This window comes from Petromyzon marinus, chromosome 8 (genome assembly GCF_048934315.1).
Source record: "Petromyzon marinus isolate PM22_M1 ecotype Great Lakes invasive population chromosome 8, UKy_Petmar_22M1.pri1.0, whole genome shotgun sequence".
Classification (NCBI taxonomy): Eukaryota; Metazoa; Chordata; class Hyperoartia; order Petromyzontiformes; family Petromyzontidae; genus Petromyzon; species Petromyzon marinus.
This window is the reverse complement of record NC_133674.1, coordinates 20,008,115-20,133,784: the sequence shown is the minus strand read 5'-3', so window position 1 is coordinate 20,133,784 and position 125,670 is coordinate 20,008,115. Positions and strand designations below refer to the sequence as shown.

The 125,670-nt window shown below is 53.0% G+C and overlaps 5 protein-coding genes across 8 annotated transcripts; 2 read left to right on the top strand and 3 right to left on the bottom strand.

Moving 5' to 3' along the window:
* Positions 1-9,899: 9,899 nt before the first annotated feature.
* Positions 9,900-16,986, bottom strand: LOC116940357 (eukaryotic translation initiation factor 4E-like). Of its 4 annotated transcripts, none has more exons than XM_032950113.2 (7): positions 16,885-16,986; positions 15,298-15,440; positions 14,984-15,079; positions 13,705-13,768; positions 13,282-13,395; positions 12,262-12,401; positions 9,900-11,866 (listed from the first exon to the last, which is right to left on the bottom strand). In XM_032950113.2, the coding sequence occupies exons 1-7, from the start codon at positions 16,909-16,911 to the stop codon at positions 11,752-11,754; spliced, it is 699 nt and encodes a 232-aa protein (XP_032806004.1). In that variant the 5' UTR covers positions 16,912-16,986; the 3' UTR covers positions 9,900-11,751. The 4 variants fall into 4 exon arrangements, with proteins under 4 accessions (XP_032806004.1, XP_032806002.1, XP_032806003.1 ...); XM_032950111.2 differs by lacking the exon at positions 16,885-16,986 and adding an exon at positions 16,656-16,746; XM_032950112.2 differs by lacking the exon at positions 16,885-16,986 and adding an exon at positions 16,271-16,638.
* A 1,728-nt stretch (positions 16,987-18,714) lies between these two features.
* On the top strand, positions 18,715-25,857 carry LOC116940359 (ubiquitin-conjugating enzyme E2 D2). The gene is made up of 7 exons (XM_032950115.2): positions 18,715-18,891; positions 21,158-21,221; positions 22,047-22,078; positions 23,041-23,118; positions 24,158-24,263; positions 24,782-24,875; positions 25,452-25,857. Exons 1-7 carry the CDS (start codon positions 18,868-18,870, stop codon positions 25,495-25,497), a joined length of 444 nt encoding a protein of 147 aa, XP_032806006.1. The 5' UTR covers positions 18,715-18,867; the 3' UTR covers positions 25,498-25,857.
* Positions 25,858-26,835: 978 nt separating this feature from the next.
* DNA2 (DNA replication helicase/nuclease 2) lies at positions 26,836-54,517 on the top strand. The gene is made up of 23 exons (XM_076065755.1): positions 26,836-27,734; positions 29,212-29,262; positions 29,821-30,163; positions 30,569-31,574; positions 32,270-32,482; positions 32,719-32,947; positions 33,253-33,404; positions 34,104-34,247; positions 34,990-35,278; positions 38,023-38,140; positions 38,711-38,927; positions 39,806-40,021; positions 40,577-40,861; positions 41,496-41,615; positions 42,225-42,334; positions 43,195-43,304; positions 43,794-44,018; positions 44,521-44,714; positions 45,052-45,141; positions 47,306-47,498; positions 48,121-48,210; positions 48,711-48,923; positions 49,569-54,517. Exons 1-23 carry the CDS (start codon positions 27,708-27,710, stop codon positions 49,785-49,787), a joined length of 4,854 nt encoding a protein of 1,617 aa, XP_075921870.1. The 5' UTR covers positions 26,836-27,707; the 3' UTR covers positions 49,788-54,517.
* Positions 54,518-58,402: 3,885 nt separating this feature from the next.
* Positions 58,403-70,821, bottom strand: LOC116940355 (neurotensin receptor type 1-like). The gene is made up of 2 exons (XM_032950109.2): positions 69,224-70,821; positions 58,403-62,074 (listed from the first exon to the last, which is right to left on the bottom strand). The coding sequence occupies exons 1-2, from the start codon at positions 70,365-70,367 to the stop codon at positions 61,680-61,682; spliced, it is 1,539 nt and encodes a 512-aa protein (XP_032806000.1). The 5' UTR covers positions 70,368-70,821; the 3' UTR covers positions 58,403-61,679.
* A 36,296-nt stretch (positions 70,822-107,117) lies between these two features.
* On the bottom strand, positions 107,118-110,284 carry LOC116940354 (zinc finger protein 503-like). The gene is made up of 2 exons (XM_032950108.2): positions 109,904-110,284; positions 107,118-109,417 (listed from the first exon to the last, which is right to left on the bottom strand). The coding sequence occupies exons 1-2, from the start codon at positions 110,213-110,215 to the stop codon at positions 107,879-107,881; spliced, it is 1,851 nt and encodes a 616-aa protein (XP_032805999.2). The 5' UTR covers positions 110,216-110,284; the 3' UTR covers positions 107,118-107,878.
* Positions 110,285-125,670: the final 15,386 nt, after the last annotated feature.

The window sequence follows — 125,670 nt, the reverse complement described above, 5'->3', positions numbered from 1 at the left end:
CCCCTAATGTGGAGTCCCCTAAAACGGGGTCTCCGAAAGCACGGTCCTCTAAAGTGAGGGTCACCTGACGTGGGGTCCCTGAAACGAGGTCCCCTAAAAAGGTATTCAAAAGCGGGGTTCTCTAAAGTGGGGTCCCCTAACGCGAGCTCACACACCATTGGTTATCCTATAGTGGGGTCCCTAAATGGGGTTTCCTAAATTAGGCTTCGCTCTCGCGGGGTTCCCCTTAATGGGGTCCTCCTGTGTGCGAGCGAGGTGTGAAGATCAACGCGGTACCCTCTTCCAAAGGTGGGCATTGCTGATGTGAAAGCACGTGTGTGTACGTGTGTGTAAGTGTGTGTACGTGTGTGTACATGTGTGTGTGTGTGTACATGTGTGTGTGTGTGTACGTGTGCGTGTGTTCCGGCAAAACAAACCCCTACCTCCTCGCGGTGCCGGACGGGCAACTCTGTCGTGGACAGTGCTGTGGGGGGAGGTCCATTTCCGATTGGCTCCTCCCCTCGTGGCGTCTGTGTCCACCACAGTGGCTAAACGGGGGCTCTGGACGGGTGCGAGGGGCTGGTAACCCCTCCACCTTCAATTAAATACCACTAAACTACGAATACAAAAAGTAACTAATAAGCTTGTGCCGGAGGCCCCCGGGGGGACAGGCGTCTATGACGTCTCCTGGCCAAACCCCAATTGGCGGAGCCAGGAGATTGAATCTCTACCCTCGGGGCTCCTCCAGAAACAACGAAAAGTCAATACGGATGGCCACATGGAATGTTCAAACGCTCACTGCGGAGGAGAGGCTGCCACTCCTCTGTCGGGAGCTGGACTGGTACCGCCTGGATCTCTGTGGCATTCAGGAGGTCCGGTGGACCGGTTCTGGCTCCTGCCACCATGAGGGGTGGACAGTCCTCTACTCGGGGCAGCAGACTGCCAAACAACAGGGTGTGGCTCTTCTTTTGAACAAAAGAATGAAGGGGGCGTGGGAGCGTGGTGGTGAGGTGTGGGAAGCTGTAAGCCCCAGGCTACTTTGGGCTCGCCGTCCCATAAACCGGAGGCGAGGAGTGGTGGTCGTGGTTACTTATGCCCCCACCGAAGACGAACATCCGTGGAGGGATGCAGGCAAAGCCGATGAGTCAGATGCCTTCTATGACCTCCTGTCACAGGTGCTGGCTCAAGTGGCCCCTCGGGATAGAGTCATCTTATTGGGTGACTTCAATGCCCGAGTTGGTCATGATGCTGGCACCTGATCTGGAGTGATTGGAGGGCATGGGCCAGATCAGCTCAATAACAACGGTAGGAGGCTGCTCGATTTTTGTGCAGCCCATGGGCTTGTAATTACCAACACGCTGTTCCGGCATCGGCGCATCCACACAACATCATGGATGCATGCCGGGTCCAAGCAAGAACATCTGCTGGACTACATAGTGACGGACCAGCGGATGCGAGCCCATGTCCTTGACACCAGGACCTACCGTGGAGCTGATCTGCCCTCTGACCATCGATGAGTCGTCTGTAAGATGCGCTTGCCATTCTTCCACTCCGCTGGTGGGTGTACACCAAGGACCCCATTCCAACCTAAAGCGGCCTGGTCTCAGTTTTCTGATGAAAGTCGTAAGCGAGAATTTCATCATCGCTTGCGGCTGGGGTTGGCATCGTCCCCCACTCCTCCTGATGTCGAGGGTAAATGGGCGAGGTTTAGGACTGTGACTCATGCAGCTGCAATGGCTGCTTTGGGTACGCGGTCCAGACCTCCCCGAGACCCTGGCTGACAGAGGAGGTGTTCAGGATGGTTGAGAAAAAGCGACAGGCCCACTGTCATCTGCTACAGAATCCCACGTCAGAGAAGGAGGCTTACCGCAGCCTTTGCTCGGAGGTTCGGAGAGCCATGAGGCGCTGCAAGGATGGGTGGTGGTCGCGGGTTGCTGGGGAGATGGAGTCTGCCTCAGTGGCCCGTGATCACAAATCTCTATTTAACTCCATCAAAAAAGTAACCTGCAGCGCCACACCTATTACTATCATTAGGGGAAAAAACGGTGATCCAATCTCCGACCGCCCGAAACAGGTTTGCAGATTTGCTGAGCATTTCTGTGAGGTCCTGGGGGAGGGGAAATCCCTCAGCCAGGAAAACATCGTGGCACAAAGTGGGGATGACCCTGCTGAGGCTGCGGTGCCTCAAATATTGGAAGAAGTCACCCCCTGTGAGTGGCTGGCTGAGGTGCCATCTGTTGAGGAAGTACTGAAGGCGATCTGGAGTCTGAGACCAGGAAAGGCACCGGGTAGAGACGATCTCCCAAGCGAAATGCTGAGGGAGGGTGGCGTTTGTGCACAGACTGCCCTATATGACATCATAACAACAATCTGGACCACTGGACGGTTCTGCAGGATTGGAAGGATGCCCTGGTGCTCCCCCTTTTTAAGAAGGGGGATCGCACAGACTGTAACAACTACAGGGGCATCTCACTCCTCAGTGTGCCGGGAAAGGTACTGGCAAGGATTATTCAACATCGCCTTGCCAGGCACGCTGAGGAGAGGCTTGCAGAGCCCCAATGCGGTTTCAGGAAAGGGTGGTCCTGCACAGATGCCTTATATACTGTCCGTCTGCTACAGCAGAGGTATAGGGAATTCCAGCAAGACCTACATCTCTGCTTTATTGACCTGGTCAAAGCCTATGATACCATCAGTAGGCCTGGGTTCTGGGTTGTTCTTCGTGCTTTTGGAGTCCCTGACCCTCTGCTCACGATCATTAAGGACCTTCATGATGGTGAGCGGGCCCAGGTAAAACTACGCGGCCGGGAGTCAGAGCCATTCCCTGTTCACCTTGGGGTGCGACAGGGATTTCCTCTGGCTCCCACATTATTTCACATCTATTTTAACCACGTAGTTCGTGAAGCCTTCAATAGCTGTACCAGGGGAATCTCCATATGGTACAGATATAATGGGAGGTTGATCGATGCCCGGGTGTGGTCAAGTGATGGCTCCCTATTGCTCAACCACGTTATGTATGCTGATGATTTGGTAATAGCTGCTCATTCAGAGGAGGAGTTGGAGACGCTACTGCTGGGACTGGAGCGTGCCACTAAGAGATGGGGCCTTACCATCAGCCCCACCAAAACTAAGCACCATCGGTGATGGGGCAATTGTGGAGAGAGTGGAGAGTTTTCCATACCTGGGCAGTGTGCTTATGACCAGCTCCAATTTAACAGCAGAGGTCTCACTCCGAATCAGTCGAGCGGCAATATCTTTTCATCGGTTGCATAACGCTGTGTGGAAGCTACCTGGTCTGTCACTCCGCACTAAGCTTCAGGTCTTCTCGGCCACGGTCATTCCCTCCCTTCTCTACGCTTGCGAAACGTGGATCCCCCTAATGGAACATTTTCGCCGGTTAGAAACATTTAGGCTAGCCTGCCTACGATCCATCCTGGGTTTAACCAGGCTGGATTGTGTGAGGAGCTCACAAATTCTTGAAAAATCTGGGCAAGGTCCCATCGGTGAGCTCCTCCGGCAGGCAAGGCTGCGTTGGCTGGGTCATGTAGCCCGCATGCCCAGCCACCGCATGCCGAAACAGCTTTTGTTCGGCCGGATCGAGGGGGCTAAGCGGGCGCGGCACGGGCTAGAGAAGAGATGGAGTGACGTGGTACAGGAGGACGTGGAGCTGAGTGGACTTGCCGATGACTGGTACCAGCGGTGTCAAGATCGGCCTCTGTGGAGGAGGCTCGTGAAGGACGCTATTGGGCAGTTGGAGGCAGTCGCCCTCCAACAACAACGGAGGGCTGAGGAGCGACGCTCACAACAACGAGCGGAGCGCCGGGTGGCTAAAGCACAGCAGGTTAGCACAGTAGGGGGCAGAGGTGGTGCACCAGCCAGTCATCTCAGTCTGCCCCGTGACCTCCTGGCCACGGGCGTTCGACACTTCACGTGGCCTCAAGGTGCACATGGCCTGGCACAAGCATCGTGGTGACGTCACCGCCACTTAGTGGCGAATGCCGGTTATTGTTGTGTGTTGCGGTGAGCGCGCTGCGCTATGAACCCGCCTTCCCGAGTTCGATTCCCGCTCACGGCCACCACCATTGACGATTATATTATCTGAACCGGTCCTGGGCCTCCCCAAGGTCGATTCAGCCTAAAATGAGTATCAGGTGCGATGTGTAAAAATCGCCACTGGGGAGACAAAGGCGGCCGGGCGTGGTACTGGCCACTCACCCCCTCGTGTGCTGTTCCGGCCTTCATAGGTGGTCGCTAACAGTACTTACTCCTACAGTTTGTCACAGGCTATACAGGTGATCTATGTTTTGTTTGTATGAACGCGCGCGCGTGTTTCTGTATGTGCCACCCTATCCAGGTGCTGCGTCTGAGGCAGGTTCTGTTTGGGAGCACCTATTAAGGCCGACACCGCGCAAGAGGAGTTGGCCGGTATTGCCACATTGTGCGATCTGTTTGTTTTTGTAAATATCTGCACGTGTACGTGTCTGCGTGTGCCTATGCGAGTATGGAATGTGCGCGTTTGTGTTTGTGTGTGTGTGCGTGCGCATTTTGGGAGCGATGGCGCAGTGGTTAGCGAGCTGAGCTCTGAACCCGGCGACGCAAGTTCGATTTCCACTCACGGCTAACCAGTCCTGGGTCTCCCCTGGTTCGACCCTGCCTCAAATGGGTCGCTGGTGCTGTGTGTAAACAGCACCAGGGAGACAAATGCGGCCGTGGGTGATTCTGGCCACACCACCCCATCGTGTGCCGTACTGGTCTTCATAGGTGTTCGCTAAAAGCACTTGCCGAAACAACCTTTGTAGGTTGCACGGGTGATCTTTTTCTTTCAGTTTATTTATTTTGGTATAGCCCTGTGAGCCATTCGGCTCTTGAATCGGGTGCAACCACAACAAACAAAACACGAACAAGAAAAACATCTTTAAGTGACTATGTGACTGTGCAAACAGAAAATCCATGAAAAAAAACAGCAAAATATTCCTGAAAAAAGCACCGTACACCAACGCTGTGTGCAAAAAATCCCAGTGGGATGCAAGTCAAACAACAACAGCCACAAGAAAACTTTGATTAAGGCCATCAGTCTAACTCCGTACTACAACAAAACAAACATGTTAAAACCAAAAAACTTTTCGAAATCACCAAAAAATAAAGCCATAATTCCAACCTAACAGTGATCACAGGGACTGTGACCGAATTTTTACAATAAACTACATAAATAACATGTAACACCAAATCCTAGAGCCATAGCTGGCTGCATGAGTTACTCCACAACAACAGAAGCATCAGTCGGAGTATAAATTTTTCAATGCACCTTTGTCTTTGTGTGTGTCTGTGCACCGTATGTTTGTGTGCGCGCCTGTTCGTGTCTTTCCGCCTGCGCGTGTGTGTCCACGTGTATTAGTGTCGTGCCCGTGTGTTTGTCCGTTTGGTTTGTGTGTGCCAATGTGTCTGTGTGCATGCCGGCGTAGTTTGTGCGCGCGCGAGCGCGTGTGGAATGCGCGTGTGCACGTGTTGAGAGGCGTCAGATTTCTCCCCCTCCATCCCCCACCCCAGGGTGACCGGGCAGCTGTGCTCCACGTCCTCCAAGAATCCAGACGACCACTCCGTGGTTCGCCTTTAATTAGCGACAAGGCGCCCGTGCGCCTTTAATTGGCGAGATATTGAGACTGCCCCGAAGCGCTGCCCCCCCCCCCCCCCACGCCGACCCCCCCCCTACGCCGCCCGCCCCCCCCCTACGCCGCCCGCCCCCGTACGCCGCCCCCCCCCCCTACGCCGACCCCCCCCCCCTACGCCGCCCCCCCCCACGCCGCCCCCCCCCTACGCCACCCCCCCCCTACGCCACCCCCTCTTACGCCACCCCCCCTTCCATCGCCCCCCCCTTCCATCGCCACCCCCCCCTTCCATCGCGACAGCATACAAAGTCCACCCTGTACTCTGCACTGCGACAATAGAGAGACAAAGACGGTCGGGCGTGGCCCTATCCACATCACGTACCGACACTAATAGATGCTTTGCATGGCCACCCCTCTGGACCAACCCAGCTCCATCCCATCTACCCCCCGAGCGCTCACTCCGTTTACAATGAATCAAATCAAATAGAGTTGCGCTCCCGCCTCTGTTTTATGACACGGGTGGTCTCGTTTTGCCAGTTTCCCGACTCTTGTACACGCGGGATCGGTGGTGGTGCCGTGAGCACAACAGCAGCGACCCCCCCCATCAATATGAATGTAATTTACCCAGTAAACGCCACACCGCGAAAGTTGTCGCGGTGTGTACGCACCGTACAGCTCTCCGGTGATGTATTTTCGGGTTGTCCCGCTGTGTGTTGTTTTGCCACGATGACGAGATGTTTCAGCAACTGCAGCAGCGTGCAGCAGGTCCCCGAGTCTCCCTCGATTACAGCGCGTTGCCGGCCGCTGCTAATTGCTGGTGATACAGAGCGGCTGGCCTACATCAAACACTGCACGTGCAGCGAAACGTCGGACGTCACGCCAAACAACCCTCGGAAGAACCAGCAAACACATCAGAGAGTCTTTTCAAGAGAGCCTGAGTCTCAGCACTCTCATCACGAGAAGGGTGCTGATGATTGATATTTGCCCAATTTAGTTTTATTCTCAAGGGATCTGTTTCGATCTTGATTTGAAGCTTTCGTGACTGCAGGAATCCATACTCTTTGGTTCTTTCGGTAAAGTCACGTAAGTAGAAAAATAAAATAAAAATCACGACGTTTCGATCGCAACACAAGCGGTCGTCCTTAGGCGGAAAATATCTGTTTCGTGTCGTGTCGGAGGAAACCGGGGCACCCGGAGGAAGCGCATCGCGCGTATGATGCGGGCACAGATGGGTTCATGATCCCGCTTGCTGAAACTCCGTCTCCTGGTCACAGGGCCCTCCACAGGGGGGTGCGGGGCCCGGTCGCCCCTATTCGCCGTACCCTAGGGACGGCTCCGTCTGGGTTACCTCGCGGCACGTGGCGACCGAGAGTGAATTTAAGGACATCTGTGAAAAAGAGCTTCATAGCCCATCGGATTTGTCCAGTATAGATTGTGATATGCCCCCCCCCCCGCCCCACCAAGACGTCCCGATGCAGTGTTTAATGCCCCCCCCACCTCGCCACTGTTGAAAAAAAGCTGCCCCGCCCCCCCTTTAAAAGGATTCCTAGACAATGGGTCATCCGGCTACTGATTAAACCAGCCTCACTCGGCACGGAGTAAATACGAAACACGAGCTTCTCGCGACAGAATTCCCAGCCCCATCACTAATCAGTGGCATCCTGCCCGAACAGTGTTTGTCAACTCCAATCCAAGCGAACGCCCCACCACAGCTTTCCTAACCATCAAGTGTGTGTAGTATGTAAACGTTAAAGGCGCGGCCCTACAATTACTTGGCTAACGCCAATGCTGTCGGAAAGGTCTGCGATTCGGCGGAGCTCGACGGAGCTTCGAGGCCAGGGAGCTCCTTTCGAGAGGATTCATCGGCTACTTTTCCACGATGGCTAAGACGTCTTGTACCCACACTCTACCCCACCACGCGCGATCTACCAAAATGACGACCCGTGATGGTATCCATTCATACTGCTGAGTGCTGGTTATAACAAAACATCCCATCGTTAAAAAATAGGCCGCACCAACCGGCGCAGCGTGCAGGTTTTAACGTGGATACGAATTCAAAATAATTGGTAATTGTTAAAACGCGGGGGGCAGTAATGGGGGCTCACGAGGCCTGGAGTGTGAGAAGCAGCGCTGTAAAGACTATCGCCACGTGGTCTGCAGCACAAGCAATAATGACCCCGTGCCCTCACTGGACATGTGAAAAACAGCTTCATAGCTCATCGGATTCCTCCTAGTATAAATACAGATACTGATTAAATACAGTACTAGCCTTCAATGGGTTGGCTCCTAAATATCTCACCACCGATATATCTGCTTAAGTTTGATATGCCACTACGATTCTGGTCTCAACTCATTATTCCAAAGACCGGAGACTTTGTTCAATAGGAAATATTTTTGCAGCTTGGCTTCGCGATTGTGGAATGGCCTTCCTTCCTCGGTCCATTACTGGACATCTGTGAAAAAGAGTTGCATAGCTCATCGGATTCCTGCGATTAGATAATCTTGAGTCTTCTTGGTTCTTTCGGTAAAGTGAGAATTGTATTGTTTTATATTTTCATTTTGTTTCCCTTCTACGTGACTTTTACCAAAAGAACCAAGAATATGAATCCCTGCAGTCATGAAAGCTTTAAATCAAAATCTTGAGTCTGTTAGCACGTTTTAAATCGCGTCTTAAAACTCGCGTATTTCAGGCTTTCTCCGTGACATTATTGAAAGAACCAGAGTATTTATTGTATGTATTACTGTACTGAACTACCACCCCTCCCGAGGTATGTGGCCTCACTCCGGTCCTCGGCAACCTCGTGGCACTTAGGCGCCGCCTTGTGGCAACAGTGACTGCCACACCTGTCCCATGCCGCAATAAATTTGAACTTCTTTCGCACCGTCCATAGCCAACCGTGATAATCGGAGTTGCGGGTGGACAACAAACTACACACCCAAACATTTTTCGAAAGAAATTAGTTTTCAGCCTGGATCAATTAAAAAGTTCAGTTTTTCGTTTCTCAATGCCAGTGGTGCAGCTAAAGGACACGGGCAGATTTGTGGTCCGTTAGTCAGGGTAGCGGTGTGCTGGATCCGTCTCATGACCTCCTGTAAGCAAACCGACACTTCAGGCTTGTCCCTAGCTTGGCCTAACCTGGCACAGCCTGGCACAAGCGCCACAGTGACATCAACGCAACTTAATGGCGAATGGCGGTGGTTGTTGTTGCGTGTATTCGGCTCGAGTGCGCAATGCGGCGAGAGACGCGCCCGACCGTCTGTCTTCATACGCGTCAAGGGGCTGATTTTGGATGGCAGGCAAGTTGGGATTAGGCACATCATTCGGGGTCATAAGGTGAGGTTTCTCATTACAAGTCGCTCAATAATCCATGACCAGCGGAATTTCCAAAATGAAAATTGTCTGCTACTGCTGCATTGGCAGTTGTGCACAAGCACAATAAAAAAAGTCTAAATCGTTAATAAGTGGTCTGATAATTGAAAAAAATTACATGCAACGTTTTGGTCAATGGCTCTTTTTCACAGTCGTTCTTCACGTGCTATGAAATATGGCCAATGCCGAAACGTTACCTCTTAGTATTTCCTTCAAGGCCAGTCATTGACAAATGCGTTGGTTTTTTTACTTACAAGAAATGTGTGCCAGGTTAACAGAAGGCCATAACACTCGCAAGTCACGCCCAATTGGCTCAATCTTCGTGACAGCGATGCATTTGCTGCATCGTTAGTGAATTTTGAATTCGTCGTTGAGCAAGCGAGTAAGTGCCGAGCGCTTTAGATCGCCATGTTCTCCAGCAGAAAAAAAAAACCCCTCTGTTACGGTGCCAACCTTCCGCTGGAGAGGGATAGCACATTTTATCTAAAACGTGCAGTGTCCATCAACAATGTATCCCCATGAGCCATGGCAGGTTGCAGAGGCAGCAGGCTTTGGAGTGACTCCCATGTCACCAACCAAGGGAAAGTCCTAAAGTCAGACGGTTGTGGTAATGAGACCGAGGGAAGCCCTTCACGAATGTGTTAACCATTCACCAAGGGGAAGCGTTAACGCTGGACGGTAATGGTGCTTTACGAGACTAAGAGCAGTCCTTGAAGGACGTGTTGACCGCGTAACACAGAGGGAAGACATCACGCTTGATGTTGGTGGTTGCGGCGGCGGCGACGAGGCTGTAAGAGCGGTTCTTGGTGGGCAGAAATTGACCGTGCCAAGTTGTGGGATGTGGCCAAGGGGAGCGATGCAAGGTGTCTTGCAAAACGCAGGACACTAAAAAAGGGGGAAAACGCAAGCTTAAGAGACAAAAGCCGCACCCACAGAAACAACAATACTTCAATATAGTTTTGTGTTTAATTCGTCTCCGGTAAAATATAAGCGCGTTTCTAGTTTTGCTATTCACTCGCTCGCATGATGCAGTCAATGCGACTGTGAGACGTCAACCGGGCCCAGCGCTGCCGCTGTCCCAACCGCGATGGCACCACTCTCGCACCGATACCCAACCCTTGGTCAGGGGTCACAACAATGAGAGGCTGCGGACCCCCCCAACACTAGCCCCGGCAGAGGCGTCTCCCTGCTAGGGATACGCGACTCCTGCCCAGTTAAAGGCCACCACTGCTCACCCTAAAGGGGAAGACAGGCTGAGAAGGGACAGGTGATGCTCTTTTTTTTCTGGAATATAAATATGACCCTTCGCAAGCCCGGTCCCCCCCCCCCCACCCCGTCCTAACACTCCGCACCGTTGCTGCAGTTAAGAGAGTCTCGGTAAGGTGCATTTGATCGGGCTACGGCGAGATCCGTAACGCGGAGATTTTGAACACTCCTGACCGTGCGTCGACGCTGGCGAGGCATCCCTCACCCCCCCACCGTAAATTTGTGCACGGCACATACACGTGGCAGCGGCGGTGGCACTGCCCCAGACGTGGCTGCACCCTGGCGGGGCACGCGGTGGCCGGCCTGGGCCAGGCTGGCGGTGGCTTAGTGTGGGCCGCCAAGAGGGTGGGTGGTGGGTCGCGGCCACAACAGTCACATGACGGATCGCCGGCACCACCACCACCACCGCCGCCGCTGCCACCACCAGCCTGGCCAACTGGGAAATATGACCACAGCAAACACAACAGGCAGCAGCCACTCCCAACCAGCCACATAAAACCAATGCACTAGAATCAACAGGACACGCTAACCACACCATTCCGTTTTTGGCCACAGCAATCGCACCGACCACACCGGCCTACACTCAACCACACTGATTACATCACACACCAGCCCTCATTCCCGACCGCTGGGTGGACAGGCCCCATGTGTGTGTGGACAAACCTCTCGGTATATCACGCGCACTCCAGAGGTCTCGCACCCTCATTTAGTTTTTTTTATCTATTTTAGTTTTTTCATGCGAATAATGCAAGGTGGGTGGGTGACGTTTCCACGCATGGCACCCATCGGCACGCGTGGCACCGGTCCTGGTGCGCCACCTCAGCTTGGTCTAAACTAGCGACGGTGCCTCCCGGTGACACTAAAAACCAAACCCGGAGAGATCCGCGGCCCCTTGGGGCCCACGCAGCAGCAGCAGCCATTCCGACAAAATCACGTCGGACTCGCTTCACACCTGCTGCCAATTCAAAACCACTATCTGCGATTGTTAAAGAAATCTATTAAATAAAAATTACCGTAAAATTAACAGAAGTCGTGGGGGTGTGGGATGGTGGGGGTTGGGGGGGCAGAGCCACACGTCTCACGACCCCCGCAAGGTCATGCGACTAACCTGTCCCCCTCTTCCCCTGCCCCCTCCGATGCTGCTTGCACCGTCTTGCCTCACGGCAATCTCCTCCACGCAGGGAAAAACAAAAACCCTCGTCCAAATAATGCTAAAACGCTTCGGGGGACATCCAGCCGTCTCCCCCTAATATCCCGTCGCCAGGCAGAGTGACTTCTTCCCTCTACCCACCCATGGCCACCCACCCATACCCGTCCCCAACTCCGCCCGTTCCCCGTCTCCCAAAGCGCAGGGTACTCGTGAGCCCAAGCCGTGACATCCCACAGATCCTCTCCACCCCCCCCCGCGTCCCCCCCACCGCAGCCACCTCGCCCCCCTAACGTGACTGGATCCGTGGCCGAGTCCATTCCGGCGCTCCGCCCCAAGGCCCCCACCGTGGGGTGTGTGGCAGGCTCCATGTGGCTCCATGGGGCTCACACGGTGAACATGCTTTTAGTGGTGGAGCCGCTCTTGGTGGCCGTGTCTGAGTGGGACTCGTAACCCAGGTGCATCTTGCCAGACAGCCCCAGCCGCTCCTTGTAGACCTTCCTGTAGGGGAGAGGGGCGAGGGGAGGGGGAAGAGGAACATGGGCAGGGAGGGAGAGACCGGGAGGTGAGATACTCAAGATACTCCAGTGTTTCACCGCTGCGTAGAGTACGTGTGTGATGGTTGGTTGGTGAGGGTGCAGTTGTAAGCGCGTGGTGGTGTTGGTGTAATGCTAGGTGTGTGGTGGCGAGTGCATGGAAGTGAGTATGGCTGTGAGTAATTGGTGGATGAATGGTGTGGAATAGTGAGGGAATGCTGGCAAGTACGGGATGGATTGCGTCGTGTTCAATGGTTGTTACTGTGGTGGCGAGTGAGCTGTAGCGCGTTGGTGATGGTTATGGTGAGTGTGTGGTCGTGAGTGTGCGAGTAGCAACCGTGTTGTGTTGACAGAACTCACCCGATGGTCATGATGCCCTCGCGGTTCTCACAGTCGCGCGTCCACACCGCGACCTTGTCTCCTTTGCCGCGGATGTTCACCACGGCGCCGCATATGTTATCGCTGTGGTCGTCAAACGCCTCGCCGATCAGACAGAGGAGCTGCGGCCACAAACGCGACACATTCACATTTCGCCTTAACAGGGGCTGCCCACATGGTAAGGTGGCTCAGTGGAGTGGCTCAGCAGAGTGGCTCAGCGGGGTGGCTCTGTGCCCGAGACAAGGAGCCAGCACTGCTGACGACACTGCGGCGGAATCCCCATTTCGGCCGCCTGTGATTTCAAGTGTGGCTGATGTAGATGCAGAGCAACAACTACAATTTAAGTCAGGTGGTCAAGCCAGACAACCACATCAGGACCAGCGGAGTGTATTGCTGTAATGTCTCCTTCATATTTGTGGATTGGGCATTGTGTCATCATATGCTTTATGGTCTGTTCTGGATGACCACAGTTGCACATTGATGCACAAATGGAATGTAATAAAACTCTCCAGATATCTGCACCTGCCATGGTTTGTGTGGATACGGTTTAGAGTGGACTTTGGCTTAATTATGCCCCTTTACTATTCCCATTCTGATGTAATGTGCACTGATGCCTAATTTATTCAGGCCAATATTGGCACGTAAAATAAATACTGATTGATTGAAGCTCTGTGGAATTAATACAAATAGGATTGCCATCGGGCAAACACGCCCCCAGAGCAGGGCAGGTGAGAAAAATGTGCAGCATTCTCTGGTGTAGATTTGAGGATGCTGGAAGGGAATGTCGGACATCACGCGAAATGACACCCGGCACACAAACACGCTGGAGAGCTATATATGAGCAATCATTATTATTGTTATAGGCAGATTTTGCCTGGTGACGAGTACGACAGGTGAGGTCGTCAGAACGTTGTAACGTCTGTGTAAAAATCTTTATAGCTCATCGAATTGCTCCAGCTTAAATATTCAGATTCTGAGTGTGTGGGAGGGGGGGGGCTGCACCGTCTCTAGCCAGAAGCGGTCGAGGTCCGAGTGGCGCTGGCCCTTGCTAAGCGTGACGAGCCACCGGCCCCCGCGCTTGTTCTGCTCGTCCTCCCACATGGGCTCTATCCCATCCTGGAGGACACAAGCAAGACACAGCAAGTCTCTCTACAATGCATTATAACAAATACAATTCTGTGTACAACACCTGGCGTCTAATTAATACATCATATTCTGACCCAAGGGGGAGGTAATTTCGTCCGTGGGAGGGTAAAGTCTTTTTGCTGCAATATAAATTGTATAACCAGGGTTCAAATAATTAAAATGACGGACACTCTGGGGTCCAAATATTTTTTTTGGGGTCAAAATGCTATTTCAAACCGGCAGCCGGGAGACCGCTGTGCACACGTGACGCTTGGCGTAGGCTAACGTGGCACCACTCACCTTGAAGAGGGAGTAATCGCAGCCTGACATCAGGTGGCTCGCCACCTGAATGTGGTTGTACAGCCTGGGGGCGGGGGGGGCACATGGCAGCACAGGGTACAACTAATTGATTGAATTTCCAACCCTTTGCCAGGCGTGACACCAAGATCCCTTGCACTCAGAGACGCGTGTAGTTACTGGCACAACGTCGTTGCCAAGCCACACCAGACACTAAACAAAACTCAGTAAAGTTAAACATTTATTGTGCAGTGTTGTAGAACACTGTGGTTAATGAAATTGACAGAGCATGTGAGAAGGTTTGCTACCGAATGTGGACGAGAAGCAACTAAAAATACCTCTCAGCTAATTTTGCGATACCAGTTGACTTACACAGAGGTATGCATTGCTCTGTGAGATTTCCAAAGGGATTCTACATCTTATTTGCATGATACTGATGGCACGATTGGAATGATTTTTTTAAACCTCTAAAACACAATTAAATAATCAGTTCCAGTCTCTTGACCATCTCTATGACTAAAGTGGAATAAAGTGTTGAGCATTTAGTTTTGCTATCGGAAGATTGAAAAGTTCATATCCCATCAAAAGGTTTTTTCCTATGGCCCCACCACGGAAATATGGAATGTATGCTCCTGGCTTATGACCACTAAAAGTGGCAAATACTGCCCCAATGCTGGTTTAAGGTTTTCTGGGCCCAATTCCCGTGTTATCAACCACCCCTTTTCATTCATCAGATTTTGTAAAAAAATATGGTAATGACTCTGAGGTCTCAAATCACTATCAATGGGGCAAACTGCCCAGGTGACGCATTGCATTTCAGATGTTCGGTGAAGACATGCATCTGGCCGTCAAGACAATTAACTTGATCCATCAAATCAAGGTGACAGTGCAAGTCACGAACACCCCAACCACCCCCCCCCATCATGCGCCGAGACCAAGTAGCCCCGCACTGTGCATATGTGTGGAACAATTAGCACAGTAGGGAATGCCGGTGGTCTCTCTGCTAGTCATCTCAGTCCTATGACTCCCGGCCAGCAAGCCTTCCATGTGGCCTCCTAGTGGACCCAGTCTGGCACAAGGAACGTGTTTACATCAACAACACTTCGTAGTAAATGGTGTCTGTTGTTGTGTGTATGGCAGACCTGGGATCAATTACAATTGTAATTTATATTTTTTCCAATGAATTGCAATCGCAACATAACTGGAATTATAAATGAACCCAAAGTCTGGTGTGAGGCTCCTGGAAGAGAGATAGGTCAGGGAAGATGGGTGGAGCACTCACGCCCAGAAGTCCTCCACCGTGTCCACCTTGGAGATGAGGCGCAAGTTCGCCTGCCAACTTTTCGTTTTGTCGTTTTTGAAAAACCATAACGCCCACCTGTGGCAGTGCACACGTGACACACAACCTAAAATCAGTAACTGGTGCAGTTTGTGGTGCTGGTCACATCACTCTCTCGTGCTGGCCTTACTAAGCACTTGCTTACAGCAGTTGCCCCAACAGTCTATGCAGACTACATAACACTATGCAGGCTATACACCAACACTCAATCTCCTTCACGTCGTGGCGTTTCTCTCTCTCCCCGTGAGAGGCCTCACCGGTTCTCAAGCGGGTGTTTCATCTCCGTTTCTGGCAAGACCAACTCCTGGCCAGTGCTGTCCTCCTGGCTCTCCTCCCCATCCGATGCCGAAGCCACTGCTATTTCAGTGACTTCCGGCTCAGCCGGGACATCCAGCCCCGACTACAGAGACAAGGAGGGAGGGAGAGATAGTCTTCCCGAGACACACAGCACTGGTGAGAGACACCTCACACATGTGAAAGCGTCAACAACCAAGGTGTGACAACCATGACACCTATGCGATAGCTTCGAAGTCACACGACACAACTTTGACACCACGGTGGGTGTGATACGCGACAGATCCATGTCGCAATGGTGAGACACAGCCATCTGTCAGCCACGGCATGACATTGGCACACGACAGCCCCACAACCCCGAGGTGACAATCACATGACACCATCGCACCATCCATCTCCTGTGCCGCCAACAGATTAACACAAACACCAACTCGTCCACGACACCTCCATCATCACCACCACCGCCCTCACGCAACAATGCTAGACTAATGGTCCAAGTGGCCATGGATCCCGCGGAACAGAGAACCACAGGCTTGGGTACCATACTGTCCAGTATCTCTGAGCATAAGTCGTAATAATTCCTAGTCACTGTGTCCATTACTATTTATTAAAGTTATTTTTTTAGAAGAGACCTGGCCACAAATGATAGCTCAACGAAGTGGCTCATGTGGAAATGTATAGCTGCCAAGTACTATAAATGAATGTTTTTGTTCATGTGGAGAGAAAACCGAAGGACCCGAAGAAAAAAATCCACGTGACCACGGGAACACGCAAACTTAAAATATACAGCAGCAGGCGTCAGGGTCGGGATCGAACTCATGACCTCCTGTATATTAGGCGAGGTAGTAAACAACTCGCAAAACGCGGCGCCCCTATTGAATGTGCGAGTCTCGCAGCTTCAAGAGATAAAGGGAATCAAGAGTTGTCTTTACTCACGGATTTATACGTGCAGGTACTCGCCGAGTCCCTGTGAACGAGTGTCTGAGCATACGGCTCCTTGAGTAATGAATGCATCTCCGTATCCTTAAATCTCCGAGTTGTTACCAAGTTGCTTTATCCATGAATCTCTGAGTATCTATGTCGGAGTATTTTTGCTCCGCTGAGTTCCTCGATCTCAGAGTCCCTGAATCCCTGTTTCACAACATCTGTATATCTGCCAGTCGCTGTATATACGAGTATCCGTGCCTGTGGGTTCGTGAGGACTGTATCTCAGAGGATCTATCAGACTTCGGATCCCCGAGACTCTGTATTTGTGCTCCTCTATCTCCGTATCTCTCGAGTCCCTGCAACTCCGGAGTCCACGTGTCTCCCGAGACCTCACATCCAAGTCCGCGAGTCCGCCGAATCCCCGCGTCTCTCCCTCTCGGTGCCCCTGCATCTCACAAGCCCCGGAGCTCATGCATCATCGAGTCCCTGCACCTCTGAGGCTCTATTGTTCGCCACGCCCTGGTATCACCGCGAGTCCCCCCGCGTGTCTGGGTGCGATCCCCGCGTCTCCGAGTTCACGAATCCACCAACACCACCCCACGAGGCCGTAGCCTGGAACTCGCCTCGCGTGGCGCCTCGGAAGACGCCATCTTGATTCTCTCGCGGTCACGTGGCACGGTGACGTCACGGCATGACGTCACCACGGCTACGTCACGTGCCCGGAAGCGCGCTCATTCATTCAGCACGAGGGCATCGCGTGTGGCGTGACCCCCGTCCATCCCCCCCATGCGTTGTGACCCCCACGTGTGGCGTGACCCCCCCCCCCCACGTGTGGCGTGACCCCCTGTGTGGCGTGACCCCCACGTGTGGCGTTACCCCCACGTGTGGCGTGACCCCCACGTGTGGCGTGACCCCACGTGTGGCGTAACCCCACGTGTGGCGTGACCCCCTGTGTGGCGTGACCCCCACGTGTGGCGTTTCCCCCACGTGTGGCGTGATTCCACTTGTGGCGTGACCCCCACGTGTGGTGTGACCCCACGTGTGGCGTGACCCCCTGTGTGGCGTGACCCCACGTGTGGCGTGACCCCCACGTGTGGCGTGACCCCCCGTGTGGCGTGAACCCCCCACGTGTGGCGTGACCCCCCTTCCCCCATGCGTTGTGACCCCCCCACGTGTCAAGTGACCCCCCTCCCCCACGTGACGCAGGGGACCCCGTGGTCGGGGGTACAAGGTCCGGGCGACAGGTGTTCAGCTCTCAAATTAATAGCGCAGGCGAATTCTTTTCTCAAGTCACTACATCACCATTAGTGGTAGAAACCGCTCGACTTTATGCGGCTGCGACTGCTGTATCCATCTCTAACGCGTTCGATTCATTCTCTTGAATCTCATCATCGGCTCTGATCAATTCTTTGCTGGATGTCTGACCAAATCCGTCGCCATTTATTACGAACCTGCGATGTAATAATAATCCACCGAGCACCTGCCCGTACACTTGAGTGTATCACTGGTAGGTGATGTTTTGCAGTAAATATATTCACAGCGCTTGTAGCTCCACGCACTCGTTCGAGCAGTGACCGCACAACGTGGGGCCAGCCCCGGAACGGACGCTGACGTCAGCCGCTATAACTGCGCCCTCGTGGAAAGCACCGAGCGCTCCTGACCCAGAGTGGGAAGTCCCGGCCGGAATGGCCGGACAGTTGTGGGGGGTCCATGAGCTCGCCAGTCGGGTTGGACCGGCGTCTATCTTTGGAAACCCATGTGGTCCTCTGATCGACTGCCTCCATTCACCCCCCCCGCCTCCCCACACACTCCTCACTCCCCCCACATACTACCCCCCCCCCCACTTACCCCTTCGCCAAGCTCACTCTTAAAAACTTAGGACAATACTTTACTGCCATAATGCTGTACTGACCGGATGAATTAACACCTGGACAATAAAATAAACTTAATCCACCCCCCCCCCCCCACAAACCTGCCCCCGCCTCGTCTGTCCCCCACCCCTCCCCTGTCCCCCACCCCTCCCCTGTCCCCCACCTCCCACCCCTCCCTCGTCTGCTCCCCCCCTACCCCTCCCCCGGTCTCCAATGTCCCCTGTTTCAAGTTTCAAGTCCGGGGTGCGGTGGCAGAATGGTTACGTCAGAGCGCCTCGAGCCGTGTGACGTCATACCAACGTTACGTGCTTCCGGTCCGAGAAAGCAGTCCTCCTCGCGCCCCTCCGTGTATCCTTGCGCCTTCTGGATCTTTCTGCAGGAAACGGCAAAGTAGCGATGGACTGCAGCTTGACGTCGCGCCGCAGACAAAGCGATAAGGTGCCTATGGTGCGGCGAGCGCGATCAGTTGCCGATAAAATTCACCAAACCGGTCCGGTTAATTTTTAACGAAGGATTTTTGCGGCGCACTATTTGCGAGGGGCGCAGTGATCGCGTTGCTGCGTTAGTTGCCCGCATATAAAATGGGACACCGGGACTGCGGCGACACAGTGAACCAAGAGGCAACGGGTACGACGTGGTTACTGCAGTGAATAGGACAACGTGGCAACAACCGCAACAGTTTAACCACCACAACAAGCATCATCTACAAACAACCGCCTTACAGCACTGTTTGTCATGGCGCTCAAGAGAATCCACAAGGTACTGGAGCCGTTTCCTTGCGCGTGGATAAGCCGGGGGATCAAGCGAGCGGAGCGCCTGGATGTGAGGGGCGTGCTATAGGCCTCGTGTTTGAGACAAGCCGAGACAGAAGAGACAGACGGGGCCTAGAGGGACACCGAGAAAGAGACACTGCAGAGATAGACACGAGCGAGACCGGTTGGACGCCATCGAGATAAAAAAACAGAACGGGCAAGACCCGATATGGAAGCTATAAAGGACACACGAGAGTGAGGAAGAGAAAGAAACGACGTAGACATCGAGACGGGAGTAACAAGAGACACGGCAGGGGCAAGAGAGGGGGGCAGACGAGACTAACGACGAAGACACGAGACGTTGACAGCGGACGAGGGCGGGGAGTGGGTGGGGGGTGAAATGTAGAAATAAACCTGACGAGACGGGCAGACAAACGACAGGAAAGGGGCAGAAGAAAGGACGGAGGGATAGACGGACAGACAATAGACGGGGGGGGGATGTACTTTTGAGTGAGGTTGAATAGAGAAAGATTATCAGGACGATGGGGATGGTAGACACGGAAGCGAGCCAGAGAGCGTTGACGACGGACAATGATTAATCAGAATTATACAAACACGACACAGACTACATACACCGTATGGACAAGAGCAGAGACAAAAGGCACAAGGACAGGCGTGTAGAAGAAGAAGAAGCAGCGAGCGGGAGGAACCGAGGCAGGAACAAGAATATGGTGGTGTTGGTGTTGGGGCGTGATGAAAGATGGGGGCGGCGGCGGCGGCATTGAGTCAGAGACGCGGGACATGGCGGCCTGGTGCGGGCCCTGGGCTCGGGACCGTGACGGGACACGATTGACGGGACGGGCACACAGTTGGGGGGCCACCCGTTTAGTCCGTACGCATGGAGGGGCGAGCGGGGGTTAACCCAAATGCGTACCCTTGCGTATGGGGGGTCTGCTGACAATGTACGCATAGGAAACGGGGGGGGGGGGTGAAGCCTCGATAATAATTATGTCTACATTGGCCTTCAAATGAGTTGGATAGTCCGGCGGTGGACTGTCTGTTTGCTTAAACACGTTAATATTATTAATCCTTGATCGTTTATGCGTGGATTAAATATCGGCCGTTCTATATGATTCGGGGGGGGGGGGGGGGTGCGTCAGGCGTACGTACGCAGGGACGGAGGGGGGGTGTAAAGTACGCGTGCGTACAGGGAGGGGTGACGTGGGGATGGTGCTGGAGACCGACGCATTACTCGAGTTAGACACTGGGGACCTGCCGTGTCTCGTCGGTCGGAACGGTGGGGCCGGGGGGCCCCTTCGTCTTAATCGGAGTGATTCCCAGCGAATGTCGGTCCACTGCTGGATAAAGGTCCCAAGGTTTTCCCGTACGCCGTGTCGGTCGCGCGTTGCGTGGCTCGCGGGACACTTCGCCACGCGAGGCGGTGCCGGTTTGGGGAATGTGGTGGTGGTGGTGGTGACGGTAGGTGGAGGAGGAGGGGGGTGGTGGGTGCGGTTGTGCAGGTCTGGACCGGTTCTGACGCATCCCCTCGTCACCGACGCGAGCCGGGAATCGATTTCGGGTGGCTGAGTTCACGACGCAGTGTGTGTAACCAATGTGTGTGTGTGTGTAACCAATGTGTGTGTGTCATCAATGTGTGTGTGTAATCAGTGCCGTGCCTTGACACTGGAAAGCCTTAAAACCGAGCAATGCTGTTTTTGTTCAAGAGGGCATTGCTCTTCGAATATTTGCTCAATCCCGTGTTTTTATACAACGATTACATCTTGTGTAGTCGTGAAGGAAAAGCTCTCAAGTCTCACGATTATTTCAGCGAGGGTCCTGTTTAATTGGGATGCGAGCCCATTTTATTATTAAATGAACCCGTTTTGCTTTTGTGGGGGGTTGAATGAGCTGCAGTACCCGGAACCAAACAAAACGCGCAGTGCATGACGAGGCATTAAGCACTCCCTCGCTCTATGGGGTTCAACAACCCCGCACCGGACTTAGGGCTGTCCCTTTCTGTAACGTGATCAAGAGCTAAGTTTCGTTTTTTTTATATCTAGGAGATGATGAAATAAACCCGTTGAAGTTGCTTATTTTTGAAAAGGCGATTTGGAGCGCATAACCTCATTTTAATTTCGCACGATATTAAACATATACACTGGAACATTTACACCTAAAACAATACAATGTAATTGTAAACAATGCATTTAAATTAACCTGGTGTCCCCCCCTCCCAACCCACTGTTATGCCCCCCACCCGGCCTCTCCACCAGGAATTAAATGACCTCGGAAGGGACCCCCCCGCGCAGTGCTCGGCAGGGCCCGTGGGAGATGACTGTGAGTAGTAGGGACCCCCCACCATGACGGAGTAGTAGTAGGGACCCCCCACCATGACGGAGTAGTAGTAGGGACCCCCCACCATGGGAGATGCCCGCCCCCCATTGTCGCGTTAATCTGTCCACATCGGAGTGCTGGTACAATCACTTGCGGCCTGAGGCCCCCCGTTTAAATCCACACTGCTTGCAGCAGCTCCCTTATCCTGGCAGTGACTTAATGATTTACTTGTACATAAACACGAGGATTATTCTGAGACATTGCGTTCGTGCTTGCGGTCAGGACGACAATTTGTGGTGTTGAAATTTAAAAGTCCCCATCTCCCCATAAACAAGGATATCCACGACTAATGTTTGTGCTGGGCAAGAAAAGGGAGCCCTAGGTACTACCATCGCTTAAGTCAACCCATAAACCATGTCCCGGAAATCTTAACCCCAAAATAATTGCACATATCCCCCCCTCACGGGAATCTGAGCATCGCCTTAATATTTAATCGAAAGGAAGCTTAAGAAGTGGGGATTGGAAGGGACCGCGAATGGGTCAGCAGAGCCCAAACACTGTGGATGAAAATGTTGTCTATGTAGACATTTGGAGATAGGAGTGCCTGAGCCTGTTTCCCTGCATTTACCAAGGACTAGTCACTGTCTAAAAATATGTTTTTGTTTAGTCCAAAGCCAATGGGGCTTCCAGAGAAACTTGGTTTCACAACACAGCCACTGCTACCTGACAGAAATTGTTCATGTAGAGAAAAAACTGTATTTATTTTCTATCCACAACTGCTCTAAAACAGCACAATTATTGTTTTTATTGTGTCTGTCTTTGCTGCAGTGTTCCACTGGCAAGCGACCATCATGGGGCCAGTGAGTACAAACACCATCGTCATCGCTTTAATTAACATTCATTGGGGACGGGTTCACACAGGATTCTATACTTGGATTGAGGAAAGGGGAGTGCCTGCCTTCGGGTAGCGTAACACGTGACCCCACACCACTGCAGTGGACGTTCTTAGATTAACACGTAGGCTTTCGTGACCAATATCCATAAGAGATTTTTTTGGGTTAGGTCGCTTGAATATATAAATGTGTCCGTTAAAACCCACCACCATCCGACAGCCAACTAGTAAGGGTTGTCGCGTAAACAGAACATGCCAATTCGTCACTAGTACAGCACACTGGTGTGTTGGAGAGCCAAACTGCAACATTTACAATCTGAGTACGACGTTTTGCCAGTAATTACTACTAGCTTCATCAGGTAACAGCCAGTTTGACTGTTGCCTGATGAAGCTTATAATCTATTGTACAAGTACAATGGACTACAAATGGTTTAAATCTGATTGAGATCAAATTGGTTAAAAATATTATTTCAATAGCTCACAATTGTCTTTAAGGTTTTCAGTCTTAAACTATAAACAAATTAAGGAGAACCAGGCCTCTGACACGTGTGACTCCATCACAAAAACCTCCAATGAACGCTTAATGGTGGTTGCTTGAACATTTTCGAGAGCCCTTGCCCCCCCCCCCCAGTCCTTGTTTTCACAACTCCAGTCCAGATTTACTGCTAGTTCACTTGTCAATCCATCCTGTTTACTCGTGCACCCTTTGCGACATGTTGGCGTTAATTGCACATGAAGGCGCCAACCATGCGAGTTTGTGCATTTGAGTGAGCCTTTGTGAACCCAGACGTGCTTTAAATGAATTTCTCTTGAGCATTAAATCACAGAATGCTGATTTTTCTCTGGCTTTTGACGGTCAGTGTGTAATGATGGCTTTTAACTGTTTTCCGGCTTCAGGATGTGTGTATAATATGGCTTTCTGCTGCGTAGAACGACAGTCCGTACCAAGGAGGGGTGTTCTTCCTCACTATCCACTTCCCTACAGACTATCCCTTCAAACCGCCAAAGGTGAGTCTCCCATCAGAAAACGCTGGCCCCTTGGCCAGCGTTGTTGTGATTGGTAGGAAATGGCCTCAACTTGCAAGGCTACTCTCTCATGTCTGTTTTATATATTTTAAGATATCTTCCCAAATTTGTCCCAATTGATATTGGTGTCGTGTCAACTACAATTTTTTTTAAGTAGGCGAGAACTCGAGAGTTACCAGAGTCTCATTTGCAACCGTGAGCCGGCTCACTAAAATGACAAAATTAAAACAAATAAAGTTCATCAATGAAGCAAATAAAACTAAACAATAGCAAATGTCACATGCGAAATCTAAAATATTGCGCAACCATAAATCAATGTTAAACTATAGTTAAATATTAAAATCCATGCACCGCAAGTCATGCACGCAACACTTCATACAGCACGGTCCATGAAAGCAGTGCCACCCAGTAACCTCTGTTCCGTCAGTAGGGGGCAGCACTTTCCCATCCAATTTCCATTGGGTAATCAAACATAGATTTTAAGTCCAAAATAAGTTCTCAACCACAAATATCGTGTCAGGGGATTGGTTGATCAGACATACACAAGGCTGTGGTGTTCCTGACCAATGGAGGGGTGGCATTGTGTTTCTATTTTGTTGGAGTTTGCAGATTCGGAGTTCGCATTAGCTTTTGTACGCGCATGATGCAAGCTTGTATTGTGTATGTGAGAAAATATATGCGTTGCTTGCAAGTGGAGTGGTGACATAGTGGTTGGCGAACTTTGCTCTGAATTCAGTGAAATTAGTTTGGTTCCAGGGTGCATCGAGTGATATATAAGCCAATCTTGGGCACCACATTGCCACCCCCCCCGCCTCCCAATTGTGCATCCCTGCAGCCTATATCTCGTGTTGTGCGTGGTAGTCCAACATTGTATGATGTGCTGTACGTAATACTTTAACATTACCCCTGCAAGCAGTAGCCTTACAGTGCACCACAATGTTAAATAATAAATGGCGACCCGTGATTTATGACGGATTGCATCGATTGAGTGAACTCGAGCGCGGTCGTGTTCCCTCTGCAGGTAGCGTTCACGACACGCATATACCATCCAAATATCAACAGTAACGGGAGCATCTGCCTCGACATCCTGAGGTCTCAGTGGTCACCGGCGCTCACCATCTCAAAAGGTCCGTATCGCTGGGAAGAACGTTTTGCATGGCGATGGCTCCTGGCCGCGTGGTGCTGATGGTGTTGTGTTTAATAATATTGTCTTCGTCGTATTTTTAGCCAATTTTATTCCCACTTCTCAGAGGCGCGGTGTCATTAAGAATTGAAGCAGTCGGATCTCTCACGCGGAGCTGTGCGCAACCCTTCGTGTTTTATTCAGCACAAAGGGTTGATGTTGGTTTATTGATCTTTTGTTGACTTCCTTAAAGCTGCTTTGGAGTGGTTTCACAGAGTGGAAACATCTGTTCCTCAGTCTTAACATCCAGTTATTTGGCAGATCATTAGAGATTGCCATAAATGTTTCATTTAGCTGTAATTGCCCAGTACACTTTAATCTGCTTTGCCTTTTAAACTCTGTATAGGGCATACGCGCTTTTTAGTTGAGGGTAACGGCTGGGTAGTGGCGTCCTGTGTTTAGAGTTGTGTTTGAAGCTGTGCTTGCCATGCGCTCTCTCGTGTGTTGTGTCTGTGTGTGCAGTGCTGTTGTCGATCTGCTCGCTGCTCTGTGACCCCAACCCAGATGACCCCCTGGTTCCAGAGATTGCACGAATATACAAAACAGACCGAGATAAGTGAGTATACGATGCCGGCATACCGCCAGATACTAATGACTATCAGCCATGATCAATCCACTGCTGGATGGAAGCCTCATGTCTTTGCTGTTCCCCCATGGTCCCACATTGGACAACAGTACACACGTGTATATATAACTAGGTTGGTTCTTATTTTGCAAAATACGTTTTATGATTAGGATCGTTTTTGTTGTTGAATTATGCATAGCTGTGACATTTTACTCTAATCGAAGGATGTTTAGTGGTCACTCCTGTGGTCCTTTTAAACCTTTTTAAGAGGTAGCCGGTCTGAGGCGGAGGGAAATGAGGGAGGTCTTGAGCCTGGACTTAAACAGGCCTGTTAAGTCGACAGCTCGGATGACTGCATCTTGAAGATGTGTTTAATTGCTCTGACTGAATCGATAACATGCCTATTAGTAATGTAATATTCAATAAATACTTGTATATGCTAGTGTGTTCACAACATGCTGTGTACCATGGCTTTGGTTACATTGTGTTATCGTGAGCGTTGACTGATGTTGATTGCGACCAAGCGGTGACTACCCCCTGACGTGGATATCCTGTTTCTCTTCGCAGATATAACAAACTAGCCAGAGAGTGGACGCAGAAGTACGCCATGTGACCCAATGCACGGCCCTCCCCCCACCAAGTCCGCTTCAGACCTCCACGTTGTGCACATTTTTATAACTCATCGGTTATTTCCACCTCCACCGCCCCCCAATTTGAGCCATCCGTCTCTGACATCACCCCCACCCCCCCCCCCCCCCTTGACGACGTCTTTCCTCCGCTCAGCCACCCTCCCCAGCGTGTCTTATGTTCTCGTTTGTCTGTTCCGTTGCTCGATTTTGTGTGTATAATATCCCTTCTGTACATTTCTGTAATAAAATGAACAAAGTTTGTCACAATTTTGTTGTAAAATACTTGACGTCTGTCTGTAGAAAAAAATAATACAAAAACCCAATAAAGTACAACAGAAAACACATGTGGATGTGCTGCGCGATATGCTGGTGTCGTGTGTTCGGTGGGTCTGAATAACCATGAGTAATTTTTCGATTAAAATCGATTCTAAACGGAAAATTATTTTCAGCCCTTTGTTAATCTACTGCTGGATGAATGTGTCACGGAGACTGCCCTTTTTTCACACTGGGCAGCATGGGCAGGTAGAGTGCCGCTGGAACCTTTATAGATGTCCGTGGCTGAATTGCACCGAGGTCGCCAGGTTCATTGCGGAGCGAGCTAACCACCGACCCCACGTTCACATGAAATTGTGTATAATGATTGTTTTGAATTTATGCAAATAATAACGCTGTTACAATAAGGCTAAGAGAGCAAACATTACCATACAAAGTGAGACGACAGAAATAGTCAAATGGTGGTTGAGTGCTCGTGAATAATTGCATGGCTACTCTGAAAGGGTTACTGAAGGAGCCGAAGCCATATCTTTGGGACACTGCTAACCGAATTTACTCCATAAACGACCTCCCGTCATAGGGGCAACATACGACATTGTTTCCAACCGAGATGGGGAAAACTGAGATTGACTTGATACGGGCTGGCAAAGCGAACGGGGTTAATTGGGTCACTAAATATGTCCTGTTTCGCTGATGGAATGGATGGCACGTCACGAGTTGCCACAACAACGGTGAGAGAGATACAGGAAGCACACGTTTTATTAGCGCATTGGCACAGCTGGAATAAAGTCCTGCTGATTACCGAACATTCATAACATTGTTATTACTCCTGGTGATTACATTGAGACGGGAAGAGGAATGCATGGATGAGAGGACACAACATTTGCATGCTTGGACATGCCATGGCTCGTGTGGGCGACACGAACAATGGACCAGCAGGAGGGGACTTAAGGGGGCGGTTGCGATAACTGCACGCAACTGGTTGCAGAGACGTCCGCACATGAGCGAGTCGGTTGCATGCAACTGTTTGTAGATACGTCAACATATACGCAGTTTGGTCGAATGCAACCAAGGTGCGCGTCTGGTTGCACATATAAGCGATTCATCGGTTGCATGCAACCGAGTTGCGACGAAGTTTCAAGCAACCGATCGCTCAAGGAGTGGCTCCGCCTCTACGCCCAGCCCCCCTCCTCCCCACGTGACCTCCCGTTGCTGAAACCTAAGGATCTGGATCACAGTGGACGCGGGAACGCGCGTGGCCTGGGGCTTGCCCGGGCAGTGCAGCGCAGCAGTGGAGAGCAGAGGGCAAGGCAGGGTCAGAGAGGGAATAGGGCAATTTTCGGGGCTAGGACCCAACTGCGAGAAGGGCAAGGACTGGGAGAAGGGCACAGCCGGGAAAGACAGCGATATAGGACAAGGAGGGCTGATCTAATATAAAGGGAAGGCTGCCAAGAGAGGGGCAAGGCTGAGCAGGGAGATGGACGAGGAGAAGGGAAGGGCGGAAGCGAGAAAGGCAGGGGTTGTGTAGGAAGAGGGGCATGGCTGGGCAGTGATTAGGGGCAGGACTGTGAAGAGAGAAGGGCAGGGTTGTGCGTAGCGAAGGGCATGTCTCGCGAGAAGGGCATAGCTTGGCAAGCGAGGGCAGGGCGGTGTTGCGGTGAATTCTAATCCCGCTCTCACTTTTCCCGCCGTTTCTTCTCGGCGCGCCAACCGCTTCAACACGCGGAACGACACCGCGCTCTTTCGTGTCGACACTACTCCTGTCGTACTTGGCGCGAGTGTGTTCCGTTTGTTGTTGTAGTCGGTATGAGCCGAACCTTTGTGTTGTGGTAGTGGTTGGTGTTGGTGCGGTTAGTGGTGGTGGTGGTGGTTGTAGTTGTGTTTTGTAATCGGGATTTGTGAGGCGCGGGCGTGCCCGGCGATGTCGCGACTCAAGCGCGGGGCGCGGGTAAGACTCACTCCTGTGTCACGCATGTATCACGCATGTATCACTCCTGTGTCACGCATGTCTCACGCATGTTTCACTCCTGTGTCACGCATGTATCACTCCTGTGTCACGCATGTTTCACTCCTGTGTCACGCATGTATCACGCATGTCTCACTCCTGTGTTACGCATGTCTCACGCATGTCTCACTCCTGTGTCACGCATGTCTCACGCATGTCTCACTCCTGTGTCACGCATGTATCACGCATGTTTCACTCCTGTGTCACGCATGTATCACTCCTGTGTCACGCATGTATCACGCATGTTTCACTCCTGTGTCACGCATGTATCACTCCTGTGTCACGCATGTCTCACGCATGTCTCACTCCTGTGTTACGCATGTCTCACTCCTGTGTCACGCATGTATCACGCATGTTTCACTCCTGTGTCACGCATGTATCACTCCTGTGTCACGCATGTCTCATGCATGTCTCACTCCTGTGTTACGCATGTCTCACTCCTGTGTCACGCATGTATCACGCATGTTTCACTCCTGTGTCACGCATGTATCACTCCTGTGTCACGCATGTCTCACGCATGTCTCACTCCTGTGTTACGCATGTCTCACGCATGTCTCACTCCTGTGTCACGCATGTATCACGCATGTTTCACTCCTGTGTCACGCATGTATCACTCCTGTGTCACGCATGTCTCACGCATGTCTCACTCCTGTGTCACGCATGTCTCACGCATGTCTCACTCCTGTGTCACGCACGTCTCACGCATGTTTCACTCCTGTGTCACGCATGTCTCACGCATGTTTCACTCCTGTGTCACGCATGTCTCACGCATGTTTCACTCCTGTGTCACGCACGTCTCACGCATGTTTCACTCCTGTGTCACGCATGTCTCACGCATGTTTCACTCCTGTGTCACGCATGTATCACGCATGTTTCACTCCTGTGTCGCGCATGTCTCACGCATGTTTCACTCCTGTGTCACGCACGTCTCACGCATGTTTCACTCCTGTGTCACGCATGTATCACGCATGTTTCACTCCTGTGTCGCGCATGTTTCACTCCTGTGTCACGCATGTATCACGCATGTTTCACTCCTGTGTCACGCATGATGTATGTCTCAGGCACGTCGCAAGGCAATACTGTATATGTCACGTTTCGTTCGTCTGCCCGTGTTGTGTGTGTGTATGTCTTACGTGCCTGCCCGTGTCACATGTCTGTGTCATGTCACTGTCTCTGATGTCTTTCACACGCGTCTGCTTGCCTCACGCCATGTCCCATGCATCCGTCTGTGTCTCATGTTCGTCTCACGTGTCTGACTGCGTCTCATGCCTGTCCCATGCCATGTCTCTGTCTCATGTGCCTGCCTGTGTCGCATGCCTGACTCGGACTACATGTCACGTGTCGCCGTGTCATGTCTCGTGTGTCTAACGTGTGGGTGACGTCATGTCTCACCTGTGCGCTTGTCGCCCGCTGTCAACAGCCCACCGACAAGGCGGATGGCGTTCAGAAGATATCGGCCTTCTTCGGCAAGGTACGTCGCAGCAAGCATGTGCTCATGGACCCGGGGGTTGCAGGTGAACACAGGTGAACACACCCAGCCTGCAAGCCTTAACTCTCATAGCCTGAGCTCCTCTGCTTGTAATTAATTCACTCATTCGTCAACTCTGTTTCGTTGCATTCAACAAGATGATACTTGTCAGAGAATAGCAGTGTGACTGGTCACCCAGAACAGACCATTGAACATATAACGACTCAATGGCGGATTCACAAATACGGAAAAATACAATACGTTAGCGTTGTAACTGCTTTTATCCATATCATCGTCATCATCTGCACCCCATTTTCATCCGATGAAGCAGAGTTGAGCCTGGTGATTACTTCGATGGGAGACTGCCTGGGAATACTAGGTGTTGTAGGCTTGGGCTGCGAGGTGGCCTACTTGCAATGGATTATTGAACATGTTTGTGCAGAAAGCTCTGATCGTGCAAATGTGTGGCCCGCTGAAGGTGTTTGTAAAATTCGGCCCCTGGCCAAGGAGAAGGTTTTCATTACTGCTGCTTTACTGGCTCTCTCTTTCTGACGTCGACAGAAGCCGAGCGATGCAGCGGAGCTGAGTGCAAACGCCACCACGACGCACGGCCTCTGTGTGCAGAGCAAGCCCGGAGTCGCGAACGGCGCCAGCCTGGGGGACGGCGTGGGGAAGGCATCCTCGTCGGCACCAGCGGACGATTCGGATGATGACGTGATGTTCATTCCGGACGACGAGGTTCTCATTCCGGACACCCCCGAGCGAGACTGTGTGCCGGGGACGCCCGTACGGGTCGTCGGCAGGAGGGCAGCTGCGGTGGGCAGGGGGGCAGCGGGCGGTTGCGATCGCTCGGTGGCCCGCGCTGAGCGGCAAGACGTAAAAGCAACGCGGCTGACCAAAACCAGTGAGCCCTGCTGATTCTGCAGAGATACCTTTCTTTATTTCGTATCCGGGAACATTCTGCTGCTGGACAAAGCCGTCTTCCAGTGTTTTCCACTCTTCACAATCTCTTTCCACCTCCATTCTTGTGCACTCCAGATATTCAAATATTGTCTCACCATCTCATTTCCTGTCTATTTTCTCTTTTCCATTGGCCTCTAGTCTGTAAGAATACATTTTAATCGATGCGTCATTACGTCCCACATTTGCCTTGAGATGTGGCGACGTGCCAACGCGACACTAATGTAAATTTCTGTCTGATTTGCACAGTTCTCCTTTCAGACAATACATGCTATTTTTATCTCGTGCAGTTCTGAGTTTGTGTGTGTGGGTGCGTGTATGTATGTGTGTGCACGCTCACGCGGTGCAGAGCTGAAAAGAGTGGACAGCCGAGCGGCGGTGCCACTGCCAGGGACGTCCAAGCGGCTGGCACTAAGTCCCGACGCGGAGTTGAACACGAAGCGGATCCGGCCTACAGTTCAGTCGACCCTCTCCGAATTTGTGCCAATTGACTCTAACTCAGAACCTCCAGCGCCGGCTGAAAAAGCGCAGAATCCAAGGTCAGGTAGAGAGGATTCGGCTTCATCAGCCGTATTGATCACAGGCAAGTCGGATTTCTCCCTACAAGATGGGACCGAGAAAGAGAACTCACAGGACGCAGTGAACCTACAGCCTCTGTGCCCGGCCTGGAGTAGCTCGGTGAACCTGAAGCCCCTGTGCTCGGCTGTGGCTGAAGCGGAGCACAGCCCTGAGGAGGGCAAGCACCACCCAGGAGAGGAAGCGAGAAGGAAGATGAAGAGTGGCACTGTCTTAAGTCAACTAGGGCCCAGGGAGGACACGAACTCTGCAGTAGTTGGTGCTGCTGCTGATCCACTTGTGCGAAACAGGAGGAGGGCATGTGTTGGCGACAGCCATGTTGGGGGTGGTGTTGCGAGTGGTGGTGATGGTGGGAAAGGTGGTGATGGTAGACGCGTTGATGATGGTGACAATGGTGGTGGTGAGAATAGTGGTGATGGTAACGGTGATAGCAGTGCATTGAGTAGTGATGGTAATGGCAAGCTTGGAGGTGAGAGTGGTGGCAATGTTAGTGGTGACTGTGTTGTTGACAGTAAAGGTGATGGTAGTGCTAATGGTGATGGTCATGATGGTAATGGTGGTGGTGGTGTTGGCAGTGGCAACGTAGGTAGTAATGGTAGTGGTGAGAGATGCGGTGATTCTGGTGGCGGTGCTGGTTGTGGTAACAGGGATATCCCAAAGCCTCCCAGCCATGAGACAATCACGCCGAGGGAATTGTCACAGGATTTTCCAGAAGATGAACTCAGCCCAGACATCCTGGATGCGTTCCTGCAGGAGAGCTTCACTGTGGAGGAAAATCCGTGAGTTCCATTTCAATCACACCCTTAAATAAAGGCACAATCCAAAAAAAATCCGGCTCTTACAGATCGGTTACCTCGATTATTTTTACTGGTATATAGAACACACGTTTTAATCTTTGTTAATCATAGTATAGAATTTAACATGATGGTCAAGGATGTCATTGTGCCAGTCGCAATGTTATTTGGGCGTTATAGTGGCATCAAATTGTATCCAATGAGGTATCCAGCGACCGCAGATGTCGGAGTGCTGCAGTGGGACCAAACGAGCCTGGGTTCGAACCCGCGGAGCAACTTTTGATTAAACCGGGGTTTTATGTTGCACCCATCTATATTGGTGGGTGGACAACATCGGGAGGGATTTTCGAAACTTGACCTATTGATTCAACTCCTGTACCTGGAGATCGAAGCGACGACCTCTGGATTGTAAGTCCAGTTTGCCAACAATTAGACTCTGGCAGCACTCTGTGTATAAGTAATCATTAGTTATTCACGATTAACCTATTAACCTATGGGGTGCCACGGTGGCGAGATTTTAACAACCTTGCCTGCTATAAATTTACGCGAAATAAACCACTTCGTTGAGCTATCATTTGTGGCCAAGTCGCTTCTGAAAAAGAGCTATATAGCGCAGCGGGCCTTAACCTGATAAAATAAAAAAATTGTTTAAGATAATTAATTTCTTATCACGTCCGCAGTTGTGAGGAGAAGGCGAAGGCCCTGCAAGCATCGCCACGGCCAGAGCGCCGGCGCCGCGGAGGGGAGATGCTGTGTGAGGGAGCGTACAACCGCTACCGCGTGGTGGCGCTGCGCGACCTTCCACTCGGGGCCTGGCGCAGCGAGAGGCACCTGAGCCTCACCGCCAATCCCTCCGGGGGCGCCAGCCTCACCTGCGTCCTCAAAGACGACTGGCGAGTATCTCTCCTGTTGGTCTCGTATTTTGACAGCCATACAATTTGGACCCCGGGGTCAAAATACATTGACGTGCATTGCGTGTATCGAGAGGGGTGGATATATTTGTGTCTCGCAGGCTCCACCCCCTGGTGTCGTGGAGTGTGAACCTGTGATCGTGTCTCCACGGGTTCTATATTTAATCTCCTGGTTAAATAACGGACACCGCCTGACTGTGCCCCGCGCGACTCTGCAGGGCGCTGGCTCCAGTAAGCGTGGGGGACGTGCTGCACCTGGACGGCGCTGTGGAGGTGCCACTAAGGGGTGGGGAGGAGGCAACCTGCGCCAGCGCGACGGCGGCGGTGCTGGAGGTGACGAACGACGCCGGCTTTGTGGTCGTGAACCCTGACCTCCTCCTGTCGGGCACCACCGTCACCAACGGCATCCGCTGCCCTCGCCGCGCCGTGCTGTCGGAGCGCTTCAAGGTTGAACTTTAACTTCTTCCGCACCGTACGTAGCCGACCGTGCAAATCGGAGGTGCGGGATGCGCATCGCATACCTGTCAACCCATACGGTTTACCCGTTTTCTTGTACAGGGAAACTTAGCCCCGAGTCAGATATGGATGTTTTATGAGGCCAGCGTATCATGGTTCTGGCTCAGCTCGGCAGACAGCCCATGGAGAACTATTACTGTGAGGGCCCCTTGCTGGCTTGGCTCAGATGTACCACTGGAAAATGTTTGTTAGATGCTACAGGGGGGATCCTTGTCTTTGTCCATTGAGCGGTACAGGGCGGCGGAGAGTGGGGCACGCGGCAGATGCTGCTGGGCACACTGTTGCACGAGGTGTTCCAGAGAGCCGCGCTGCAGCGAGACTTCTCGGATGCTGCGCTGAGGAGTGCCGCCTCCGCCACCCTCGCGCAGCTCCAGCACCTCGCTGAGATGTAAGCACGCACGCACGCACGTACGCTCGCTCACGTGTTTTTGCATTCGTGGGACTGCGCCCTCACACGGCCGTGCCTTTGTCGCCGTGCTCGCACTCGCGCAGACTGGCATGCACTGATCATACGGGCATACTCGCGCACACACACTTGTGTACCAATCTGCACAGGTCTACATGAACATGTTCATGTAAGTGTATATTAATGCACACAGGTATATATATATATATACATTCGCACACACGGGTGTTATCGCGCATAGATATGTCCAGGTTTTTTTTTGCACTTGTACACGCGTGCTTATGAACTCACGTGCCAATAGATCATATGTAAAGCCATTATCAGACTGTTAGTGCAAGTGCTGTTAGCGAGCACCTATGAAGGCTGGCACTGCAGACGAGGGGGGTGGGTGGCAAGTACCAAAGCCTGGCCATCTTTGCCTCCCCACTGCCGATGTTTACACACCACACCAGGTACTAATTTTTAAGGCTGATTCGACCGAGGGGAAGCTTAGGACCGATTCAGATATTCATCGCCGATGTTGTCCGTGAGTGGGAATCGAACGCTGGTCGTCGGGTTTATAGCACAGTGCGCTTATCACTTTGTCACTCGCACGCAAATGGATGGACGCACATAAACAAACTTAGACAGATACACACACGTGTGTGTGCGCGCGCGAATGGTGCTGATGCTCTGGCGCAGGTACAAGTTGGGCGTGTCGCAGGCAGAGCTGCTGGGGGAGATGGAGGAGTACTTCTCGGCCATTGGCCGCTGGGCGAGTCGGTACCTGGAAGGGGGCCCGGAGCCCAACTCGGCCTCGCATGGCCTTCGCATGCCGATCAAGATGTACGTGGAACCCGGGATTGACGCCGGCTCGTTCGAACTCTGCCCACGAATCGCACTCACCGATCGTTACTGGCACTCATCGATCATTGCTCACACTCACTCATCATTTACTCACACTGTTCATTACTCACTCATCATTTACTCACACTGTTCATTACTCACTCATCATTTACTCACACTGTTCATCACTCACTCATCATTTACTCACACTGTTCATTACTCACTCATCATTTACTCACACTGTTCATTACTCACTCATCATTTACTCACACTGTTCATTACTCACTCATCATTTACTCACACTGTTCATTACTCACTCATCATTTACTCACACTGTTCATTACTCACTCATCATTTACTCACACTGTTCATTACTCACTCATCATTTACTCACACTGTTCATTACTCACTCATCATTTACTCACACTGTTCATTACTCACTCATCATTTACTCACACTGTTTATTACTCACTCGTCATTTACTCACACTGTTCATTACTCACTCGTCATTTACTCACACTGTTCATTACTCACTCTCGCACTGATCATTATGCACACTCACTGATCAGTATTCGCACTCACCCTGTCTTTATGTCTGTGCATTTTGATACATTTGTGCATCTCTTTGAGTGTGTTTGCCCATGCCTATGCTTGCACGTTGTCCACATGTGTGCATGTCAGTGTGTGCACGTACTGGTGCTTACGTATATGCGTGCGTGCGTGTGCGGGCGTGTACCCGCAGGGCCGGAGAGGGCGATGCCAGCGCGTGCACGGTGTCCGTGTGCCACCTCGGGGACGTGGAGGAGAGCGTCTGGTCCCCGCGTTTCGGCCTCAAGGGCAAGGTGGACGCCATGGCGACTGTGCGCATCCACCGCCGGGCGCGTTGCGACGGCAAAAACAGGGCCGCCGCCGCCGCCGCCGGCACCCTCCCCGGAAAGGTCCACGGGTGGGGAAACGAGGAAATTGTCCGCACGGTGCCGCTGGAGCTGAAGACGGGAAAGGAAAGCCAATCCATCGAGCACAAGGCGCAGGTAAACCCTCGCTTTGGTGAAGCAGGCTGCCAATGAGACCATGACTGAACTAAACAAGAAACTATTTTTTATTTGCCAGGTAAGGTCTACTTAGCTATAAATAGCTTCTTTTTTAAAGCGACCTGGCCACAAATGATGGCTCAACGAAGTGGCTTATCACGTGGAAATTTCAAGCAGCCAAATACTCTTAAGGCGCACACGTTGACCTGGGTCACCAAAATTACAAAAGCAATAAAACAAAGAGCTAACAACGAAGCGGAGAGATATTGTGGGCGACTCTCCTGGCAGTCAGCCGCCAGGGCTGCTCTCTGCTGGGAGGTGCGGAGACAGCGACGACGTCGTTGTTACCAGCGTGCATATGGTGGTTGGTTTTCCCCGTGCAAGGCATGTCGACAATGAGCGTGTAGTCCCGAGACAGCAGCACTCGCTTCATCGGCTGCCTCTGGGGTCGGTTGAGGCCTGAGAGCACAGATGCACGGGGACAACGCAGATCCCCAATTCTCATCCCAATTACAATTTGCACCTGTTGACTATTTCTTCTTGGCATGTGTCCCCCGCTGGTGTGAGCTCTGTATACGTGTACCGCCCTTTATCCACGCATGTCTCTCCTGGGCCATCGTCTTCACGTCTACTTGACAGGCCCTCACATCCTAGTTCACGACTTGGAACCGCCTCTCGTTGTAGCACTACCTGTTGGTCTCCGCCCTGGTGCTTCCACGTTCACCTACTCCTTCCGATGTGGCTTTCCTCTCTTGTTGCGGCACGTCCGAGCCGCCTATAAGCGGGACACCTGTATGTGTGTGCTGTAGAGTCGACATGGGACGATCATTCGACTAAGCCGATTCATAGTTAAAAATCGTAATCGACTACTTATCTGTGGTCCATTGCTCGGGCCCATTTAAAGTCTCACCCATGATGATGATTCCTTGGACTTGTTTTTTTCAAACTATTTTAGTGTTACTTGACGAATCGGAGAAATGAGCTCTGCTGTAGAAAGAACAGCTCTCCCGGTGGTGCTGTACACGCTGTTACTGTTGTCGTGTAGGTGGTGCTGTACACACTGTTACTGTTGTCGTGTAGGTGGTGCTGTACACGCTGTTACTGTTGTCGTGTAGGTGGTGCTGTACACGCTGTTACTGTTGTCGTGTAGGTGGTGCTGTACACGCTGTTGTCGTGTAGGTGGTGCTGTACACGCTGTTACTGTTGTCGTGTAGGTGGTGCTGTACACACTGTTACTGTTGTCGTGTAGGTGGTGCTGTACACGCTGTTACTGTTGTGTAGGTGGTGCTGTGCACACTGTTGCTGTTGTCGTGTAAGTGGTGCTGTACACACTGTTACTGTTGTCGTGTAGGTGGTGCTGTACACACTGTTACTGTTGTCGTGTAGGTGGTGCTGTACACGCTGTTACTGTAGTCGTGTAGGTGGTGCTGTACACACTGTTACTGTTGTTGTGTAGGTGGTGCTGTACACACTTACTGTTGTCGTGTAGGTGGTGCTGTCCACACTGTTACTGTTGTCGTGTAGGTGGTGCTGTACACACTGTTACTGTTGTGTAGGTGGTGCTGTACACGCTGTTACTGTTGTCGTGTAGGTGGTGCTGTACACGCTGTTGCTGTTGTCGTGTAGGTGGTGCTGTACACACTGTTACTGTTGTCGTGTAGGTGGTGCTGTACACACTGTTACTGTTGTCGTGTAGGTGGTGCTGTACACACTGTTGTCGTGTAGGTGGTGCTGTACACACTTACTGTTGTCGTGTAGGTGGTGCTGTACACGCTGTTACTGTTGTCGTGTAGGTGGTGCTGTACACGCTGTTGTCGTGTAGGTGGTGCTGTACACACTGTTACTGTTGTCGTGTAGGTGGTGCTGTACACGCTGTTACTGTTGTCGTGTAGGTGGTGCTGTACACGCTGTTACTGTTGTCGTGTAGGTGGTGCTGTACACGCTGTTACTGTTGTCGTGTAGGTGGTGCTGTACACGCTGTTACTGTTGTCGTGTAGGTGGTGCTGTACACACTGTTACTGTTGTTGTGTAGGTGGTGCTGTACACGCTGTTGTCGTGTAGGTGGTGCTGTACACGCTGTTACTGTTGTCGTGTAGGTGGTGCTGTACACGCTGTTACTGTTGTGTAAGTGGTGCTGTACACACTGTTACTGTTGTCGTGTAGGTGGTGCTGTACACACTGTTACTGTTGTCGTGTAGGTGGTGCTGTACACGCTGTTACTGTAGTCGTGTAGGTGGTGCTGTACACACTGTTACTGTTGTTGTGTAGGTGGTGCTGTACACACTGTTACTGTTGTCGTGTAGGTGGTGCTGTACACACTGTTACTGTTGTCGTATAGGTGGTGCTGTACACACTTACTGTTGTCGTGTAGGTGGTGCTGGCCACACTGTTACTGTTGTCGTGTAGGTGGTGCTGTACACACTGTTACTGTTGTGTAGGTGGTGCTGTACACGCTGTTACTGTTGTCGTGTAGGTGGTGCTGTACACGCTGTTGCTGTTGTCGTGTAGGTGGTGCTGTACACACTGTTACTGTTGTCGTGTAGGTGGTGGTGTACACACTGTTACTGTTGTCGTGTAGGTGGTGCTGTACACACTGTTGTCGTGTAGGTGGTGCTGTACACACTGTTACTGTTGTGTAGGTGGTGCTGTACACACTGTTACTGTTGTCGTGTAGGTGGTGCTGTACACGCTGTTGCTGTTGTCGTGTAGGTGGTGCTGTACACACTGTTGCTGTTGTCGTGTAGGTGGTGCTGTACACGCTCTTGACGCAGGAGCGCTGGGGCGACCCCGGCCTCGGGTTCCTCCTCTACCTCAAGTCGGGCGGCATGCACCCCGTGCCGGCCTCCCGTTTGGACATGCGTGGTAAACAAAGACAAAGATCACCCTCCGATATGGCCTTAACAGACTTAGGGCAAGTGCTGTGTGTGCGAGCATCTACGAAGGCTGGCACGGCACACGAGGGGGTGGGTGACCAGCACCGTGCCCGGCCGCCTTTGTCTCCCCAGTGGCGATATTAACACACCGCGGCCGGATTATTTGAGGTTGAGTCGACCTAGAGGAAGCCCAGAACTGGTTCAGATGATCATCACTAGTGTTGGCCAAGAGCGGGAACTGAACTTGGGTCGCCGGGTTCGTAGCGCAGCCCGCTCACTGCTACACACACGCACAAATGTGTACAGCTCTGTGTCATTCCACTGCTGGATGAAGGCATCTCCACACCATGTTGGTGTTTGGAGTTGCTTGACTATACTTCACCACGCTGGTCAGAGTTGGTAGGTGAACACATTTGATTAATATAGGTTTATAATAACGTAACATTCTCCAGGTCGTTGCTGTCATTTTTAGTTCACGTTGCTCGACTCTTCCATCCCACCCCCCCCCTGCCCTCTTGACGTTTGTTCACGGCGGTCGTCGCGCCGCGCGTTTCTACAGAGCTGATCAAGTTGCGCAACCAGCTGGCGCACAGCCTGGCCAACGGCGTGTGGTGGCCGCCCAGGACTGCTGCCTCCGGCGCAGGCGCCGGAGGGAGAAGGAAGGAGGAAGAAGAAGATCGCCAAGAGCCACGGCCGGCGCCGCTGCCGGAGCCAATCGCCGAGATTTTCACCTGCCGCAACTGCTCCCAGCTGGGCAACTGTGCCGTCTACCACAGGTGACGGTGCAGACCGCCGGCCACACTGCCTCTCTCGTGGGCGCCACGGTGGCTAGGAGATGTTAACTACCTCGCTTGGTATGCAGGAGGTCGCGGGTTCGATCCCGACCCTGACGCCTGCATATTTGGAGTTTGCGTGTTCTCCCCGTGGTCGCGTGGATTTTTATTTAGGTCCTCCGGTTTTTCCCTCCACATTTAGAGTATTTGGCTGCTGTTAATTTCCGCGTGATAAGCCACTTCGTTGAGCTATAAATTGTGGCCATTTCTGAAAGAAAGCAACATGTCCCAGTGGGCCTTAACTGGTAAAATACAAAAACCCTGCCCGTGGGGCGGCAGCCCCGCCGGTGGCCGTGCAACGATGCTTCGTTGATTCATCGCTCGAAATCAATTCTTACGCTTGCGGTGCGTGCGTTACGAAATCGTGGGTGTGATAGTCGAGATTCGTAAGTTGTTACCCTGTAGCTTCGGGTGGAGAAACAGTGGAGCACAGTGGTTAACGCTTGCCACACTATCAAACCCATCAACCTGAGTTCGATTTCTGGCCTCGGCTAACACCGGTGGTGAGCGATATCTACACCGGTCGCCTGGCCCAATGCCAATTCCCGCCATTCGCCACTATGTAACGGTGACGTCACTACGGTGCCTGTGCCAGGCCAGGTGCACTTTGAGGCCACGTGAAGTGTCGAAGGCTCGCTGACGGAAGGTCACAGGACAGACTCCGGTGCCATGGGTTGACTGACTGAGATGACTGGCAGATGCACCAGTCTTCTGGCTCCCCCCTCCCCCAACCAGCACTGAACAGAGTAGTGAAGCACAGTCTGGCCGTAGGTCCCCTACGCCCGCTGGCCATGTAAGGAACGTGGCTGTGCCACTGGCAGGGCGGTGGAAGAGGAGGCGCGTGGATCGAGCGACGTCCCGGCCTCCTCCTCGTGGCCCGTCGAGTTCGTGTCGCTGCTGGCCGAGCGGACGCAGCACCTGTCCCCCGCTCACCTGCGCTACTTCTCGCGCTGGTACTTGCTGTGCCTGCTGGAGGCGCAGACCGAGCAGTGCAAGGGCGGCCGTCACAACCTGTGGGTTCTGCCACCGCACGAGAGGTGCGTATGTGAGTCCTTCACATGTGGTGTTGTGACTGACTGCAGATGTAACCGCATGTGGGCGAGTGCGTACGCGCGCGCGCGTGTGTGTGTGTGGGTTCTGACGGGTTGTGTTGTCTTTGTGTGGTTGTTGTTGGTGTGTGTGTGTTTGGCCAGCTATGTGGTTATCGTTGTGCCTGATTGTTGATGTATGAGACCAGCCGTCTCTGGCTGTTGATATGTATGACGGCTCGTGTGGTGTGTGCGATACAGGTAGGAATATAACTACTGCATTGGATGTGATTGGTCGTGTAGTTGTGCGTGATTGAGTATGGTAGTGCGTGGTTGTTGGTATGTGTGCCCGAATGTGTGGCAGTACAGGTGGCCCCAAGGCCGCTGCGTGTGTGATTGTTGCGGAGTGTGACTGTTATTGTACTTGGTGGTGTTTCGTCGTTGGGTGTGTACGCCCATGGTATTATTGTGCGTGGTGTCTGGGTGTTGTGAGTTGTGTGCACTCGTGTGTGGTGGTTGATCGTGGTTGTTGACGAGTGTGACGGAACGCTTGGCGTCGTACAGGCAGGCGAAGGGTCTCTGCGTCTGTGATTTGACGCTGCTGGGCCCGGCCGTGGCCACACCAGACGGGCGCTTCTTCATCCAGCGTTTCCGGCGCCGGGGACCGCAGGGAGGATGGGGGGCAGCAGGGCTCACGCCGGACCTGGAGGGTCAGGGGTCGGCCCCCCAAGGCTGCGTCGCCGTAGGCGATCGAGTGATCGTGAGCGGCAAAGACCCCGCCACCATAGCCATCGCCACGGCCACAGTGTTGTCCGTCACCAACGAAGAGGTTCAGTGCCAGGTTGACCGGTGAGGCTCTTTCGAGTTTAACTCGGGAGTTTGTTTTAAAGCTTTCGTGACTGCAGGGATTCCTATTCTTGGTTCTTTCGGTAAAGTCACGTAGAAGGGAAACAATAAAATAATACAAATATAAAACAATAAAATTCTCACGACGTTTCGACTGCAACACAAGCAATCATCATCAGGTGTGAAAACCACAGCGATCTGGCTACCATGAGAGATCCATTCATGAGGCTATCCACATACACAAACACAGAGACTTAATTGATTGTTCACGCTTACAGTGGCTTTCAGACCGCATCCATTATTTTTGTCTCCCCACTCCTCTTTTCTGAACATAGATGGACTCGTCCATCTGAATAACTGCCAAATCGCTCTCCGTGGTGCTAACGTAAAAAAAACTGCCACTTTTTTAATTTTCTTGCTGTAGTTTTCACACCTGATGATGATTGCTTGTGTTGCAGTCGAAACGTCGTGATAATTTTATTGTTTTATATTTGTATGATTTTATTGTTTCCCTTCTATGTGACATTACCGAAAGAACCAAGAATATAGGGAGTTTGTGTAAAGCTGAGAGTTGTTTGAGTGCTTGGTTTCTCGTTGTTTCCTTGTTGTCGTCTCATTGCTGCTTGTGCTGGCCCAGGGACCTGGGGAGGTTCGGAGCGGCCTTCTTATTCAGTCTGGACGTGGACGAGAGCTTCTCGGGTTCTGTGGACACTCACCTGGGGAACCTTTCTCGCCTGCTGAGTAACACCCCCGCCAGGTATGCACTCTCATAACTGTACACAGCCACTCCTTAGGCAACCCCATCAGCAAACACACATACACACAGCTGTACATAACCACCGATGCAAATACCGGTCCATATGCACTGAAACGCACAGACATGCGTGGACACAGGCATAGGTCTGGATACCTCGTACAGGTACACACATCTGGACAGACACATGGCTACACACACCTGTACACTCCCACTGACACACGCACACATATACTTGTAGTCACCCACACTTGTATATGTATATGCCCACTGGCATCTGCATGTATGTTAATGCATGTGCACATGAGTGAACATGTTTGTGCTTGTGTGCGTGCGTGCGTGCGCGTGTGGGTGAATGTATGTTTGAATCCTACTTACGACCAATAACAGTGATGAATATCTGAGCCGGTCCTGGGCCTCCCCTAGGTCGACTCAAATTTGAATGAGTACTTATTGCGGTGTGCAAATACAGCACTGGGTAGACAAAGGCTGCCGAGTGTGGTGTTAGCCAGCCACTCTCTCGCGTGTCACGCCTGCCTTCATCAGTGCTCGCTAACAGCACTTGCCCTGAAACTATGTTAAGGCTATAAGGAGGATCTTTGTCTTGAGCAGTGCCAAGCTGCGGGAGCTCGTCATCGATCTGAAAAGGCCCGAGTTTTTGGAGCGACTGAGCGACGTTCTACCGGTTGACGCCAAGGATACGGTGGCGCAGATCCTGAAGGGTACGCACAACAATTAGGGGAGTGGGCAGAGATGGGTGGGGTGGATGAGTGGCATGTCTGGGGAGGGGTGCGTGGCGGTGGGTGGTACGTGTGGAGAGGGGGGGCACGGGGGTGGGTGGTACGTGTGGGGAGGGGGGGGCGCGGCGGTGGGTGGAACGTGTGGGGAGGGGTGGCACGGCTCCGAGAAGCTGGTGCTGTCAGGGGGGTGATTAGGGCTGCCTGGGTTGTAGTGTCCTGTGACAGGTGGTGCAACTTTAAACAAGCACACAGCCTGTGTGTCAGTGTCACTGCTCATTTAGCCATACAGGGGGTGCTTGTGTGGAGAGGGGACGTGGGCATTACGAGGTGTGTGTGGAGTGCGGGTGTGATCTGTGTGGGTGTGCCTCAAATGAGTACCTGGTGCGGTGAATAAAAACATTGCCACTGGGGAGACTAAGGCGGTCGGGCGTGGTGCTGACCACCCACCCCCTCGTGTACCGTTCCGGCCTTCATAAATGCTCGCTAACAGCACTTGCCCCTACAGTCTGTTAAGGCTATACGGGGGATCTTTGTGTGCTGCGCTACGAACCCGGCGAACCGGGTTCGATTCCCACTCAGGTCAACACGAGTGACAATTATCTGAAGCTGTGTGTTTTGTACGTCCATAGGTTGGATGTTGCTGTACAGGTATGCGTGGAGTGTGAGCCACATGGAATGTGTGTATGTAGGATGGATGTTTGATCTAAGTGTGTGTGTTAGGTGGTTATACATTGTAAGTGTACGTGTGTGTTTAGGGTGTTGTGTGGTCTCTCCCCTCTGCATACACGTGGGTGGGATGAGAATTGCGAATCTGCGCTGTCCCCGTGCATCTGTGCCCTCAGGCCTCAACCGGCCCCAGAGGCAGGCGATGAAGCGAGTGCTGCTGTCTCGGGACTACACGCTCATTGTCGGCATGCCTGGCACGGGGAAAACCACCACCATATGCACGCTGGTAACAACGACGTCGTCGCTGTCTCCGCACCCCCCAGCACACGGCAGCCCTGGTTGCTGACTGCCAGCAGAGTCGCTCACAATAGCTCTCTGCTTCGTTGTTAGCTCTTTGTTTTATTGCTTTTGTAATTTTGGTGACCCAGGTTAACGTGTGCATCTACAGTATTTGGCTACTGCTAGACATTTCCATGTGATCAGCCACTTCGTTGAGCTATCATTTGTGGCCATGTCGCTTCTGAAAAAGAGATATATAGCTCAGTGGGCGTTACCTGATCAAAAGAAAAATTATAGTTTAGTTTATCATAGCATCTGTAGGCTGTTTTCAAAGGGGCCGGGTGAAATCGATTCGCGGGCTCGTTTCGTGGCCCACAACTTCACTTCCCCCCCCACCCTTGGCGTAGCGGCCTGGGCTGGCGACGATCACATCGAGGTCGCGCCGTGTGTGCCCCCCCACCGCCCCTCCCCCCCAAAACCGCGGGCACGCGTGCAGGTGCGCATCCTGCACGCGTGCGGCCACAGCGTGCTGCTCACGAGCTACACGCACTCGGCCGTCGACAACATCCTGCTCAAGCTCGTGCCGCACCGCGTGCCCTTCCTGCGGCTGGGCCGGCCGGCCAAGGTTCACGCCGGCGTGCACGCTTTCACCGAGGAGGAGCTGTGCCGGCAGCACGACGTGCGCACCCCCGAGCAGCTCCAGCAGCTCTACGAGGGACAGGTGAGGCGGCCCCGAGCTCGGCGTTCAACTTTGGCCGATGCGTAGCCTTCCTCGGCAGATCGCCCGGCGTGGCCGACCGATCTCGTCGCCGCTTCTCGGATGTCAAGCGAAGTTGAGCACGGTTCAGTACTTGGGCGGGAGGAACTGCCCTGGAGTACTCCGTGCTGAGGGATGTAGCTGGGGCGCTTGGTCGATGAGGTCCAGCCCCGTGCGTGTTTCTTCGTGTCCGTGAGAAACTGGACCGTACCGCAGAGCGACCGACGAGCCCTGCCGCTGGTGCTCTGCAATGGCCGCGGCTGACCAATCACATCAGGACGAAACGCGCAGTGCTGTTTAGTCGTTCGCGCGTGTGCCGTTCGGTTCAGTCGTCACAATAAAAAGGATATTTGATTAATGACTCGAGTGGAAGGATGGAGTGAATGTCAAGTCCCTGGGGGGTGACGGACGGCGGTGTGTGTGATGTTGCGTGCGGCGTGCTGCGTGCCCGTGGTGTGCGCTGCAGCGTGTGGTGGCCACCACGTGCATGGGCCTGCGCCACCCGATCTTCTCGCGCCGCGTCTTCGACTTCTGCATTGTGGACGAGGCGTCGCAGATCGGGCAGCCCGTGTGCCTGGGCCTGCTGCTGCACGCGTCGCGCTTCGTGCTCGTCGGAGACCACCACCAGCTGCCACCGCTCGTGCTCAACTCCCGCGCCAGGTGCCTGCCTGCGTGGGTTGCTGCGTGGGTGTGTGTAGACGAAGGCGTGCTGGTTTTTGCGTGTGCATTCAGGGTGCGCGTGTGCTTGCACCGGACTGCACGAGCTGGTGTGGCACGCGAGAGCGTAGCGCTGTGCTCTCCCGCCGTACGTGCGTGCGTGGGTAGGTTTGTACGCGCGTGTGTGTGTGTGTGTGCGGGAGGGCACGTGCACCTTGTGGCTTGACGACCCTACACGAGCGGGCGCGGAGTGATATACCTCCATGTGTGCCGTGCGTGGCAACGCGTCGCTACACACGTGGCAAGGTATCTCTGCGCGCGCTGCGGTGCCGTCTCGCAGGGCCATGGGCATGGACGAGTCTCTCTTCAAGCGTCTGGAGTGCCACGCGGAGGCTGTGGTCTATCTCAACCTGCAATACCGCATGAACAGGTGCGGGGGTGCTGCACACTCACACCCACATCCGCTCACCATCGGCTCTGCTCCATTGCTCTTAGGTTTCACAACCCGGTTAGGGAGTCAATTTGCGGTGATTTTTACAAATGCGAATTGTTTAAAGCGTAAGCAATCGATAAATTTTCGCGTCATTTTCATTCATGAACAGACTAACCAGCTCATCACACAATCCATCATACCTGAGTGACAGGTTAAAGATTCATATCCCTCGTCTTGCTCTGCATGTGTGCCACGCCAGCGCTGGAAGTGATGCAAACTAACACCGTCACAGCCGAGCGGGGTTGCAGTGCGTGTGGAAGTGATGCAAACTAACAACGTCACAGCCGAGCTGGGTTGCAGTGCGTCTGTGCCAGGCATGACAGTGCGCCGCAGCTCTGACTAGCTTCAAGAAAGACTCTTTATTTTTATGTTTGGTTTTTACTTATTACTTGCGTACGTCCGCAACGAAGATGGTGCAAGCAAATCAGCTCCAGTGCAAGTGCAAGATGGATTTTCATATCGCAGGGCCTTGAGAGATGGTGACAGCTTGGGGTGGTGGCCTTCAACCACCAGTGAATTGAACACGATTGACGATGATGCACATTATTTATTTAATATTTACAATTTGTGTTGCAGTTTGTTTTGCCGTATCGATTTTAACTCGGGTCTCCCTTGAGACAGAGACTTCTACTCACAATGAGCCATTACCTCATTATAAAGGTCATCTGTCTATAATGTGTGTGCGTGTTTAAGTGTGGGGGAGCGATCGTGTTGTGGTGAGGGCGCTGCGTGTGTGGAGAGTGGACGTGGGCAATATGAGGCGTGTGTGGAGGGAGGGTGTGATCTGTGTGGGTGTGTGTGAGTTTGTGCGTGTGTGCTGCGCCATGAACCCGGCGTCCCGGGTTCGATTCCCGCTCACGTCCACCAACACCAGTGACGATTATCTGAACCGGTCCTGGGCCTCTCCCCTATGTCGACTCAGCCTCAAATGAGTACCTTCTACGATGTGTAAACATTGCCACTGGGGAGACAAAGGCGGTCGGGCATGGTACTGATCACCCACCCCCTCGTGTACTGTTCCGGCCTTCATAGGTGCTCGCTAACAGCACTTGCCCCTACAGTCTGTTAAAGCTATATGGAGGATCTTTGTCTTTTTTTGTGTGTGCTGCGCTACGAACTCGGCAGCCCAAGTTCGATTCTCACTCACGTCCACCAACACCAGTGACGATTATCTGAACTGGTCCTGAGCCTCCCCTAGGTCGACTCAACCTCAAACGAGTACCTTGTTCGGTGTGTAAACATCGCCACTAGGGAGACAAAGGCATGTGCCGAGCCAGCCTTCATAGGTGCTCCTGAACAGTACTTTCCCCAACAGTTTGTTAAAAGCTGTAATGGGGGTCTTTGTATTTGAGGGGTTTAACGGATGCATCAATTTATTGACTAATATTGATTCTTAAGCTCACGATACACCCATCGAATTGTGTGTGTCTGCTTAAGAATCAATGATTCTCCATTCATATATGCTGTTTTACACTGCGCTATGAACCCGGTGGACCTGAGTTCAATCCCTGGTCATTACTAACATCAGTGGCGAGTGATATTTCGAACCGGCTTGAGGCACCTCCCTCGCCAACCCCCACTTAACTGGGTGGTGAAATTGGGTCAGACGATCCCCAACAACGAATATGGAGTGATGACAAAGACACGTAAATTAGAAATGTATTCATCCTCACCCAGGCCTTACTCTCACCCGATGAACACGCAGTGGCGGTACTGGGCTGCAGGAAGTGGGTAGTGCACGGGAGGCACGCGGGCGATGTTGAGCGTGTGGAGTGTTCGGACCAGTCCTGTGCTCTCGCGGTGCATGTTTGGAATTGCGCTGCGAGCAACGACAATCTTGACTTCAAGGAGAGTAAGTGGGACTGTTTAAGACACGGCCGATAAAAAGAATGTTTCGGTGGTCGAAATTGACGACGGAAAGGCAGCGAAAGGGAGGAGCACGCCCGAGAGGACGTCTGCCGCGGAGATGAAGCGACGATATTGGCTGCATCGCGAGACCTTGCGAGTTGGAGAAAACTTGCGGGAGGCGTTCATCTGTCTGTGTCTTGAACCACGGCCAGTGATGACGACCACGGCGACGATCGTTCCCCGTGTCTCGCAGTGAGATCATGTCCCTGAGCAACGTGCTGACGTACGGAGGGCTGCTGGCGTGTGGCTCGGAACGCGTGTCCACGTGCCGCCTCTCCCTGCCGGGGCTCCCCGCCTTCCTGGACGGAATGGGTGGTGGCAACCACCCGTGGCTGACACAAGCCTTGGACCCCGACCGCCCGGTTCTCTTCCTGAACACAGAGAAGGTTGCCGGGGTTCTTGGGGACATGAGAGTTTGTCTGGGAGAGAGGAGATCAGCTGGGGTCAGACTGGGTTTTTTGCTTTTAAGGAGACGTGGTGCCTGGATAGCCCTGTTGTAGTTTGTCTATATGGTTATCAGGACTTTCTCCTGTCTGTTTGCCTGTCTCTCTCACTCGGCGAGATGTTAAATACTTCGCCTGGTATGCAGGAGGTTGTGGGTTCGATCCCGACCCTGACGCCTGTATATATGGGGTTTGCATGTTCTCCCCGTGGTCACGTGGATTTTTGTACGGGTCCTCCGGTTTTTCCCTCCGCATTTCGAAACATGCGTCTCGAGTATTTGGCTGCAATACATTTGCACGTGATAAGCCACTACGTTGAGCTGTCATTTGTGATAGCCAGGTTGTTTCTGAAAAAGATCTACATAGCTCAGTGGGCCTTACCTGGTAAAGAAATGAAAGTAAATAAAAAGATACTCTATTTAGAACGGGAGGGAGGAAGACGGAGCCAGTATTAAAGCCCCTGTGTTTGCTGGTTTAAACTAATGTGTTTGACAATGATCATTCTGGCGGTACATCACCCAACGTAAACGCGGTGTGGTGATGCGTGAATCTCACGCCACCGCAGGTCCCGGCTGAGGAGATGGTGGACCAGGGTGGTGTGAAGAACCCAACGGAGGCTCAGCTAATCGCCATCATCGCTGCGTCTCTCATCAAGGTGAGCAAACCACAGCATTGCCTACCTAACCCTCCCTCCTCACCCCCCTCACCCGCTGTCCGGTTGCGTTTATTACTCGGTGGTGGAGACACTTGCATTTAAACGGAACAGGGCCATCCTCTCTCTCGTGTGTGATTTCAGTTCTAGAATAATGAATTAGCTCCAATTCTTATTCTGTGCCATGTGCAACTGTAACGCTCTAAATTAAGTCTTAATTTGTTTACTTTTTTAGCAACGTTTCTAGAATTTGTCAGCTGTAGTTTTAGCTCCCTAGATTCTCACACGCAATTTTCTTGGTTTCGCAGACAGAAGGGGATTTAGGCCCACCTACATTTATTGCCGGACACTCAGAGGTTCCTTGTGCGTTCATAGGTTTGCATAGGGTGAATATTCTGTTCTATTCCGTTCCAGTTCTATTCTAGTTCCACACGGCGTTTTGTTCCCGGTTGTCGTTCACAACAACAATAATAATTATGCCGCCGTACCGTGCCGTGTTTCAGGCCGGCTGCCGCACGAAGGACGTGGGGATCATCTCTCCGTACCGGCAGCAGCTGGGGGCGGTGTCGGCGGCGCTGGCGGCCCTGCCGTGTCCGGCGGCGGCACTCGCTGGGTTGGAGATCAACACGGTGGACAAGTACCAGGGCCGTGACAAACCCGTCATCATCGTGGGCTTCGTGCGGACCTGCGCAACGGCCGGCATCGTGCGTCGACAGGTAGCCCTCCGCACACGGCGACTCCACTCTCGTTATCATTATTCACAGCTGCTGCTCCCGATTGACCCTGAGCCGAGAGAGGATTCACGCTCGCAGCAAGCTCGCTCGTAGTGCACGTGTGTGCGCACACGCGCCTGTAATGTAGTGGCATTTGGGGAGCGGCGGTGCAAAGGTTAGCACCGCTGCGCTACGAACCCGGCGACCCCGAGTTAGATTCCCGCTGCATGGCCAACATCGGGAACGATTATCTGAAACGATTCTCTGCGCCTGGCCTGCCTGTATTGTGTGTATCGCCTCTTTATACGTGCGTACCGTTGTGTGTACCGTTGTGTGTAAACATCAGCGCTGAGGGGATGACAAATACGGTCGAGCGTGGTTCTGGCCACACCCACACGTGCCTTGCCGGCCTTCATAGGTGCTTGCTAACGGCACTTCTCCTAACAGCCTGTGTCGGCTATCAGAACGATTTGTATCTCGTTACCGCATGTCCCATGTGTTTTCTCGTGCCCATCTGTGCGTGTTCTCTCTCCCCTGCGTCGTGCTGGCCACCCACCCCCTCGTGTCCCGTGCCGGCCTTCATCGGTGCTCGCTATCAGCACTTGCCCAAAAAGTCTTTGCCTTTGTCTCTGTGCCCTGCCCGCGCAGCTGGGGGAGCTGCTGAAGGACCGACGTCGGCTGAACGTCGCCGTCACGAGGGCCAAGCACAAGCTCCTGCTCCTCGGCTGCCTCCCCACGCTGAAGCTGTACACGCCGCTCGCCGCGCTCATCGACCACATGGCCACGCAGGGAATGATATCCTCCATCTGGCCGCTCCCGCTTTGCCTCGAGCGCTCGGGTTACAGGAGGATCGAGGGGTGGTCCTAGGAAAGGTTGATAACACGTTTATGTGTGTGTGTGTGGTTTGTATATATTTCTTATATTACCCATTCTAGCTTCCCACCTTCCTCACCCCCACCGTGGATGACCTCGCAATGGACGTAGGAATTCGCTCCTCACTTCAGACGCTTAATCCGCCACACTGTCAACAAAAGCCGAGCCTCTGGGCTGTGAGATTGTGTGGGTCATCAAGTAAAAAAAAATTCCCAGGACACTCGTTAAAAATTTTGACCTGGAGGAAAATGGAAGCTTCCCCAAGCAGGGGCTCGTGTATAATGCATGCGGTAGGGAGCTTGTCTTTTATGTGGATTGGTGCATTGAAAAACAATGATGAAGATGCCCATGTTTAACATCGCCTCACTGACTCCTAACACGTGCAGGAGAATCCTGCAGTCGGGAGATATTGATAATTCGTTGAGTGATTGGTTTCATGTGGGGAAGGAAACCGGACTACCCACAGAACACACGCACACGATGACATAACACTCATAGCTCGACAAAGATGGATTCAAGAATCTGCTGTGCAGGCTTGTGTACTCCCGATAAATATGCAGGCCAAAAACCTAATCATTCTAATCTTGTAGGTATGTGTGGGTCCCAGTCTATTTGACTCGAGTTTGAAGCTTTGATAATAATAGGAATAAAAATACTTTAAAGTTACAGTCACATGCTCTCATGACATAGTAACATCACTCCTGTACTTTCTAATACATGACACTGCGATGACATTTTACGACAGCACTCCGGCCATCACGTTAAATGCCTGTTCACATTAGTAACGCTTCAAACTAATGTCGGTGCGTAGCTGCAAAAATAAGAGCTGTTTCTTTTCCGTGGCCGTGTCCTGCTTTGAGCACACGGGAGTGTGGGGGAGCTGCAGCGTGATGCATGGTGGTGACTCACGCTTCCCTTCACTTTGCAGCACAATGCAAACACGGGTGGGGGTGTGTGATGATTTGTGTGATTGTGTGTGGTTGTCTGCACAGTGGAGCGGTTAGAGCGCAGTGCTACGAACCCGTTGGCCTGAGTTCGATTCCCGCTCACGTCCACCAACACCGGTGACGATTATCTGAACTGTTCCTCGGCCTCCTCTAAATTGACTCAGCCTCAAATGAGTACCTGGTGCGGTGTGTAAACATCACCACTAGAGAGACAAAGGCGGTCGGGCGTGGTGCTGGCCACCCACCCTTTGTCCAGCAATCTGTTACAGGCTATACGGGGGATCTTTGTATTCACAGTCGAAATAATGAGAGGTTGGTGGGTGACCAGGAGGACTAAGTTTTGAGATCTCACCGCTGAGATTCTCTGTTCGAAATCCAGACAGCTGCCTGTGATTAAATCAAGTTCTCAAGTCTTGCGAGTCAAAGGTCCTAGCGCAGTGATGGGAAAAACATCAAGTTAAGTTGGTTTCTGCATTTAAATTGGTGGGATTCCCTTATTGACAATTATATATATGTAAAAATATTGACTTCTCACGTGACGAACATTAATCATGTAGAGGGGCCGGTGTGAAATTGCTGTCCCCTCCACTGTGGACCAGATGTCGGTTCAAGGGATCTCGGATATGGCTCTGTGACATCCGGTTACGTGGGTCTTTTGCAAATTCTCGCAGAGAGATTCAAATAGATACTGCATCCCGTGACTTAACACCGATGGCGCAATCAGAATAACATTGAGGTACAAATAAATTAAAATCGAAAAACAATTGAGAACGATTACACAGCAATTAAGCAGGGTCAGTGCTTTGCTCGTATTGATCAGAGATTCAAGCAATCCTGCCGGCCGAGCCATGTGTGTGTGTGACCCTTGACCATTCCCGCCCATCGTCCACATTCTGGATCTGCCACCGGGAGCTCACGAAATGAAGATCCCGGACCTCGGCTGACGGCGATCGCCGTCCCCGCCGCTGGACCACAACTCATCACGGCTCCTCCACGCCGGTCGGCATCGCTACCACCAGCAGACGACTCCTGGCTTTACAATGACCTGCACTGCGAGCTAAACCTACATCCCTTGACCTTAGTCTCAGAATCGGAATCTCTATTTAGATTGGAGGAATCCAATTAAGCTCTTTTTCACAGACGTCCAGTAGGGTCAGAGGGTCAGCAAGTCACAATCTAAAACTGCAACCCCTAAACCAACGCTTAACTCCCGCCTTGCCCCTGGACTCACACCGTCCCTAATCCTAATTCCATAACAAATAAATCCAAACTCAACCTGATGCCAGACTCACCTTGAACCCCAAATTAACATCCACTTAACCACCTGAGCCTAAACTCCAGTCTCAGCACCCAACCGCATTCCTAACTTAAAACCTTGCCTACCCCCCCCCCCCCGACTTATGAACCCCATTCCAACTCCTTCCTAATTTCCCTTGCCGAGCTTTCATCTTAATCCCCCAGCACCGCCCGGTGGCTGTGGCTTCCACGGCAGCAGTGGTAGACCCAGTGGCTGGTTGTATCCAAAAACATCAAGTCTAAAACGTCCTCTTTTGAGATTCACAGCACGAGACGTCGAGGTGGGGAGAAAAAAAATCATCACTCGTGGTGTTTTGAGTTCCAATGGCCGCCGGTGTACGAAGGCCAGGTGGGGCACACGCTCCATTCGAGTGATGTGCAGGAGGGATCCTGTGGATGTGCACTTGCGTGCTGCAGTTACGGTGCGTGCGTGCGTATCTGTGAGTGGGGGGTGGTGGCGCACCGGTTAGCGCGTTGTGCTTCGACCCGCCGACCCGGGTTCCGTTCCCACTCTCGGCCGACACCGGTGATGGTCATCTAAACCGATGCTGGGCCTCAGTTAGGTAGACTCAGCCTTAAAATTAGAACAATGGGGACACTCAGGCGGCCGGGCGTTGTGCTGGCCACTCATTCCCCCCTCTCCCCCGCACGTGCTTTGTCTGCCTTAAAATGGGTGCTCGCTAACAACACTTGCACCAGCAGACTGTTAACGGCTGTACGCGGGGTATCAAAGTCTTTGTTGTGAATGTGTGTACACGTGCACCTAGCATGGCACAAGCACCGTGGCGACGTCACCGCCACTTAGCGGTGAATGGCAGCTGTTGATGTTTGTTGTTGCTGCACGTAGCGAGGTCACCTCCGATCGCGTCGGTGACGCGAAGGTGGCGGCAACTTTAGAGCGGTGGCTCTCGTGTGCCAGGCACGTCCGGTGGGGGGGGGGGGGGGTGCCGAGGGGGTTTAGGGGATGAGAGGAAGAAATCTACGTGAGAGGGGGCGGGGGGAGTTGAGTGACCAAGAGTGCCGTTTAAGAGCGCGAGCGTCGGTCGTGTTCATCGTTGGGATAAAAATATCGCGCAACGCGGATGTTCGGTGGCTCAAGGTCGCGTTCCTCAATCCCGTGTCAAGTGTGCTGAGCTGCCTTTGTGGAGACAATTCCCCCTCGTGTGTGGGGCATTCGATTGTGGGTGGGGGGGGGGGGGTATTAATGTGATTAATGTGCGTGTGTAAGTGTGCATGGAGCGGTTGTGCAGCAGTTAGCACGCTGCACTACCACATGATAAGCCACTTTGTTGAGCTATTGATTGTGGCCAGGTCGCTTCTGAAAAAAGAGTTGGGTAGCTACGTGGGCCTATTTTGGTAAAATAAAAAAAATATTGTTGAATAGTTTAGTTCGATTCCTGCCACCAGCACGGGTAACGATTATCTCTACCAATCCTAGGCCTCCCCTAGGTCGACCCAGCCTAAAATAAGTACCTGGTGTGGTGTGTAAACATCGCCACCAGTCTGTCAAGGTTTTACGGGAGCATCTTTGTACATGTGTAGGTGCAGGGGAGCGGTGGCACAGCGGTTAGCGCGCTGCGCTACGACCAGAATTGGATTCCCGCTCACGGCCAACACCAGTGACGATTGTCTGACCTGGTCCTGGATCGACTCGGCCTCAAAATGAGATACTGGTGCGATGTGAAAAAACATCGGGGACTGAGGAGGCAAATGCGGCCGGACGTGTTTCTGGCCACCCATCCCGTGGTGCGCCGTGCCGGCCTTCTTCGGTGCTCGCGAGCAACTCTCGCCATAACACTTTGTAAAGGGGTGCACGGGGGATCTTTGTTTTGTTGTCTTTGTACTCGAGAGAGAGTGGTGGCGTTAGTGGTTAGCACACTGCAGTGCGAACCCTGCCACGAATAATATCGGTAGCGAAGTGGTATCAGAACCGGTCCAGAGACTTCCCTAGGTTTACTCGGCCTTAAATGAGTACCCAATTTCGTGTGTATGCATTAGCACTGGAGAGACGAAGGAGGCTGGGCATGCTGGTGACTCTACCACCTACGTGAGCACCGTGCCTGGTTTAATAGGTGCTCGTTAACAGCACTTGCTCCAATCATCTGTAAACGGCTACACGGGGGATCTTTGTCTTGTGTCCGTGGTGTGGTGGGGCGGTTGCTCCAGTACTACGCTACGAACCCCGCAACCATAGTTCTCATCTTGGCCATGGATAACTTCGATGGCGTGTGGAATTCTGAACCAATCCATGGACCCTGGACATCCTCTCGGTGCATCAACCTTAAATGAGTATTTGAATATCAAGCAGACTTCATTGGTGCTCACCCCAACAGTCTATTGGACTGTACGGAGTTATTTGTCTATGTGTGTGTTTACATGTTAATGTTTGTGTTTATTGTACAACCAATGCAGTGCATAGTTGCGTAGTCTTTTAATGCCTTGTTTCATAAGTGTGAATAAACATTTAATATTTTGCCATTATTTTTGTCCATGACCGAATCTTCTGGATTCTGCGGAACGTTACGAGATCTCTAAGCAAGGTTGAGCTTAGTGCTTGAGTGGGTGACTGCCATTCATGACAGGTGTCATCTATGTTGTGGACAGCAAAGGGCAGTGCCAAATAACCCGTTTGTTGTACTCTAACGTCTGTGCTGCCGTGTTTGTTTCCTGCCTTCGCCAACCTGAGGTGGCCAGCGTGGTGAGGAATGAGTGAAGTGTAACCCACACGGTATGGAAGACACTCATCCAGCAGTGGATTGACAAAAAGGGGCATGTACAAAGCAGTCGTGATGTCTGCTCTGGTGAAGCCTTATATTGACTTTATGGTGTTGATACGAGTTATGCCAGTTCGTTTCTGAGATATCATTTGTGGCCAGTTTCTGAAAAAGAGATGCATAGGTCAGTGGGGCCTTACCTGGTAAAATAATTGTATCCGTTGATGAAAACTTGGCACATAACGTTACTCCGAAGAAGAGTAGTGAGTGGGCTTGGGCAGGACACGTCACACTGGTAGAGGTGATAGTGGTCGAGACAAATGACGGAGTGGTAGCCAAAGGAGGGAATCACGTCCGAGGGAATTTCTACTGCTGCGGATGGAGAGATCCGTGTGCAGGCGCCGTATAGATATTTTGCATCGCAACACAGAGATGTTTATGCAGTTTACAAAAAGAGGTATTTGCAAAATTCATCACAAGTCTCCGACTCGCAAACAGCGCACACGTATTCATATAAATGAATATACTGTATATTTTTATTTTTTTAATGAATGCCTTTGTCTCGCAGTAATGGGTAATAAGAATAAATATGTTCAATTTTCACGTGCGGAATAATTTCTTCCCCACCCCCCCCCCCCCCACACTTCTAATGGAAAAAAGCTATCGACATAAATATGTTCCATTAGCGAGAGTCAATAGCCTCGATACCAAGGAGGGGTGATGACGACGACGACGACGAGGAGGAGGATGCAGAACAACAGGCCGGCCGTGCAGCGCTCGGGTGGTGACATTGAGCGCTTGGGTGACCTCGCGGCTGTTGAACGAGAACCGCGTGAATGAATGAACCAGGCCCATCAGGCTTTGTGCACACCCCCCCCCCCCCTCCGGGACCTCGCGTGTTCAGCATGTTCCCTAATCCCTCCATTCACATGTAAATCAGGCCACGCGCGATGTTCAGAATCCTGTACGGCTGCCACCACGCGTCCTGGTTTTGCCGTGACGGTCCTCCTGCCTGCTTTGGGGCAGTCCCGCTGGTTTCAAAACAAGGGCTCTCCTTGGTTTTGCCCTGATTTCACTTTGATTCGTCGCTGTAATTTATATTGGTTTAATAAAGAATTAAAGCTTTCGTGACTGCATAAATTACTCATTGTTTTTTTCGGTAAAGTCACGTATGTAGAAATAGCATAAAATTAGTTATATTGGTTTATTTTGTTTTCCTTTATAATGTTGTTGAGCCAGACCATTCTTGAAAATGAGGCGAGGCCCTGGTCTCTCCAGGTCTCGCCTAGTTAAAACAAAATGAACGTTTGGAACGTATTTGTGAAAATCGGGATTTTTTTTTTGACCCAGCTGGAAAAAATGTTCAGCTCCGTGCTCAACGCAAGCTACTGACAAAGGGCGGGGCTACGTGAGTCGTGGGCGGGGCTATCTATGTAGGGGCGGGGCTACCTGTGTAGGGTGCGGGGCTGGCAGCTCACTCCCAAGTGTCCCAGTCGAGCCTCAGGAACTGCAAGCCTTTATAAAGGTGGCACGTGGACAGCACCCACCGTCTCTCTGATCCACGTCAAAGCCAAAGCAGAGATTCTACAATCCCCTGTCGAGGGCGAAGGCCATGCTATCCATGATGTGGACGCTGTTGATATCACCACAGAGGTGCTGTGAATTGTACACAGTGATATGCGTTGGTGACTTGGGTTGGACACTGAGAAAGAGCTTCATGGCTCATCGGTTTCTTCCAGCTTCAATCAAATGCCTTTGACTACAGCAAGAATCATTGGTCATGCCATGTATACACGAATACCATGCTCACCATACGTGTGTCAAATAGTGCACGTTCAAATAGATTATCGTCGATTGGTATGTGTTTTATGTGGGAGCCGTTGGTGCAATGGGGGATGTCATTGTCCAGCAGCATCGTTAGCACGGTTGGCTACGTACGGCGCGAAAGAAGTTCAATATATATATACGTGGTGGCTAGTGTTGGTGATGGCGGCTCTCGTGGTCCAGACTGCTTGAGTCGCCGTGTGTCTCACGTGCTCGTGGGAGAGTGAATCCGTGGCCCCCCGGCTGGGAGGTTGTTGCCACTGGATTCGTGTTTGTGGCTGTGGGCAGACCTGGGTCGTTTGGTTATCTCTGTCCCCGGGACAATAGACAGAGTTAAGACCCCCCCCCCTTCCTCTACCATTTTGACAAAGATCCCCATAAAGGCTTCAACAGACTGTTGGGGCAAGTGCTGTTAGCAAACACCGATGAAGGCCGGCAATGAACACGAGGGGGTTTGTGATCGTATTTCTAAGAACCTGAAATTGGGCTGATGACTAAAGAAGATGAACACACAGCCTCACTTGTCTTAATAATAACAAATGTAACGTGCTTTCATCCGTGACCCCTCTAGAGTTTTGGCCCGTGAATAAATTCCCAGTCTGCCTCCCCTCCCCCCTGCTGCCCCCCAGCTAAATCCCTGCCCTGGCAGTGAGCAGAGAGAGGGAACGGCAAACTGAACCCGGAGTGTTTGCTGATTTAGACTAATGCGCAATTAGGGGGGCGATGTTGGAAAACGACAGCGGCTGCTGCGCCTTATGATGAATACGGACGTGGGAAGTGATGGCGCTCGCACTCTCTCGCTCTCTCTCTCCTTCTCCCTGTGTCCGTGCACTGCATGGCTAAGAGCGTTCATTCGTCTCATTTTGCTCCTCTCGCTCGCGAGGATCCTTCACCGTTCGCGCCGATCACTCGGCACCCGATGAGGATTGATAGCTCCGCGTGGCGTGGCGTGATATGGTGGAGGAGGGGAAGGCGAAGGGTGCGGTGGTGGCTGGAGAAGTGAAGCCTGAGATGGTGCGCTCCCAGCAGTAGCCCACCACTGCTAGTTCTCATCTTAGCCCTCTTCTCGGCCGCCACATACCTACCCAACTGTTTCCTATTCCTCTCTGACTCTCCTACTCATTGACCCCCTGTCCACACACCCCCCTCTCCACCCACAGATGCCCACTAACACATCCATATCCCCTAATATCGCCATCATCTCTCTCTCTCTCTCGTTTTTGCCCATCTCAGGGAATGGCTCTGCCACCCGGGCGGACAGTTTTAATCAGGCCTAACCACTGCCGCTATGCTCCAGCAGTGTGGAGGCGAGGAATGGTGGATCACCGCACGAATGGAGTGAAACTCCCTTCCCTTGCCAGGGAAAGGCGGGACTGCAAACAATGTGGACTCCACCTGTTCCGTCTGTACGGGATGGAGTGTTCCCCTCCCCAGTGCGCGTGGGTTTCCACTGGGTGCTCCGGTTAACGCCCACGTGTAAACCCCGATTCATTGGCCGATTGCACCTTCATATATAGAGGATCGCAGAGATTAGGTAATTGTTGGTCGCGCCGGCTTAATAAACTTTAGTTGTTACAATTAATACACTTCAGTTGTTACAATTAATGATGAATCTCGTAATGGTCGTGGGAGGCCACCCGCACGCTGTCCAGTTCGTGGAGTGGAGCGGCAGAGCGCGAGACGAGGCCGCGTTTACTGAGTTTGAGTCGACGAGACCCAGCCCCGCGTGACGCGGACTCGAGCCGAGGCCATGCGAACACGGGGAGGAGGGGGATGGTAACCCACTGAGGTAACCCAGCGGGTAACCTACACGCAGGCGATACACAGATCAGTAGGGTCACGCGCAGGTAACCCATTTTAATTGACGCAGGTAACCTTCACACAGGTAACCCAGTGGGTAACCTACATGCAGGCGATACACAGATCAGTAGGGTCACGCGCAGGTAACCCATTTTAATTGACGCAGGTAACCTTCACACAGGTAACCCAGTGGGTAACCTACATGCAGGCGATACACAGATCAGTAGGTTACATGCATGTAACCCATATATACCTCAAGGGGTTATCAAGGTAAACTAAAACTATTTAAAAACAGAAAAAAACATTTTACGAATTTAACCAGGTCACCCAAAACACAACCCACAGGTAACCACACGTAACTCACACAGGCGACCCATCGTTTACACAGGTGACCCATAAGGTGACCCAGGCACAGGTAATAATCGATACATAACTCATACATAAAGCCAAAGCGATCTCCTGCTGCTCAAGTGAGCATGAAGGCGGTGTTCATCTTCCGTTCACAGCCTTGAACCAGTGGTACAAATTCCACATTCATATGGTGGGGGCGAGTATATCCATAGGACAACCACTGTTGCCTTTCCCACAAAGTGGTACCAACTTTATCGACCCCGGTAAGATTATGGGCTGAGTCAATCCCCAACCAGGACAAGTAATCTACAGGGTGTTTTAAAAAGAGGGACCCAATTTCAAAGCAGTATATTTCACGACGGCAACATGTTACAATTACACAAAAAGTTACAAACGGTTTAATGAGTTATTACGTTTTACTAACCATTTATAAATGCTCTATGTGCCCTCCACCTGCTGTACGGACAACATCGAGACGATAGTTGAATTCGTCCCAAACGCCTTTCTTCTCACGTTTCCCTTTGAGGTGCGTGGTCGCCCTGTGCTCTTCCCCTTACATAAACAGCAGCCCGTGTCCTCAAATTGTCGGTACCAACGACGAATGCTCTGACATTGGCGGATCAATGCCAAAACGCCGTTGAAACGCACGCTGCACCGCAATTACGGATTCAGTCTTGCTGAGCTGCAGAACGCGAAACGCCTTTGTGTTGCGGGGTTGTAATCTTGCGAATGACTGAGGCTCGGGGCTGTTTGTGCGCTGGGAGAGGCATCTCGCGGTAATAATTTGAAACTTTATGCGCCGCCCTTTCAAGTGGTAAGAGTTTCACTCATGGGCGGTTCGTGGTTGCAGAGACGTAGCGATTTCAAATCGGGTCCATCTTTTTGAAACACCCTATATAACGCACACAGGTAACCTATACAAAGCTTAAATAGGCACCCATATATAGCTCACGTGGTTACCCATACATAGCTCAGACAGGTAACCCATACAATGGTCACATAGTTATCAATACATAACTCACACGTTACCATATATAGCTCACACAGGTACCCATACACAGCTCATACAGGTACCCATACAGCTCACAGGTGCCCATATATAACTCACACAGGTACCATGCAGTGCTCACACAGGTAACTCATGCGCACGTGACCCATTAGGTGACCCACGCACAGGTGTGGCCGCTTCGTCACACGTGACCCGCCCGGCCCGGGGTTCAACTGCGACTCCGAGTGAGTGAGCGATTGTTAGCCTTCGTGTAATGGTGAGTGCTTTGTATTGGTGAGTGAGTTGGTGAGTGAGGTTAGTGAATGAATTGGAGAGTGTGTGTGGGTCGGTGTGTGTGTGTATGTTGGTGAGTTGCTGATTTGGTAAGTGAGGAGGTTAGTAGTGAAGTGCTCGTGTATTGGTGAGTGAGGAGGTTAGTAGTGAAGTGTTCGTGTATTGGTGAGCGAGTTGGCGAGTGTGCGTTGGTGAGTGCTGGTTCGTTTTTGAGTGAGCGATCACGAAATTGCGACTTTGTGAGGTTGCAGCCAGACGATAGCAGTACAGCAATGGATTATCGAATCTATCTGTGAGGAGCTTTGGGTTTTTACCTCCTATGCGTGGTGAGTTTTCTCGGGGAACTGCGGGGTTCTCCCATGCGAAGCCAGTGATCCGCTCGTGGCTCTATTGCCGTTATTAATTCGCCCAAACATCCCAACGCAGGACCCTCCAGAATACGAGGCTTGAGACTCGGTGAGGATATCTTAGGGGGGGGGACAAGAAGTGGCAATAATATTATATTAATATTAGTATTTATTGAGGAATTATCCCAAAGTCCCAATGGGTTCTGCTGTTTCCTTCAACTCTAAGCCAAACAATCATTCGTGGAATGGACCAAACATCACCGTCTTGAGACGGCAAATGTGGCTCATGCCTGGCCACACAACCTTCATCACCATCAGCTACAGCAAACGCGCCACTTGGTGATGATGGTGGTGTTGCTGCGTTGGCAGTGGTCCACAAACAACAAAAACTTTACACATACGTCAATGTCACTGTGTGGCCTTAAAAATGAAACAAAAATAATTTTATAAAATCACCAGATTTAAATCATGTGACCGTATTACTTCTATTCTTTCCTCCCCGCACTGGCAGGGAGGAAAGATAATCTAACAGCATCCACTGTAGGCGTATTCTTCTCTCGTTTAAGGCCTTGCATGGGTTGGCTCCTAAATATCTCACCACTGATCTGCTTAAGTTTAATATATTCCACTGAGAAAACTTGGATTTGCTGATTGTGGTCTAAACTAATTACGGTATTCCAAAGACCAGAGACTTTGTTCGATGGGAGACAGAGATTTTTGCAGCCAGGCTCTGCGATTGTGGAATTGCCTTCCTCCTCAGTCCGTTAGGGAATCTGAGTCTATTACACTTTTAAATTGCGTCTTAAATCCCACGTGTTTTTTACAGCTGACTTTCTCCATCAATTAAGCTTCATGTATTGCGCTTTGAGGCATTCTGTGATTGGCGCTACAGAAAACTGTTTATTCTTATAATAAATCATAATTACATAACCCATCTTTACAGCACGCGAATCGTTTATTAGATTATTTTTAGAATTTTAAGGCCACCCTCAGCGTAATTGACGAATGTGTGGAGAGTCTAATTATAATCATTAATCTGCATATTTATCACATGAGCAAAACTCCAATCGGTGTCGCAGCTTATAAAGATAAAATGTTTTATTCCATCGGCATATTATATTTTTGGTGTTTCCAGATCAATGCCATTAATATTTTCAAGCATCATTTTTTTCGCAAGGAAACTTGCGCTTGTCTAAACAAAATGCTTCTGGCTTACCAGATGCAATTGCCAAGATCACCCCGTATAAGCTTTGGGGAGCCCCCTGTTGAACGCAATGAGATTGCGTCCGGGAGTTATCTATCACTCATCACCACCATCATCACCGTCACTCGGCCAGGCGGCTCCTGATGGTGGTCGCGGCTCGGCGCTCAGTCTCCCGTCTGGAGGTGGTCACCTCCGTGGAGGTGACCGTGCGACTCGGGAATCCGCCGCGTGCGGCAGCGTCGGCGCCGCGCCGCGACCCCGAGGCGGCGCGTTCCCGTCGGGCCCTCGCGGGCCACAGCGTCTCCTTGCAGGCGCGGCGGAACTGCTTGGACGAGATGCTGAAGAGCAGCGGGTCGAGGGCCGAGTTCAGGTACCAGAGCGGCAGCGCCAGGTACATCTTGACGATGGTGTAGACGCGGTGCACCGTGGGGTTGTTCCAGTCCGCGATGTATATGTACATGAGCGACGCGATAGTGTCCGGCGAGTAGCACACGAAGAAGCTGAGCACCACGGCGCCTTCTCGCGAGCAGAGGGCACGGGTGAGGGGGGGTGGAAGAGGGTGGTTAGAGTGAGGGCGGCACGTGGAAAAGGGGGCATGGATATGTGAACGGTGACGCGGGCGACACGAGGGAGGAAGAAGACACGGGGGTAGGGAGAAGAGGTTAAGGAGGCGAAGGAGCGGGAGACGAAGCCACGGGGTCCACGTTGATAGTTAGGGGGGGGGGGGGGGTGATACACATTAGAGAACAGGGGGACAGTGGAACACCGGGGGCAGGGCGCAGGGAGCAGGGTGATGAAGGAGGGAGATGGGACACGAGGGTTTGGGGTGAGCCTGTGGCACAGAGAGAAGGGCGGGGAGGAGGGAGGCACGGGAAGAGGAGGCGAGACACGGGGGGTCGCAGTTAAGCAGAGGCCGCATAACGAGGCATGGCAGTTGTCGGAGCGCGAGTAATTAAAATGACAAACATAATGTACAGCTCCTGTGTTAATCCACGGCTGGATCCAAGCTTCCACGGGCCCTGTCGATCGTGGGAATTGTTTGACCATACCTTACCGCGCTGGTGAGTCCGAGTCGGTGAAGGGGAGGGCCCCACAGCCGATCCACATCATGAATGTTAGCCATGGCCGGGAATTGAACTCGGCTCGTGGGTTCCATAGAGAAATTGCGTAAACCATTGTGCCGCCGTTCCATCCGACCCCGTGGAAAAATATATCACGAAACCGACCCACACACCCACACCCATACATGAGCGAGGTTTAGTGTTGTGGGCGGGTGACGAAGGTGAGTGTTGGTGAGCGGCTGAGTGAGCTGGGTGAGTGTGAGCGAGTTTTCGTTAACGTGCGGGCGAGCACAGAGTTAAAGAGTCGGTGCGATTGTGAATGATGGGCGAGGGACGTGGGTGAATGAGTGAAGATCGGGCGGGTCGCGTAGGCCAGCGAGGTGATCTGTGTAAGGCGATGTGAGTGTGGGTTAGCGGAGCGTTTTGGTGAGCGTGTTGGTGCGGATCGCATTCGTGCCGTCACCACTCACGGCCGCTGTCACGTGGGCGGGGGTCAAGCGCCCAGCAGCGTACGCGGAGGAGCCGGAGCCAGATGAGTGCAGTGGAGGGGTCGTGGGGGATGGGGCGACTGGTGGGGTGGGGGGACTATGTGTGTGTGAGTGGAGGGGGGCTGTGTGTGTGTGAGTGAAGGGGGGGGGCTGTGTGTGTGTGAGTGGAGGGGGGGGGCTGTGTGTGTGTGAGTGAAGGGGGGGGGGGTTATGTGTGTGTGAGTGAAGGGGGGAGGGGCTGTGTGTGTGTGGAGGGGGGGGGGGCTGTGTGTGTGTGAGTGAAGGGGGGGGTTATGTGTGTGTGAGTGAAGGGGGGAGGGGCTGTGTGTGTGAGTGGAGGGGGGGGGGCTGTGTGTGTGTGAGTGAAGGGGGGGGGGCTATGTGTGTGTGAGTGAAGGGGGGAGGGGCTGTGTGTGTGTGTGTGAGTGGAGGGGGGAGGGGCTGTGTGTGTGAGTGGAGGGGGGGGCTGTGTGTGTGAGTGGAGGGGGGGCTGTGTGTGTGTGAGTGGAGGGGGGGGCTGTGTGTGTGAGTGGAGGGGGGGGCTGTGTGTGAGTGAGTAGAGGGGGGGGCTGTGTGTGTGTGGAGGGAGGGGGCTGTGTGTGAGTGAAGGGGGGGCTGTGTTTGTGTGAGTGGAGGGGGGGGCTGTGTGTGTGTGAGTGGAGGGGGGGGGGCTATGTTTGTGTGAGTGGAGGGAGGGGGCTGTGTGTGTGTAAGTGAAGGGGGGGCTGTGTGTGTGAGTGAAGGGGGGGGGGCTGTGTGTGTGTGAGTGGAGGGGGGGGGGCTATGCGCGTGTGAGTGGAGGGGGGGGCTATGCGCGTGTGTGTGAGTGGAGGGGGCTGTGTGTGTGAGTTGAGGGGGCTGCGTGTGTGTGTGAGTGGAGGGGGCTGTGTGTGTGTGTGAGTGAAGGGGGGGGGCTATGTTTGTATGAGTGGATGGGGGCTATGCGCGTGTGAGTGAAGGGGGGGGGGCTGTGTGCGTGTGAGTGGAGGGGGGCTATGTGTTTGTTAGAGTAAAGGGTGGGGCTCTTCTTTGCGACAACAAAGACGATCCGAGCGAGTGACGCACGACACGAGGAGACAGCGAAGGCTGCGGGGTAGGCGGGAGGGGAGTGAGCGAGGGGGTTCACAGGTGAGTGTGATAGTGGGGGTGGGGGGCTGCGGGGGGCACCAGGTGAGCGGAGTGGGGAGGGGTGGAGTGATTGATTAATGCTCAGAATTCGACACAACGCTCGCTCCGAGTGGCCGGAGGAGAGGGGAGGCGTGAGCGGAGTGGGACTTAGAGGAAGTGGTTGTGGGGGTGCGTTGAAGGCGAGAGGGGGGGGGGGCGATAAGTGGGTTCATATTTTTCTCGCTGGATTGTTTGGGTTGATCAGCCTCCCACCCCACCCCGCGTTCCCCGCTACTTCCCGCTGCCTCGCAATTACGCCTCTACCCGTCTCCTTTTCATCCAAATGTCAGGAGCGGCGCTGGAAACAGTGCAGAGGAGGAAGAGTCACACGGGATGCGGTGCGGGCGGAGATGCGAGGTGAGATGAGAGGAGATCTGAGATGAGATGAGGGCAGATCTGAGATGAAATTACAGGAGATGGGATGAGAGGAGATGTGAGTTGTAAGACGAGACGAGGTAAGATGAGGTGAGATGACGTGTAAGGAGGTAGAGTGAGATGTCTCCGAGATGCGCCCAGCGAGAACAGCGAGCGAGTGACTGATGTGTGAACACCGTCACGAGACACCCTGCACCCTGAAATCAAAACCTGCACCCAGTACAGGTACGTACACCCTGCACTCAGCACCTAACTCAAGCACACCTTAATCTTGCATCCCTGCTTTTTTGGGTGCTGCACGTGGGAGATGCGCGTGGGATGAGGAGGAGCAGGAGGAGAAGCAGGACTCCGTTCCGATGAAGGATTTTGAGAAAGATATTGAAGAGGAGGAGGATGAGGGTGTTCAAATGAAGGAGATTGGCGGAACCCGGCACACCCACACCCTGCGCTCTTCACCTAAACCCGATTGTGTGTATGTACGGTGAACTTCTTTAACACCGCACGTAGCCAACCGTGCTAATCGGAGGTGCGGGGGAAGGACAACAAACTAAACCCTTCGCAAAAGCATCCAGCGACAAACCAGCACCCCGCACTAAAAGCACCGAACATTCAGACCAAACACCCAGCTATGAGTGGAAGTCTCCAAGGAGACACGAAGATGCACAGCGCCCAGGGCGGGGGGGGGGCGTGGGGGGCTATTGTCTCCACACTCCGGGATGAGCTCCTTAATGAAGGAGACGCGTCCGAGGAGAGGGGTCGTGGGGAGCGGGGTGGGAGGTGGGCTCCTCCGCAGTGAGTAATTATGGGTTGGCTCTTCTCTCGATGGGTAAATCTTCAGCACCCGCCCCTCCCCCACCGCCCCCACCCTTCTACCCCTCCCCAAGCTGAGTTGCCGTACCACCTCCTCCACCACCTCCTCCTGCCCCCCCCGCTCACTCCCCCAGGGCTTAATCCGCGCCGCTCCCAGGAGCCGCCTCGGTACGTGACCTCGCCCATGCGTTCCGCTGCTGCTGCACGTGGGAGAGGCGCGTGGCATGAACAGGAGCAGGAGGAGAAGCAGGACACTGTTCCGATGAAGGATTTTGAGAAAGATCATCTTCCTCGGTTCTTTCGGTAAAGTCACGTAGAATGAGAACAAAATAATAAAATAAAACAATTTAATTCTCACGACGTTTCGGCCACAACACAAGTGGCTTTCTTCAGGTGAAAGGAACAAACCTGTCGGGACGGCAGAGCTCATTGTAGCGCTGTCGTCCCGACAGGTTTGTTCCTTTCACCTGAAGAAGGCCACTTGTGTTGTGGCCAAAACGTCGTGAGAATTTTATTGTTTTATTTTATTATTTTATTCTCATTCTACGTGACTTTACCGAAAGAACCAAGGAAGATGAATCCTTGCAGTCACGAAAACTTTAAATCGAAATTTGAGAAAGATGTTGAGGAGGAAGAGGTTGTTGTAAAGGAGGAGTTTGTGGAGGAGATAAGAGGCGCCCGCTGGAAGCTGGGAGCCAGCGAGAGATGTTGAGAACTGCAGGTGGGTTGCAGGAAGTTGCTGGGTAGTTAATTGGGGGGGGCGTGGGGGGGGCTACAGTGGGCAGCTGGGATCTACAGGGGGGGGGGCGTGGCCGCACCCCCGCAAGCCGCTAATGAGAGTGCAGGGATGAAAGCCTCGATCCGCGTTCTCGGGGCGGCGTGCGACCGGCGACTTTCAGCTTAAAAAGCGCCGCGGCTGTGATGTCTCGAGTGGAGAATCTTCCACGGATTGCCCCTCTCTCTCCGCCGCCTACGACCCACGCGTCGCCAAATCTCCGCTAATTGCAGCGCCCGAGGGCCCTGCCTCGTCCACGTGGCCTCCTCTCTCTCCCTCCCTCCTCGTCTGGCGAGTTTCAACTGCGGTGATGGAGCCTTGACCTCCACTCCACCCATCCCCGGCGGATGAATAATGTACGGAGATTTAATTTTTTATCAAACGGATGGAGGAGGCCGCGAGCTGCTCGAGGATGGAGGAACCTCTGAAGGGTGCGATGAAGAGGCTGGGAAGGAACCCACTTACTGTACTGCCGAGTTAAGGTTGAGTTTGGTGATTTGTGTCTCGCGGCGCGTGATTGACTGCGGGATGAATCTCTTTGTGATCCACCAACCCCGCATACTGCCCATAGAATATTAACTTTCTTCTTGAGAGAATGTAAAGGAACTCAGATAATAATAATATTCTTCATTAGGTTTGTATTATTATTTTTGTTACCCCACCACTCTGTTAAGATGACATCTATATGACTCAACGCTAACTCAAACATAACTCAACCCTAACTCAACTACAGCTCAACCATAACCCAACCCTATCTCAACCATAAATCAACCCGAACTCAACCCGAACTCAGCCCGACCTCAACTCAAACCTAACTCTAACCCGAACCATTGACCTAATCCTCTATAAAACCCGAAACCCTAACTCAATCCTAATTCTCTCTAAAACCCTAAATCCTAACTCAATGCTAATTCTAACCCGACACCCAGCGGAATGGGGCGAAAGATGACGATGACGTAACGCGTGGGAAGCTTCTAATCTCAGCACACCGCCTCCACCTGATTAACTTTTACAAATCTCTGCGTGATCCACCGACCTTCGCCTGCAAAGCGCCGCGATCACGTGGGTGCACCACCATCACCACTCCCACCACGCCCAATCAGAGATCATCCCGGTAACGATTTAATGGTCGCTTTCGCGACCATTAATAAAGTGTTTTTTGGGGGGGGTTAAATCGCGTAAATAGAAATGTGTCATTAAACCCGCCACAACCCGACACAGCCAATTAGTAACGTTTGCTATGTAACCAAAACGTGCCAATTAGTTACTAAAGGTGCGATGGCGAACCTTGGGATAGGTCATCCCATCCTCTGGCGCCTTGCCTGTTACGTTACAGCATCACACTGCCTGTACTAATGCACCCAGCCACCAACTACAACATTGTCACATTTATCGCCGTATGGTTCTTATCTCACGGCGACTGAACCATCAGGTTGGGCCGAGTACGTTTGTGTGCGTGTGTGGTGGGGCGCTGTGCGCTACCAACCCGACGGCCCCAGTTCCATTCCCGCTCACGGCCACCAACACCAGTGACGTTTGTCTGAACCGTTCCTGAGCCTCGTCTAAGTCGACTCAACCTCAAATTCATACCTGATGCGGTGTGTAAACAATGCCACTATGGAGACGAAGGCGGTCAGGCGTAGTGCTGACCACCCACCACCTCGTGTGCCACGGTGCCGACCTTCATAGGTGCTACTTGCTAACAGCACTCGCCCCCAAAAGTCTGTTTAGACGATACATGGGATCTGTGGTTGGCGGCGGCGTGGGGGGTCTAACTCCAGGCCCTCCAGACCGGGCAAGGGGCACAAGACCTCCGTTGTTTCCCAGTCGTGCAATCGCTGCCCTTCCCGGTACCTTCTCGCGATCGCCATCAGAGCCAATGCCGTTCCCTCTGCGAGTGCTTACGCACCGAGTTCGTGATCGGCGTTGTGTTATTTTGATTGTTTTATGGATTGTGGTTCCGCTTGTTTATCTCATGGAAGCCTCACCGAGTCTCAAGACTCGTTTGCAATATTTAAAAATAGTGTCACTATTCGTTTGCCAATTAAAACAATTGTCATCAGAAAACATTTTACATTTTTGATTATCATCAGGCTCCATTCAGTTGTTAAGTGCAGTCCCCAACCATTATTCGCAAATTTATGTTCTCTCTGTTTAGGTGCTATGAAGAAGGGTGATTGCCGGAAACGTCGCCTAATATAAATAGAGGTGTTAAGGCCGTGTCATTGACGAGAGTGTTGGGTTGTGTTTGTTGACTGTCAACGCTACTGCCAACGCAGTAGCAACAGCAATATAAACATTTTTGTTAAATAAAATATAATTCCGGAGGGTCCCGCTAAATTTTCGCAGTAGGAAGGGACGATATTGCTGCTGAGTGTGATGCCAATTGAGTAATTTGTTGGTATTGTGTTCCTTGTCCAATGCCAGTTACATTCAACATGATTTTTTTAATTAGCTGTGGGAGAAAACCGGTGAATCCGGGAAAAAGCCATGCAGAACAGGATGAGAATATGCATACTCCGCAAACATAAAGGCAAAGGCATGGAACCCAGGACATGCTTACTTTGAGGCACTTGGACACTCTGCCGCTCTGACTTGTGTGCGGGCATGAGGCGTCGGATAACTTTGAGCGAACGGGATACTTCCCCGTGGCTGCAGTCACCCTTATGTGTAAAGGTCCTCTCTATCTACCCGTTGCGTGCGCGTACGCCCAAGTACAGCCCTCTCTGTCAATCCACTGCTGGATGAGGGCCTCTGCAGGCCGCGCGGGTCGCGATGCGGATGGGATGACCACACTTCAGCACGCTGGACAGCGCCCCGCATTGCTGTAAGCGAGATTCGTAGAATCACAGCACAACGCATGCACTATTGTCCTGCGTGATTCTATGCACCCACGTCTCTGGTAACCCCGCCGTTATAAATATGCCCCCTTTGTCGTGACCCCCCGTGCGGTTACCCCGCTGCAGTTACTCCGCTGTACAGTAGTTACCCAGCAGTCGAATGGCTTTCTGCTGCTGAGCGCGCCTCCTCTGCGTCATCCTCTCAAAGGTCCCCGCGTCTCTCACGTCCGGGTTGAGCAGCGCCTCGGAACCGCCGAGGCCTCCAGCGGCTCTTCTCGTCGCGGGCCCCCCATCTCTCGTAGGCCTCTCCCCTTTCGCGTCTCTCGGCGTCTGGGCCCCAGCCCCGGCAGCCCCCCCATCCGCCGCGGCCGCTTTCCCGCGGGCCTCTGTACCTGCACCTCCACTCTGACACCCGCGCGGCGCGGGGGTGGAGGAACCGGCGCTGAGCCTCATGCTGGGGCAGAAGGAGCGAAGGATAAGGCTGTAGAGCACCGAGATGAGCACCATGGGTACGATGAAGCACACGAAGCACTTGACGTGCGTGATGCGCGTGAACATGGGCGACGGGTCCTTCTCGGTGAGCTCGCACACCGTGGTCATCACCACCGAGAAGTTGGTGGCGTTCGCGCCCGCGTAGTCGTACACGTAGGCGCGCACCTGGCCGTACACGAAGGCGTAGGGCAGCGCTGAGAGCGCGGCCAGCAGCCACACGCTGGCGAGCAGGCGGCGGATGCGGGAGCGGCGCACGAGCGAGAGGGCGCGGATCGGCTGGCAGATGGCGAGGCAGCGCTCGAGGCTGAACACCACGATGCTCCAACTCGTGGCGGTGTAGGCGGCCTGGCGCAGCATAAAGTAGAGCTTGCACGCCGCGTCGCCCAGCCGCCACGGGTAGTACTCCCAGTAGGAGCGGTAGAGAGTCGCGGGGATGGTGAGCAGGAGGGCCAGGTCGGCGCACGCCAGGCTCAGCAGGTGGTAGCGCACGCTGCTGTGGCGCAGCCGCGTGTGGCGGGCGCTCACGTAGGCGGTCAGGAGGTTGCCGGCCACGCCGAGAACGAACAGGGCCGCGAACACCACGGTTAGCGGCACGGCCACGTGCGGCGGCTCCTGCCGAGGCGCGCCGATCAACAGCGCGTCCTCGTAGAGAGGCGGACCGGGCGCGCCCCCCGGCAGGTCCGGCCGTTCCGCAGGGGGGTCCGGAGCGTCTCGCTGAGCGTCGAGGGGGTCCTCCCCAGTCGCGCCACGTCCTGGCCCTCCGCGCCACGTCCATACCTCCGTCTCGCTGCTGTTGTGCATGGTAGCGGGGGTGGGGGCGGGGGGTCTCACTCGTACGATCTCTCCCTCTTTCTCTATCGCCGCGTCTCTTTCTCACTCTTTCCCCCCACTTCTCTTTCTCGCGCGCCCTTCGCGTTCTCTTCGTTCTTTCCGCACGCGCGGTACCTGTCCGCTCTGTCCCGCGCCCTCCTTGCCCTCTCTCCTTGCCCTCTCTCCTTGCCCTCTCTCCTTGCCCTCTCTCCTTGCCCTCTCTCCTTGCCCTCTCTCCGTGCCCTCTCTCCTTGCCCTCTCTCCTTGCCCTCTCTCCGTGCACTCTCTCCTTGCACTCTCTCCGTGCACTCGCGCGCGCTCTCTTCCTCCCCCCCTCGCTGTCTTCCTCGGCGATGAGGAACGGTCGCTCCTCTCTCCGCTCCGAATCACTTCGCTCTGTCACTGATGACGGCGCGGAGCGAGGGTGGGAAGGAATGGGGTGAGAGGCGCGCGGTGGTGGGGGGGGGGGGGAGCGAGGTGTGTGGCGCGGAGTGGGGGTGGGAGGGTGGGGGGGGGGGCGAGTTGCGGGGGCCCCGTAACCGCTCGCACCTCTTCGTCTCATCAGCAATTAGCGCGAGAGACCTGGCACGTGCGTGCGCGCGCGGGCGGGCGGAGCGGTGAGGGGAGGCATGGGGGGAGGGAGGTGCGGGGATGAGGAGGGAGGGATGGAGGGAGGGGAGGATTATTTGTGATGGTGAGTGGGTGGGTGGGGGGGTCAGTGATGAGTGACGTTGGTTCCTCGGCGCTAAAAAAAAACAGATGTGCATTACATCGTAACGCCACCTCTTGCTGACGAGGTTGATCTGTGCTTGAAACCTCGCCGCCGTTATTTCCCATACACCACCTCCCGCTGTAGACGTGGATGTTCGGCTCGTGCGCGCCAATGCGGTATACAACACGAACCGAAAAGAAGAACCCCCCCCCCCACCCTCCCCCACAAAACTCCCAATATTCGTTCACCCGCAATTTATTCCGCGACCTGACGCGGTATCGACGTTGCGACTCGGGGCAGCTGTAAACATCTCACGCGCTGCATCGACCTCGCCCGCGTCGCGTTCCCAAGCGCGACGACATGCAGCGCGGGTGACGGAGAGCCGTCGTCGTGGGCGCGCATTCGCACGTGCCACGCGTGCAGCGCTTGCTCACTCCACTGCTGGATGAGAGCCTCCCTCCACACCCCCCCTCCCCCCCCCCCCCACATCGTGGTCGGTCGTGGGGGCTTGTCTGACCGTACTTCACCACGCTGCTGATGGTGCTGATGGTGCTCAGCGGCGGTTTGTGCAGTGGCATCTGTATGTTGTACCCCTGGACAACGACACATGTCATATGCTGCGCGTATACAATGCAAGACGCCTTACAGCGGAAGCACACGCGGAGTTGTAACCTACGGGGGCTTGCCAGGTGCCGCAGGCATCGGCTCCGCGAGGAGCGACCGGGCCGGGCTGAGTGTGACCCCCCTCGTGTGCGCGGTGAGGTTTTCCCCTGAAGGTCTTTCGGTTTGCTTGCACTATGGAGCTGGGCGCTCATTGGAGGCACTGATCGGGCCACGCGCGACAAATGTGGCAGGAACCTTCTAAACAACAAACAACAACAAAAAGAGTCTCGAGACTCGGCGAGTATTTACTGGCGAAATATAATTTATGACTCATTTAATTTGGCCCATACCAAATTCTTCTTCGTCTTCCTGCGTACGGCTGATGGTGTAGATGCAGAACATCAACGACAATTTCACATTCAGGTGGCCAAACCCAGAAAACCGTGTCAGGAACGACAACTTAATCTAAAGATAGATATATCTATATATAGATAGATATATCTAGACACAACAGAGGATCGCAGAGATATTGGCAACTGTCGGAAGCGCTGGCACCCTGCCGCGTGGCTGCCGCTGTCATTCCCCGCACGCCGTGGCTCCTCCTGCTCCTGCTGCTGGCGCCTCCGAGCCGGCCTCTCGCTCTCTCTCGCTCTCTGCGTGAGTGAGTGAATGCTGTGCAGCGACGGCGTCGCGTTACAAACGATTATGACGACAGTATGACGACATCGCCCGCAGTGCGCACCTTGAACCTAGATAACGATGCGAGGTTGTCACACCAGAGGGCAGTTCTTGGGCTAAAAATCCATTGTTGTACCTTACTCCTATGCTTCCACGTCTATGCGCCCCTCCCCCCCCGTGCCTTTGCCTTTACCACCCGCACTGACAAGCGTGGGGAAGGATAGCCCTCACGATCCGCACGGAGTGGGCAGGCCCTCATCCAGCGGTGGATAGGCGAGCGTAATTATGGAATGAGAGGATGGCCGTCGAATACTCACCGAGCTTCCCACTCTGTCGGCTCAAGCGGCGAGTGGTGAGGAGGGTCGGGTTAGTCGATGGACGGTGTGCGCGGTGAGGGTCAGGCAAATCGCGAATGTCTGACGGTGGTCGAGGGGAGTGTTTCGTGTGGGCGTCACTTGACCCCCGTCCCTGGGACGCGCTGCCAACCCCGCGTGTCGTGAGAGTTTGAAGCAGCAACGGGGCAGGGCCAGGGCGGGGGGGTGAGATGGAGCGATGGAGTCGGCTGGCGTGCAGCGGGAGCTGGGTGGATTATTGCATCGCAGGATCGTGAGAGAGTTCGACGGCTTGGGTGGCGGGGGAGGTAAAACATTCATCTAGCAGTGGATTGACAATGGCTGATGACGATAACCAACCAGGGGGTGTATGGGGAGGAGGGGATAATGATTTGGGTCAGAATCTTTATTTAGACTGGAGGAATCCGACGAGAAAATTAAAATTATTTTTCACAGACGTCCAGTCGGGTGGAGGTGGAATGGCCGGAAAGCGAGGGGTAAGCGAGACACTGCTTGGGGGGAGAGTTCGTCACCGCCTGGACCTGGAGGAACGGGAGATGAAGCAGCGATGCCATCGGCGACGAGGAGGGAAATTTAAATCCCTCGGGGGCAGCAGAGGAGAAGGAGCGACCTCCCAGCCCTCCCGCAGCAGCGCGGCGTGGAACGAGGGGCCGATCCGAACAACACTGGACACCTCGTGAAAAAGAGCTTTATCGCTCGTCGGATTCCTCCAGTCTAAACACAGAGTTTCATTCTGTTTGGACGGATCCAGGGCTTCATATCGGCCAGGCCGGAGGCCCGTTAAATAATTTCCGCACCCGGTAGACCACCTCCAGCGATACCTCTCTCGCTGCGTCTGCGGCTGCACACCGCACGGCTCCGTCAGTGAAACAAAACGATCGGGAATAAGACTCGCTGAGGAATGAAGCCCTGGACGGAACCATAATTGGAGAATGCCCCCACCCCCCGCCCCTCGCCCCGCCCCCTTCCACCACCCCCGCCCTTCGCCCCGCACCCTTCCACACCCCCGCCCCTCCCCCCACCCGAACCCCTCCACCAACATCGCGCAAGCGGAGAGCTCTTATTGAGGCTCTTCTTAGAGCCATTGGAGTTGCCGCTTAATTATCCTCGAGTCAATGAGGCGCGACGCGGGGAATTAGCGGCGGCGGCGGCGATAGGCGACTGTGAAAGCGCAACGAGGGCCATCATCATTATCAGCAACAACATCAGTAGTAGCAACATCATCAACAACAGCAGCATCATCGTCAGCAACATCATCATCAGCAGCATCATCAGTAGCAGCAACATCATCAGCAGTATCATCATCAGCAACATCATCAACAGCAGCAGCATCATCATCAGCAACATCATCAGCAGCATCATCGTCAGCAACATCATCATCAGCAGCATCACCAGTAGTAGCAACATCATCAGCAGCAGCGTCATCGTCAACAACATCATCAGCAACAACAACATCATCAGCAGCAACATCATCATCAGCAGCATCATCGTCAGCAGCAGCAGCATCGTCAGCAGCAGCATCATCAGTAGCAGCAACATCATCAGCATCATCATCGTCAGCAGCAACATCATCAGCAGCAAATCATCAGCAGCAGCATCGTCAGCAGCAGCATCATCAATAGCAGCAACATCATCATCAGCAGCATCATCATCATTGGCGGGTTCCTTCCTCTGTCCTTATTCTTGTCCCTCTGCTCTTCCCACTCCGTTTCCTCCCTTTCTCCACCTTCCCTTCCTCCTCCTCTTGTCCCTCCTATTCTTTCCCCTCTCCTGTTGCCCTTCCAGACACTTCTGTTGTCCTTCATCTCATTTACTCCTCCTCTGGCTCCTCATCCTATCCTTGCTGCTCCCTCCGTGTGCGCCTTCACTTTTACTTTCACCCTCCCTCCCCATCCCCTCTTACCCCCTCCCCCTCCTACCCCCTCCTCTTGCCTCTTCTCCTCTTGATCCTCAAATTCCTCCTCCTCCTCTTCCCTCCACCCCCTCTCGCTGCTGCCACGCGGGATCCGAATTCGGGGCCTCTGTCCGAGGGATTCATTCGATCGAGATAATTGCTCGGATCAGCCACTACCTCCGTTATTAAGGCGCCATCAATCACGGGCGAAACGAGATGCGCTGTGAGAGCCGGGGGGGCCGCGGGGGGGGGGGTGCGGGGGGGAGGACGGTGGGGAGGGCGTCCACCCTCCACTTGAAGCGAGCCACTCACCCCACCACTCCACTCACCCACTGCGCACTCACCCTCGCTCCCTGCAAACGCCCACTCGTCCTCACCCTCACTCACCCGCGGCAAACGCTCACTCATTCGTAATTCAAGCCGCGATGCGGTGACCCGTGCATAATAACACTGATTAGTTATTAATTTATTCATCTGCCAACTGTGTGCCCCCCCCTTCCCTCCCTTGCCACCCCCTCTCCCCCCCGCACTACCCCAAATCCCCCTCCTCAATCACTTGCCCACACCCCCAATTACCACTCGCCCCCTACATCGCCACGCACCCCCCCCCCCCCCCCACGCTACGAGGCCCGGCTCAATGTCCCCCTACCTCTGCTGAAGCCAGGCAAGGGAGCCTGGGCTGGAGGACCTCGCGCACCGCACAGAGGAGACCCCCCCCCCGCCCCCTACGACCGATCAAGCGCTAAGCGAATCAGACAGTAGCGGATATTGCGTGGCGGCGGCGCTAATTACATTACCACGCGCGGCTAAATACTAATTAGGCGGCTCGCAGCCCGGCGGGCGGGCGCTGGGGTATTCTGTGTTGTGGGGGGTATGTGGGGAGGATTTGGGAAGGGGGGCAGCGGGGTAGAGGAGGGTGAGAGAGGGGGGGGGGCGCGGGCGAGATGGTGAATGGAAGAGAGCAGAGTGAGAGGTGAACCGGGGAGGCGTTCGGGCGGGTGGAGTGGTGGTGGTGGAGTTGATGATGGGGTTGGTGGTGGTGGTGGTGGAGGAGTTGGCAGTAGTAACGTTGGTGGTGGTAGTGGAGTTGGTCAAGGTGATTACAGAGTTGGCGTTCACAATGATGATGATGGTTGCGATGGTGATAATAGTGACGACGATGATGATGAAGTTGATGGTGGCGATGGTGGCGGCGGTGATGATGACGGTGATGATGGGGATGGTGGTGGAGGTGGTGGTGATGATGATGGGGTTGGTGGTGGTGTTGATGATGTGATGGTGTTGATGTTGATGATGACATTAAACACGTTGGTGACTCCGCTGCTGGTGATGATGGGGTTGGTGGTGGTGGTGATGATGATGGGGATGATGGTGGTGGTGTTGATGATGATGACGGTGATGATGGGGATGGTGGTGGTGGTGATGATGATGGGGATGATGGTTGTGGTGGTGTTGATGGGCTTGGTGGTGGTCGTGGTTGTGGAGCTGTGACCGCGGGCTGTCGCGGTCCCGTCTCGACATAGCCGTGGTGAGTTCCCGTGGCCGGTGAGCCAAAACGCGAGAGAATTTAAATCATTTAAATACCAGAGACGCTGACCTTTCCGTTTCACCACACATTGCAAAAAAACCCTCAAAATCGATCCTTGGGGAATACAAATAATTGTGAGCGGGCCAAACAGCAGATGCGGGGGTCTGAGCGAGAGAACGTCAGTCGTTACTACGCGGGGACATTTATCTCTCGACGGACGCTCCCGGCTCTTTTATTCCAAGAATGTCCCTCCCACTCTCGATTAGCACGGTTGGCTACGTACGGTGCGAATGAAGTTTAAACGTACAGCATACGTACGTACGTGTGCTTATTTACAAATAAAACGAGGAGCGTGGGAGGTAAATCAGAGTAGTACGCGAAGAGGTACCCAGTACGCATTCCTCCCTAAGTACCCACTCGCATGCCAACGAGGGGACAGCTCAAACCCAGAGGGTTACGACTGATACACGCAGCTTCACGAACTCACTTGCTGCACCGCTTTTGCAATGGGATGAATGGTCGCGATTCGATTAAATGTTGGGATCAGTTTCGTCTCGATTGTGGTATTGCTTATCGATTTGAATGTGCGTGTGCACGGTGGGAGCGGTGGTGCAGCGGTTAGCGCGCTGCACTACGAACCCTGCGTTCGATTACCGCTCACGGCCATCAACATCGGCAACAGTTGTATGTACGAGCATCGTCTGTTAAGGCTATCCGGGGGATTTTTGTCTCAGCATTGTTCGTTCAGTGATACTGAATGTAACATTAGCATATAATTTAAATAAAATATGTATACATTAATGGCACCGATTCTTAGGTACGTGCATCTCAATTCCAGTCCCATATCGACCTTGCCCAATGCATCGCTTGGTGATAATATAGGCGGCACTTGTACGCCTTGACAATTTAAATAACACACGTGTTTTAATAAAGAGGGAATATATTTACAATGGACGACCTTTCGGGAAACGGCCCTTAATAACAGAAAATGTGTATTTTCGACCGGTTGGCCCTGCTTAATAAACAGAAGGGTCGTTGTCAGTCGCTGTCGAACGCAGCAGCGGAGTCACCAACGTGTTTAATGCGATTGTAAAGACCATCGTGACATTATAACGATCTATTAAAACAACATTCCACTTTGGGATTGTGCTCACATTTTTCTACGGAAACGGAAACTTTCCGACAATCACAAATGACATTCTCCCTGGCCACAGATAAAGTGACAGCCCCGATCCGCCTCGACTCATCAGCGCCTTCCAATACTCAACATCATCATCCATCACCACTCTCCCGCACTGCTAACCGCGAATTATTGGTGCGGCAGGCTGCGCCACGCGTGAGAGTGGCGCTCTCAAAATAATAAATTAATACATATTATTACGCGAATTGACTGTTATCTGGGTCCGAGTTGTATAATCACTCTTCTGTACTGGATAGTTCGTTCATGAGTCCGCTAGGTTCAGTCTAAGGTCATCTCGTGTCTGGCTGGCTGGATGGTGGTGGTGGTGGCTACGCTGCTGCTGCTGCACGTGGCTGCCGCCTGTAAGCCAGCACCGTGGAGGGAGTAGCGAGGGTTAGTGGATCACCGCACAACAATGTCGTGAAACTCCCTTCCCGCGGGCGTTCAGGATGTGCCACATACCCTGGCTTGCTCTGGTTTCCTCCCACATGTAAGCACTCATTCATTAATTGGCCGAAAGACATCTTAATATATATCGGGGTCCGCAGAACTTAGGAAATTGCTGGCGTGGGCTGCTCACGGCGTGGTTGCCGCTGCTGTTGATGCTTTCTCGCTCCTCGTCTGTGGTTGCCCCTGGAGCCTCTGAGTCGTCCCCCACCTCTCTCTCTCCACGAGAGCGGCGTCGCGTTACAAGCTGGCATTCTTAGTTGTCGCAGTAACACCGTAGATGTTGCCTACGACCAAGTCGCCCGGAATGTGCTCGGGCTCGTCAGACCTCTGGAAGCTCAGCAGGGTCGAGTATGGTGGACAGTGCTTGTTGACGATCAGTCCATACATAGAAGCCGTGCATAGCAGGCGTCGTAGTGGTGGGGTGACAGCAGAGGGAAGTGCAGCAACATGCGACTGTTGTCTTTACTTCTATGCTCCCCGCCTTCACCAACCCGCACTGGCCGGCGTGGTGAAGTATGGTTAAATAGCCCCACTACTTAAATGTGTATATACTCAGTAGGGGAGCGGTGGTGCAGTGGTTAGCGCGCTGTGCTATGAACCCCGCGACTCCAGTTCGATTCCCACTCACGGCCAACACAAGTGACGATTATCTGAACCTGTCCTGGGCTTCCCCTAGGTCGACTCAGCCTTAAATTAGTATTTTGTGTGGTGTGTGAACATCGCCACTGGGACGACAAAGGCGGCCGGGTATTCGTGTGCCGTACCGGCCTTCATAGGTGCTCGCTAACAGCACTTGCCCTGACAGTCTGTTAAGCCTATACCACACCATCGTGTGGTACCACTGCCACGTGCTACATTCCTATCACGCAGGGCGTCGCTGTGGCGAGACGTTAACTCCCTCGCCTTGTGTGCAGGAGGTCGTGGGTTTGATTCCGACCTTTTCCGCCGGTATATTTGAAGTTTGCGGTGTCTCTCTCCCCGTGTTCGCGTCGGTTTTTTTCGCTGGGCCCTCCGCTTTTTTCTTCCACATTTAAAATGAACATCGCGTGTTTCGAGTATTTCGCTGCTCTAAATGTCCACGTGATAATCCAATTTGTTGTGGCCAGGAGCCGTGAAGCTCAGCGGTGCCTCACCTAGTAAAGTATACAATGGTTTAATATTCTTGGTTCTTTCGGTAAAGTCACGTAGAAGGGAAACAATAAAATAATACAAATATAAAACAATAACATTCTCAGGACGTTTCGACTGCAACACAAGCAATCATCATCAGCTGTGAAAACCACAGCAAGAAAATTTGAAAAACGTGGCGGTTTTTTAACACATTACATAAAAATCAACATGTTACGTAAAATCCGTGATCTGGCTCCGTCTGTAAAAGATGTGATTCCGGACATGCAGTACCCTGGCGTCTACAAACTAAGTTGCCTCTGTGGTAGTAGTTACATTGGAGAAACCAAACGACATGTCTCGGACCGCATCCGTGAACACAAAGCAGACCTAAAACACGGTAGGACCAACACCTCGGCCGTGGCAGATCACTGTTATAATTCAGTGGGCTCACATGACATTGACTTCTCCAAGACAGAGGTTCTCTGCAAGCCATCTGGTTACCATGAGAGATTCGTTCATGAGGCTATCCACATATACAAACACAGAGACAATTTCAACCGAGAAGATAGATTCTGGCCTAGCAATCATTGGAAGGATTTGATAAACCATTTCGGGTCTTAATTGATTGTTCACGCTTACGGTGGATTTCAGACCGCATCCATTATTTTCGTCTCCCCCCCTCCTCTTTTTCGAACATAGATGGACTCGTCCATCTGAATAACTGCCAAATCGCTCTCCGTGGTGCTAACGTTAAATAAAAACCGCCACTTTTTTATTCAAATTTTCTTGCTGTGGTTTTCACACCTGATGATGATTGCTTGTGTTGCAGTCGATACGTCCTGAGCATTTTATTGTTTTATGTTTTTATTATTTTATTGTTTCCCTTCTACGTGACTTTACCGAAAGAACCAGGAATATGAATCCCTGCAGTCACGAAAGCTTTAAATCAAAATTTAATGGTTTAATAGTTTAGTTTATATATATACAGACGACATCTAAGTGGGCTTGCTTGTAGATGATGTCAACTGGACGTATGTTGGAGTTATTGTGGCAACTCGCTCGAGGCAATTCACGTGAACGCTTCACTTGTGCCACGACTCTCTCGAGTCGAATACCTTTAGGTGAAACAACTCGTAAAAAATCATTAACGTTGTCATGGTGAATGGTGCATGAATAACAACACAAATGCTGAGCAATGTCTTCTTCGTAGATCTGTCTCTGTCTTTTCACGTAAAAAGACGAAAAGTACTCTTTACACACCCCATCAGCCCCACGCGGGATTTGTTCGGTGCAAGCAAAAACTCTGGAGCGGGTTCGACGTTCGGTGCCTCCCCACCCGAGGCAGGCTCGCTGGAGTCAATGCTGGCGAACTGCCCGGCGTTCCAGGCGAGCACCCCTACACCCACCCACCCACCTCTCTCTCTCTCTCTTGATTAGTTAAGGGTCCTATTTCTATGCAAAATTAGACAGTCATACGCAACAAAAAATAGTAAATAGCCTCTTTGTGGAGAATACAAATGACAAAATAGACACGCCGATGATATAGCCCAATTAAGTGAGAGAAAAAAACACATTTACGATGCTGGGTTTTTTTGTTTGTGTGCGGTGATTGGTGACCTGGCTGAGATCATCGCCACGTTACATTTGAGAATTCGATTCAAACCCAGGCGGCTGGAGCCCAGATTCGAACCCGGCATTTCCACCCGTGGTGATTCACCGACCCCTCACCTCTGATCCACTCGGTTACCTCCAATAATCTATTTTTGTTCTCTATCGGGAGGGTGAAGGGTCTTGGGCACCCCTTGGCGGGGTGCCCAAGACCTATCTGCGGGCACCGCCTCCCTCTGTGCCTCACGCGAAATTCTCCTTCCTGCCAGCCCTGCCCTCCGCCATTCAGCCTTGCCCCTCGCCATCAATTCCCTTGGTCCCGCGGGCAGAGAATCTCACCCATAAATCATGAAAGCAGCGATCCTACGTCTCCCCTCCCCTCCCTCCACAAACCCCACGACGCGGTACTCATTTCTACCTCCCCTTTCCCCCCTTCCCCCACGCCACAGTGTCGGCTCCCCGCTGTCATTCATCGTGCGGCGATAGCGGCGCGGGATGGGGCGGACAGGCGAGATGCGACATTCATCCTCTCTGCTCAGCTGTTCCCACTGGAATTTGAGTGGGCACGCGTAGCTCCGCTCCGACGGAACGCGGGGCACCTCGCGCCTGTCTCGGCGCAGTCGAGTGATCGTGAACCGGCCTGTGCGGACCCTTGAGCGCTACCCCCCGCCTCCCCACCACCACCCTATCATGTGTCTATCATGTGTCTATCATGTGTCTATCATGTGTCTATCATGTGTGTGGTGGCATTCCTTGTGGTGGAGCTGGTGGTGCTGGTGGTACGGTCGGACTCCTCTCACCACACATCCCATATTAATTCTCACGTGCTAATCGGAGGTGCGGTGATGATGGTGATGTTGGCAGTTGTGGTTGTGATACTGGTGGCGATAGCGGCGGTGATGAGTTGGTGATGATGGTGGTGTTGGTTGTGATGATGGTCGTGATACTGGTGGCGATGGTGGTGATGATGATGATGGTGGTGGCGATGGTGGTGGTGGCGATGGTGGTGGTGGTGATGATGATAGTAGTGGTGGTGGTGATGCTGGTGACGATGGTGCAGCTGATGATGATGGTAATGATGATGGTGATGATGATGGTCGTGGTGGTGATGCTGGTGGCGATGGTGGTGGTGATGATGATGATGGTGGTGGTTGCTCGTGACGATGGTGGTGGTGATAACGATGATGCTGGTGATGATGATGATCGTGATAATGATGGTAGTGGTGCTGGTGATGCTGGTGGCGATGGTGGTGGCGATGATGGCGATGGTGGTGGTGGTGGTGATGATGATGATGATGGTAGTGATGATGATGGTGGTGGCGATGATGGCGATGGTGGTGGTGATGATGATGGTGATGGTGGCAATGGTGGTGGTGATGGTGATGGTGGTGGCGATGGTGGTGATTGTGATTAAAGGCTAGATAGAGCCACCACGAGATATTTGTAAAATATTTCCGCACCCGATGCACCACATCCAGTATTGGCCTACAAATGGATGCGGTTTTTGCCGGATGCGAAAATAGTTTCGCAGGTCGCTGATAGACTGGAGTCGGTTTTCTGGCACGTTGTGAGTAGCTGCAGCCAAAGCGAGAGTGTATACTTGACGTGGCGCGCGGGGCAGATATGTTTGAAATGAAGTCCTAAGCAGGCACACTCCTGGAAGCAGGATTATCAAGTCGCGTTATGATTCGTGTTGTGGGTTTTAATGCGATGTGCGGTTTTGCGACCCGCTCCATAATGAGTTCACGCGCGGCATCGCCAGAGACTTTAATTTCTTGATTTAAAATCAACAGGGAAGAAAAAAAAATCCACCGCTCTCTCGATGGGGCTGCTACCGAGCGAGCGGGCCGGACCTCGCGCGCTCCAGGTTCCGTTTCACCGTCTTGGCAAAGTGGCTTTCATCATCGCCGCATTCACCGCGCACGTATATATTTTTTATTCCGCGTGACAAAAATACATAAATCTCTCAAGGCAATTCATCATTGACACGGCCGTATAATGGAAGTTATATCCACGCGGCGGTGGTAGTAGTGGTTGTAGTGGTGGTAATCCAGCACTGTGGAGGCAGCGAGGGTTGGTGGCTCATCACACACGAACGAATGATGCGTGTGATGATGATGATGCACTCCTGTCGTCCGTGGGCAGTCGACGAGGTGCCATCATTCACTGGCTCGCCAGGAGAAGGCAGTACAGCAACAGGGCCGGGCTGATATTCTTTTTCCCGTCTGTGTGGGGTAATGTTTTGCGGCCCCCTACCCCCGCCCCTCTAGTTTGCTCCCCACGTGTATGTGTGTGTAGATCTTTTTTCGCACCGTACGTAACCAACCGCGCTAATCGGAGGGGCTTGGGAAGGATACCAAACTAAACACACACAAAAGCTGTTTTTAAGAAATGAGTTTTCAACCTTGATTTAAAACGTGCATAGCCCCAGTGGCTCCCTAATATCGGAGGGGAAGAGCATTCCAGACGGCCGCAGAGATGCAGTGACCGTCTTTGTTTGATGTGTAAACGCTGAACAAATCTTAACAAACAGAGGACCGCAGAGCTTTAGAAATTGATTTATGGCTCACCGCCTCGTGCTGCTGCTTTAACGCATCTTCTGTGGCTCTTCAACGTTTGTGAGAGATGCAGTTTTATGAACGACGGCGGGCTATATAAAACGAAACATTATTATTTAATCGCGTAAGTTGACCTTTCGTGCTATGGAATTTCTGTAGGGCAGAGAGGCCAGGGAGGTTCAGATTGACGGATATATTAAAACAAAGGAAAAACCATCAATTTAATAAACAAAATTCGTAGCGGTGGTGACGGTGTTGATGGTAATGAGATTGCTGGTGGCAGTGTAGGTGTCTATGGTGGTAGTGGTGATGTCTGTCACGGTGGTGGTGATAATAGGTCGACTCAGCCTCAAATGAGTACCTGGTGCGGTGTGTAAACATCGCTACTAGGGAGCCAAATGCGGTCGGGCGTGGTGCTGGCCACCCACCACCTTGTGTGCCGTTCCGGCCTTCAGAGGTGCTCACTAACATCACTTGCCCCTGCAGTCTGTTACATCCTTTAACGGGGGATCTTGGTTGTTGTATTGCTGTGGTTGTGGTGCTGGTGATTGTGCTTGTGTGTGGTTGTTGTGGTTGTGGGTGGTTGTTGTGGGTGATTGTTGTGGTTGTGGGTGGTGTTGTAGCTGTGGGTGATTGTTGTTGTGGGTGATTGTTGTTGTTGTGGGTGAATGTTGTGGGTGGTTGTTGTGGTTGTAGTGGGTGGTGGATGTGGTTGTTGTGGTTGTGGATAGTTGTTGTGGTTGGAGTGGGTGGTAGATGTGGTTGTTGTGGTTGTGGGTAGTTGTTGTGGTTGTAGTGGGTGGTGGATGTGGTTGTTGTGGATGTGGGTAGTTGTTGTGGTTGTAGTCGGTGGTGGATGTGGTTGTTGTCATTGTGGGTAGTTGCTGTAGTTGTAGTGGGTGGTGGATGTGGTTGTTGTGGTTGTGGGTAGTTGTTGTGGTTGTAGTGGGTGGTGGGTGTGGTTGTTGTGGGCGGTTGTTGTGGTAGTAGAGGGTGGTGGGTGTGGTTTTTGTGGTTGTGGGTGGTTGCTGTGGTAGTAGTGGGTGGTGGGTGTGGTTGTTGTGGATGTGGGTAGTTGTTGTGGTTGTAGTGGGTAGTGGATGTGGTTGTTGTGGATGTGGGTAGTTGTTGTGGTTGTAGTCGGTGGTGGATGTGGTTGTTGTGATTGTGGGTAGTTGCTGTAGTTGTAGTGGGTGGTGGATGTGGTTGTTGTAGTTGTGGGTAGTTGTTGTGGTTGTAGTGGGTGGTGGGTGTGGTTGTTGTGGGTGGTTGTTGTGGTAGTAGAGGGTGGTGGGTGTGGTTTTTGTGGTTGTGGGTGGTTGCTGTGGTAGTAGTGGGTGGTGGGTGTGGTTGTTGTGGTTGTGGGTAGTTGTTGTGGTTGTAGTGGGTGGTGGATGTGGTTGTTGTGGATGTGGGTAGTTGTTGTGGTTGTAGTCGGTGGTGGATGTGGTTGTTGTGATTGTGGGTAGTTGCTGTAGTTGTAGTGGGTGGTGGATGTGGTTGTTGTGGTTGTGGGTAGTTGTTGTTGTTGTAGTGGGTGGTGGGTGTGGTTGTTGTGGGTGGTTGTTGTGGTTGTAGTGGGTGGTGGGTGTGGTTGTTGTGGGTGGTTGTTGTGGTAGTAGTGGGTGGTGGATGTGGTTGTTGTGGTTGTGGGTGGTTGTTGTGGTTGTAGTGGGTGGTGGGTATGGTTGTTGTGGGTGGTTGCTGTGGTAGTAGTGTGTGGTGGGTGTGGTTTTTGTGGTTGTGGGTGGTTGTTGTGGTTGTAGTGGGATGTGGATGTGGTTGTTGCGGTTGTGAGTGGTTGTTGTGGTAGTAGTGGGTGGTGGGTATGGTTGTTGTGGTTATGGGTGGTTGTTGTGGTAGTAGTGGGTGGTGGATGTGGTTGTTGTGGGTAGTTGTTGTAGTTGTAGTGGGTGGTGGATGTGGTTGTTGTGGGTGGTTGATGTGGTTGTAGTGGGTGACGGATGTGGTTGTTGTGGTTGTGGGTAGTTGTTGTGGTTGTAGTGGGTGGTGGATGTGGTTGTTGGGGTTGTGGGTGGTTGTTGTGGTAGTAGTGGGTGGTGGATGTGGTTGTTGTGGTTGTGGGTAGTTGTTGTGGTTGCAGTGGATGGTGGGTGTGGTTGATGTGGTTGTGGGTGGTTGTTGTGGTAGTAGTGGGTGGTGGATGTGGTTGTTGTGGTTGTGGGTGGTTGTTGTGGTAGTAGCGGGTGGTGGATGTGGTTGTGATTGGTTGTTGTGGTAGTAGTGGGTGGTGGGTGTGGTTGTTGTGGGTGGTTGTTGTGGTTGTAGTGGGTGGTGGGTGTGGTTGTTGTGGGTGGTTGTTGGGGTATTAGTGGGTGGTGGATGTGGTTGTTGTGATTTGGGTGGTTGTTGTGTTAGTAGTGGGTGGTGGGTGTGGTGGTTGTGGTTCTGGGTGGTTGTTGTAGTTGTAGTTGGTGGTGGTTGTGGTGGTTGTGGGTGGTTGTTGTGGTAGCAGTGGGTTGTGGATGTGGTTGTTGTGGGTGGTTGTTGTGGTTATAGTGGGTGGTGGATGTGGTTGTTGTGGTTGTGGGTGGTTGTTGTGGTAGTAGTGGGTGGTGGATGTGGTTGTTGTGGGTGGTTGTTGTGGTAGTAGTGGATGGTGTGTGTTGTTGATGTGGGTGTGAGTGGTTGTTGTGGTAGTAGTGGGTGGTGTGTGTTGTTGTTGTGGGTGTGAGTGGTTATTGTGGTAGTAGTGGGTGGTGGGTGTGGTTGTTGTGGGTGGTTGTTGTGGTAGTAGTGGATGGTGGGTGTAGTTGTTGTGGGTGGTTGTTGTGGTAGTAGTGGGTGGTGGATGTGGTTGTTGTGGGTGGTTGTTGTGGTCGTAGTGGGTGGTGGGTGTGGTGGTTGTGGGTGGTTATTGTGGTTGTAGAGGGTGGTGGGTGTGGTTGTTGTGGATGGTTGTTGTGGTTGTAGTGGGTGGTGGATGTGGTTGTTGTGGGTGGTGGGTGTGGTTGTTGTGGGTGGTTGTTGTTGTTGTTGTAGTGGGTGGTGGGTGTGGTTGTTGTGGGTGGTTGTTGTGGTTGAAGTAGGTGGTGGATGTGGTTGTTGTGGTTGTGGGTGGTCGTTGTGGTTGTAGTGGGTGTGGTTGTTGTGGGTGGTTGTTGTGGTTGTAGTGGGTGGTGGGTGTGGTTGTTGTGGGTGGTTGTTGTGGTTGTAGTGGGTGGTGGGTGTGGTTGTTGTGGGTGGTGGGAGTGGTTGTTGTGGGTGGTTGTTGTGGTTGTAGGGGGTGGTGGGTGTGGTTGTTGTAGGTGGTTGTTGTGGTTGTAGTGGGTTGTGGGTGTGGTTGTTGTGGGTGGTTGTTGTGGTTGTAGTGGGTGGTGGGTGTGGTTGTGGGTGGTTGTTGTGGTTGTAGTGGGTGGTGGGTATGGTTGTTGTGGGTGGTTGCTGTGGTATTAGTGTGTGGTGGGTGTGGTTGTTGTGGTTGTGGGTGGTTGTTGTGGTTGTAGTGGGTGGTGGATGTGGTTGTTGTGATTGTGAGTGGTTGTTGTGGTAGCAGTGGGTGGTGGGTATGGTTGTTGTGGTTGTGGGTGGTTGTTGTGGTAGTAGTGGGTGGTGGGTATGGTTGTTGTGATTGTGAGTGGTTGTTGTGGTAGCAGTGGGTTGTGGATGTGGTTGTTGTGGTTGTGGGTGGTTGTTGTGGTTGTAGTGGGTGGTGGATGTGGTTGTTGTGGTTGTGGGTGGTTGTTGTGGTAGTAGTGGGTGGTGGATGTGGTTGTTGTGGTTGTGGGTGGTTGTTGTGGTAGTAGTGGATGGTGTGTGTTGTTGATGTGGATGTGAGTGGTTGTTGTGGTAGTAGTGGGTGGTGTGTGTTGTTGTTGTGGGTGTGAGTGGTTATTGTGGTAGTAGTGGGTGGTGGGTGTGGTTGTTGTGGGTGGTTGTTGTGGTAGTAGTGGATGGTGGGTGTAGTTGTTGTGGGTGGTTGTTGTGGTAGTAGTGGGTGGTGGATGTGGTTGTTGTGGGTGGTTGTTGTGGTCGTAGTGGGTGGTGGGTGTGGTGGTTGTGGGTGGTTATTGTGGTTGTAGAGGGTGGTGGGTGTGGTTGTTGTGGGTGGTTGTTGTGGTTGTAGTGGGTGGTGGATGTGGTTGTTGTGGGTGGTGGGTGTGGTTGTTGTGGGTGGTTGTTGTTGTTGTAGTGGGTGGTGGGTGTGATTGTTGTGGGTGGTTGTTGTGGTTGAAGTAGGTGGTGGATGTGGTTGTTGTGGTTGTGGGTGGTCGTTGTGGTTGTAGTGGGTGTGGTTGTTGTGGGTGGTTGTTGTGGTTGTAGTGGGTGGTGGGTGTGGTTGTTGTGGGTGGTTGTTGTGGTTGTAGTGGGTGGTGGGTGTGGTTGTTGTGGGTGGGGGTTGGTTGTTGTGGGTGGTTGTTGTGGTTGTAGGGGGTTGTGGGTGTGGTTGTTGTAGGTGGTTGTTGTGGTTGTAGTGGATTGTGGGTGTGGTTGTTGTGGGTGGTTGTTGTGGTTGTAGTGGGTGGTGGGTGTGGTTGTGGGTGGTTGTTGTGGTTGTAGTGGGTGGTGGGTATGGTTGTTGTGGGTGGTTGCTGTGGTAGTAGTGTGTGGTGGGTGTGGTTGTTGTGGTTGTGGGTGGTTGTTGTGGTTGTAGTGGGTGGTGGATGTGGTTGTTGTGATTGTGAGTGGTTGTTGTGGTAGCAGTGGGTGGTGGGTATGGTTGTTGTGGTTGTGGGTGGTTGTTGTGGTATTAGTGGGTGGTGGATGTGGTTGTTGTGGTTGTGGGTAGTTGTTGTAGTTGTAGTGGGTGGTGGATGTGGTTGTTGTGGTTGTGGGTGGTTGTTGTGGTTGTAGTGGGTTGTGGATGTGGTTGTTGTGATTGTGAGTGGTTGTTGTGGTAATAGTGGGTGGTGGGTATGGTTGTTGTGGTTGTGGGTGGTTGTTGTGGTAGTAGTGGGTGGTGGATGTGGTTGTTGTGGTTGTGGGTAGTTGTTGTAGTTGTAGTGGGTGGTGGATGTGGTTGTTGTGGTTTAGGTGGTTGTTGTGGTAGTAGTGGGTGGTGGGTGTGGTTGTTGTGGTTGTGGGTGGTTGTTGTGGTAGTAGTGGGTGGTGGATGTGGTTGTTGTGGGTGTTTATTGTGGTCGTAGTGGGTGGTTGGTGTGGTTGTTGTGGGTGGTTGGTGTGGTTATAGTCGGTGGTGTGTGGTTGTTGTGGGTGGTGGGTGTACGGTGCTATTTCAGGAATATTTTGATATTTTTTTCCTGTATTTTCTGTTTGCACAGTCACAAAATCACTTTAAGATGTTTTCTTGTTCATGTTTTTTTGTTTGTTGCGGTTGCACCCGATTCAAGAGCCGAATGGCTCACAGGGCTCTACCAAATAAATGGAACTATGAACTATGAACTGTGTGGTTGTAGTGGGTGGTTGTTATGGTTGTAGTGGATGGTGGGTGTGGTTGTTGTGGGTGGTGGGTGTGGTTGTTGTGGGTGGTTGTTGTGGTTGTTGTGGGTGGTGGGTGTGGTTGTAGTGGGTGGTTGTTGTGGTACTCGTGGGTGGTGGATGTGGTTGTTGTGGGTGGTTGTTGTGGGTGGTTGTTGTGGGTGGTTGTTGTGGGTGGTTGTTGTGGTTGTTGTGGGTGGTTGTTGTGGTAGTAGTGGGTGGTGGGTGTGGTTGTTGCGGGTGGTTGTTGTGGTTTTAGTGGGCGGTGGTTGTGGTTGTTGTGGGTGGTTGTTGTGGTTGTTGTGGGTGGTTGTTGTGGTTGTAGTGGGTGGTGGTTGTAGTGGGTGGTGGGTGTGGTTATTGTGGGTGGTTGTTGTGGTTGTGGGTGGTTGTTGTGGGTGGTTGTTGTGGTTGTAGTTGTTGTGGTTGTGGGTGGTTGTTGTGGTTGTAGTGGGTGGTGGGTGTGGTTGTTGTGGGTGGTTGTTGTGGTAGTAGTGGGTGGTGGGTGTAGTTGTTGTGGGTGGTTGTTGTGGTTGTAGTGGGTGTTGGTTGTGGTTGTTGTGTTTGTTGTGGGTGGTTGTTGTGGTTGTGGTTGTTGTGGTTGTGCGTGGTTGTTGTGGTAGTAGTGGGTGGTGGAAGTGGTTGTTGTGGGTGGTTGTTGTGGTTGTAGTGGGTGGTGGGTGTGGTGGTTGTGGGTGGTTGTTGTGGTTGTAGTGCGTGGTGGGTTTGGTTGTTGTGGGTGGTGTTGTGGTTGTAGTGGGTGGTGGGTGTGGTTGTTGTGGGTGGTTGTTGTGGTTGTGGTTGTGTTTGTTGTGGTAGTGGGTGGTTGTTGTGGTTGTAGTGGGTGGTTGTTGTGGTTGTGCGCACGGCAGCGGTGGCGGTCGGACCCGCGTCCTACAGCGCCCTCTGGTGGCGCTGCGAGTGTCTCCGATTGGAACCAGAGTAGTGAAGTTCTACAAAGTCAGGGTTCCCCAATGGGTTCACCCTTAGCGCCAGTGGTAGCGAATGTTTTCATGGATAAATTTGAGGCAGATGCCATCCAGACATCCACCCTACCTCCTTCCTTGTGGAAGAGATCTGTAGATGACACGTTCGTCATCTGGCCACATGGCCTGCCAGCACTGAACCAGTTTCTCTACCACATCAATTCCATACACCCGTCTATCAAATTCACCATGGAAGTGGAAAAGGATGGCAAGCTACCATTCCTGGATGTTTTGATCGAGAAGAGACCTGATGGCTCGTTGGGACATTCAGCCTACAGGAAAGCCACCCACACGGATGCCTATCTAAAGCCTGACTCCCACCACCATCCAGCCCAGAAGAATTCCCTCATCAAAACACTACACCATAGGGCCCATTACATCTCCGACCAGCACCACCTTGCCAGTGAGTTGGAGCACGTACACCAAGCCCTCAGGATGAACGGATACTCGGACCGTACAATCCGCAAAGCTGTCTCCCCAGCCATGTGGAGACAACCTTCTGAGGATCCAACCAAAACCATCATTTTACCATACATAGCAGGGATTACCAATTTTTTTTCCAAAATCTTAAACAAACACAATATCTAGGTTCGTTTCAATCACAGTACACATATTCCGTGATTCAATCCCATTTGTAAAGGATGTGATTCCTGACATGCAATACCTTGGTGTCTACAAATTGAGTTGTGGTTGCGGCAGCAGTTACATTGGGGAAACGAAATGACATGTCTCGGACCGCATTCGTGAACACAAGGTGGATCTGAAACACGGTAGGACCATTACGTCTGCCGTTGCCGATCATTGTTTTAACGCTGTGGGCTCACACGAAATTGATTTTTCCAAAGACGGAGGTACTCTGTAAACCTACTGGCTACCTTCAGAGATTTGTTCTTGAAGCCATCCAGATATATAAACACAGACACAACTTCAACCGAGAAGATGGGTACAAACTGAGCAATCATTGGAAGGAAGTTATTAACCAGGTAAAGGCTTAACTGACTGTGATGTTTCCATCCTACCTGCCTATGTCAGCTGTTATTTCCGACTCTCTGTGTCTCTCTCTATGCCTCTCTCTTAGATCTCTCACATGTCCTTTGGATTGCACTCTCATGCTCACATGTCCTTTGGATTGCACTCTCATGCTCACATGTCCTTTGGATTACACTCTCATGCTCACATGTCCTTTGGATTACACTCTCATGCTCACATGTCCTTTGGATTGCACTCTCATGCTCACATGACCTTTGGATTGCACTCTCGTGCTCACATGTCCTTTGGATTGCACCACTCTTCGTTCTGACATTATTATGCTAATCTCTCACATTAACATCACTCGCCCCGCTCACTTCTTTATGACCCATGGGCTACACCCATTTCAAACCTTTTAAAACAGTCTGCCTCAGCAGCAGACCAAGGCTTTCCCACCTGATGACGGACGCTTGTGTTGCGCCCGAAACGTCGTGATTTACTTTATTTTATACCTACGTGACTTTACAAAAAAAAACAAAGAGTATAGAGGAGTGAAGGTGAAACGATTCACATCGATTACCATCGATCACAATCGATTACCATCTATCACAATCGATTAACATCGATTACCATCGATTCTTGAACGTACGATCACGCGCGCACGATCACGTGTGATTAAAGGGATGCTTTGGGATTCTGAGACGCTGTGCTATAAGTTCACTTGACCAGAGGCCGCTATAATCACTGACATGCTTATAACAATGATTATTTATTACAGTACACGGTATACAATCATCGAGACATTCAAGTGAGTCGCCATGATCAGTCTACTGTTGGATGACTCTAATCGCCAGTCCTTTTTCGAGTCAGGAGTGTTTGTGCTGGAGTCAGGAGTGTTTGTGCTGGAGTCAGGAGTGTTTACGCTGGAGTCAGGAGTGGTGGTGCTGGAGTCAGGAGTGTTTGTGCTGGAGTCAGGAGTGGTGGTGCTGGAGTCAGGAGTGTTGGTGCTGGAGTCAGGAGTGTTTGTGCTGGAGTCAGGAGTGGTGGTGCTGGAGTAAGGAGTGTTGGTGCTGGAGTCAAGAGTGTTTGTGCTGGAGTCAGGAGTGTTTGTGCCGGAGTCAGGAGTGTTTGTGCTGGAGTCAGGAGTGTTTGTGCTGGAGTCAGGAGTGTCTGTGCCGGAGTCAGGAGTGTTTGTGCTGGAGTCAGGAGTGTTTGTGCTGGAGTCAGGAGTGGTGGTGCTGGAGTCAGGAGTGTTGTTGCTGGAGTCAGGAGTGTTTGTGCTGGAGTCAGAAGTGGTGGTGCTGGAGTCAGGAGTGTTTGTGCTGGAGTCAGGAGTGTTTGTGCTGGAGTCAGGAGTGGTGGTGCTGGAGTCAGGAGTGTTTGTGCTGGAGTCAGGAGTGGCGGTGCTGGAGTCAGGAGTGTTTGTGCTGGAGTCAGGAGTGTTTGTGCTGGAGTCAGGAGTGGTGGTGCTGGAGTCAGGAGTGTTTGTGCTGGAGTCAGGAGTGTTTGTGCTGGAGTCAGGAGTGTTTGTGCTGGAGTCAGGAGTGTTTGTGCTGGAGTCAGGAGTGGTGGTGCTGGAGTCAGGAGTGTTTGTGCTGGAGTCAGGAGTGTTTGTGCTGGAGTCAGGAGTGTTTGTGCTGGAGTAAGGAGTGGTGGTGCTGGAGTCAGGAGTGTTTGTGCTGGAGTAAGGCGTGATGGTGCTGGAGTCAGGAGTGGTGGTGCTGGAGTCAGGAGTGTTTGTGCTGGAGTCAGGAGTGGTGGTGCTGGAGTCAGGAGTGGTGGTGCTGGAGTCAGGAGTGTTTGTGCTGGAGTCAGGAATGGTGGTGCTGGAGTCAGGAGTGGTGGTGCTGGAGTCAGGAGTGGTGGTGCTGGAGTCAGGAGTGTTTGTGCTGGAGTCAGGAGTGTTTGTGCTGGAGTCAGGAGTGTTTGTTCTGGAGTAAGGAGTGGTGGTGCTGGAGTCAGAAGTGTTTGTGCTGGAGTCAGGAGTGTTTGTGCTGGAGTCAGGAGTGTTTGTGCTGGAGTCAGGAGGGTTTGTGCTGGAGTCAGCAGTGTTTGTGCTGGAGTCAGGAGTGTTTGTGCCGGAGTCAGGAGTGTTTGTGCTGGAGTAAGGAGTGGTGGTGCTGGAGTCAGGAGTGTTTGTGCTGGAGTAAGGAGTGATGGTGCTGGAGTCAGACGTGTTTGTGCTGGAGTCAGGAGTGGTGGTGCTGGAGTCAGGAGTGTTTACGCTGGAGTCAGGAGCGTTTATGCTGGAGTCAGGAGTGTTTGTGCTGGAGTCAGGAGTGTTTGTGCCAGAGTCAGGAGTGTTTGTGCTGGAGTCAGAAGTGTTGGTGCTGGAGTCAGGAGTGTTTGCGCTGGAGTCAGGAGTGGTGGTGCTGGAGTCAGGAGTGTTGGTGCCGGAGTCAGGAGTGTTTGTGCTGGAGTCAGGAGTGTTTGTGCCGGAGTCAGGAGTGTTTGTGCTGGAGTCAGGAGTGTTTGTGCTGGAGTCAGGAGTGGTGGTGCTGGAGTCAGGAGTGTTGTTGCTGGAGTCAGGAGTGTTGGTTCTGGAGTCAGGAGTGGTGGTGCTGGAGTCAGGAGTGTTTGTGCTGGAGTCAGGAGTGTTGGTGCCGGAGTCAGGAGTGTTGGTGCTGGAGTCAGGAGTGGTGGTGCTGGAGTCAGGAGTGGTGGTGCTGGAGTCAGGAGTTTTTGTGCTGGAGTTAGGAGTGGTGGTGCTGGAGTCAGAAGTGGTGGTGCTGTGTAGCTCTCCCATGTGTCACGGGTCGTACCGCGCGTTGTTCAGCACGGTGTCCGACGTTCCGCTCCTCATGCTCAAAGCTTCTTCGGAAACTGAATCGAACGACTCACCCCCTCCCTATAATTATACAGCGTTTCCGGCCGATGCTGGTGTTGCCGCTCTCTGACGAAGCTCCCAGCACGTTGAGCGAAACGTCGGGCGTCCATGATGAACAGCGCGCGGTCACAACCCGGCACAGCTCTCCGTGTCTCGCTGCTGGTGACAGCGCCGCCCCGTGGGTCGCCTGCACTGAGGCAGCTCGGCCGCGAGGGGGCGCGCGCAGCTCACCAATGTCCGGGTTCGTGGTTGCTATTTTATTATACAGTACTATCAAAATGTTTATTTATTCCGCAGGAGGAATCCGACGAGCTACAAAGCTCTCCCCCCCCCCCCCCACAGATGTCCAGTAGGGGTGGGTAAGAACGTTGCAACAACAAACAGTTCAAAAACATGACAGCAGTGCAAAGTACAAGAAAGTTGAACAAATCACCCAAAACTAAACCATCGCTATCCTACCAGGCAAAGCCCACTGGGTAATGAACTTATTTTTCAGAAGTGACCTTGCCAAACATAATAGCCACTCAACAACGCGACAAATCATTTGGACATTTGTAGCACCAAAATCATCTAAATAATCTCAATGCGTTTCGATTTAAAGCTTTCGTGACTGCAAGGATTCATCTTCTTTGGTTCTTTCGGTAAAGTCACGTAGAATGAGAATAAAATAATAAAATAACACAATAAAATTCTCACGACGTTTCGGCCACAACGCAAGCGGCCGTCTTCAGGTGAAAGGTACAGACCTGTCGGTACAGACCTGTCCCACAGCAAGAAAATTTGTGGTTTTCACACCCTGATGATGACTGCTTGTGTTGCAGTCGAAACGTCGTGAGAATGTTATTGTTTTATATTTTTATTATTTTATTGTTTCCCTTCTACGTGACTTTACCGAAAGAACCAAGAATATGAATCCCTGCATTCACGAAAGCTTTCAATCAAAATTTAAAGTAGAGAAGTTAAAATGGCATCATCGATTCCCAAGCTTGGGAAAGGGGCCGTCCCACACCACACCAAGACAACAACACAGTCCAGCAATAATAATCGTACATTAAAATTGAACTCTCAATACATTGTTACGGATTAAATTTTACCAATCACATTGGTGAATGGGGCCGTATCCAGCACTAATCTATTTCGTCAAAATATTTATTGAAGGAAGATGTGTGATGTTAAGGGGGGAAACGTGGTTCCTGTGATTGTGCGTGGGTCGTGGTTTCCGTGGTGTGCGTGGTTCGTGGTTCCGGTGGGTGTGCGTGGTTCGTGGTTCCGGTGGGTGTGCGTGGGTCGTGGTTTCCGTGGTGTGCGTGGTTCCCGTGAGTGTGCGTGGGTCGTGGTTCCCGTGGTGTGCGTGGTTCGTGGTTCCCGTGGTGTGCGTGGGTCGTGGTTCCCGTGGTGTGCGTGGTTCGTGGTTCCGGTGGGTGTGCGTGGTTCGTGGTTCCCGTGGTGTGCGTGGTTCGTGGTTCCACGTGAGTGTGCGTGGGTCGTGGTTCCCGTGGTGTGCATGGGTGGGTGGGTCGTGGTTCCATTCTGAACTCCCTCGGACAACCTCCGGAACGTCTCACAGCAGACGATTGTGTTCTCAGGTTGTATTTGAGGTCTCGGGGACGGGTGGCAGCTGTCCCTGTGCTGCACGAGCTCCCCGAGGTAATTCGGGTCGCCACCTCTTCCACAGAACCTATGCACGGACACGATGTGTCTCAGTCGGCACGAGGTCGACCAGCCCCGTGCCGTATTCAACTGGAACAGAGTTGCACACAACGCCGGTCCCACATCTCTTCCCACTTGTGAAATAAACACGAGTCATCATTCGCTGGCTGATAATCGCATACAATTAAAAAAAACCCCAAGGTAGCGGCAGGACCCTCCTGAACGGGAGTCCGACGACTCAGTGTGGCTCTCCTGCGGATAAATAAACACGACTTAAATCACCAATAATTGTTTTGTCTTGTTTTCAACAATCTCGTTTATATCAGCCAGTATTGTCTGTCAACGTTCGTGACGTCACTCCACATCAACCAGCCCCCCTCATTAATAATCATGAACAGGTTACGTCCTCCACATGAACCCCCCCCTCATTAATAATCATGAACACATGACGTCACTCCACATCGACCAGCCCCCCTAATTAATATTCATGAGCAGGGCACGTCCTCCACATTGACCCCCACCCCCATTATTGTTACCTACGAAAATGAGCCAAAAATGTCTGTGTGTAACGCTCGTGACGTCACTCCACGTCGACCAGTCCCCCTCTAATAATTCTGCACAAGTGACGTCACTCCACATCGAACAGCCCCCCTCATTAATATTCATGAGCAGGTGACGTCCTCCAAATGGACACCCCCCTACATTAATAATAATTAGCGGCTGACGTCACTCCACATGGGGGGGCGAGGCGCCTCCTCCCCCCTCCTCGGCGTCAACTTACAACCCTCACTACAAAGGCAAAACCCTCACGTCACGTGATCTCCGTAACGCTGTTGAGACATCAAAGTAAAAATGACGTCGTGATGAACAAGGGATTATAACATTAACATGAAATAAGTCTGTGTCACCGCGGCCTTACAAATTGCACAGGAATGGATGCAATGAATATCACGTCGCGGTCTGTGCTTTTCGCTTGCAAGCTTCAGATTTACTGCAAAACACCCGTCCTTGGACGGGCAAAAGGCTAGTAAATAATAATACATCTCCATTGATGTGTCCATTCACTGGTGGGGAGGTGGGAAGAGGAGGGGGAGAGGGGAGGGGGGTGAAGGCCTCCCTCCCAGTGCCAGATGAAGCGAGTGGGGGACCTGTCGCATATGTTATAAAGGGGCCCTAAATAAATAAATAAACACACAAATATTAAAACACAAATGTTTAAACTGCATTGTAAAGTAATTGTATTTTTTCATTTGCTATACAGCCAGATAAAAAGACAAATCGCTAACCTTAATCACCCAGTCGTTCATAAAAGTTGAAGGCGGTATAGTACTATAGTAATAGAGCGAGTGCAGAATCGCTGAACCGGAATTGATAGCTTGAAAGCATTTAGCGCGGGGGGCCTTGAAAGTGCGGGGCCCGTAGCATTTGCTACGAGGATAATCCGGCACTGCTCCTACCCCGCGCCGCGTCTGACCATACTTCCCCACTCTGGCACCAAACGAACTCCCCGGGAGAGTGACCGCGCCTCTGCGGCCGGCAGGGGGCGACGCCTGCCCGCAGCCGCCCCTCTCACACGCCTTGAGCTGCAAACTGCAGCGGGCAAAGTGTCACGTGGGCGGGGGGTGTGTGGTGGGGGGGTGTGTGGTGGTGGGGGGGTAAATGGAAGGAAAAAAGTGGGGGGGGGGGGCGGGACGTGGGGGTCGAAGCGTAGATTAGGAAGACAAATGAAGCTCTTGACCGAGAGAATTTTTCACTTGAGACTCTTCACTCGCAGAGTCGACTCTCTCTCTCCGCTCTTCGAGAACGCTTCCTTCCCTCTCTCGTTGAGACCCTCGTGGAGTTTCTCCAATCATCGAGGACTTCTCTCCTCGTCCATCGGGCGCCTCCTCCAGCCACGGGGATTCTCCGCCCCAAGCTCGTCTCCTCTATCCACCGCCTCCTCGTTATATCTCTCCCTGTCTCTTCTTCATCTTCCCTCTCCATCGTCTCCCCCAGCTCTCCCTTTTTCACCTCTTCCCGTCTCTCCTGGCCGAGGACGCGACGCGACACCGCCTGCTACGCGCCGCTCCGCGCGCGGCTCCACGGAGCCGGGAGAGATGACCTTGGCTCCCGTCGATTTCCAGGAGAGGCCGTGACAGCCTCGGCCCCCCCCCCCTGCCGCCCACTATTCTACCCCCCCCCCCAACCCCCCGCGTTAATGAGAGCGGAGTTAAACGGAGCACAATTTATAGTTGGCGTGCGTGAAGTTATTCTCTCTCTCGTGATTAAACTGCTCCTCCGCGGTAATGAATTGCGCTGCGCGCCGCCGACGTGGAACGCGCGGGATACGAGGCGGGAGTCTGGGAGAGTGCGGGGGGCGGGCTTCCTGCTCCTCCGCTGAGTTCCCTTCCTCCTTGCTCCTCCCTGCTCGCCCCTGCTCATCCCTGCTTTATCCCTGACGCTTGCCGCTCCACCCTGATCACCTCCGGTTTGCTCTGCTCCTTCCCGCCGCTCTCTGCCTCCTCTCCACTCATCCTTTTTACGCTGCTCCGACCTAAATCCTCCTCCCCTACCACTCTTGCCTACTCACCCCTGCTCATCCATACTCACTCATACCCTGCTCACCACTGCTCCTCTCTGCTCCTCCCCGCAGCTCGCCGCGGAGTCGGTGCCGAGTTTGTCTCCTTCCTGAGTGTCGACGGCTCCCGAGAGGCAGGCGTCGCGATTCAAGTTGAATGCGCGCACAACGCCCCGTGCGTCCAACTCGGCGTGCACACGGGGCGACAACACGGCGCCTTAGAGCAGCTACGGCGGGTCTCACCGCACCAGGGCAAACCACACCGCGCCCACCATTCAAACACGCCGGTCTCACCGCATCAAGCTGAACGACACCGCGTTAACCACGCAACCACACTGGGGCTCACCACACCAGGCTGAACGACACCACGTTAACCACTCAACCACACCACAACGAGGATAGCCACACCAAGCTCATACGCGCTGTCGGATATAATGTATCTGTCGAGCCATATAGATATACATTCAGTTCAATAAGTATACTCGTGTGTAGATAGATATTAACTTAAATAGGCATAAAATACAAAGCTAGACATAGCCCCATATATACACGCACGTCGCTATGCACATGCATGTAAATACACACAAACACACAGGATACACACCAAAGTAAACACGGCTTGTCAACCACGCCGCAACATCCACACCAATAACGACCACAACACCACCACCACCACACAACAACACGCCACGCAACACCACCACACACAGCACCACCATACGCAACACCACCACACGCCACGCAACACCTACACACGCAACACCACCACACACAACACCACACCACACAACACCACGCCACACAACACCACCACACCACACAACACCACACAACACCACACCACACAACACCACCACACGCAACACCACCACACCACGCAACACCACACAACACCACGCCACGCAACACCACCACACCACACAACACCACACCACACAACACCACCACACGCAACACCACCACACGCAACACCACCACACGCAACACCACCACACGCAACACCACCACACGCAACACCACCACACACAACACCACCCCACGCCACGCAACACCACCACACACAACACCACCCCACGCCACGCAACACCACCACACACAACACCACGCCACCACACGCAACACCACGCCACCACACGCCACGCAACACCACCACACGTAACACCACCACACGCAACACCACACCACGCAACACCACGCCACGCCGAACAGCGCAAGGTCCGGTGCCAAAATCCGCTCCTCGTTCGGCCGGTGTCCCCGTGTGTCGTCCACGCGAGTCCAGCGTGTACACGAGGACCCCCCCCCCCCCCACGCCTGTTGTGTACACGCGTGTGCCCTGGGACCCGTGTACCAGACCACCGTGGCCGTGTGTGCACACGCTGCCGGCACGGTCAATAATGGAGGTGTCGCAAGGATCGGTGGCGGTACGGGGTTAGCGCACTGCGACAAGAATTCGGCGAACCGAGTTCGATTTCCGCTCACGGTCAATAACAGTGGCAAATATCTGAACCGATCCTGAGCTTCCCCCCCCCACCTAGTTCGGCTCGGCCTTAAATGAGTACCTGGTGTGGTGCGTAAACATCGGCATAGCGGAGACAAAGGCGGCCTGAAGTGGCGCTGGCAAACACACACAAACCCTTCGTGCGCATTTTACGGCGCGAATAGGTGCTCGCTTTCAACACTTGCCACAATAGTCCGTTGTGGGCTACACGGGGAATCTCTTTGCAGTCGCAGCACTCGGCCTGTGGTATCGACTCGGGTTTTTTTGGCGAAGCCGCGTGTTTGTTGATGTGGTAATGGTGACGATGACGGCGGTGATGGTAATGATGGTGTTGGTGGTAATGATGATGGTGTTGGTGATGATGGTGGTGTTGGTGAAAATGATGGTGGTGTTGGTGATGATGATGGTGGTGTTGGTGATGATGGTGGTGTTGGTGATGATGGTGGTGTTGGTGAAAATGATGGTGGTGTTGATGATGATGGTGGTGTTGGTGATGATGATGATGATGGTGGTGTTGGTGATGATGGTGGTGTTGGTGATGATGGTGATGTTGGTGATAATGATGGTGGTGTTGGTGATGATGGTGGTGTTGGTGATGATGATGGTGGTGTTGGTGATGATGATGGTGTTGGTGATGATGATGGTGGTGTTGGTGATGATGGTGGTGTGGTGATGATGATGGTGGTGTTGGTGATGATGATGGTGGTGTTGGTGATGATGATGGTGGTGTTGGTGATGATGATGGTGGTGTTGGTGATGATGATGGTGGTGTTGGTGATGATGATGGTGGTGTTGGTGATGATGGTGGTGTTGGTGATGATGGTGGTGTTGGTGATGATGGTGGTGTTGGTGATGATGGTGGTGTGGTGATGATGATGGTGGTGTTGGTGATGATGATGGTGGTGTTGGTGATGATGGTGGTGTTGGTGATGATGATGGTGGTGTTGGTGATGATGCTGGTGTTGGTGATGATGGTGGTGTTGGTGATGATGGTGGTGTTGGTGATGATGATGGTGGTGTTGGTGATGATGATGGTGGTGTTGGTGATGATGGTGGTGTTGGTGATGATGGTGGTGTTGGTGATGATGGTGGTGTTGGTGATGATGGTGGTGTTGGTGATGATGGTGGTGTTGGTGATGATGATGGTGGTGTTGGTGATGATGATGGTGGTGTTGGTGATGATGGTGGTGTTGGTGATGATGATGGTGGTGTTGGTGATGATGGTGATATTGGTGGTGTTGGTGATGATGATGATGGTGGTGTTGGTGATGATGGTGGTGTTGGTGATGATGATGGTGGTGTTGGTGATGATGATGGTGGTGTTGGTGATGATGATGGTGGTGTTGGTGATGATGATGGTGGTGTTGGTGATGATGATGGTGGTGTTGGTGATGATGATGGTGGTGTTGGTGATGATGATGGTGGTGTTGGTGATGATGATGATGGTGGTGTTGGTGGTGTTGGTGATGATGGTGGTGTTGGTGATGATGATGGTGGTATTGGTGATGATGGTGGTGTTGGTGATGATCATGGTGGTGTTGGTGATGATGGTGGTGTTGGTGATGATGATGGTGGTGATGATGATGGTGGTGTTGGTGATGATGATGGTGGTGTTGGTGATGATGATGGTGGTATTGGTGATGATGGTGGTGTTGGTGATGATGATGGTGGTGGTGTTGGTGATGATGGTGGTGTTGGTGATGATGGTGGTGTTGGTGATGATGATGGTGGTGTTGGTGATGATGATGGTGGTGTTGGTGATGATGATGATGGTGGTGTTGGTGATGATGATGGTGGTGTTGGTGATGATGATAGTGGTGTTGGTGATGATGATGATGGTGGTGTTGGTGATGATGATGGTGGTGTTGGTGATGATGATGATGGTCGTGTTGGTGATGATGGTGTTGGTGGAGGTGACACGACATGGCTGAAACACGTGCGGTACATGAATACCCACACGGGGCGTGCGCGCCACGTAGGAACTACACAAATACACTTACACATTGTACACACAGACGTGTATGTATTGGCACACACACGCATAGTCACACACACGTAATTATATATAGTTAGATATATGCATTATAAATATGGGTAAACATAAACGCGTGCAAATTTCAACAATAAAATAGTTAGACGTGCGATTTAAACAATGCCGTTTACATTTATAGATGAATATCGCCTAAATTAAACAGCTAGAACATACATGCATAGATACTTTCATATTCTACATTTGTACGTACATATACATACACACATAAACATACACACGTAAACATATATACACACATTCACATTTAGACTGTTGGGGCAAATTCGAGCACCTATGAAAGCCGCCACGGTACACAAAGGGGTGAGTGGCCAGCACCACGCCCGGCCGCCTTTGTCTCCCTAGTAGCGATCGATGTGTACACATCGCACCGCAGGTAATCATTTGAGGCTGAGTCGACCTTGGGGGGAACCCAGGTCCAGTTGCTGGTGGCCATGAGCGGGAATGGAAACTCGCGTCGCCAGGTTCATAGCGCTAACAACTACACCAACACTCCCCGTGCACAGATAAGCATGCATGCAAACATGTACATGCACACAATTACATAAATACATACATACAGACATATACGCATAGACACGCACGCAAGTCACACATACACAGGTATAAGCACGCATGTTTATCGACATGTATAGAGTAGGTTCACTTGCACACTCTTACATTGACATGTATTTGCACATATATACATATATAGCGATATACGTTCACACACAAACACAAACTTATAGGTACGTACGCATGCACACACACGGACATGTATAGGATACACACAAAGACAACGATCCCCGTATAACCTTCAACAGACTGTTGGGGCAAGTGCTGTTAGCGAGCACCTATGAAGGCCGGCACGGCACACGAGGGGGTGGGTGACCAGCACCACGCCCGACCGCCTTTGTCTCTCTAGTGACGATATTTACACACCGCACCAGGTACTCATTTTGAGGCTGAGTCGACCTGGCGTTGGCCGTGAGCGGGAATCGAACTCGGGTCGCTGAGTGTGTAGCGCAGCGCGCGAACCGCTACACTACCGCTCCCCACATTGACACACGCATCCATACATAGCCATGCTTAGAGAGGGTAGTGCATCACGAAAAACATTGTTGTACTGCACTCCCGCGCCCTCCCTCCCCCGCCTTCCAAAACCCGCAATGACCATCGTGGTGAAGTATGGTCACCCCTTCAGCAGTGGAGAGACTGCTGCCATAGTGGTTCATGTGCCGGGCGCGGGGAGTCTCCATTGTCCATCTCTGGACTTCGTAGCGGCTCCGGGAGGAGAGGTTCATGTATACGTATGTACACACGTGTGTATGTACACACGTGTGTACATACACACGTGTGTACATACATGTGTGTACATACATACATGTGTACCCGCCACGTTCTAGTGCCCACGCTCCAGTCGCACGTGTACTTGGCACCAGCCAGCGTGTACACACCACATGAATGACCTAACTATGCATGTACACACGAAGACAAAGACCCCTCCTATAGCCTTAGCAGAAGGTTGGGGCAAGTGTTGTTAGCGAGCACCTATTAAAGTCGGCACGTCACACGAGGGGATGGGTTTGCCAGCACCACGCCCAGACGCCTTTGTCTTCCCAGTGCTGATGTGTGCACAACGCACGGCACTCGTTTAAGGCCAAGTTAACCGAATGGAGGCGCAGGACCAGGTCAGATAATCGTTACTGGTGTTGGCCGTGAGCGGGAATCGTAATCGCGTCGCCGGGTTCGTAGCGCAACGCTCTAAGCCACTACGATATCGCTGCCCACAATACATATACACATAACCTCACGTGTACACACACACACTTACGTGTATATGTACACACACACACTTGTCAAAGTGTCTCGTTGCAAGGCCCACACTGGCGCACGCGCCCGCACGTACGTCCGCTGGTGTACACGCAAAGCCATAGTGTGCATACAGCACACACACATCACACGTGTACACACAGAGAGAACGTGTACACACACAAAACAAAGATTCCCCGTATAGCTTTAACAGACTGTTGGGACAAGTGTTGTTAGCGAGGACACGTGTACATACACACATACACGTGTACAGACACACACGCGTGTACAGACACACACACGTGTACAAACACACACACACGTGTACAGACACACGCGTGTACAGACACTCACACGTGTACAGACACACACACGTGTACAGACACACACGCGTGTACAGACACACACACACGTGTACAGACACACACAAACACGTGTACAGACACACACACACGTGTACAGACACACACGCATGTATAGACACACACACGTGTACAGACACACACACACGTGTACAGACACACACAGACACACACACGTGTACAGACACACACACACGTTTACAGACACACACACAGACACACACACACGTGTACAGACACACACACACGTGTACAGACACACACACACACGTGTACAGACACACACACGTGTACAGACACACACGTGTACAGACACAGACACACACACGTGTACAGACACAGACACACACACGTGTACAGACACACACACAGACACACACACACGTGTACAGACACACACACGTGTACAGACACACACACACGCGTGTACACACACGCATGTACAGATACACACACGTGTACACGCGCTCGCATTCTCGCATGAGCTGGAGCCGCGTGTGGCATCGTCTCAGCCGCTCCGGTTTTGTCGGCAGCCACTGAGCCCATTTCAAATCCCCGCCACCAAACAAAGGAACGAGAAAAAGTGTCAAAACGACACAAATGTTTTGAGTGTTAAAACCGAAGTGCGGTAGATGTAGATATTTGGCAATGTCCGTTCGCGCGGTTATAATGTGAGGCGTGTGCTGCTCCGCGCTGGGAGACGCGGTGACACCTCCGACACATGGCACGAAGAGTGTGTGCCAATGTTGGGCCAATGTTGTGCCAACGTTGTTGTTGTTGTGCCACTCGCTAACATTGCGGCGTCGTTGGTGAAGTTGTTGGGCGTCTCTCTAGAACTGTTTCGGCGCAGCAGCAACAACAACACCAACCACCACGACGGCTCAACAACAACAGCAGCAGCAGCATCGCCTCGTTATGAATATTTTATCTCACAGATGTGAAAGCGATGCCGAAACTTCCCAAAAATCAACAATCATCAATAATATCATCACCAACATCATCATCATAATTAACATTATTACTCTCATCGTCTCTCATCATCATCATCACTATCAACACTTTCATCATTATCGCTATCATCATCATTAACATCATCACTATCATCATTACTCTCATCATCAGCAGGATCATCAACATCGCACACGTTTAACAAACACCGAACATTTTCGCAACAATTTGCGATTTAAAAATTAATCTGGTAACTGTCAAGTAAAAATATTATCCACGTTATTTTACTTGAATATCCATTCTATGCTTTAGACCTGTATACTAGACTATATATATTTGTATTGTCCTTTTGTAAATGTTTAGAATGTGGGCAACATTTTATTATTATTTACAGCTCGGTATTATTGTTTTTGTTGCTGTAAATTGGTCATTGGGTCATGCCAATAATTATAATAATTAGAGAATAATGCGCTGTAACCAATAGAGGAATTAGAATCATGTCTGTTAAATTTCTTCCGCACTGTACGTAGCAAACGGCCCTAATCGGAGGTGCGGGATAATATTATCAGCCCGGTTACAGTTGTACAATACGTGACTGTAACTGCAATGGGATAGTTAAGATGATAACAGGGTAAAGTTGTGTTTTCTTACAGGTGAAGCCATTAAGTAAATCACTTAACGACAATTTGATCTTTGTGGCTGTAATACTCCGTTTGCAGTGACATTAGCCCAGACATCGGTAACTTGCCACGTCCACCGATGCCGCTGTACCCGATACGGAACATATTTATTGTAAGAATAATAATAAGTGACTTGTCGGGCAATGGTTCTTCATCATCTCGACTATGAAGAAGAATGGCCATTCAAGTGAAAACAATAGGCGACGTTTCGGCCAATGATCCGTCTCAATTTCTCTGCTGTGGAAAATAGGACAAAAAAATGCACCCACGATTTGTATTCCTCCAAATGCCCATGCATTCATATCAGATAGAGAGTCCTTGTGCGAAACGTCGACTATCTTTTAGCATAACGTAACCAAAACAGGCTACGGTAGTCCGCAGGATCAGACGCTGTAGTTTGTAAAGATGTTGAGCATTCGTATTCACCTGGAGCTAGTAGTGTCTATCACAACAACCAATTGTGTAAGTTGCTTCTGATGGCCATTGTGTATCAATGCTATCAGAGAGGACAGGCGTAGTCCGTCACGAGTTCTCACGTACAGCGTAGCACGCACGTGTACGGAATATAATATACACAGTTAGCCTGAATGTCGTGTAGTGTGGATGCGTACACACACATGAGCATTGTATACATTTTAAAACGTGCACACAAATACGTAAGTCCGTGTGGTTCACAACACACGAACCAGGTACATTCACAAACACGTACTGCCATTGCTTGTATGCGCGTGTACACAAAGACAAAGATCTGCCGTATCGCCTGAACAGACTGTTGAGGCAAGTGCTGTTAGCGAGCGCCTATGAAGGCCAGCGCGTCACGCGAGACGGGGTGGGTGGCCAACACCACGCCAGACCGCCTTTGTCTCCCCAGTGCTGATGTTTAAAACACCAGCCACAGTACTCATCCGAGGATGAGTCAACCTAGGGGAGGCGCAGAACCGGTTCGGAGAACCGTCACTTGCGTTTGCCCGTGATCGGGAATCCAACTCGGGTTACCGATTTCGCGGCGCAGCACGACGAAGCTCCCCCACACTGGACGGAAGCACACAGCCATGCGCCCGCAACACAAGCCGCATGCGATATCGTGTACACCACGCGCGTACACGTGTGCTGTGTGTGGGGGGTCGCAGGGCACGGTGTGTGCACGCAGTGTACATGGCACACGCGTGATGTAGAACACATGACCATAAGTGGACGTTTGACGGCCTAAGGTGTAGGCCTGACACGTGAAGGGCGGACACGCAGACGCGTGACCCACACACAACCGAACGATCGTGGTGACGACGCGAGTGATGTGAATGGTAAATGTTCTCGAAGGGCTAAGAGCTGAAATCGAGTCAATGTTCACGTTGTTACCATGCCATTGTCTGAAATCCACTATGTATTTATTGGGGTGGAGATGGGGGATCAACTCAAAGTCCCACATCGCCTTAAATCTTGAGTTCCGCCACCAAGTGGACAGAGTAATTCGCCTCCCGTAATAAAGTGTGATGCTAATGCCTCAAAAGGGCCGCTACTGCTTCATATTATTAAGCGCTCGCGCATGGATTAAACACATATAAGTACAGTATACGTATGCAGCACACAGTATAGTGTACATCTACAGGGAGATCCGTTTGTAGATACCCCACTAAAATGAATGGGGTGGAAATATACAGAGGCAAACATTAACATTTTATTTAAAAGCATCCACTGCGCGTATCACGCGGGGTAGACTTATCGCACATTCTAACTCTCCCTCTCCTCTTCTCTGCGATGCGGAGCCATCGCGCGATGTTCACGGCAATCAATCACCTGTAGAGAGCAGACATCGGTGTGGTATCTCGAGATGGATCACACAGTTTGCACTCCCAACATGCACGTAACGCAATAACACTGGCGCGCACACACACATCGTATGGAAATATTTTAACACACGCGTGTGCTGTGTATAGAAATCCAGTATAAAACACAGACGCGTGTGTACTGTAGTGTACGCGTATGCACTGTACACATCGTATACACACAACACACACAGTGTACACACATCCAGTACACACACGTGTGTACTATACACACATCTTACACACGCGCAACACAAACGTAGCGTACCACACACGTGCGATGTGCACGAGGGTACGGTGTCCCCGTCACTGGCCGTCTCGGGTAACCCTCGATAAGTGCGACGGAAACTTGGAGACGCGTCGCATCATCCCGTGCGTGTCGCATCATCCCGTGGGGCTCCATCCCGTGGCGCTCCATCCCGTGTGGCTCCATCCCCCTAGCCCCCCAGCGCGTCTCGCTCTCTGTCCGCTCCCTCGACGCGTAAGCGCACGCTCTCGCCGGCGCACAATCACAACCATGCAGACATTAAGCTCAATTATTTATTAAGATCCTCTGTATTTTTCTCTTTTTTTTAGCAAAAGTAATCATGAGACAGGAATTTACACTTTGTACATTTAATAATAAAATAGAGCTGATTAAATTTACACGACATCAGACGCGCTGTGTACGAACATGCAGGCCGCATCGGGCGCCTCGCGCAAATGGAAACCGGATCATCATCTTCATCATCATCGTTATCATCATCATCCATTATTGATATCATTACTATTACCATTATTAATATTTTTTTTCATAAAGTCAAACAAAAATGGCGTAATATTAACAGCCATGCAATAATTTTCTTCGGAAAAAAGCGCTACCCCCCCTTCCCCCACCCGCCCTCCCACCATTTCCCCGGAACAGGTAACTTGTTTTTATACCCAACAGAACCCGAACAGGTGACTGATAACCTGGCCAGGTAAATGGAAACCCTAGCAGGTAACGGTGGTAACCCGAACAGTTGACTCGTAACAAATGCGCGCTGTCACGCCGCGCCTCTATGTACACACTGCCCGCCCGCGCGCGCGGTGCTTGGAGCTATCGGCAATAAATTATAGTTCTCCCCCCCCCCACACGTGGAAGGGGGGGGGCGGTGGGGGAGAGGGGGTTGACGGGGGGGGGTGTTTGGGCTGGCCTCGCGAGGTTGGTGGAGTGGGGGGCACCACGGGCCGAGGAACGGACGGAGCCCCCCCCCCGGACGGCCGGACTCGTTGCCCAGTGCATCGCGGTGCGCACGGGGGCCCCCGTCACTGGTAGCCGAGCGCGGACGCCGTGGCGAGCCTCTGGCCGTAGAATGCGTAGGGCGAGTAGTAGGGTCCGGACGCGGGCACGGGCAGCGCCGTGACGGGGGGCGCCACGGGACCCCCCAGGGGCGCCTTGGCGTACGGGTGATAGCGGCTCAGGCCCAGCGTGTGCGGCGAGCGCAGCGCCAGGCTGCCGCCGTGAGCCGAGGGCATGTGCATGTGGCAGGCGGCGGCCGCGGCTGCAGCGGCCGCCGAGCTGTGGTAGCCGCCCAGGAGTTTGTCGGCGCCCGGCAGTGCCGTGTGGCTGCGCAGGTGGCTGAGCAGCTCCTCGGAGGAGGAGAAGCGCTTGTCGCAGGGCCCGTTGGCGGACACCCAGTTGCACACGTGCGGCGCTGCCTCATTGGGCAGCATGAAGCTGTAGGGGTAGAGCGGGTGCGTGGTGAGCGTGTGCAGGCCGGCCGATTGCAGGTGGTGCGGCGGGTACATGAGCGGGTAGGCGTTCTTGAGCGCGTTCTGCTCGGCGTGCGAGGAGCCGCACACGGCCGTGGTGCCCGCCAGGTGCGCCGCGCTGTGGTAGCTCAGGCAGTAGGGGTCCCGGCAGAGGCCGCCGAGCAGAGAGGGCGGGGAGGCGCCCGCGAGGGGCGAGGCGCCCGCGGGGCCGCGGCCGGGCATGCTGCAGCCGAGCGCGTTGCCGAGGGCGCTCTTGCCCGGGTCCAGGGAGAGGCCGTGCGGCAGAAAGTGCGGCGGGTAACCCGCGTACGAGCCCGACAGGGACGCGCCGTAGCCCATGCTGACGGGCGGCAGCGGGAACACGGTCTGGCCGGCCTTGTAGGGGGACACGGACGCCACGTGAGCGGGGCCCCCCATCCCGGACGCGTCTCCTGGCCCCCCGCCGCCGCCGCCGCTGCCCTTTCCGCTGAGACACGTCTCCTGGTTGACCTCCACGTTGATGCCCGCGCAGCTCACGCTGATGCGGTTGTGGCTCACGCTCGCCCCGGCGTTGGACGACGTCGACGACAACAACGAGGAGGAGGAGGACGACGAAGAAGAGGAGGACGAGGAGGAGGACGAGGAGGAGGCGGAAGAGGAGCCGTCGGCGGCGCTCTTGCCCTGCTCGCCGCTCTCCTTTTTGTCCTGCGCGCCCTCCCCGGCCGCCTTGGAGTCGCCTTGCGGCTTGGGCGAGGAGGCGGCGGCCGAGCTGGCGCTGCCGGGCCGCGGGGTGAACGGCTGGCAGGTGGCGCTGGGCACGCGGAATCCGGGCTTCTCGCCACTCCCGCCGCCGCCGCCGCCTCCACTTCCTCCTACTCCCCCGCCGTCGTCCTTGCCCTTCTCCAGGCCCTTGGCGTAGGGCTTGAAGCTCGACTTGTCCTCGCCGCCGATGTCGCTCAGCCGCAGCGGGCCGCTCTTGGCGGGGGTCTCCTTGTCAGAGCCGCCGCCGCCGCCGCCGGAGACGCCGCCGAGTTTATTCGGCGGAGCCTCGGGCTTGCCGATCTGCGAGCACGTCTGCGCCAGCAGAGCCAGAGGACTCTTCTTGGCGTCCAACTGCAACACGCAGGCACGCACGCCGACCCCGTCGCGCCCTGTTAGCTCGCCGGTCCGTCTCTCTCCCCGCGCGCGCGATGCCCTCCTCACCCATCCATCACGGCCGCCTCTCGCGCACTCCCTCCCCGCCCTCCTCCCCTCCCTCCGCACGGAGCCGCCCTTACACGCAACCAGCCTGGCGCGAGCCGCGGACCCCCGCGATGCTCCCCGAGTTAAGATTCTGGGATTAGGGGGACCGAGATCATGGAAGTGGCGGGGGTGAAGATGGTTCGTTTGGTATCGGAAAGGAGGGGGGGGGGGGTCCAATCGCCGCGGTGTTTCCGACACCCCCCAACCCACAGCCCCTTCCCGCCAGCCGCGACACTCCGCCGAAGCGGCTCCGTCCCTAGCGCGCGGCGTCGCGATTTTCGGTCGATCGCTCGAGGTTCGGGTGATCGAGAATCGAGGAGCTCGTAGGGGGGGGGTGGGGGGTGCGCGAACACGTACCTCTATGGGGCTGACGGGCGTGGAGGGGAGCGGCTGGAGATACTCGGCGTGCAGGATGTGTCCCGCGCGTGCCGTCAGCATGGTGAGCACCTTGATGGGCAGCCGAAGCGCCTGGCGGAGCGGATCGGACGGCGGGAGCGCGCTGCTGGGGGTCTTGCCTGACGCGCCGCTCTCTCGCTCAGTGCCCACGCTGCTGCTGCTGCTGCCGCCGCCGCCGCCGCTGCTCGCGCGAGTGTTGACGCCGCTGTCGGCCGTGCCGCTGGCCTCGCTCGCCGTGCGTGTGTGTCTGGAGCCCGGGAGCGCTGTGAGCATGACCTGCGCTCGCGCTGCGCTGACGCGGACTGTGCAATTCCTGCGCCTCCGCTCGCTGTTCCGCCTGCCCCCCCCCCTTCTCCCCCACCCTCCCCGCACTCCCCCTCCCTCTCCCTTCTCCCCCTCCCTCCCCGCACTCCCCCTCCCTCCCCGCACTCCCCCTCCCTCCCCGCACTCCCCTCGTCCCTCCCCTCCACGACTCCCCCCCCCCTCCTCCTCCTCCCCGTCTCTGCATGGTCCCTCCACCCCTCCGCGCATCGGACCTCCCGCCCCCTCCACCCTGAGTCCGCCCAGTCCCCACCCTCCCTCGTAGCCATGACCACCCTGGCGCAGGCCACTCCCTGCGAGTGACGTCGGCGATAACTAATGAAGCACGCGGGGTGCGGGGGCCGGTGAAAGGGACCCCCCCCCCTTCCGCGCCAGCCAATCCGCACGCAGGACGTCCGAAACGAAGGGCTCGCGATTGGATGAAACCGCCGGACGTTACGTCACGAGGAGGGGGATGATTTTATTGACAAAAGCTCGGGGGCTTGGGATAGGATGGGCGAGCGTGGGGCGGGGGGGGTGGTGGGGGCTAGGGAGGGGGGGGGGCGATGCGGGGGGGGGCGTGTCTCGCCGTCACGCGGCGCCTCGCTTCAATGTCACATGCTTAACCTCAACTGTCAATTCCGCGACCACAATCAATCAGTTATTTGTCAAGGCTGCCAATCCGCCGTGATTTATGTTGCCTTTCTCGGCGAGCCCGGGACCGGTCCGACTTGAAAAGGAGCGGGAGGGGAGGAGGTGGAAGTAGGGTAGGGGGGGGGGGGTATGAAAGGCGCCCATTCAGCCCCCGGAGATAAATGCGCTGCTGTGTAAACGGGGCTGAGCGCGGCCGAGCACACAAAGGGGCCGCGTATACTGCCTCGCTCGCTCGCTCACTCTCACGCCGGCTCGCTCACTCTCACGCCGGCTCGCTCACTCTCACGCCGGCTCGCTCACTCTCACGCCGGCTCGCTCACTCTCACGCCGGCTCTCTCACGCCGGCTCGCTCACTCTCACGCCGGCTCGCTCACTCTCACGCCGGCTCGCTCACTCTCACGCCGGCTCGCTCACTCTCACGCCGGCTCGCTCACTCTCACGCCGGCTCGCTCACTCTCACGCCGGCTCGCTCAAAATCTGGCTCACTCACTCCCAACGCAGGCGCTCGGTTCGCGGTTGACGCTGCATTACTCTACCCCCACCCACCCTCCCGACTACCCCTCGCGTCTGCTCCGGTCCACGATCACCGCGCAAAATGTTCGCGATCGAGGCAGCGGCCCCGAGACTTCAAAGCGAGGCGCGCATTAGAGCCGAGATCTCAATCGCGCAGCGCGATCAATGGCGAGCCCCGTTTCCCCGCAGATTAAGACTGGCATGTTGCAAGTGCTGACATGCGGGCCGTGACAGCCTGAACAAATGATCGGCGCCTTCAAAGAGCGCTGCGTGTGGGAGCCTGTCTGTTCCCTGCGCGGTCCAAGCCCAGCCCCTCCGCCCCCGCCCGCCCGCCCGCCACGCCACCACCACCCCCACCAGCCTCTCACCCCGCACTCCAACCAACCCACCCCATACAAACCGCAGCTCCACTCTAAACCCCACCACCACTCGCACCCTACAACCTCCTTCGAACCTCCTCCTACTCCTGCTGCCGCTGCTGCTGCTGCTTCTGCTGCCCGCAACCTAAAACCATCTCGAGGAGAAGGCAGCGTCCTTAGCCAACACGGCAGATGACTCCTCTCCTTGTCTCCCTCGCGATCACCACCACCGCCAGCGCCACCAACCCCCATGTCTCACGCAAGGACACAAAAATACACAATCGCAGCGGGCGGTCGCTCGGCAGGTACAGAGAGCCGTCGGAACCCACGGACTCCCGCCCAGGCACGGCCGGCTACCCCTACGCCGCCGTAAAGTCTAATCAGCGAGTGCCGATGAGAGATCTTTGACTTGGCCGTCACGATCTTGGCGCGCGAGTACACCCCGACCCTCACCCCCCACAGCCTTCCTCCACCCCCACCCCTCCCTCGTCTCTTTTCTTCTCTCTTGCGTCGCTTGACAGACGAACGTTGGCGTTGATCAATGTGCTCGGTGGTTTCCGGGGCCGAGATGGGGGCCGCGCAGAGCCCGCGGTAGGGAAAGGTCGGGACTCGAGGGGAGGGGTGGGGGAGAAGTTGGGTGGCGGGGGGGGGGGGTCGCACGGACACGCACCTTACACCCTACACACGTGCATGTACACGTGTACACGTGTACACTCGTGTACACAGTGTTCACGTGTACACTCGTGTACGTGCGGTGTTCACGATACATGCCTACGTGCACGGACATGGTCACACACGTTCATATGCATAGATACATGCCGCACACACAAAGACAAAGATTCCCCGGATAGTCTTAAAAGACTGTTGGGGCAAGCGCTGTTAGCGAGCTCCTATGAAGGCCAGAACGGCACACAATGGGGTGGGTGGCCAGCACCACGCCCAGCCGCCTTTGTCTCCCCAGTGGCGATGTTTTTACGCACCGCACCAGGTACTCATTTCAGGCTTAGTTGACCTTGGGGAGGCCCAGGATAGGCTCAGATAATCGTCACTGATGTTGGCCATGAGCGGGAATCGAAGTCGGGTCGCCAGGTTTGTAGCGCAGCGTAGCGCTAACCGCTACACTACGCACACACACGGTGACACACGGTAACACACACACACGGTGACACACACACACGGTGACACACACACACACGGTAACACACACACACGGTGACACACACACACGGTGACACACACACACGGTAACACACACACACGGTGACACACACACACGGTGACACACACACACGGTGACACACACGATAACACACACACGGTGACACACACACACGGTGACACACACACGGTAACACACACACGCGCCTGGCGGGACAAACCTGGAGTCTGCTCCAGGGATCAACCCCAACTGGGGATCGAACTGCGGTGCGTGATGATCCCTCCTCGGCTCCTTCCGGGACTCCCCCCCCCCTCCTGCCCCCGCCTGTCGCTCTCGACTCGCCACCACGCTTTCACTGCTGGATCCAACCCCCGTAGTTGGTGTGTGACTTTCTTTAAAAGGCTAATGTCCGAAACGTCGCCAAATATAGTTTTCCGTTTAGGTCAGTGTTGTTATTGAGGAACCTGCTGAGTTTGTTTGTTGTTGAAGGGAATGGGCGTGGGGGGGGGCATTCAGGGTTAAACTTTTAACACATGTGAAACGTTCAGAATTAAAGCCCCATCGCTTAATTATACTAAATTGTGCAGCAACGGTATTTCTATTATGAGATATATCTACACGCCAAGTGGCCAGCGACAAGCAGCACTGCAACTATAAAATGGGTGTAAAGGGTTAGACTTAATACGCTTGTTGAATCGAGCAAAGCTTTTATAACTCGGGGTAACGTGAAGATGGGAGAGAAATTCAAAGTTGTTGAGTCGTGCGTGGAAATATAAGTGTATTAGAGAGGGGGGGGGCGGTGGTTGAACCCCCCCTCCCTCCTACGACGCTACGGGGCTGCCTGCCCCCTGGCCCCGTCTCCCCCCGCCCCTGGCGTTCCGCTCACAACTTCGCGATAAGTGAGCAGAGGCGCAGGGTCGTTGCCCCCACCCCCGCGCCAGGATGTCGCGTGCGAGTCTTTACGAGACGCGCTGTCGAGAGAAGATCAAACGAACCTCGCGGCCTAACGAGGTATCTCGCACCCGCCCGACTCGCCCGAAGAAAATGGCTCGGTCGCTTGAGCGAAGCCGCAACCTCGACCCCAATTATCGAAGATTAATTTTCTCTTTCTTCGGCGGTCTTCATCTTCATCCGACCTCGTCACCGGGTCAGAGAGGAGAGGTGGGGGGGGGGAGGGTGGGAGGGGAGGGGAGCACAGTGATAGGTAAGAGAGAAGGGATGAAAGGGTGGTGATGGAGAAGAGGTGTGAAATGAAGGGTGATAGAGGTGGGTGGGGGGGAGACACCTGAGGCGGTGAGTGAATACAAATTAGAACGAGGTGCGTCAGGTGACAAGAGAAGATGCGTGAAGCGTGATTGGCTATGCATGAAATTGGGATCTCTCCTGACCCAAAGATTTCTCTCCTCTTCATTCGCCCGGTCGTTGGGACCCCCCCCCCCCTAGTCCCGGCGCAGTTGCACTGCCTGCGCACGACTGCATGGCTCGCTACTCCACTGGGACGAACGTTTGTTCGAGCGCGATTGGAGGATCTCGAGCCCCACGTGGCACGCGGTGAAAGGTGTTTAACGTCTTCTTGCAATGGACACGGCGAGAGCTCAGGAGGCAAATGGTCAGCTACACCAAAGCACGGATACGTCACTGCAGAAGAGGATGTCTCACTTGGACCCCAGCATCACAGATTGTTCACTCACAGTGAAAACTAAACTATTTCTTATTTTACCAGGTAAGGCCCACTGACCTACGTAGCTCTTTTTCAGAAGCCACAAATGATAGCTCAACGAAGTGGCTTATCACGTGGACATGTATAGTAGCAGCCAAATACTATAAACGCACGTTTATGAATTTGGAGGGAAAAAACCGGAGGATCCGGAGAACAATCCACGCGACCACGGGGGAAGATAACAAATATAGGGACGCGAGGGTCGGGATCGAGCCCACGACCTCCTGTATACCAAGCCACAGTGAATGTATGCGTACAATCCGGGTAATGGTCTTGTCGTGGACACGAGAATTGTGTGACGCCACTATCTTGCCACACAGGAGGTAACCTTATCCACACAAACCCGCATATCCGCACACGCCCGCATATCCGCAGCGTCGCGCGTTTGTGTCCCGCTATCACTCAACACGCGGCAACTCTCTCAATCACTCACAGACTAGGACCACAGTAGAAGGGCGGGGGGGGGGGGTAATGGGGGGGGGTATGGGGGAGGGGGGTAATGGGGAGAGGGGGGTAATGGGGGTAATGGGGGTAATGGGGGAGGGGGGGTAATAGGGGAGGGGTGTTTTTCGTACCCAAGACCCGGCGGCTCAGCTGGTCTCGTCCCAGACACTCCGCGTGCCGATGTCATGAGCAGCGATTGGCTTAGTTGCGTATGCAATCTTAATTAGACGCTGCGTGGCAAACAATCTGCATCTCTACCTCTTTACAGAATAATGCTAATAATGAATAGCAGCATAAGTATATGCGGGGTAATGCTTATGGGTTTACAGGTCACGTGTCGAGACTGCGCGTTGTCGCTCTCGGTTTCAGCAAAACAAACTTCGAGCCAAGACGCCGCAGGGCACGAGTAGGCACAGAGACAGTGTCCGCATGCGGTGGTGGCACTGAGATGAGATGGGATTGGTAGGGGAGTGCGTGGAGAGGAGTGGAGAGAGATGAGAGGTCGGAGAGCTTGTGGAGACTGGATTTGAAGCCGGTGGGGGCATCTGAGTATTGGGTTGATGCGGTCTTATTTAAAGGTGCTTTCTTTATTGGTAACAAAAAAAAACACTGACCGAACGTTTCCGATGCGGAAACCTCCTGCAAAGAAGATTCCTGAGACTCCGTGGATTATTTTAATGACTTAATTGCTTTGAGCGCACCTGCCTGAGCCCGGTAACCGCTCCACCGCCTTTCTCGCGCAACAGCAAGGCGGAGGGGGCGGGTGGAGCCGCTCCACGTGACTCGTCACGGCCTCCCTCCTCCACCTTACGGCGCCGTTGCCGAGTGAAGAAACAAGAGGATGAGGTGGGGGGCCAGGGGAGGTGGGAGAGGGGGGTGTCACGGAGCGTTCGGGCGTCGCTGTTTACCCGCCCGCGAGGCCGCTTTGATCTGACTTGGATGGAGGCGCTCAATTAAAAGCCTATCAGTTCGTAAGTAAATCAACGCCCATCAAGGCTGTCACATCAAACACTGCCGTTATTATTGTAGCCTGCCCCTGCCATTAATCTCCCTTCATCATAAGCCCGCAGTGACGGCTTGGGCGGTGGGACGCGAAACCCGGAGCTGAGAATCCCCGTGGAGCCGGAGCAACTCTGGGCGCCCGGGCACCGCGTGGGGGACTCGGGGGTAATGAGTTTTGCGCGCCGGTGACAAGGGTGAGGGGTGGTGAGGGCTGACGAGTGAGGGCTGACGGGTGAGGGGTCATTCTGTGGGCCCCTTCCTACGTGGAAGAGGCTTTGCGCTGAGCCCATCCGTCGCAATGCAAAGCACACCCAGGGTTATTTATATATTTTTATATATAAAAAAACATGTTTTCTTTTTACACTAAAGTTCACGAAAAACAATAACAGGATCGGCAGCCCCGTGTCGGGTTGCCCCCCCCCCCTTTCCGGGCTTCCGAGACTCCATGACCCAGCAGGCCCCCCCACAGCCCCCCCCACAGCCCCCCCCCACAGCCCCCCCACAGCCCCCCCCCCACAGCCCCCCCGGCCGCGTCCCGTCGTCCTCCCCAGCGCACGAGAGGAATTATTTAAGGCAATAAAAATGTATTCACTTCTTGCTTGTATGTATTATTGTAACAAATTATTTATTGCGCCTAAAACGTGATTTATCGCGCGTATTAAATCAGACGCTCTCGAGCCGGGGAAATGGGCGAATGTTGGAGCAATGGGTGGGGGCGGCGGGCACGGCTCGTCATGCGGTAACTCACCACTTTGAAGTCCGGCTTTACGGCAGCCCGGCCGTATTTTAGCGGCTGACGCGTTAATGGATCAAGCGCCGCTCCCACGCCTCCCCCGCTACCCGCGACCCCTCCCCCCAACTCTTGCAGCCCCCCCCCCCCCCCCACAAGGGTGTCGGGGTGGATGATGGGCAGGGAGGTTGGTGCAGTAGAGTAGGGGGTGCGGTGGTTAGGTAACCGCAGAACGCTCGCTGCACCTGGCTTGACTCTGAGTCACCTTCCTCGCCGTTTACCTTCCTCGTCAGTTGCTGTCGCTCACCGTGAGTTGTGTGTTGCTGGCGACTCGGCAGGGATTGGGGGAGGGGAGGTTTAGGTGAGGGGTGGGGGTGGGGTGGACAGGGTGGGGCTTCAGTCATCCGAACAGGTGGGAGCGCAGCAGGGTCCAAGTCTGGGAGGTTACGGGGGGGGGAAGAGGGCTTCGATGAGAGAGGAGGTGGAAATAGTTCCAGGTACGACAACGGATGAAAGAGGCTCCGTTCGAGAAGTAAAAAAAAGGTGTCAGATGGGAGAGGAGGAGAAATAATTGGCAGGTGAGAGGAACGATGATGAAAGGTGCCAGGGTGAGAAGGAAGAGGTGAGTGAGAAGAAGGGTGACAGAAGTGAAAGGTGATCGGCGAGGGAATAAGTTAAATAGCTACTCGGTGAAAATAGGTCAGAGAAGATTTGTGTAAACATTTGCCACGTGACACATACAGCAGAGTCGCCAGGTGAGACGGGTGCGGCCCCACACGATGCACTCCGCAGCTCCTCGCGTCTCCACTTCCTTAACGGATCTAAATCTGCGCTCACGTCGAGCTGTCCGCGCGGGTTTGTGGTTTGGTTCCTTAATCTCGCGCTGAAGTAGAAATGCCAGCAGCGTGAGATGTAGACACTTGTCCACCTCGTTACAAAGCCTCGGGAAAGATTATAAAGTAGCTGCCGAGTCCATGGATCACGGCGCTGCACCACCTCAGTCTGAAACCTCATAATTGCAACGCCAGTCATCGTTAATCGCGCGGGATAAAGTAACTGCCATCGTGGCTGTATGTGTGTGTGTGTTTGAGAGTTGTGTGTGTTCGAGAGTTGTATGTGTGTTTGAGAGTTGTGTGTTTGAGAGTTGTGTGTGTTTATGAGAGTTGTATGTGGGTTTGAGAGTTGTGTGTTTGAGAGTTGTGTGTGTGTTTGAGAGTTGTGTGTGTGTGTGTGTGTTTGAGAGTTGTGTGTGTGTTTGAGAGTTGTGTGTGTGTTTGAGAGTTGTGTGTGTTTATGAGAGTTGTGTGTGTGTGTTTGTGAGTTGTGTGTGTGTTTGAGAGTTGTGTGTGTGTTTGAGAGTTGTGTGTGTGTTTGAGTGTTGTGTGTGTTTGAGAGTTGTGTGTGTGTTTGAGAGTTGTGTATGTGTTTGAGAGTTGTGTGTGTGTTTGAGAGTTGTCTGTGTTTGAGAATTGTGTGTGGGTGTGTGTGAGAGAGTCGTGCGTGTATGTTTGTGCGCTACAGGTGGCCACGCGCATATGACTTACGATCTGTTGATACGAGACAAACAAATACGAGATGTAATAAAATAAAAAGGAAGGAAACAAAGCGACACGAATACTATTTAATGAGATCACAACACCGTTTTGGATGGTCCGTGAACCAGTCCGTAAATCGGACTAGTTTATATGCATCCTGAGTCACGAAAGCTTTAAGTCCAGATTTATATGCATCGTTATCCGTTATCGCATCGAGGTGCCTGCCTTTCAGAGAAGCAACTCAGGGCTTCGATAAAGTGTATCAACGATTCTAGAATATAAAAAACCCAATGATAATTCCCCATGTCCCCAAGTGACTCATTACAACACAGACACCGATAGCACTGTTAATAATAAATAGTTCAGTTTTATATAGCGGCATTCATGGCAATTGCATCTCACATTGCTGTACAATAATTGTATTAATAATCACATGGAGCGCGGAGTCCTATCCATAGCAATTATCAAGCTCACAAACCCTCGTAAACAGGACATGTATAAAAACAAATCAAGAAATGGCCTACAAAGAAAATTCATTCACAAAAACACGAAGTTATCACAGCAGAGGTGCAGAAAATAACACCATGCATAAAGGTCAAGCTCCCAGCGTGCCACACCAGCAAGATAAACTGAACTATTGAACTAAACTATTTGTTATTTTACCAGTTAAGGCCAACTGAGCTATGTAGCTCTTTTTCAGAAGCGACCTGGCCACAAATCATAGCTTAACGAAGTGGCTTACCATGTGGACATTTATAGCAGCAAAATACTCTAAACGCGTAATGTTGATTCTAAATGTTGAGGGAAAAACCGGAGGGCCGGGAGAAAAATCCAAGTGACCACGTGCAGAAGATACAAATTCCAAATATACAGCAGCAGGCGTCAGGGTCGGTATCGAACCCACGACCTCCTGTATACCAGGCAAGGTAGTTAACATCTCGCCACCGTTCACAAGAGAAATCAGTCCACCGAGTGACAGCATATCAGAGCACGATTCCAACCTCTCACACAAGTCAGAGAGCCTTCACAGGAGAGGTGGTAGAGTGCCAAAGATTGTTGTTTATCAATGCTGCTGCTAACGCACTACCATTTTTCTCGTTGACGATCTATCAGTGTTAGGCTTAACAGTCTTGTCATGATAAATATTGGGAAAACATGCATTTGTGCTCTGAAGAGAGGGGGTGGGGGGATTTCGTTGCCCGGGGTGGACGGTGGGTGGGGTGGACGGTGGGTGGGGTAGACGGTGGGTGGGGTGGACGGTGGGTGGGGTGGACGGTGGGTGGGGTGGACGGTGGGTGGGGTGGACGGTGGGTGGGGTGGACGGTGGGTGGCGTGACGCCATCACGCATATGTGCGCGGTGACATCACCACCGCGCACTTGCCTGCCGGCCCGCCCGCGCACCAACCAGCCAGCAAAACTTGTTTTCGAATAAAGTAAAAAATCGGACTTTCAGTTGTCACCACTCGGAAAGTTCGGCGGCTAAATCCACTTCTCGGACCACTAATTATTGACCACGCCCCCCTCCAAACATTACCGCCGATTCCCGCACCAGTCGACACCGCCGGACGTGCGGTTCCGAACCGGAGCCGGTGCCACGTGGCGCTCACGAGTCTCCTCCACTCGTGGGGGACGGCCCGGAGGAGTTCTCGCGAGGAAACCAGAGAGGTTTGCCGCGAGCTGGTCCGCAGAACGCAGCCACAATTCGCTCTCTCGTGTTTCATTTGCCGTGGGACCTGTCAACGTTTTTTGCTCCGTCAGTTTCGCGTCCCGCGCCGCTGCCACCCATCCCTGGACGTAATGGGATCCGGCCGAATGCCCGACGCAACACCCTGACCGGCAAGCACCAGAAGCCGTCAGCGCCAATCCAACCCAGCACCGCAGCTTAAGAGGCTGAGCGTTTCTAGTGGTTAGTGGTGGTGGTGATGTCGGTAGTTGGTGGGGTGGGAGGGATGGAATGGGGGTGGTGGTGTGGAGGGAGGGTGGTGGCGGTCGTGGTGGGGAGGGGAAGGCGAGGTGGGAGGGGGGTAGACTGACCCCACGCACGGGCCCAGGCCGTGTCGAGTGCACGCGCTAATTTGTAAACGCGTCCGCCGAGGAAAGGCGCTGAAGAATGAAGCTATTTAATATTTCTGCGCACTGACACATTTGACTAATGAACTGGCTCAAACGCGCGTCAGCTAATGTATATGAGAATGAATTGATGTACGCACGCGCAAATTGATTTATGTGGCTACATTTTACAAATCATTTCCTGAGCGGCGCCGGATGGCAGCAGACAAGCTGAATAATTGATGGCTGTAATAATTCTGGTAGTGCGAGGTGGGGGGTGGGTGGGTCGTGGTGTGGGGGGGGGGTGAGGGGGAGAGCCGAGGAGAGGCGGTCGCCGCTGGCTGTGTTATGGTCGCCGCGAGACTCATAGGTAGTCGCAACGTAACAACCCTCGCTCACTCGCATTGTTTCTCTCTCTCCTCGTCCCGGCCTCTCCAAATAACACCTGACGGTCGTGCCAGGTGTGTTAGCAGTGACAGGGGCGGGGGGGCGGAGAGGAGACACCTGGGCGCTCGCGCCACCAATCTGAACTCGCACCCCGCGTCGCCAAATCCCCGAGTCGAACCACCCCAGGCAGCCGAGTGAAGGAGTTGTTTGGGTTCAGTGTTCACCGCGCGCGGGGCGTGACGCTTGATTGATGTTCACGCGATGTGGAAAGGTGTGTGGGGGGGGGGTTTGGGTTAGGCGGGGGGTGGTGGTGGATTGGGGGGGGGGGTTAGAACACGTGCGCGTGCCACTCGCTGTGGAGTAAATTAATTTGTGGGGTGGATGGGGGTTAGGGCGCTGCGCTCCAAACCCCGCCACCCGAGTTCGACCAATAAGATTTGCGAATATTTGAACCAGTCTTGGGCCTCAAACGAGACAAAGGTGGCCGGGCGTTGTGCTGGTCACCCACCCCCTCGTGTGCCGTGCTGACCTTCATCATTGCTCGCTAACAGCACCTGCCCCAACAGTCTGTTACAGGCTATACGGGGGATTTGTGTCTTTTGAGTAAATTTCAGACCGTGAATTAATCGATTAAAACGATTGCTTAATCAATTAAAACGATTAAGCGATCAAAAAAATATACATAGAGTGAGGGAAAAAAAGTATTTGATCCCCTGCTGATTTTGTACGTTTGCCCACTGACAAAGAAATGATCAGTCTATAATTTTAATGGTAGGTTCATTTGAACAGTGAGAGACAGAATAACAACTACAAAATCCAGAAAAACGCATGTCAAAAATGTTATAAATTGATTTGCATTTTAATGAGGGAAATAAGTATTTGACGCCCTCTCAATCAGAAAGATTTCTGGCTCCCAGGTGTCTTTTATAGAGGTAACGAGCTGAGATTAGGAGCACACTCTTAAAGGGAGTGCTCCTAATCTCAGCTTGTTACCTGTATAAAAGACACCTGTCCACAGAAGCAATCAGTCAATCCTGATTCCAAACTCTCCACCATGGCCAAGACCAAAGAGCTCTCCAAGGATGTCAGGGACAAGATTGTAGACCTACACAAGGCTGGAATTGGCTACAAGACCATTGCCAAGCAGCTTGGTGAGAAGGTGACAACAGTTGGTGCGATTATTCTCAAATGGAAGAAACACAAAAGAACTGTCAATCTCCCTCGTCCTGGGGCTCCATGCAAGATCTCACCTCGTGGAGTTGCAATGATCATGAGAACGGTGAGGAATCAGCCCAGAACTACACGGGAGGATCTTGTAAATGATCTCAAGGCAGCTGGGACCATAGTCACCAAGAAAACAATTGGTAACACACTACGCCGTGAAGGACTGAAATCCTGCAGCGCCCGCAAGGTCCCCCTGCTCAAGAATGCACATCTACATGCCCGTCTGAAGTTTGCCAATGAACATCTGAATGATTCAGAGGACAACTGGGTGAAAGTGTTGTGGTCAGATGAGACCAAAATGGAGCTCTTTGGCATCAACTCAACCCGCCATGTTCGGAGGAGGAATGCTGCCTATGAACCCAAGAACACCATCCCCACCGTCAAACATGGAGGTGGAAACATTATGCTTTGGGGGTGTTTTTCTGTTAAGGGGACAGGACAACTTCACCGCATCAAAGGGACGATGGACGGGGCCATGTACCGTCAAATCATGGGTGAGAACCTCCTTCCCTCAGCCAGGGCATTGAAAATGGGTCGTGGATGGGTATTCCAGCATGACACTGACCCAAAACACACGGCCAAGGCAACAAAGAAGTGGCTCAAGAAGAAGCACATTAAGGTCCTGGAGTGGCCTAGCCAGTCTCCAGACCTTAATCCCATCGAAAATCTGTGGAGGGAACTGAAGGTTCGAGTTGCCAAACGTCAGCCTCGAAACCTTAATGACGTGGAGAAGATCTGCAAAGAGGAGTGGGACAAAATCCCTCCTGAGATGTGTGCAAACCTGGTGGCCAACTACAAGAAACGTCTGACCTCTGTGATTGCCAACAAGGGTTTTGCCACCAAGTACTAAGTCATGTTTTGCAGAGGGGTCAAATACATATTTCCCTCGTAAAAATGCAAATCAATTTATAACATTTTTGACATGCGTTTTTCCGGATTTTGTTGTTGTTATTCTGTCTCTCACTGTTCAAATAAACCTACCATTAAAATTATAGACTGATCATTTCTTTGATCAGTGGGCAAACATACAAAATCCGCAGGGGATCAAATACTTTTTTCCCTCACTGTACGTGGAATCGTTCCGTGGGATATTTAATTAGTTTAGTTGTCCTTCTGAGTATTCGTATATGTTGTGTGTACGGTAGAGGGTTCATGTCACCTCGCCCCCCCTCCTCCACCCCCCTGCTCCCACCCCGCCCCTGCAGCCGTACACCGTCTCTCCCGCGACGCACCACAACGGTGATAGGTTCACCAATCGAGCCGTGCCTATTCAATCGAATTGTGGGTAGGGGAGGCTAAGGGCAGCCCCCCCCGGTACGGCGGGGGCTGGCGACGAAGATTCACAGAAATCGGAACGCAGCGAATTCCTTTCCGTCGAGTCTAAAATGCAACGAACGCTTCTCTCCACCGGTGACAATTGACGGCGTGACGCGAGGCGTGACGCACAACAGTCGCTTCCTCGCGAAGCGGCCACGAGGCTGGGCCCCCCCCCGCCCCGGGGGGGCTGCGCGCGCCCTGCCAGTCGCGGCCACGTGACTTCGCTTACCTGGGGGCCTCGACGCGAATCCGCTCACGCAATACGTGAAACCTCGCTATGTGACCCCTTCACCAGCGCAAGACGATGCGTGAAACCTTCGCCTGCCCAATGCGTGATGACGCGCATGACCTATTACCTGCGTGACGTGTGACCTCTCACCTGTACGGTGCCTGACCTCTTGCTTTGCCAAGCAGACGAAACTTGGGTTCTATTTTTGAATATGTGTTCTTTCGTGGTTTTAGATAACATATACATGCCGCACTGTGACGTATCCGAACTGTGATATCCATCCATTTGTCTCTTACCTTCAATATTTGACTACGTACAGTATTTAAAGTTCCGGTCTGTGTTTTGGTCAAGATAATAGAGGTAGGGGTTCATTTTGGAGTGAAGATATCTCAGAGATTCACGAGGAGTAAGTTTCTGAAATCTCCCTCTGCGTAACCCAGTCTCAAAAATGGTGACATCACAGTCGATCGACAAGGCGCGTTCGGTGGGGATCAGTTCGGGAACTTGCAACGTCTTCCAAAACGGCTGAAAAATGCCAAAAATATCTCGAGACGGGGTCTCTGGAGCTCCGACTTTTGGAGGCGCTTTCGTCAGCAGTGGCGCGCGCGATTCATTGCAGTGCTGCGCGTGTTACCCTTTACCAATACGAGCACCGCTAACGCGCAATTGCGTGGATACACGGCCGGGGTAGATTGCGAGTGGGGGGCGTGACGTCACCACATACGAACCGTGGCTGTGGGATGTGAGTGACGTAATTACGCAGATGTGCGCGGTTGCGCTATCACCGGGCACTTGCACGCCAGCCAGCCAGTCAGTCAGACAGACAGCCAGCAAAGCTCGTTTCTAATGTAGTATGACAATAAGATAAGACCATCCACAGTCATGGAGCACACGGCCTCCTCCTCCTCTATCGACTCATGCTCTAGGATGGGCCGGCGTGTCTCACAGTGACCCCTGACCCTGCCACTGTCCGTGACCTATCACCTTGCACCCTGCGTGACCCATCACCCGCACGCTGAATTACCCCTTCACCTGGGCGTGACCACTCGGACGGAAGGGAGAATGGGGGGGGAGGTCATGGTGGCCGCGTTGAGCACGCGCGACGCCAGCGTTGGCTCTCGGTATCTCCACGCTGGGTCCCAGCGCACAGCACCCCACCACTACCCCCCTCCTCGCGCCGTCGGGTGTCTCACACCGCCGCGTGGCTCGGGTCCGCGATAAGGATTTTGTCGAACACACGGCGCGACGCGATGTAATTCACTACGCGCTCCGTAATGCCGAGCAGATGGAGGCCGCCTTGTCAGATGGGGCGGAGGTGGCGTGTTTGGGGTTGCCGGTGGTGGAGGGGAGTAGTGGGGAGGAGGGGTCGGAGATTGCGGGAGAAGTGGGGGAGAGGGCCGTTGCGTGAACGCTCGGTCGTGGGTTAAATCTGCTTCCACCCCCACTCCTTCCACCCCACACCGCTCCTTCCACCCCCACTCCTTCCACCCCACACCGCTCCTTCCACCCCCCCACTCCTTCCACCCCACACCGCTCCTTCCACCCCCCCCACTCCTTCCACCCCACACCGCTCCTTCCACCCCCACTCCTTCCACCCCACACCGCTCCTTCCACCCCCACTCCTTCCACCCCACACCGCTCCTTCCACCCCCCCACTCCTTCCACCCCACACCGCTCCTTCCACCCCCCCCACTCCTTCCACCCCACACCGCTCCTTATTCCGGACCGCACAGCCCCGCCTTCTCATCCCATCCACCTCCCTCCCCACCTCCCTCCCTATCCGCCGTGACAGATCTTAACGCGGCCAGCCTCGTGCGCGTTTTAGTTTGAGAGAGGAGGGGGCAAGGTGGAAGAGGGGAGGGGGGTTCACGTATTCCATCTGGCCGGGCCGACGGCCCGCGCGGTGATTTAGATGTTATTGGGATAATGCGATGTTGGGCTGCGCGCGAAGAGATGGCTCTGACAGCAAGAATTTGTTTTCATTCCCGATATTCCCCGCGCCGATACGGCCGAGAGTGTTGGCGGGCGAGAGATGTTGAGATTGCGTGTCAATCACCGGCATTAAAAGCCCGCGGAAGGCGCCTCTCTCGCAAATTGCCCGGGCC

Coding starts and splice junctions, on each gene's coding strand:
- LOC116940355 (XM_032950109.2), bottom strand. CDS start 70,367: ATGCACAACAGCAGCGAGACGGAGGTATGGACGTGGCGCGGAGGGCCA. Junction 62,075..69,223: donor GAAAGCCATTCGACTGCTGG/GTAACTACTGTA, acceptor GCTCGCGAGAAG/GCGCCGTGGTGCTCAGCTTC.
- LOC116940354 (XM_032950108.2), bottom strand. CDS start 110,215: ATGCTCACAGCGCTCCCGGGCTCCAGACACACACGCACGGCGAGCGAG. Junction 109,418..109,903: donor CGCCCGTCAGCCCCATAGAG/GTACGTGTTCGC, acceptor TGCGTGTTGCAG/TTGGACGCCAAGAAGAGTCC.
- DNA2 (XM_076065755.1), top strand. CDS start 27,708: ATGTCGCGACTCAAGCGCGGGGCGCGG. Junction 40,862..41,495: donor GTTCAGTGCCAGGTTGACCG/GTGAGGCTCTTT, acceptor GTGCTGGCCCAG/GGACCTGGGGAGGTTCGGAG. Junction 45,142..47,305: donor CTGCAATACCGCATGAACAG/GTGCGGGGGTGC, acceptor CGTGTCTCGCAG/TGAGATCATGTCCCTGAGCA.
- LOC116940357 (XM_032950111.2), bottom strand. CDS start 16,733: ATGAGCTCCGGGGCTTGTGAGATGCAGGGGCACCGAGAGGGAGAGACG. Junction 13,396..13,704: donor GCGATTACTCCCTCTTCAAG/GTGAGTGGTGCC, acceptor TGTGTCCTCCAG/GATGGGATAGAGCCCATGTG. Junction 11,867..12,261: donor GAGGGCATCATGACCATCGG/GTGAGTTCTGTC, acceptor TCTCCCCTACAG/GAAGGTCTACAAGGAGCGGC.
- LOC116940359 (XM_032950115.2), top strand. CDS start 18,868: ATGGCGCTCAAGAGAATCCACAAG. Junction 23,119..24,157: donor ATCCCTTCAAACCGCCAAAG/GTGAGTCTCCCA, acceptor TTCCCTCTGCAG/GTAGCGTTCACGACACGCAT. Junction 24,264..24,781: donor GGCGCTCACCATCTCAAAAG/GTCCGTATCGCT, acceptor CTGTGTGTGCAG/TGCTGTTGTCGATCTGCTCG.